The sequence below is a fragment of the Apium graveolens genome, chromosome 3 (assembly GCF_009905375.1).
Source record: "Apium graveolens cultivar Ventura chromosome 3, ASM990537v1, whole genome shotgun sequence".
NCBI lineage: Eukaryota > Viridiplantae > Streptophyta > Magnoliopsida > Apiales > Apiaceae > Apium > Apium graveolens.
Window position 1 is genome coordinate 288,009,946 of NC_133649.1, and position 140,971 is coordinate 288,150,916.

Genomic DNA, 140,971 nt, shown 5'->3' on the forward strand with positions numbered 1-140,971 from the left:
GATTATGACACCTGTGATATCATCAAATCCTGATCCAGTTAAAATGACAAATCCTGATCTAGCTAAATGACAAAAATGACAGCTAAGAAGTTAATTACAAAATCGTTATATATAGCAGTTTTACATTCTCTCTCTTGTAACCTTTCTTTCTCTTCTTCTATTCCAATATATGTAAACAACAATTATGAAATTCATCAATGGTGTTTTATATAGGTTTTATGATAATCTTGCATAATGTTGATGTGTCTTGCTATATGAGTTGATATTCATCCACTAACAAAGAGTTTATTAATAATGATGGACCCTCTGCATGTACAAAAATTTCTACTAATAAAATTTTGACAACTCATCAAGTACAAATTCTTAGTTTATGTCCAAGAGTGCAAACTAAAAGTCTCGTTTATATTATAGTAGCAAATATGAGAAGTCATTCCAATGCATCTATGTTTACCCTAGCTAGCTAGTTAATCTACATTGTTGTTGACAAGTCGACTAGTCGAGCCCGAGTACCATGGAATTGACTAGTCGACAAGTCGCCCGACTAGTCGTAAAAAGTCGTAAATAGTCGACAATATCCTATTTAAAGTAATTATAATATATAAAATAAGTAAACAAACTTCAAAATAATTGTTCAAGTAAAAACTAATAGATAATAAGTTCAAATACCCAAAGTCAAACATCTCTAATCAAATAAAAACATAACTAAAGAGTCAAATCAACTAAACAAAAACAATCATGCATCATAATCATCCATCTCGGAATCATCTCCATCTCCTCCTTGGGTATTCTCCTCGGGTGGGACACCATAATCATCTTCCACTTCCTCATCATCGAAAGAAATATTATCTTCATCTTCTTCATCAATCCGATCTTCTGTCGAACTAGTGTTCCGTCGAGTATAGGTTAGAGTGGAACCACCTCTAGCTCTCCTCGGAAAATTACGTCCCCCAAGTGATTCGGATGCACCTGAAGCTATATCCACCGCTTCCCAAAACCTATCCTCAATGCCAACCCACTCATTAGCCCATTCCAAGTCCTTAAATACAAGTGGATCAAATTTCCTTCCTAGCTCACGTCTCTTTTTGAATCTTGAATCAATCTTCCGGTTGTATTGGACATACACCAAGTCATTCAAACGTTGATGTTCCAACCTATTCCTCTTCTTCGTATGTATCTAAATTAATTAAATGTAATTAGGCCAACAATAGGAGAAATAGTTGCAAATTGGCAATAAAGTAATAAACACTTTAAAAAAGATGAGGCACTTACAAACTCAAATGTACTCCAATTGCGTTCACAACCGGAAGATGATGCACACAAACCAACAATACGCCTAGCAAATGCTTGAAGCTCAATCGCACGGTCTCCATATGCATCCCACCAATCAACTAATATATAAACAAGAATAACACAAAATAAGCATTCTTTTTTTATGAAATTTACAAAGTTTTGAAATGAACTTACGAGGACTTTTTGACTTTCTATGCTCAATTGCCATTTCCCTTGCAAAGCCTTCCCGAGAATTTTATAGGCATCCGCATAATCACTTATTTTGTTCCTTGTATCCCTATCCTTGACCATCTTCTCAAGCACATCATTGAAATCTTCATAAAGTCGTGAGGCATAGTCAGGATCGTTTTCAAGAAGATCAAAGTATTTCCCGGGATTAAGAAACAAAGAAGCTCCATGTAATGGTTTTCCCATTTGAATATTCCAACGATCATCAATGATTTTCACCACTTTGTTCCGGATTTCCATTTTTCCACCTCCAAATTTCTTCTTAACTTCGGCTTTTGCATAATCAATAGCAGCTGCAATTTCAGCCAAAGCAGGCCTTTCATCACCATCAGTAATGCGCAACACTTGAAGAAGTGGCAGTGATGCATCTACACAATCTCCAACATTACTCCAAAAGACGGACGAGAGAACAGTGTCACAAACTTTCCTTCCATTTTCTGATTTTGATAACTTTGACATGGTCCAATCCGACCCACAAAACAAGAAATGCAATGGTTCCTGTTTTTTTTTTTTTGCAAACTATCCAATGTAAGAAAAGCAGTGGCAAACCTCGTAGCTGCAGTCCTGATTAGGTCCCTCCCATTAGTCTTCTCCCTCATAGCATCAAGAACACGCCCATGCCTATAGATAAATGTAGTGCATCTTCTTGCCTGGTTGATTGTCTTCTTAAATGCTGGAATTTTTCCAATGTCCTCCAACATCAAATCAACACAATGTGCAGCACATGGAGTCCAAAACAAAGTAGGCATCCTTATCTCCAAGATCTGACCGGCTAGCTTGTAGTTCGCCCCATTATCCGTCACAACTTGCACAACATTTTTCTCACCAATTTCCTTTATCTTACTTTCAAGCAAGTTGGCCAACATTTGTGCATCATTTGATTCGCTTGAAGCATTCACCGAACCCAAGAAGAAAGTGCCTTCAGGACTGTTGGCAAGGAAGTTAACGAGACTCCTTCCTCGTCTATCAGTCCACCCATCGGACATAAGAGTGCAGCCATACCTCTTCAAAGCCTTCTCATGCTTCTCCTTCAATTTTTCTGTTTCTTCCTTTGCTTTTTTAAGTAAAGGCACCCTCAATTCATGATATGTTGGAGGCTTCAAACCCGGTCCATATTGGCCAATGGACTCAACCATCACCTCATAACTCCTAGAGTTTGCGGCATTGAAAGGAATACCACATTCATAGAAAAAAATTTGCAATATCCATATGGACTTTTGCTTTCTCTTCCGGAGTTCTCAAGCGATTTTCCAAAGTGGTTTGACTTGCTCCCTTGGTGTGCCTCTCTTCAACAACCTGTTCTGAGGTCTTCATATATGACATCGAAGCTACTGATTTGCTGCTCACTGCTGGTTTTTTGAAGCTAAAGGGCTGGGCAGCAGCCTTTCCTTTGTTTGAGGCTGCACCAGATTTTGAACTTGGAATAGTATTTGAGGCTGCAGTTGAAGGAATTTACTGGACTTCATCATCATCGTTGTCCTCTTCTACAATCTGCACATTCTTCTTACTCCTCTTCTTTTTATTTTGAACAAACTCAGTCATTTCTTTCGCAATTTCTTTGGTTATTTTGGGACATTTACAAATATCCGGATAGCCACCAATCAAGTGTTGTTTGAACTGATTAATTCCCTCATGATTTGAATTCCCGCAAAGAATACATTTAACAACGTCTTTGTTAACTTCCGGCATCGGATAATATGCATACTTCCATCTCGGATCATTTGATCTACTAGCTTTTCTTTTAGGATATTTAGCCAATTCTCTCCGCGTACTTTCAGTTTCGGTGTCCATTTGTTCCTGCAAAAAATAATTTGAAATTAAAAATAGTTAACTAATGTGCACTGTGTTTTTTAATTACAGGTGCAGTAGTGTGTGTTCAGCAGTGTGTGTTCTGTCTGTGAAGCATAGTGAAGCAGAGGCAGGCAGTGAAGGTAGTGAAGCAGAGGGTAGGGGCAGAGTGAAAGTAATGCACAGAAGCTTGTAATTCTAATAAATTATTATTATAATTTTAGTGAAGCACAGTTAAACATTCTTTTGCTTTACAAATAAAGCACAGTGATTTTTGTAGTGAAAATAAAGGAGAAATTAAAAATTAAAATTAAAAGTTATTTATTTAATTATAAAATAAAGGAGAATTTGCTTTAAAATTTATAATAAATAATTTGTAAATGATAAAACAATCATTAAAAAAACAAAAGCAAAATCAAAATAATTAAAAAAAAAAGAAATGAAAAAGAAGTGAAAAGAAAAAAAATCAAAATAATTTTTACAAGTAACGGGAAGAAAAGAAAAGGATAAAGTTATTTATTTAATTATAAAATAAAGGAGAATTTGCTTTAAAATTTACAATAAATAATTTGTAAAGGATAAAACAATCATTAAAAAAAATAAAATCAAAATCAAAATAATTAAAAAAAAAAGAAACGAAAAAGAAGTGAAAAGAAAAAAAATCAAAATAATTTTTACAAGTAACAGGAAGAAACAAAAAGGAAAAAGCGGTGAAAAGAAAAAAAAAACGGATGTGTTATGTTTGTATATATATACAAGTATATACATACAAACAGAGGAGAGAGAAAAGATGAATAGAGAGAAGAGAATAAGAGATGAATAGAAAGGAGGGAAGAAGAGACTTACCGGAGATGGAGTCGATCTGCCGGAGTAGGAGATGATTCGCCGGAGGGACGAGAAGAAGAGACGGAGATGGCGTCGGCGCGTAAGTGTATACCTGTGTTTAGGACAAAAAGTGTATCTATATATGTAAAAACCCTTTTTTTTAATCGGGTACGGGTTTTGGGCCGGTTTCGGGCTGGGTTCCGGGTCGGATCCGGGTAAAACCCATGGACGACTTTTTCACAAGTCACTGCTCGACTTTTTCAGGCATGTCGACTTGTCGACGACTAGTCGATGACGTGACAACAGTGATGATTGTTAGGAATATATGTGCATTAGTTTGATGATATGTTTAACAAAACACTTAAGTAGAAATTTAGTGTCTGTAGCCTCAACGGATAAGACCACTTTGGCTATCCGTTGATGGTGTAGCTTTACTTAGAAATAAGTCTAGTATTGTAGCATATTTCAGTCTCTGTATTTAAAATTGTAATTCTTAGAAGTTGAGAGAAACTATGAGTCATGTTGACTACTAGATGATATGCAGATAGGAAGGCCAATTGTAAATATTTCATGCCTTGTAATTTTGTATAAATGAAGTGGTATCAACGGATGACTTAAAAGACCTTCAACGGATGAGAAGCTAAGCTTCAACGGATGTCTCTAAAGCTTCAACGGATAACATCCTTCAACGGATGAGAGCATCAACGGATGAAAGCTTCAACGGATAACATCCTTCAACGGATGAGAGCATCAACGGATGAAAGCTTCAACGGATAACATCCTTCAACGGATGAAGTCATCAACGGATGAAAGCTTCAACGGATGTTCTGCTAATCAGCCGTTGATAAGTGGTAGTTGTACCTACAAGCAGAGGCACGTGGGTTGACAGAGAAAACTGAGATGTGGTAGCCGAATTTCAGGATCAACAGAAAAAGCAGCCGTTCTTCTTTTGTACAAAGTTGCAATAGTCAACAAAGTACTTGAGTGAACAGGAAAAGAAGCAAGTGAAGAACTTATTTTACTATTGTAATTTTATATTGTTTTTCACTTGTACACTTGGTAATATATATGAACCAAGAAGAAGCTAGTAATTAGAGAGATTTTTCCAGAGCTGTTAAGAAATATCTTGAGAGAAAATTCATCTAGTTTGTACTAGGATGCAGCTGTGATCAACATTGTTGAACACAGATTTTCTAATATACCATCTCTGGTGGAACAACAAATCCACCAGAAAAGTTTTTAAGGTCTGTTGTGTTCTTTACATTTGTGCTTGAATATATATCTGTCTGTATTAGCTTAAAGCAATTCACACACTTGTTCTTCTTGAACACACAACTTTATAAACTGCTCAAAACTTGAAAAAGTTTTGAGATTTACATTCAACCCCCCTTCTGTAAATCTCATTGTTAGTCTTCTAGGAATAACAATTGGTATCAGAGCAGGCTCTTGACACACAAAGAGTTTAAAGATCTTGGAATCTAACAAAGATGAGTAAGAAGGATATTGGAGTAAAGATCCCAGTTCTTGACAAAGACAGTTATCACCACTGGAAGGTGAAAATGCACCTTCATCTACTCTCCCAAGATGAAGGTTATGTAAACTGCATTGAGAATGGTCCTCACATTCCCCACAAAGTAGCCACAGTTGCTACGGCCACAATTGCTGTTGGTCAATCCATTCCAAAACCCAGAGCAGAATGGACAATGGAAGACACAGAAGAAGTCCACAAGGATAAGAAGGCTATGAACATTTTGTTTAATGGTCTTGACAAGGATATGTTTGATAATGTGATAAATTGTTCAACTGCCAAAGAGGTTTGGGACACAGTTCAGCTGCTGTGTGAAGGTACAGAACAAGTAAGAGAGAACAAAATGCAGCTTCTCATTCAACAGTATGAGCACTTTCATTTTGAAGAAAATGAATCTTTAAATGACACATTCAATAGATTCCAAAAACTGTTGAATGGACTGAAGCTGTATGGTAGAGTGTACCAGGTGAAGGATTCAAATCTTAAATTTTTGAGATCCTTACCAAAGGAATGGAAACCCATGACTGTTTCCTTAAGAAACTCTCAAGATTATAAGGACTTTACTCTTGAAAGATTATATGGAATCTTGAAGACTTATGAACTAGAGTTGGAACAGGATGAGGTATTGGAGAGGGGGAGAAAGAAAGGAGGTTCAGTTGCATTGGTAGCTGAAAATGAGAAAGAATGCAGAAAAGAAACTGTGAGATCTACATCAAGCTCCAAAGATGGTGTAAGAAATCCAGAATCAGACAAGGGTAAAGGGCAAGTTGCTGAAAATGAAGACAACTCCAGTCAAGATGACTCTGATGGTATTGATGAGCATCTTGCATTTCTGTCCAGGAGATTTGCAAAGATGAAGTTCAGGAAAAACACTAGAGCCACTAAACCCCATAAGAACATGGTGGACAAATCCAAGTTCAAGTGTTTTAATTGTGGTATGAGTGGACACTTTGCAAGTGAGTGCAGAAAGCCAACCTCTGAAAAGAAGAAATTTGAACAAGTAGATTACAAAAAGAAATATTTTGATCTGCTCAAACAGAAGGAAAGGGCTTTCATTACTCAAGAAAGAGACTGGGCAGCTGATGGAGAAGAAGAGGATGAAGACATGGAATATGTTAACTTGGCTCTCATGGCTGATTCTGAGGAGAATGAAGTTAGTTCATCAAGCAACCAGGTAATTACTACTGATATAACACAGCTTACTAAAGAAGAGTGCAATGATGCTTTTAATGACATGTCTACTGAACTGTATCATTTGCGTGTATCTCTTAAATCTCTTGCTAAAGAAAATAGTAGGATTAAAGAGAACAATCTGTTTTTAAGTAATAGAAATGCTGTGTTAGAAGATAAGTTAATTGACCTAGAAAAGACTAAGCTGCATTGTGTATCTGTTGAAAATGAACTAGCTGAATCTATTAAGAAAGTAGAAATACTTTCCAATCAATTAGAGAAAGAGCAAGAGGTGATTAAAGCCTGGAAAACATCTAGGGATGTAAGTGCTCAAATTGCCAAAGTCCAAGGAATTGAATCATTCTGTGAAACTGCCTGGGATAAAAATAAAAAGAAACTGGAATTAATTGATGGACTGTCAACGGATGTGGAATCAACGGATGATGAAAGTTATCCGTTGAAGGAAGAAAAGGAACATCCGTTGAAGGTTCCTCAATTAAAACAGGCAGATGTTTCTAAAAGAGAAAATCTAAAGAAACTCAACAAAAAGTTTGGTTCAACTTCAAAGAACTTTGTCAAAGAAGGAGCAAGCACATCCAAAGATGTCAGAAAGGTGAATGTAGGGCACATGACCTTAGAACAGTTAAACAATAGGCTCAAGATGGTTGAGGATAAAAAGGAATCCAAAAGGAAATCCAACAGAAATGGGAAGGTAGGAGTTAACAAACATAACAATTACACACCTGACAAGTATGCTCCTAGAAAAAGCTGTGTGCATTGTAGTAGTGTTAATCATCTATCTGCTAACTGTAAATCTATTAAGAAATCTCCCATAACTGTACCCTCTTCCATGCCTAACATGTCTGTATCACCTCTACATGCTCTGCCTGTTATGTCTCAACAAAATCCTTATGCACATTTTGCAAACATGCCATATTTTAACAATTCTTATCTTGCTGCATTCAGTATGCCTCAATTTCCATACAATATGCCAATGTGGAATAACATGTATGCACAATCCATGCCTAATAATACTATAAATGTGCTGGATAATGTTGTGACTAACCCTACACCTCAACCAACCACATCTAAGACCAAGGTTGACTCAAACTCACCTAAGTCTAAAGATGCAGGAGGAATGAAGTCTAGGAGAAAGGCTAACAAGAATGGACCCAAGGAAACTTGGGTACCAAAATCAAATTGATTGATTTTGTGGTGTGCAGGAAAATAGAAGAAATCTATGGTACTTGGACAGTGGCTGTTCAAGACACATGACTGGAGATTTCTCCCTGCTCACAGAGTTTAAAGAGAGAGCTGGCCCCAGCATAACCTTTGGAGATGACAGCAAAGGGTTTACTATGGGATATGGCTTGATTTCAACAAGGAATGTCATCATTGAAGAAGTTGCATTAGTTGATGGTCTCAAGCACAACTTACTGAGTATCAGTCAACTATGTGATAGAGGGAATACAGTTTCCTTCAATTCTGAAGCCTGTGTTGTCACTAGTAAGAAAGACAACAAAGTGGTTCTAACTGGAGTTAGAAAAGGAAATGTGTACTTAGCTGACTTCAACTCTACAGATGCAGAATCTATTACTTGTCTTTTCAGCAAAGCAAGTTCAGTTGAGAGTTGGCTATGGCACAAGAAGCTATCCCATTTGAATTTCAAGACAATGAATGATCTAGTCAAAAAGGACTTAGTAAGAGGAATTCCTCTTGTTGAATTCTCAAGGGATGGTCTGTGTGATGCTTGTCAGAAAGGCAAACAAAGGAAAGCATCATTTCAGAAGAAGCTTGAAACAACAATTGATGAACCATTACAGCTGTTACATATGGATTTGTTTGGACCAGTCAATGTATTGTCAATAGCAAGAAAAAGATATTGTTTAGTGATTGTAGATGATTTCTCAAAGTTCACATGGGTCTATTTTCTTGGATCAAAGGATGAAGCAAGTGAAATCATTATCAATCACATCAGGCAAGTCAATAATCATCCTGACTTAAAAGTAAGAAACATCAGGAGTGACAATGGAACTGAATTCAAGAATTTGACATTAAGGCTGTTCTGTGAAGAAAATGGAATCATGCATGAGTTCTCAGCTCCAAGAACACCTCAGCAAAATGGGGTAGTTGAAAGAAAGAACAGATCTTTAATTGAGGCTGCCAGAACAATGCTTGAAGAATCAAAGTTACCAACATATTTTTGGGCTGAAGCTGTTAATTGTGCCTGTTTCACTCAAAATATTTCTCTGATCAATCAAGCTAAAGGCATGACTCCTTATCAGTTGTTCAAGAAAAGAAAACCAACTCTAAACTTTCTTCATGTCTTTGGATGTAAATGTTTTATACTAAGGAATCAATCTGACCATAAAGGGAAGTTTGATGCAAAGGCTGATGAAGGAATATTTGTTGGTTATTCAGCTGGAAAATCTTATAGGGTCTACAATCTAAGAACCAACATTGTTATGGAATCTGTGCATGTTGTGTTTGATGATAAAAAGATTGATGGACTAACAGATGAGGAACATTATGAGAGACTCAAATTTGACAATATTGAAATATATTGTGATGATAGTGAAGAAGAGATTGATGGAGACGACACTTCAAAAGGAATACAAAATTTGCTCCTGGATAATGCACAAAATTCAGCATCCGTTGAAAGACATTGTGCATCATCCGTTGAAGTACTTAATGAAACATCCGTTGATCATAGCTCATCAACTGATAATCAATTTACATCATTAATTGATGGAACTCCAAGTTCCCTGCAAAGGACCAACAACTCAGGGGGAGTTTCAACTAATCAAAACTCTATCTCACATCATGACAATACTGAGATCACCTCATCTAGAGCTCATCTTCCACCTCAAAGGAAATGGACCAAGAATCATCCCTTTGAACTGATCATTGGTGATGCATCATCTAAAGTGCAAACAAGAAGAGCTACTCAAGATGAATGTCTGTATAGTAGTTTTCTATCTCAGGAGGAACCTAAGAAAGTGGAAGAAGCCTTATTGGATCCAGATTGGATATTAGCTATGCAGGAAGAGCTAAACCAATTTGAGAGAAACCAAGTTTGGAAGCTGGTACCCAAACCAAAGAACAAGAGTCCTATTGATACAAAATGGGTATTCAGAAATAAGATGGATGAAAATGGCATTATCATAAGGAATAAAGCCAGATTGGTTGCTAAAGGCTATTCTCAGCAAGAGGGAATAGATTTTGATGAGACATATGCTCCTGTTGCAAGACTTGAAGCTATCAGAATCTTTCTAGCCTATGCAGCCCATGCCAATTTCAAAGTCTATCAAATGGATGTCAAGAGTGCATTTCTAAATGGGAAATTAGAGGAAGAAGTCTATGTAAGTCAACCTCCAGGATTTGAAGATCCAAATTTTCCAGACTATGTGTATTATCTGTTGAAAGCACTCTATGGACTGAAGCAAGCACCTAGAGCCTGGTATGAAACATTATCAAAATTTCTTTTGGAGAATCACTTCACTAGAGGTACTGTTGATAAAACTCTCTTCTTTAGAAATGTTAATGGCTCTAGTATACTTGTTCAAATTTATGTAGATGACATAATATTTGGTTCTAAAGATAATAATCTTTGTAAGAAGTTTGCTAAGCTAATGCAAAGCAATTATGAAATGAGCCTAATGGGAGAACTAACCTATTTTCTTGGTTTACAAATTAAACAAGTTAGTAATGGAATTTTCATTAGTCAAACTAAATATATTCATGATCTTTTAAAGAAGTTTGACTTAATGGAATGTTCATCTGCAAAAACTCCCATGGCCACTGCCACCAAACTTGAATTAAATAAGACTGAAAGGTCTGTGGACATTACAAGTTATAGAGGCATGGTTGGTTCACTTTTATATTTAACTGCTAGCAGACCAGATATAATGTTTGCTACATGTCTGTGTGCGAGATTTCAAGCTGATCCTAGGGAGTCTCACTTAATTGCTATCAAGAGAATTTTCAGATATCTCAAGGGTACACCAAATTTAGGAATTTGGTATCCTAGAGAATCTGGCTTTGATCTAATTGGTTATTCAGATGCAGACTATGCAGGTTGCAAAATAGACAGGAAAAGTACAACAGGCTCCTGTCAATTCCTGGGAAACAAGCTTGTATCATGGTTTAGCAAAAAGCAAAATTCAGTCTCTACTTCTACAGCTGAGGCTGAATACATTGCTGCTGGAAGTTGCTGTTCTCAAATGTTATGGATGAGGAATCAACTCCTTGATTATGGACTTCATGTTGATAGAGTACCTATCTTTTGTGACAACACAAGTGCCATAGCCATAACAGAGAATCCTGTGCAGCACTCAAGGACCAAGCACATTGATATTAAGTACCACTTCATCAGGGAGCATGTCATGAATGGTACAGTAGAACTACATTTTGTTCCAAGTGAACAACAAATTGCTGACATATTTACCAAGCCACTTGATGAATCAACATTCACAAGATTGGTAAGTGAGCTAGGTATGCTTAATTACTCTTAAAATTCATGTCTTCTTTGCAATTTGATGTGGAGCCTGAAATATATTAGTTGCTAGAACAAATTTGACTTTTAACAAAGTTTATTCCATCAACGGATGTTCCCTATCCGTTGAAAGTCAAAATTGCTCTATCAACGGATATTCATTATCCGTTGAAAGACAAGTATATCTCTGGAACTTTTATCCGTCAACGGATAAAGCTGAAGTACCTTTCAACGGATGACAATTTACATTATCCGTTGAAATGTCACATCAGACGTTTGAGGTGTTTCACAGCCGTTGATTCTATTTTCTTAACCGTTGATACCATACATACATCTGTATGTATTGGTTTTAAAGGTAGTTATTAGAATACTTACAGTTTATTCTTAAACGGCTGAAATTCACTAACACCTATTTATTGATTAATCCTTTATTTATTTTTTTTTTTGAAAGCATATAAGCCCTTCTGATTGTTCATTATTACTTTACGCTTTCTTAGAATTTCAAGCATTTACCATTTTCTCTCTGCAAAACCCTCAAGTTATTCTCTGCAATTTCTACTCACAACAATGGCACCAGTCGTGAAGATTATGTCTCAATCTGGGTTCATCTACGAGAAGAATAATTTCATAGCTCTGGTAGAGAAGAATGAAGCCCACTCAGATTATCACAAAATGATGGACTTCATCAAAAACTGTAAACTTAGCTATGCAATGCTGGAAGCCCCAACGATTTTCTGTGAAGTAGTTGAGGAGATTTGGACAACTGCTGAGTTCAACTCCATGGATATGACTATCTCCTTCACTCTCAAAGGTAAAAATCACTGTATAAACTGTGATGACTTACAAGCATGTTTTAAATTACCTGAGAACAATGCCATGACACCACACACTGATAGTGATGTATCCAGCATGTTAGATTCCATAGGTTACTCTCTTAACTCTGCTAATTTAGGGGGTATTAGACGAAAAGGCCTTAGGAAAGAATGGAGTTTTCTTGGGGATGCCTTCATAAAGGTTTTCTCTGGGAAAATTAGTAATTTTGATGCCATAACTTCATCTCTTGTTAACATGTTCTATATGCTTGTTTCTGATAGGTACTTTAACTTTAGCAACTATGTGATGCTAGAATTAGGTACTAGATTAGGTAACAAAGCTAATAGACCTAATAACATCTATTATGCTAGATTCTTTATGTTATTGGCTAACCATGTTGCTGAAGGTTTAGTCATAATCAATGAGAATAATAAACTCAAGTGCTGGGCACAAGAGAAAAGAGTTCTTGCAGACTTGAAGAGAATGGATCTTAACAGCAGTGTGCAATTGGTATATTTACCAATCATGAATGCACCCCAGGTAGGTGAGGTAATTGCTTCTACAACTCCTACTTCTTCCAACCCCTCTATTTCTTTATCTTCTAGTGTGGCCATGAAATCTGTGTCAATGCCCCAACAGATTTCTACCAAAGTCACCAAATCCAAACTTTCAAAATCCAAGACAAAGAAAACCACCTCTGTTGTTTCTCAAAAGACAACAGTTGTAACAACAACCATTAACCCTGAGGGAAGTGATCAGGGTGTGAGTGGTGAGGGGAGGGGTGAACATCAAAGAAACCCCCAGGATAAGGAAGGAGAGTTGAGTGCTTCCCAAGCTAGCCAAGCCCCAGTTTCTCAAAAAGCTGTGGTGGTTGAAAAGGTCTCTAGCACATCCCTAGTAGCATCCTCCCAAAAGGATGTTACTATTGAAAAGAGTTCCCATCCAGGAACACAGAACAAAAGAGGGAGGGACACTAAAGCCAAACACTCACCTACAAAAGCCTTTATTAGAAGAAAGAAGGCTAGAACCCAATCTTCTACACAGGGTGCACACACTGCACAGAAACATCCATCTGTCTCTGTGCCTTCTCAAACTCAGTTTGATGTGACTCCAATAAATGTGGAGTCACAGCCCCATTCTCTCACAATAACTACACATCAATCACCAAATGCTTCTTCACCATCTCTGGATGTGGATATGCTATTCCCATCAATTCCTGATTCTCCCTCTTTACAACTCAGGGAGGAGCCCCACTCAAATACAGGTGATCATCATCTTTTAGATGATTTGTTGGATCACCCGCAAATTCTTTCAGATATAATTGAAGGATCTGTATCAACACATATCAAATCAATCTATACAGATTCAACAGTTATATCACTTTCAATTTCATCTTCTTTTCCTTCTTCAATGGATATCACTCATCCGTTGACAAGTGGTTGCTCTTCAACGGATAAGCTTAACAGCAGTTATCCGTTGATAACAACAGTTTCAACTTCAACGGATATTCCACATCCGTTGATAGTCTCTACACAAACAACTGAAATGATTCCAAGTGTAGAAGACATGAATACTGTGCAATCACTTTTAGGATTGAGGGCAGGGAGTGAAAATTTGAGTGAGAGGCTGGGTTGCTCCCAGGCAAAAGGAGAGATTGAGAGCACAAAAATGCATGCTATTTCTTCCAGCATGGCAAAAGTCAGTGAGTGGAGTACCACCTTAGAAGGTGAAGGTGAGGGAGTGAGATGTGTGAGCCAGGGGGAGCCCCTGATGCAAGAACATAGAGAAAAAGAGAGAAAAGCAGGTACAGTTGATACAAGGGTGGAACCAGCCATTGCTCATGAGTCAATGATTGTGGATGATGCTGAAAAGGAAAGACAATTTCAGCAACATTACAAAGCTGTAATTGATAACATTTCCTTGGATGCTGACACTTTTACTCATCCTGTGACAGCCTATCAACTGTTGGCTGCTCAGGGCAATGAGGAGGCAGAGAGGACACTACATCTAGTGCACTCAACAGAATCTCTTCAAAGGGATAAAGCTGCTATTAACAGGATGCCTTCTACAGCTGGTGAGCCATCTGAGGAATTTGGAGTAAATTCTGATGATGATGACTCTATTTCTTCTGATGGAAGCATGAACATAGGGGGAGATGAAGACCCTAGTTCCATTTCTAATCTACCTGAATGGGCCCTGACTAAGGAGCATAGAACAGGTGAATTCAATGTCCACCTGGTCAAACAAATCATCACTATTCAACAGGCCATTCAGAACACTTCAAATGCAAATATCAAGGCTATCCTCCAAGCTCACCTGGACTCACTGCATCTCATGAAGTTGCAGAAAGTAAAGCAAGATATGAGTCTAAATGATCTCAGGAAAGATATTGCTGACTTGAAATCCTTCACTTCAGAAAAATTGGATTCAGTCATGCCCTATGGTACTTTGCAGGACTTGGTTTCGAGATTGAAAAAGGAATCAGTTACTGAACAAAGGCTGGCCAAGTTGGAAGACAGAGTTCAAGGAATTGAAGATTCTGTGGCCACCCTTCTTCTCAACCAACAATCTCAAACCAATCTCCTAATGCAGCTGGCAAAAGCACAAGGCTTGACCCCTCTCCTTGATGATAACAAAAAGGGGGAGAATAACAGGGAAGGGGAAGGAGAGCCCTCTACAAAGATTCAGATATCTAAAGTGCTAGTTCCTGCCATCACTACCTCTCCAATCATTCAAATCAAGGGAAAATCTGATGGAATTGATTTGATTCAGCTAGCAGCAGCTGAAATACAAATGAAAGAACAATGGAGGAGAATTGATGAAAGGTTGCAATTGGTGTTTGGTTCTACACAAAACAAATCAACATCTGTGAAATTTAGCACAAAGATTGAACCAATCAACATGGAGCTCATGCCAGTAGGGAGTCTTAAGGATGGAGAAGCTTCTTCCAAAGAGCTACAAGCTATAATCCTCAAGCCCAATGAAAGATCCAATAAGGACTCAACAAAGAATCCTTTAAAAGAAGTGGACTTTCCTCCTTCAAAAGATGATGAGAACAAGATCTTAGGCAGGAGTATTGCCTATCTCAAAAAGTCCATGGATGAGGCTGTAAGGAGAAATAGAGCTATTATCATTAGAGAGGGAAAGAGCATATGTGTGATGCAAGGACATCCCAAATTCTCAATAGCTAAGAAAGAAGAAGCCAAGCAATTAAAGGCTGACAAAAGAGCACAAGCAAAGCTTGAAAAACAGCTAAAGTCAAGCCAAGTTGAAGAAATGAAAGGAATTGAAGTCAGGGGTGAAGAAAAGATTGCTAACTTAGATGAGGTTCTTGGGAGCATATTTGGTGAAAATATGGAGGAAAGAGAGGAATGGCAGAAGGGAAACAGAAGAAAGGCCAAGGCACACAGAAGGAGTGAAGATAACCCTGAAGATACCAAATCTACATCTAAACCACTACCTTCCATACCTGAACCTTTTGTTACTGATCCCTCTATAAATATCCATGGTGAACCAATCATTCCAAAAGAGGAACCTATTGATTGGGACAACATCACATTGCCTACCTTTCTAACCACTCTTCCACCACCAAAGAAACAGAAAAGAAAACCAAAATCTACACCTCCCACAACCTCTAAGAAATTCACTCAAAAACAAAAACCTAAACCTAAGTCACCCATTTCTAAAGATGATTATGTTCACATCTGTGACATAAAAGAAATTTCAGACATTGAACTCTATCTGGATGAGCTGGAGGATGTAAGGGGAATAGCTGCCTACAGACAGTTACCAGAAAGATTAGTGTTCAGATATAAAGGAGCTGGGGAAAGAACATGGCCTCTCCACAGGATTCTAAATGAAGGCTACTCTACCTTGATCAGAGTCTTTTCAGCCATCAAAAAGGATTCTGGCTTTACCAGAACAGCCAAGACTGAAATTCTCAACAAGATTGCCAACATAAGGAAGACTTGGAGGGAACCAAATGCTTTGCCCAGAACCTTACTCATACAAGAAAGGGGAACTAAAATTCACAAATCACCTCATTGGTTGATGGAATTTAGAGATGACAGAGGAGTCAGAAGATTTTTCAGACTTGAAGACCAACTCAAGATTGCCAGCAATGAAACTCTCAAGGAAATGCAATCTAAGTTGGATATCAGTGATGAAGATGAAGCTGAATTCTTCAGAAAACTCCAACTCCAAATTGAGGGAAATGACAAAGGGCTAGGAAAGAAAACCAGGGAACAAAGAAGAAAATGATGTTTTGCTCAGGCTAGAGGAGCACCCTTGGAAATACTGTAAATCTTCAATTACCTCCTAGTACATACACTTTTGCAGCACTTTTTATATTTCTACTTAGTTTCAATTCAAATATTTGTTAAGTGTTTTGTTATCATCAAGTTAACTCTGAATTTATGCCTACAGTTCTTATAGACATAAATAGGGGGAGATTGTTAGGAATATATGTGCATTAGTTTGATGATATGTTTAACAAAACACTTAAGTAGAAATTTAGTGTCTGTAGCCTCAACGGATAAGACCACTTTGGCTATCCGTTGATGGTGTAGCTTTACTTAGAAATAAGTCTAGTATTGTAGCATATTTCAGTCTCTGTATTTAAAATTGTAATTCTTAGAAGTTGAGAGAAACTATGAGTCATGTTGACTACTAGATGATATGCAGATAGGAAGGCCAATTGTAAATATTTCATGCCTTGTAATTTTGTATAAATGAAGTGGTATCAACGGATGACTTAAAAGACCTTCAACGGATGAGAAGCTAAGCTTCAACGGATGTCTCTAAAGCTTCAACGGATAACATCCTTCAACGGATGAGAGCATCAACGGATGAAAGCTTCAACGGATAACATCCTTCAACGGATGAGAGCATCAACGGATGAAAGCTTCAACGGATAACATCCTTCAACGGATGAAGTCATCAACGGATGAAAGCTTCAACGGATGTTCTGCTAATCAGCCGTTGATAAGTGGTAGTTGTACCTACAAGCAGAGGCACGTGGGTTGACAGAGAAAACTGAGATGTGGTAGCCGAATTTCAGGATCAACAGAAAAAGCAGCCGTTCTTCTTTTGTACAAAGTTGCAATAGTCAACAAAGTACTTGAGTGAACAGGAAAAGAAGCAAGTGAAGAACTTATTTTACTATTGTAATTTTATATTGTTTTTCACTTGTACACTTGGTAATATATATGAACCAAGAAGAAGCTAGTAATTAGAGAGATTTTTCCAGAGCTGTTAAGAAATATCTTGAGAGAAAATTCATCTAGTTTGTACTAGGATGCAGCTGTGATCAACATTGTTGAACACAGATTTTCTAATATACCATCTCTGGTGGAACAACAAATCCACCAGAAAAGTTTTTAAGGTCTGTTGTGTTCTTTACATTTGTGCTTGAATATATATCTGTCTGTATTAGCTTAAAGCAATTCACACACTTGTTCTTCTTGAACACACAACTTTATAAACTGCTCAAAACTTGAAAAAGTTTTGAGATTTACATTCAACCCCCCTTCTGTAAATCTCATTGTTAGTCTTCTAGGAATAACAATGATACTTCAAATTCTTCCACTAGTCAATCTGTAGCACCAATAAGGCAGTATACTAGATGTAGGAAATCACCATCACATTTGTCTTCATATTATTGTAATATTTCACAATCCAGAAAGTTACCTGTAACTCCGCACTGGTGTAATTTAGTGCGTTATGATACTTTCCTTTCATCTCACAAAGCTTTAGTATCACTTTCTTCTGTTATTTATGAACCAAAGAGTTATGAAGAGGCATATGAACATCCTCTCTGGCTTGAAACTATAAATAAAGAACTCAAAGCGTTAAGTGAAAATCAAACTTGGGATTTAGTAGATCTACCACCTGGTAAGAAGGCTATATGGAACAAATGGGTGTTTAAGATTAAACTAAAAGCTAATGGCTCACTAGAGCGTTGCAGAGCTTGCCTGGTTACAAAGGGTTTCAATCAGAAATATGGTATCAGTTATGAGGAGACTTTCTCACCAGTTGTTAAAATGACAACAGTTCGTTGTTTAATTATTTTGGCTGCAAGCAGAAACTGGAAATTATATCAGTTAAACGTTAATAACGCCTTCTTACATGGTGATTTGAAAGAAGAAGTCTTTATGCAAGTACCAGCGGGTGTGCCTCATAACCCGAATCAGGTTTGTCGTTTGAGAAAATCTTTATGCGGCCTTAAACAAACTTCTCGTGAATGGTTTTCCAGATTGTTATTGGAATTAGTATATTTAAGCTATACCCAATCAAAAAATGACTACAGTTTGTTCACTAAAACTGTTGGTCATCGTACCACCATAATTGTCGTATATGTGGATGATATTATTGTTACTGGGAATGATTTGGTCCAGATTGATGCACTTAAGTCTCACCTTAATCACACTTTCAGTATCAAAGACTTAAGGATATTGAACTATTTCTAAGGTATTGAAGTTGGGTATGTTCCTGAAGGAATCGGTATATCACAAAAGAAGTTTACTACAGAGTTACTTCAAGATTGTTCTCTTGATGTATCTAAACCTGTTGTTACACCACTTCCTTTGAATAACTAAATATGAGTGATGGTTTATTGCTTCTTGACCCAGAATCCTATCGTTCTTTAGTAGGTAAACTCAATTACCTTACTAACACGAGGCCTGGTCTTTTCTATGTTGTGCAAACTCAAAGTTAGTTCATGCAATCTCCCAGAATTCCTCTTCTACAAGCTCTTAATCACACTCTTCGCTATGTTGCTTCTACAATTGGTCGGGATATCTTACTTAAAGCTTCAAACAAGCTCATTGTTCAGGCTTTTTCTGATTCTAGTTGGGCTTCTTGTCTGACTCGAGACGTTCGATCACTGGCTACATTGTTTTGTTTGGTAATTCTCCAGTTTCTTGAAAGTTCAAGAAGCAAAAAATAGTGTCTCTTTCTTCTTCAGAAACAGAAAATCGTGTCATGGCTTCTACAGCTTCTGAAGTCACCTGGTTAGTTCGTCTCTTAGCAGAACTTGGTGTACATGATCTAACTCCAATTACACTACATTATGATAACCACTCCGCACTTTACATTGCTAAGAATCCAGTGTTTCACGAACGAACAAAATACATCGAGCTCGATTGTTATTTTACTCGAGACAAAGTTCTTGAAGGACTTCTCCAACCTTCTTATTTACCAACTCAGCATCAACTAGCTAATGTCTTGAATTTTTTTTTACCATCCACTCATTTCAAATAATTACTTGGCAGGTTGGGCATGTCTTTACTTCCATCCTCCCACTTGAGGGGGGATATTAGAGTATATGATGTTACACAATCAGGATTTGTAACACCATCACCAGGAACTGATGATGACACCTGTGATATCATCAAATCCTGATCCAGTTAAAATGACAAATCCTGATCTAGCTAAATGAAAAATATGACAGCTAAGAAGTTAGTTACAAAATCGTTATATATAGCAGTTTTACATTCTCTCTCTTGTAACCTTTCTTTCTCTTCTTCTATTCCAATATATGTAAACAAGAATTATGAAATTCATCAATGGTGTTTTATATAGGTTTTATGATAATCTTGCATAATGTTGATGTATCTTGCTGTATGAGTTGATATTCATCCACTAACAGAGAGTTTATTAATAATGATGGACCCTCTACATGTACAAAAATTTCTACCAATAAAATTTTGACAATTCATCAAGTACGAATTCTTAGTTTGTGTCCAAGAGTGCAAACTAAAAGCCTCGTTTATATTATAGTAGCAAATATGAGAAGTTATTCCAATGCATATGTTTTTACCCTAGCTAGCTAGTTAATCTATATTGTTGTTGCAGAGAATATTTTTTCCACCGATGATTGTTTATTAATCTACAATGTTGTTGCAAAGAATATTTTCTCCACCGATGATTGTTTATGAGGCTCTATTATGCCACTGATCACAAAAACACAACCATAGACGGATTATCATCTCAAAGAATGAAATGGATGCTTAAAAAGCTGAATTATTAAGTAGACCTGACAAAATGAGTCTAGATCTGAATAACCGAACCGAAATTCATAAAACCGGGATTCTATCCGAGGTTCGAATCATATATTCCGATAAATATCTGAAAACCAAATTAAACCGATCCAAAATTACCTGAACCGTCCCGCAAAGTTTTGCCAAAGGGGGGATAACTATCTTCTTGGTCACAGGTTCGAATCCCACGGGAGGAAAATTTATGATTATGCCTTCTGAGTCAGAGTCTGTCGCTTAAATGCGGTTTACCTTGGTTCATGTGATTTGCAGACTATTGCGTGAACCCGTAGGGTTTACCCAGTGTGCACCCGAAGCGGCTGCAGGTTACCTACGATAAAAATAAAATAAAATTACCCGAACTAAAAATTTAACCGAAAATGATTTGAAATTCTAGATCCGATTATAATTTGGAACCCAACAAAACCGAGTCATATATTATCCGAACCGAATATGATTCGAAATAAGCAAAATTCATATTTAAAAGTATTTTATGTTAATGATAATATTATTATTTAATCATAATATTTTGTAAAAGTACATCATATTATAATAAATGTACTACATTAAATAAAACTATATTTTTAAAGTATCACAAATTAAAAAAATAAATAAATTATGATCTGAAAGTATCTGAACCGAATTTGCCCGATTTTTATCCAATTTTTATTTACTCTTAATTCAAATTAGACCCAAACCGAATCGCATACGATCCGATCCGATCCGATCCGTTTGGTCTCCAATTATATAAAAAGTGAAACTGATCCAAAATTTATCCGATCCGAAACTGATCCGATTATCATATTTGCATAGTTACAAGTATTAAACCTGAAACTGTATATATTGTCTGTTGCCGCCTTGCCGGTGACTGCATGAGAGTTTTGGCTTATGAATGGGAGCTTCATGGGCAACTAGGGTCAGCCCAATAAATTTGGGTCAGTCCATTAATGTCTAAAATTGGATTGGACTGGGTATTGGATTATACGGTATAATATAAACATTATAAAAGAAGAAGAAATAAGATATTTCACACGTAATAGTGATGCTATGAGTTATACATCGATTTAGTAACAAAAAACTGATGATAGAGATATTTCAGTTTAGTTTAGCAAAAAAAAACAGATATTTAAAAGCGTTTCATTTCGTTTTAGAAGAAAACTGGAAAAAACATAAAAACATTTCAGTTTGACCAGACAAAAAAAGAGAGGATAAATATAGATGTATTAAAAAAAATCATGCATTGTGCTTGTCAAAACATATGCAGTTTAATTTTATAAACTTACACTATAATCAATCAACATCTGACACTGTGATTTTTTTGATCCATTTTAAAAAGATCATTCGTTTATCATTAAAAACGGAAAAACTAAAAAAGTTTCATTTTAACAAAATCGAATACAAAATTTTTTATAAAAAAATAAGGAAAGGGGCAGGGAATAAAGATGTTTCATTTTGAAACTCATCTAAATCTCTTGTGAAAAATATACCGTTTTAGCAAAATAACGTTGAAATTTAGAAACTTTACATTCTAGTAAAATATAGAATAAAATCACATATACCATCGGTCAAACTTGCACGTATGTAAATTGGATAGGATTATTTTATTTAATTATGCTATAGATGACTGTTTTAGTAAAAATCGGTAAAAGATATAGATGTTTCATTTGGGAACGGTCTCCAATCTCCTATAAAAAGGACCTTGCATTCTCTGATAAACAACAATTACTTGAATCCTAAGAGAGCGAGCGTTAACAAAGAAAAAAATGGAAGGGACTAAAAAATGCTCTGCAAATTATGTTCCATTAACACCAATTAGCTTCTTGAAAAGAGCTGCCATTGTATACAGAGACAGAGTCTCCATTGTGTATGGTGAACATGTGAAATTTACATGGAGACAAACTCTTGACAGGTGCACTAGGCTCGCTTCTGCTCTCACCCTTCTTGGAGTTTCGCCCGGTGATGTTGTCAGTTCTTTTTCTCTCTCGAACTTTCTTTTTTTGCTAGTTAAACACACTCACACACCCGTCTTGTTTTTGACAAGGTTCGAATCCTCGATATCCCGTTAAGGGAGCGAGTGAGATACTGTTACACCAAGACTGTGAAGTTTTTCGTAGTTGTCTCATTAAGCTCTCTGTTTAAATATCTTTTTGGCTAGGTTGCTGCTTTTGCCCCGAATGTTCCCGCTGTGTTAGAGCTACATTTTGCAGTTCCGATGGCAGGAGCAGTTCTTTCTGTACTTAATACACGTTATGATTCAGCTCTGCTTTCAGAACTACTGAAACAATCAGGTGCCAAAGTCATATTTGTAGATTATGAATTCCTTGATATCGCAAAAGAAGCACTGCAGATTCTTTCAAAGACAGTCGCGCAGCTGCCTCGTGTTGTACTCATTTCTGAGTCTGATAAACCATCACAGACTAAGAGTGAAACTCGTTTACCAGAAACCTCGGAGTATGAGTCTCTTTTGGAAACAGGAAGTTTGGACTTTGAGATCAGACATCCGCGCGATGAATGTGATCCTATTTCAATTAGTTATACTTCAGGAACAACTGCAACCCCAAAAGCTGTGGTATACAGTCACAGAGGTGCCTATCTTAACTCTTTGTCAGCTGCCTTTATTTGTGAAATGTCTTCTATGCCTGTCTTCTTGTGGTCAGTTCCGTTGTTTCATTGTAATGGCTGGTGCTTTACTTGGGCTGTCGCTGCTCTAGGTGGCACAAATATTTGTCTAAGAGATATCACTGCAAAGACTATTTTCGATAGCATTGCCTTGCACCGTGTCACACATATGGGAGGTGCGCCTACAGTTTTAAATATGATAGCAAATGCGCCACGTGAAGTCAAGAAAGCACTTCCAGGGAAGGTGATGGTGATGACTGGTGGCGCGCCTCCACCTCCTCAGGTCATTTTTAAGATGGAGGAGCTAGAATTTGTTGTCACTCATTCATATGGTCAAACAGAAACATACGGTCCTGGGACCGTTTGCTTCTGGAAGCCAGAGTGGAATAGCCTGCCTCGTGAAGAACAAGCAAATATGAAGTCTCGTCAAGGAGTGCTACATATTGGCATGGAAGAAGTAGACGTCAAAGATCCTACTACCATGAAGAGTGTACCTCCGGATGGAAAGACTATAGGTGAGATTATGTATCGAGGCAACACTGTAATGAACGGATACTTTAAAAATCGTCAAGCAACAGAAGATGCCTTCAGAGGTGGGTGGTTTAGAAGTGGTGACATGGGTGTGAAACACGAAGATGATTACATTGTACTGAAGGATCGCTCCCAGGACATTATTATATCTGGAGGAGAGAACATAAGCACGGTTGAGGTGGAAGCTGTGCTTTTCAGTCATCCTGCAATACTCGAAGCAGCTGTCGTGGGAAGACCTGATAATCATAGAGGAGAAACCCCTTGTGCATTCGTAAAACTGAAGGATGGGAGTAATGCTACAGGTAATGAGATTATCAGCTACTGTCAGAGTCGCTTGCCTCGTTACATGGCTCCCTGCACTGTGGTTTTTGAGGATCTGCCCAAAACTTCGACAGGAAAGACGCAAAAGTTCATACTCAGGCAAAAGGCTAAAGCTATGGGAAGCCTTTCAATGAGCATTGCCAGCAGATTATAAGTTCCTAAATGAAATTTACCTGCATTTGGATTCAATAATTCAGAAGAATCTGTGACTGTCAAATGGCAGCTAAATAAATAGTATCCATATGCATTATGCTGTTAAACAGCATCTTTCATGATTGTGTAATAATATAGTACGTGTTGAGCATTTAAGCTTGCTGAAATAACATGGCCTTGAAGTTCTTTTCTTCACTGAATTGATTCTGATACAAGAGCATTGAAAGGCTTAAATGCTGAGTATGAACTCGCATTCCATCCACTCTTATCTCATAATGCCTCGCAACATACACCAAACAATTTATCATAATTCATACATTAATTTTGTGAAGGAATTTTACCAACTTTCTCTTATTTTGGATTATTTGTTTTTCTTTGCAAGTGAAATTTACATAGTTCAATCTAAGAGTAGAGATAATTTTTACAGTTCTGCGTTCTGTCTACTTTGACAATTCATAAAATACACTAGTAAAATAATATGAATAATTTTAGTCCCTAACGTTAACAGATGTTAAAGAAGGCTTAAAGTATATAACTCATCAAATAAAGGCAACTATCCTATTCACAACCCCTCTCTTACAATTTTCCTATTCACAACACTTCAGTTACAATGGAACATCAACAATGTGAACATGTGATTGTTCATTGTTCTGTTGTTTGCTTGTTTACAGGAAGTCCAGTATCATATCTGCACTTCTTAAATATTCACCGGCACTTTACTTTGGTTATGGTCTGTCTTCATCTTGGCACACTTCATCATGGAACTTGAGTTGCATCTATATGCCAATGACAGGATAATATACCTAGCACAAACCACCAATCGAAATGATACATCTGACTTGGAAAAAAAGCCAGTTGGTGTAGAATATGTGCAATGATGATCAGGAAGCTGATGTCATAGTTTCTTTTTCTTTTGTAACAGTGAAAATGACAAATGCAATCTGACCCCATTTTATAGCAACATTAACTTAAGAATCTAGAAATGGTGTTCAATGAGCTTTAACTTGAAGTCAAGCTACTTCTCATATCTGATTCTGGTAAAACATTAGACTGACCTCATCACAACCGTCCGGCGTCTCCTCATGTGCACAGTTTTTAAACCTGCAGGCTGGCTCCGTCAATTACAAGAAAATCTGTCCCGTACAAATCATGCTGACAGCTAAGATCTCAGTGTCTGTTTCATGTATCTAAGAGCAGACCGTAACATTGCTCTCGCTTTCCTGTCTGGGCTGCACCCGGACAATATCATTTCTTCATATACAGCTGGAACCTGAATTTTAAACTAGTTAGCATACCTAAATATAATAGTACTCAGAGAGCACATTCAGACTTAAAAGTTCAACTTAAAGAAGAAACATCCGACACTTTAATTGTGAACTTGAAACGATCTGATACTAATATATTGATTATAACACCGTGTTCAATTTAGTAAGAAGGAAAAAACATTTCTAAGGAATAGGATCCTGGCTCTTAGCTGTCTCAACACAGCAAGTGCCTAACGCATGACACGGTACTAGACACATTCTGAAATATATTGAACTCCAAGTGTATAAATGATCATTATAAAACATTGTACGAAACATTTCAAGGTTTTTGAATAAGAAGCATCTAGTTCGCAGAGGTTAGCTTATGAAGTAGTGAACAGTCAAGGGTGGACAGCTCTTTCTAAAGTATGGTAACCCCTGGTATACATAAGATTTGCTAAATAAATAAAATTTTGATTGATACAGTGAGAAGTGAGATTCATTTGGATGCAGATCTTACAAGAATCAGATGTATAAGGACCACTTGAATAGGCATTTTTTAAGGACAGGAAGTAGGTTTTATCTTTCGTCAGTGCTACTGGCCCAGTGAAAGTAGGGTGATACAATGTGAGAAACTATATAAGTGGCCGAAGTCCTAGTTGTATTATGTCGTGTAGAATAAAACTATAAATACCTATACCTCATTAAATTTTTCCACGCGTATAAGAGCTTTCATCAGTGTGGTGTAGGTGACTACATCAGGTTTCATGCCCTGCAATTAGAAACAGTCACTTAATAAGCTAAAAAAAGGTGGGGTCTTTTTGTGTTTGTGATCTTGTGTGCTTGCTTTTGTGTGTGAGAGAGCTGGGGGGGTTATGGTAGTAGTCGAGCGACTTGCATTTTCCTTCATGTATTGCAAGACGGAAAATGCTTCAGCATCCCTTCTGTCCTCGCCAAAAGCGTTGATCAATGAATTGAGAGCTAGATTACTGGGCTTTAGACCGTCTGATCTCATGACCCTAAATGCATTTACTGCTTGCTCAGATAAACCCTGTAAAGAAATGGAGTCAAAACAGTAGTGTTCATACAGATCTCTCTTGATCGATAATCAAACAATAACTTGCATAAAACAGGAAACACAAACTCATACCCCGGGGAAAACATATAATATGAATCTCATAGTATTTATGCCAGGATATGTCATCAAGATTGTGAAGAGGAATAAATTGATAGTTTATGACTTTATAACATAGTATAGAAATCCATTTGATACAGTTAAATAATTCTATAGAAGTATCAACTAAAGCCTTGAAAAAACACATAACTCGTTGCTTTGTAGCAGAATTAAAGAAGTCCAGATATCAGCATATATCTGGTCAACATTTTTTTCTACGAAAGTCAAAGCTTTGGTTTCAAACATGCCTGAATAAAAGCTACACAGAAGACACCTAGGTTGTATTCAATCCGTACAGGAGTAGGATGCACTAATCTTCTTGGTAGTATTACTTTTTAACATGGTTCATAAGTTAAACTCGGATTATGAGGTAAATAGCCAGTGATTTATAAAGTGATTAAGATATTATGGAGCATTATAAGTAATGATCAGTAGTAGATTGAGTTTTAAGTTACCAACATACCTTTTGTGCATAGGCATTGATCAATGCATTATACATTGTTGGGGATGGTTTAAGGCCTGCAGATTTCATGACCTCTAAGCACTCGATTGCATCATTAAATCTCCCAGACTTCCCATATATATCAATCAGTGTGGTATAAGTAACAACATTTGGCAACAGACCCTGACTTTGCATCTTCCCCAACAAGTTTTTCACACCATCCCATCTCTCCTGCTCCCCGAAAGAATTAATCATTATGTTATATGTTGTGGTACATGGCAAGCACCCAATTTCCTGCATTGCATCAAATAGCTCCTCTGCCTTGCTATGATGCCCGGATTTACAATGGCAGTCAATTAGTGTATTCCATGTAACAGTATCAGGTTCAATCCCTTCCGCCTTCATCCGCTCCAGCGTGGCCATCGCGTGATCAAGACAATTATACTTCCCAAAACTATCAATCATCACATTATAAAACTGCCTATCAGGCTGCACTCCACAATCCTTCATTTCTTTAAGAACTTGAAACGATCTTTGCCACTCCCCTCTATCACGATAGCTAGCTAAAATCCTACTAAACACAAACGAATTTGGCTCCACACCGTTAGCCTCCATTTCCTTCAACACAATTCTCGCACTCTCCCACCTCCCTGCATTCCCATAAGCATCAATCAGCAAACTATAAGTATGCTCATCCGGCAAAACCCCACTACTCTCCATCTCCGAAACAATCCACTCAGCATCCCTCAACGCTCCCGTCTTCACATACCCTTTCAAAAGAGCATTATAAGCCCTAGTCCTCGGCTTCAATCCACCTTCCTTCAACTCCTCAAAAACCGCCTCCGCCTCCTCAGTCCTCCCAGAATTCCCCAACACCGAAATCACATCAACAATAGTCGCCGTCTTAGGACTCAACCCAATCCCCTGAATCGTTCCGAGAAACAACATAGCCCTATTAACATCCCCAGCTCTCGCGAACCCGACAGTTATATCATTCAACAACTGACCATCAAGCTCAATCTTATCCCTCTCAATTTCCTCATACAATTTCAACAGCATTGTCGAATCAATCTTATTACTCCGCGTAAGCGATTGAATTACCAAACTATAATTCACAAAATCAGGCTGGTATCCATCTTTTCTCATTTTCGACATCAAATTTAGGGCTTTTTCGAGATCATCATTTCTCGCACAAGCCCCAATTAAAGCATTATAAGTTAACGGCGTCAAAGTTTGACGCTGCGACAACAAAAACGCTTCGTAAAGCTTCTCAGACCTCCCTAAAGCGTGAATTAAAATCGAGTAAAGCAGTTCATACGAATAGCAAAGATTGTGTTTCTTAAGCCACGTCACCAAAGCGTACGCTTTCGAAATCGACGTTGTTTCGGAAGAGAGAGATTTCAAAAGCGAGTGCCAGAGAGGCGCTGGAACGGCTCGGTACGACTCAGCGAGTTCGAGTTCAATTGGCTCTAACTCGGTAGGAGGTGAGTCGAACTCGGTGGACTCGTGAGTGGAAATGAATTGGAGCAAGGGAGTGAAGTCGTAGCGGCGGGTGGAGAGTGAAGCGACGTCGTTTTGGTCGTAGGATAAGGAGGTTGGGGTGGTGGCGTGAGGTGGAGATGGGAGAGAGGTGTGGTGGCGAGTGAGGGTGAGTGAGGGGAAGTGAGTTGAGTGGGAGCGAGTTGGAATCGGTGGGTAGAGAGGAAGCGAGTTCATCCTTCTTTCTTCTGTTACTTTTGGTTGGAGGGAAACTAATGTTGATGGTTTTATCCGCTACTTGATTTTCTTCTCTCTATTTCAAATCGCCATTTTTCGGTATAATTTGGCTTTATTTAATTTAAGAAATGTAACATAATCTATTATGTATTATAGTAAGCGGAATTGGTTATATTTTGGTTCCAATCACTTATTTTAGTTATTAAAAAAAATGAATAGTGTTAAATTTCAGAGGGCATATATATATATATATATATATATATATATATATATATATATATATAAACGCATGCGTTGTCTGTTCAAAAAAAAGAAACGCAAGTAAACGTGATGTAAAGAACCATTTTCAACGCTGAGATTTTGGGCATTTACCTCCCAGATTGTGAGACTAAGGATCAAAAACCCCACCGTTCACGCATGGATGACAATTTTATCCAACCCGACGAATACCCGACCCGTTCCGATCCGTTTTTATTTAGCCAAACTCGATATTTAATATTTTGATCCGGATCTGAATCTTAAATATGGACCAGAAAAAATTTGGATTTGGATTTAGATTTTAGGTATACTGAACCGGTACCCGACCCGAAACCCAATATTCGTTCCAAACCCGATCCAAACCCGAAACCCGAAAAAAGTCTGAAAGCATTTTTTATCTTACATAATTTTATAACAATAATACATGATTTATATATATCAAATGTTTAAATTTAATGTTTATAACAGGGATGTTAGATAATTGTCGATAATTAAATTTATTATATTTGACACTGCGAATCTATATTATATTATAATAGACGGAACTTTAAATATTTGGTAGTCGGTCGGTCGGTACTTACTAAAATTACTTAATTACCCTTAATTATTTATTTTGTATCTAATTGGTCATCTGCCAATTCTAATTCTTATTGATATTGGAGTCAATTTTCTCTATCAATATAAATTCTATTTCATATCTAACTCTCTATTATTATTAATTAATATTAAAGCCAACTTCTTCTACCAATTTTAAATTCTAATTAATTTTTAGTTATATATTATTCTAATTGATATTTCACACTAAAATAAATTTAATCAAACTAAATTTAATTAATTGATATAATGTGCATCGGGTAAAGAAAAAATAACAAATACTACTGATCCGTCAAAAAATTATACTATTGAATAGAATAAACAAAATAATATATATAAGTTATCCAAGATAATTAAAATACAATTCAACCAATTAAAATAAAATCACATATATTAATTATGTTAGGGATTCAAGCAATAAAACGCAACGGAAAAAATAAATTTTTTGAATCTCTACTGCAGGATCTATGTATAATGACTGGATAATTTTGGAGAATAGATGTTTACATTAATATAGCTTTTCTTCTGATTTTAATGGACGTGTGGATCTTGATGAACCAACACAGCAGCCTTCCTTTCGAAGATCTGCTCACCAAGGTATCCACACGAACGTCCGATCGTCCAACGATCACTGGAGTCGGTACTAGCCGATTTGGTTGCCTCTTTTTCTCTCTCTCTAGCCTCTCTAAGATGTAAAGCTGTTAGGGTTTTCTAAAAAACCGTGATGTCACTTCTAACCCTAAAAATATACATCTTAATGTATATATAGGGGAGAGAGGATTAGGGTCTAACCCTAATCTTAACGGGCTTCTAAAATGACCCATTCTGATTTTGGGTTTATATTATTATTAAATTTGAATTCTAATATATACACAATTAATCAAGTCTCACTTAATTAATTTAATAATTAAATTCGAATTAATAATAATAAAATAATTAAATTCATAATTTAAATAACACTCCGTTTTAAACGTTCTTTGTGTGTGACCCTTTAGGTTATTATTACGTTGGCAATAATTTTCTTTTCTAATAATAACATTATAAACAATGAGTGGCATCTAATAATACATCATTGTTCCCCGAGTAATAATAATTTGTGATTCAATTAAACTTTTCGTGAATAATGTAAAATGTAATATAATCCATTTAGCCTTATATTATAGATCAAACTCGAGGCATGCATTGTGTCATCCTCTGTTAACATTTAATCCTTCTTTCCTTGATCAATGAGTAAACTATTAAACAAATCAGTATTTGAGCACGACCATGCATTTTATAGTCTTACTTAATCAAGAGGCCAATAATATCACTACTTTAATATAGGAGGGCTAAATTTCATCTAGATCATTCATATTTCTCATACGATTCATAATATACCCAATGTCTACTTTTATTATTACTCGGTCAAGGATAACTTTCAATAGTATCAAAATATATTAATTCTCGTATAAAAATATAATGATTTCAGGTCTAAGGACCAATACATCATTATCACTATGAGATTAACTTATAACACTTTAAACATGTAGTATCTCACAACAGGTCAATCCAGCACCATGTATCTAATACATTTGCATGTGTTTTGATTTTAGTATCACAATATCTATTATCAATGAGATGTGAATATCATCAGTCAACAAACACATTAGTCTCAATGTATTTATTATCGTCCCTTAACAATTATACTTGACTAGAGACCTTTAGGAATATCAATACTATTCTCATAATCTCATTTATAAGTCACGTACTCAAAGATATAGATTTACATATCATATTCCAAGAATATTTATTAATATAACATTTTATCGCAGAAAATAAAGATATAATAAATTACTAAAGAATAATCCATAGAATCATAATTAATAATCTAAATGTCTCATAACATAAATATAATAGTGTTGTCTCTAGGGCACACACACTAACAAATTATTCGGGCTAAAATAAAATTATCTTATTGATCTGGACATAAAATATTAAAATAAAACTAAATTTAATTAGTTGAATTTGGTCGTAGTAATGGGCCTCAGATTAAAATAAAATAAAGTAAACCACTAATACGGGATAAATCAAATTAATATTAGATTAAGCATAATTCGTATCCTATTGATATGAACCAAAAGTTAACTTTTAATTAAACATAATCATAATAATAATTATTATTATTATTAAAACACACAATTGGGAGGGACGAAGGGAGTATCATTCAATCAGTACTATTATCGTTTTCAAATAGCTCTTATAATTTATCGATTAATTAATAACCTTTCTAAAATAATATTTTTGATAAAGTTCCAACATAGTAGAAATATTATATTTTCATTCTTAAACAAAACTATAAAATCGCTATAATAATATTTTTAAAAAACTATGAACATAAACGTGTATCAATATAATTATCACGAAGTCATATCATTTAATAAAGGTAGAAATAAAAAAATTAATGAACAAATATAAAAAAATTAATTCAAAATAATTTTGTTTAAAAAATTATATAATATTAAAAAAGATTTGTATATCTATGCATCGCACGGGTTTTTAAGCTAGTTATCTATATATAGTTATCTATATTATATATGTAGAGTACTATTTTTTTATTAAACAAACGCACATGCACGAGTGAGTCGAACTCTTAACTTACATTTAATAAAACTAGCTTAAATCATGTGCGATGCACGGGCTCCCGTTATTATTTAAATTTTTTTATTTATTTTTTCATATTATAATTTTAAAATATTTATATAAATATATAATAATTTTAAGTTAATAATAAAAATAATAGGATAATATGTGGTCGTAGTTTAGTAGGATAAGTAGACTATGTCCAGTAGGATAAAAATTTAGCAGTTTAGCGGATATATAATACTATTTATTTATTTTTTAATAATAGGATAAATTGTGATTGTAGTTTAGTAGTACTAGCTTAAAACTCGTGCGATGCACGAATCGCCCATATTTTTTTAATGTTATATAATTTTAAAAAAAATATTTTGAATTCAATTCTAAATCTTGTTTATTTAAAATTTTAAATGATATGACTTCATGATAATTATATTAATAGACGTATATGTTCATAACTTTTTAGAATATTTAAACTTATTTAAAGTGATAGCATTGCATTGGTAGATGAAATATTATTATAACAAAATTATTATTTTATTGAGGATAAAAATATAATCTTTCCATTATGTTGGGACCTTAAAAAAATATTATTTTAGCATGGTGATTACTTAATCGATTAACTATAACTCGATAAAAGATATTTGAAAAAGATAATATTACCGATTGAACGATATAGTTTTATTGATAATTTTATGCGTATTTTTTAAAAATAATTTTTTTTTGTTTTAAAATTTGATTTTATAGTTCAATCAATAGGATAAGAATTATACTTAATTTAATATTAATTTGATTTATCTCGAATAAGTGGTTTACATTATTTTATTTTAGTCCGATGCCAATACACCAACCAAATAAAACTAATTATTTTTAGTTTAATTTTATTTTTTTAAATTCTGGATCAATAAGATAATTTTGATTTATACTAAATAATTAGAATATATGATTTTGTTTTTGTTGGTCGAATTATATTTTTATTTTAGTTTTGTGTTAATGAGAATCAATTCTATAATGTATTTTTTATCCTGAATAAATTTAATATATTATCTTGTTTATTCAAGTTCATTAATATAAATTTTTTTAGAAGTATTGATAGTATTATTATTTTATCTTAGCCTGAGTCATATTATATCAACTAAATTTTAATAATTATATTTAGTTTGCTTAAATTTAATTTAGCTCGAAGTAACGAATTAGATTAATATAGAATTCGATATGGATTAAAATTTAAATTTGTAGAATAAGTTGAATTTAATATAAATTATAATAATATAGAGTTTGATATAAAATAGAATTGAAATTGGTAAAACAATAGAGGAAGTTGACTTTAATATCAATTAGAATTAGAATTGATCCACCCAATAATTAGAATTAAAATAATTAAGTAAGGTTAATTAAGTAATTTCAGCAAGTACATGCCAAACGTTTAATGTTTCGTCTATTATAATATAGTATAATATATAGTATAGATAGATAAGTACTTTAAGTCTAGTAATTTAATAATTTAGTAGTTTAGTGGATATATAACACTATTTATTTACTTTTTTAATAACTAAAATTAGGGAATAATCGTTGAATCAAATTATAACTCATTCATGTTATTATAGTATAGTATATATATATTATAGATAATACCTATTATATAATAGGTCGACTAGTGTACCAATCTTTTGGCAATATATCAATTACTATTTTTTAACATTCTAAAAAACATATTTGTATACTAATATAAATTTATTTATTTTTAAATATCCGAATTAACCCGAAACCCGAAAACCCGATGGATCGGATTTGAATCTTTATTTTTAATATCTGAACCCGAACCCGAACAGATACATAACGGATCAGATTTGTATTACGACTACATCTAGTCTAGCACAAGTTGCTTCGGCAGTAATGACACCTGTCATACGTCATAAACTACAAGTGGCATTTAACCAAACAACACCTTATTATTGTAACTGATTTTGTTATATTCTAGCTAGTACTTTAAATACAGATTGATTGGCTTGTATGAGACTTTTGAGGAATAATAAACAGAATGTCTTCTTCTTCGTCTTTTACATACATGTTTGTATAGTTTCATTTCCGCTGCATACTCGATATGGTATCAGAGCCTCGATCGATGAAATTAGCCGATTATACTTCGTTTTGAACGAGAAGATGTATGAATTGACACATCGAAAGCAGTGGTTAAGGGTTTTCTTCACATCTTCAAGGTCATCTATGCGTTTTTCGTGATTCTCGAAGAAGATTAGTAAGATTCTTGTTCTCTTCGTCGTTTCTGATCTCGTTCTCTGTTAACAATCGATTGATCTTGTAATATCGTTCATATAATTAGCTTGTTCTTCTATATTTCTATAAGCTTGTGTCTCGATAAGTTTGGAATCAGATTAGTAGTTTTTGGATCTTGATTAGTAGCGTATTGATCATGAGGAAATCGAGTTACGTTAACGCAGTACTTAATTCTAGTAATAATGAGAATTCTGGTGAAAGTTCTGGTGGAAATTCTGGAGGTAATCGTGTTGAAAACGAAGATGTGTTAGCACCGAAAACTGTTGCAGATGATGACCTAGGAGTTGTTAGTTCTAATCTTCACCCTCTATATCTGCAAAATATAGATCATCCTGGATTGGTGTTAATCTCTAAGAAACTTACTGGAACAGAAAATTACGGTCCATGAAAGAGGTCTTTAACTATAGCTTTATCAGCCAAGAATAAGCTAGGTTTAATCAATGGTACCTTTCCCAAACCTGAAGAAACTTCACATCTTAGAGCTCAGTGGGAACGTGTAAATGACATGGTTATCAGCTGGATATTGAATACTGTGTCAGATGATATAAGTAACGGCATGGATTTTGTTAACACGGCACAAGAAGTTTGGGAAGAGTTTCGTGACCAGTTTTCCAGTATAGATGGACACAGAGTGTATCATATTCTGAAGGATTTACATGCTCTTGAGCAAGGTGATAAATCAGTCAAGTTTTACTATCATAAGATGAAAAATCTGTGGGATGAGTACACTGCTTTGGAGCCTGCTATAGCTTGCAAATGTAATTGCAAGTGTGATTCTCATAAACTGTTAGATGAAAGGGAGCAGAGGAAGAGACTTTTACAGTTTTTAATGGGATTGAATGATAGTTTTTCTGCAGCTAGGAAGTCAGTCAGAGTTAAAAACACACCTACTTGGTGGGCTGACTACCATATTTCTTCTAAATCTTTTGCAAATTTTGCTGCCATAGAACACGGCCCTTACAATCCTCATGATCAACTTCTTTATGCTTATAATTCTGTTAATTCTTCTCCAACGGAACCATCTCATTACTATCAGGCAATAAAAAACCCTCTTTGGGTTCAGGCTATGGAGAAAGAATTAATTGCACTAGAGTCCAATAATACTTGGATTTTAACTACTTTGCCTCCTGGTAAAAAATGTGTGGGTTGTAAATGGGTTTTTAAACTCAAATACTTGCCAAATGGTGAGATAGATCGATATAAGGCCAGGTTAGTGGCTAAGGGTTATACTCAGTCAGCCGGTGTGGATTATCATGACACGTTTGCTCCTGTAGTTAAGTTAGTCACTGTCAGGAGTTTACTTGCTATTGCAGCTGCTAAGAACTGGTATGTAGAACAGTTAGATGTCAATAATGCCTTTCTCCATGGTGATTTAACAGAAGATGTTTATATGCATTTACCTCTAGGTTACAAAGGTGTATCTTCTGGTTTAGTTTGTAAATTAAATAAGTCCATATATGGCTTAAAGCAGGCGTCTCGGGAATGGTTTACAAAACTTGCTTCTTTCCTTATTTCTTCTGGTTACAAGCAATCTCTCTTGGATCATTCTTTATTTACTTTTAAGTTTGATTCAGGTTTTGTGGCGGTTGTTGTCTATGTTGACGATATTTTAATTGCTGGCAATGACAAGCCCACTATTCAGGTTTTGAAAGATCTTTTACATAAACAGTTTACCATCAAGGACATTGGTCCCGTCAAGTATTATCTTGGGTTAGAGGTGCAGCGCAATCCAGATGGTATTTTTTTGGGTCAACAGAAATTTATCACTGACCTATTGACTGCCTTCAACATGCTTATCTGTTCCTATTGATCCTCACATTAAGCTTTATGATAATGATCAATCTGGTGATCTCTTATCTGATGCTACTTCTTATAGAACGATCATTGGTAAACTTCTCTACTTGACTACTTCTCGGCCAGATATAGCTTTTGCTGTCCAGTTGTTAAGTCAGTTTTTACATGCTCCTCGTATTAAGCATATGGAAGCCGTTCATAGAGTTCTTCGTTATTTGAAGCTTACCATTTCTCATGGATTATTCTTCCCTTCTAGTAACTCTCTTATTTTACAAGGATTTTCTGACAGTGATTGGGGGGCTTGTCCTCTTGATCGACGTTCTGTTGGAGGTTATGCCTTTACATTAGGCCCTATTGTCATTTCTTGGAGATCTAAGAAACAAGCTCTTACGTCTCGTAGTTCTGCAGAAGCCGAATATAGGGCTCTTGCTGATTCTTCTTGTGAGGTTATCTGGTTAAAACAACTTCTTGCAGAGCTCACTGTACCTCCTACAGGTCCAGTCTCTTTATTTTGTGACAACAAATCTGCCCTTGATCTAGCTGCCAACCCGGTTTATCACGCGCGTACTAAGCATGTTGAGCTTGATTGTCATTTCATACGCGAAAAGATTCATATGGGTATAGTTAGTGTTCTTTCCATTGCTTCCAAGATGAATCCAGCTGATGTTCTTACTAAAGGCCTGGGTAAAGTTCCTCACTGGAATTGTTGTTCCAAATTGGGTCTTTCTTTTACTCATCCGCCTCCAATTTGTGGGGGGGCTAAAGATACTGATGTTAGTAAGCCTCTCGGTGCCATTTCACACAAAGGGGAGGCTATTACGACTACATCTAGTCTAGCACAAGTTGCTTCGGCAGTAATGACACCTGTCATACGTCATAAACTACAAGTGGCATTTAACCAAACAACACCTTATTATTGTAACTGATTTTGTTATATTCTAGCTAGTACTTTAAATACAGATTGATTGGCTTGTATGAGACTTTTGGGGAATAATAAACAGAATGTCTTCTTCTTCGTCTTTTACATACATGTTTGTATAGTTTCATTTCCGCTGCATACTCGATAATTTGGATCTTACGAAACCCGATCCGACCCTCTTCACGTCAATATGTCATCCAAATTCCAAATTAAAGACAAATATGGGCGACACCTGCAACTACAAGTACATATATGTTGAACTTCCCACACACATTCAGTTAATGGATGACCCTCTAATCGACATGCTGCATCTGTGGACCACGCTATGCATCTATATGTAGCAAGGCCAATTCACATAACACATTCAACTTCAAAAGTGTTGCCCACTTCCATTTCTTTACAGCACAATCCATTTTAGGCGTTGAGGCTCAGATTTATGCCATCTCTTCACAGCACTCACCAAGTCACCTACCATTATAGTGTGGAAAAACCTCCACTTCCAGGTTCTCCAAGCAAATGCATCAGACTAACCTTGAGTATTAGTTTTGTTAAGTAACCAATCACACTAAAACTTTAAGGTGGTAGAGGAAGGCCCAAACAGGATCTTATACTCTTTAACAAGTTTAAGTTCCAAGAATTAAGTTCTATTCTAGAGCCTGGAAGGCCGCTCACATTGGACAAGTGCGTTATACTGAGTGATGTCGTCAGAATGGTAAATCAGTTGAGGGATGAAGCTAAGAAACAGAAGGAGTCGTCGCGTGAAGATCTACAGGATACGATAAATGAACTGAAGGTGTGCTATTTATATCCTGCTTTATCTCTGCTTGATAATTATACACCTTCCTCTTGTAGAAATAATCTGGATGAGTTGAATCTTTTGAAAATAGCAATTGTAAGTACATCATATTTGTACCCTGACTTTAGCTGAACTCATATTTGTAGGCTGAGAAGAATGAAGTTAGAGACGAGAAGCAGAAACTGAAGGCAGAAAAAGAAAAACTTGAACAGCAAGGCTTGCACACTCAGCCAGGCTTCTTACCTTCTCCAGGCCCTGACCAATTTTTTGGAGGCGAGACGGTTCCGTTTATCCTGGAGTTCCCATGTGGCAATTCACACCCCCTGCTGCAGTTGACACAACACAGGATCAACTACTCCATTCTCCAGTTGCCTAAGTTTTCAAACCCTCCTGTGAACCTGAAATTACCCAAGAGACGACTTGTTTTTCCTTTTGTTTTTGGTTAACTATCTTGTTCTTGTTAAATTTCTTCTTGTTACACCAGTGAGCGGTACTGATACCTAATTGCTTTTCTAGAAATTATTATTAGCGGAGCTTTATTACTAATGCAATTGATTTTACTCGAGTATTCTTAAGCAAATTACATTTATAGACATAATATATTGCAGCTTAGCTTCAGAAGGCTGAATAGTCTGAGTTTCTAAAGTGAAATTCGCCTCTCCATCTCTATATAAGATAAATTCAGCAAACAGAGCTCATTTCATCATCCTAGTACAATTGAAAACTTGAGTTTGGGATTCGGTTGATCTAAATGAGTATTGTAAATAATAGATAGTTAAACAGTTGCAAAGTTAATAGCCTACTATCTCTAGTTCTTAGCGATGCCTTGACGATTTCTACTTGACTTAGTGCACCTGCCTGCACCATCCACTTCTCAAGCAGTCAGTATCAGTTTGTCATCCAACCATCGATGGTGTGAATAATGCTCCGCTTCCAGGCTATCCCAGCAACTGTGGTGTGAATAATGCTCCGCTTCCAGGCTATCCCAGCAACTGAATCAGACTTACACAAATTTCCAGGCTATCAGTTGGTTTAACACAACATTTTTATTAGATATGGAATTACATTTACTATGCATCACACTTCAGATCTGAAGGTGACTGTGAATGTGTTTTATGTATTATCCATATAACCAGACGATGAAGCAAATACGACAAATCTACAGATTATTTAAAGCCAAGAAAGAGATAACAGCCTTTCAAATCTAAAGCAACAATATGCAAGGTTCATCAGAACTCTCCGACATTAAGAGTTACTGCCTTGTGTCAATGCACATTGCAACATATTCTTCACCTTAACTCAACCACATATGAATTAGTTGAAAAACTCAAAAACATACAGGCAGCAAAATCATTTGGGTAAGCAAGTTTCTTTTCATGAAAAATTCCAAACTAAACACTTACACACCAAATAGGTTAAAAAACTTAAAAATGAACCTAGGTAGTTACGACAGAAACAGTATGCACGATCAATTAAGTCGAGAATCATTGAGGTTAAAATGGATACACACCAAATTCAAGTCGTGATCATCATCCGGCTGATAATTACCAAGTACAATACCCACATTAGGTCTCTCAAGAATCTAGTAGCCTCCGCTGGTTAAAACCTTTCCTGGAGCAAAATATAGATTAGTAAATTAAGATATTGAATGATAAATTACAACCTTACACAGTCACTTCTCTGGTACTTTTCAATCTATGTTTGCTAAATAGTGAATATCGAAGACAAATAATGAAATAAGCTGTAGTCTAAGTCATTTAACGCCCAACAATGCTTTTGATCTGAAATGTGACCATTCGAGTAAAAATAGCTTTAGACAGGGAGATGAAAAAAGGAACAAAAACTGTGCCCAACTTTTCCACACATATTTTTTCCAGGTTTCTTAAATGTATTAAATTATCCTTTCAAATATGGCCAATAGAACTGGATAAATTAAGTCTGAAAATCATGAAGAGTGATATTTTAGCCAAAAAAAAGGAAAGAAAATGAGAAAGCATGTCTTAGCATATATAAAAAGGAAAATTACTCTTAATATATTAATTAGCAAGGTTTCAACACATGTAACTTACAGCTGAAACTTACTAAAATGAAAGGACAGAGATATGAAAAATACATAGGTACAAATTCCACCTTGTCACTCACACCCAGATTGCTGCTTGCACCGCAGAAGTTTGTCTCTTGCCACATGTAACAACTTTATAGCAACACTAATGTCAATGCGTTTTCGCGGAGTTTTTTTGGAACATAATATCCCCACTTCAAATATTGATGTCAGGCATGCCTCAGTAGCTCTGCTGTATGATTGATTTACATTCAAACCAAGTCCTTCTTGGTCTAGTACAATCCGTGGATCAACAATGTCCATCACTCTTTGCGGAAGTGCATTCCTCACATAGTCATAAAGATCCTTACCACTATCCATTAATACGCTGCTTTCTGTAGGCCGCTTCCCTGAAAACATTTCTAGTAGAAGAATTCCATAACTATACACATCCCCCTCTGCGGATACCTCCCCATACATTCCATATTCTGTACAACAAAAGGGTTCATGAAATTAGCAAAGTTTAACTTTGATATATGATACTCCTCTATGTCCAAAATTTTTGACACTTACGATCTTCAAAAGAATATAATAAACATTTAACTGCATATTTAAAGAAGTACTCAATATTGATAAAAGAAACAATATGAGAAGTCACCTGGAGGAACATATCCAATTGTACCACGTACACCAGTTGAACTCAGTTGTGCTTGATTTATGTCACTTGTAGCAGCAAAGCAGAACCTCGCCAAACCAAAATCACCAATACGAGCAACAAAATCTTCATCAAGAAGAATATTACTTGGCTTTATGTCGCAATGAATGATATTTGTATGACTATGATGATGTAGGTAATCCACTCCTAGTGCAACATCAATGGCAATATTTAGTCTTTGGAGCACAGTTAAATTTCTTTCATCCCCATGATGATGATGAGGACTTGGATGCAACCAGCTGTCCAAACTCCCATTTGTCATGAACTCAAAAACCAAGGCCTTGAAGTCATTTCCCTTGTGATCAATGCTAGAGCATGCTGTGATGATCTTGATAAGATTCCGATGACGAATGTTCCTTAATGTTTCACACTCTGCCAAAAAACTCTTGTTGGCTCCCCGTACTTCAACTTTCAGTATCTTCACAGCAACTATATGTTCAACTGATTTGAGAACTCCTTTGTAAACAGAACCGTATCTTCCTTCACCAATTAAATTGTCCGGAGAAAACTCATTTGTAGCGAGTAAAAGGTCTTGGTATGAAAGTTTGGGATATTGGTTATCCTTTAGTACGGGAATGGGGTCATTCAACTTCTTGGGATATCTCCGTCGATAGAAAATCAAAGCAAGACATGCTGACATGAGGCCGAGGGGCACAATGACTAGGATGAGTATCAATCTAAGGGAACGTGTTGTTTTCTTCTTTCTGGAGACTTTTACATGACAAGCAGGCAAATGCAATGCTGCAATACCTCCACAAAGCTCAGAATTTCCAACGATCGAAAAAGCGCTAACGTTAGAAAAGAGTCCTTTTTTTGACACTTGTCCTCCAAGCTTATTGTGCGACAAGTTGAGAAATATCATTTTAAACCCATCAATAAAACTTGGAATACTCCCGGAGATATTATTGTTCGAAAGATCTAAATATGCAAGATTTTTCAAAGCTTTGAAAGATGGTGGAATTTTACCTTGAAAATGGTTCCCCGCCATATATAGCTCCTGCAACATCAAACATCCTTCCAGGGCAACAGGGATATCTCCTGTGAGTTTGTTATAAGAAAGATTAAGTTGAACCAGTTGTTTCAAGTTACCAACGTTGGATGGAAGTGGGCCGGAGAATAGGTTCTGGGACAAATCAAGGTACAGACAATGGGAACAAAACCCAATTTGATCAGGTATTACACCGCTAAGCTTGTTGTTACCAAGGTCCAAATCTTCTAAGGTTGAGATCTTAAACAATTGAGTAGGTATGCGTCCTTGGAGCATATTACTCCCTAAATAGAGACCAACTAATTGAGTAAAGTTGCCAAAGAAAGTTGGCAATGATCCTGAAATGTTGTTGTATCTCAAATCTAGTTTGCCTAATTTTGATAGCTCTCCAATTGATTCTGGAATGGTCCCCTTTAGTAAGTTGTCAAACAATGAAAGTACTCTCATGTTCTTAAGTTTTCCGATTTCACGAGGTATGCTTCCATAAATGTGATTTCTGTAAAGATATAGTTCCTCCATTGTGATGGAGAGATTTAGAATTGAATTCGGGAACTGCCCTCTTAACCTGCTTTCATCTAAGCCCAATTTCTTTAGATTGGTACAATTAACCAAAGAACTGATAAAGCTCAAGTCATCCGGCTGCATATTGTGTCCAAGTGGATTCTGACCAAGACGCAGGGTCTGTAGTTGCGGAAGGCTACCCAAATTATTTGGAATAGGCCCAGTAATATTGTTTCCCAAGATATCAAGTATAACCAAATTGGATGCATTAACTAATGATGCTGGAAGCGGACCCGAAAATCTGTTTGCGCCAACGTCGAACTCTTGCAGTTTAGGAAGGGTGAAACCCAAATCTGTTGGAAGCGTTCCTTCCAGCTCATTCAGGGAAAGACCAAGAGCATAGAGGAACGAATTGTTGTAAAGTTGTAGGGGAACCGTGCCGGACAATCTGTTTTCTGCCAAAACAAGAATCTCCAGTTTTGCAAGATGAGAAATATCAAAAGGCACCCTCCCCACTAGATTATTATCCCCTAGATAAAGAAGACGGAGAGATGATATATTTCCTATTGAAGATGGAATTGATCCAGTAAAATGATTGCTTGTAAGATCAAATTTCTCAAGCTTAGACCAAGAAGAAAAATCAGTGGGTAATTCCCCTTCAAGAATGTTGGAACCCATACCGATTTCTCTAATATCTACACAATGACTTAGATTGACAGGAAAAACACCCTGAAAAGCATTGGTGTCAAGATAAAGATATTGTAGGCGAAACAGTCGACCAATTTCATCTGGGATGCTCCCCCTTAGGTTGTTACCGTATAGATAAAGATAACGAAGCGATGATATATTCCCTATTGAAGGTGGGATTGATCCGGTAAAATGATTGTCTCCTAGAGCCAACTTATCAAGCTTAGACCAAGAAGAAAAATCAGTAGGTAATTCTCCTTCAAGATGGTTATCGTACAAATTTATGTATCTAATATCGATACAATGATGCAAACTGGCAGGAAATCCACCTTGAAAAGAGTTGCTCATCAGAGAAAGATATTGTAGGCGAAACAGTCGGCCAATTTCATGTGGGATTAGGCCATGAAAGCTGTTTTGATTGAGCGAAATATTCTTGAGAAAGGAGAGATTTCCAATGTGAGGTGACAACGTACCCACCAAGTTTAGCGAGGAGAGGTGAAGTTCTGTAACCCTCTGTCGTCTTTGGGTGCATGTAACGCCTGTCCAATGACAGAAGTGGGTGGAAGTGTTCCATGAGTTTAGTGCACCCAGTTTGTCATCTGTTATTGAATCCTTGAAAGAAAGTAAAGCCTGTTGATCAGTGACATTACTTGAAACTGAAGATACTAATGTTGTTGAGGTTCCGAATACAAACACTAAGAGGATGTTGAATAGGAGAAAGCTGAAACTCATGGTTGTACAATCAAAAAGAGAAAATGTTGCAGTGGTGAATATTCAGCAGACACATTACCTTCATTTATTAACATGGAGGCTGTGTATGCTTATTCTACACAAGTACTAATCAAGCAAATGGCTTTACAAGTCAAGCAGGCTTAGACAAATAGCCAAATAGTCCCTGTGAGTATGATTGGTGCTTTGGGAGGTGTTTTTTCCACACATAATTACACACTATGCAAAGCCGTGTGCTAACAGGTGAAAATGAGGTTGTTAAATTCTTTGACAACGGCCCTTAATAATTTGTGAATGTTGAAACCTATATATCTGCATATTTAATAGTCCTAATATTGTAAGATGCCTACTGATCAAATCAGTTTAAGACTATAATGTTATTTATTTCAGTGATGTCAAATCTAAGTGTATGTTGTATATTATGTTAAACCTATGTAGTGTATGTTATTTATTTTATGTATTTTATGTTAAATCTAAGTGTATGTTATATTTTATGTGAAAAAATATACCTCAGCGAGTTTATTACTTTATTGACAGTAAATATATATTGTGTCCATTATGTTAGGACCGAATAAAAATATTATTTTAACGAGATTATTACTTTATTGATTATTATTTCATCGAGTTTCAACTGTAAATCTATAATTATATTTAGTTTTTTTTAATCTGGATCTATAATAAAATTTTATTTTCATCAAGATGAATGTTGTATATTATATAATTTTATTCTGAGGTCATTATTTTTGTTTTTAAATTTTCTCCTTTTATTTATATTAATATTTTAAAATTATTAATTAATACGTTTTAGTTTTATTTCAAAAAAGTTATAACTTATAAGTCATGAGTCGAAACACCTAAGTTATCATGGTCATATCACTTATACGCCACTTTTCAATTTTAAGTTATAAATTACATTTTTTAAGAAACTCCAAACGGACCATAAACTTCTAAGTGCTTGACTTTTAGTCAATGGCCATATTTGAGAAGGAGTCAGAAAATCTAAGTGCTTGTCAATTTGTCATTATAGTTCTTTAAGTAGCAAGAAAATGAAGCACATATTTCTTATCCAGTAAGATTGTAATCCATGATATCAAGTGCAATCATGCATGAACTATTAATGGTGGAACCCAAATCTATTGGAAACATTCCTTCTAACTCATTATCGGAAAAAATAGAGAGGAATGAATTGTTGTAAAGTTGTAGGGAAATCATACCGGACTATATATTTTCTGACAAATCAAGAACTATAGTTTTGCAGGATGAGAAACATCAAAAGGTATCCTCCCCCTTAGATTGTTACCGTATAGATTAAGATAATGCAGTGAACATGTATTTTCTATTGAAGGTGAGATTGTTACCATATAGATTAAGAGAACGCAGTGACATAAATTCCCTAAAGAAGGTGAAACTGATCAAGTAAAATGATTGCGTGATCTTGAAAGATCAAATCTACCAAGCTTAGACCAAAAAGAAAAATCAGTGGGTAGTTCCCCTTCAAGATTCTTGGAACCCGGAGTGATTTCTCTAATATCTATACAATGACTTAAACTGACAGGATATACATTAAAAGGATTTTTTCCAAGAGCAAACATATAAAGTTCAGACCAAGAAGAGAAGTCAGTAGCTAATTCTGTTGTGCAAATTAATGACTCTAATATCAATACAATGATGCAAATAGGCTGGAAATTCACCTTGAAAAGAGTTGTTCATCAAGGAAAGATATTACAAACAAACACCTAGATCATGTGCGATCGGTGATGCTTGCATCACCTAAGATGATGGTGAATCACTTACAATCTTCCAGCAACAGGACCTCCAGAAAACATAATTCCTTTAGTCCTGCCATCATCAGAGTAGCAAACTAAAGTTGAGTTTGTGCATTCAATCTAGGTTTGAATTTCGTATATAACAGTTGGGGAAAATTGCAGCTGCATATATAACGCAAATGACATCAAGAAATGATAGTGCTTATTTGGTGCTATCACGTATATATGCAGAAGCTGACAGATGGAAAAATGTAGCTATTAGTGGTCAATGAACTTTTTAATACTCATCTTTGTTGCATTCAAAGTACTTTTTATGTCCATATCTCTCATTCAAGAGTAGAATTTTTCGCTCAAAATTCATGTAAGCGAGAAGATCACAGTATAAATATCGATGATCAAAGGGATTTAAACTTGGTGAAAGATATAACGGAACCTCAACAGTTGGATATTTAGCTTAATTTCTCATCGTCATGCTTTAAAACTACTCTAATGGTTAAAAAAGGTCAGAGGATTGAATATCTTGACCGTGTCTCTGACCTTTGAATTTACAATCCAAAACCAGTGTATTGGAGATTTCATAGAGTATCCTCGAAAGCCTTGCAAGCTACAAAGGTCCCTACTTCATAGATCATGTTACCCGAGTTTTAATGTAGTAGTACTTACAGGCTTAAACAATCTGACTTCACAAGATAGCAAGATTATTCTTCTCTTAAGTTACATCATACGGATCTCTCGATACCCTGGCTAGAACATTTGGTGAGCCCCAAACTCTTTGCAGATTTGCTAAAAAAGGAGAGGTGAGTAGGTAACTGAGAGATATCATCGGCTATTGAAGACACGTTAGGTCAATCTGAAACAAGTTTGGTTAAATTTAGTAACTAGAGCTATGTATCGGAGACATGATGTTATTTTAGCACCAAATTTCGCTTTTTGGTACTAATATACAGCAATAACTCCATCTTTTTAATCAAATCGACTCGTACCAGGAAATCCAGAAAACAGGGCTCATTTATCATCCTAGTACAATTGAAAACTTGATTTTGTGATTTCGGTTGATCTAAAATGAGTATAGTAAAGGATAGATAGTTAGACAGTTGCAAAGTTTTAATAGCATACTAATTCTAGTTCTTGTAGAAAATTAGTTCTGAAATTATATAAATATATAAGTATGCAAATGTTCATTTTGTTAATATTTTGAAACTGAGAGAAAATCACATAATTAATACGTGCACAGTATTTTCATGCTACGTCTTACAAAAATAAAACTAACTAACAAAGCTGATGGGTCAGTAAATAGGATCCACTACCACATTATTTCAATCACACCAGACTTATTCAAATACTGTGTGTAACTTCCAGCTCACCTAGTCTTGGTACAGATAAAACAAAACACATTTTATTCAAAACATAACTTAAATAAATAACCCAAATAATTAATAACTAAATTTAAGATTATTCCAACAATCACCCCCTTAATCTTAAATTTATGAAGCACTTCTCTTCATTTTTGTGATGCACTTCTCACCACCATCTCTTCATTTTGTGATGCACTTCTCACCATTATCAAGTTTGATGCACTTCTCATCAAAAACAATTTTTGTTGATGCACTTCTCATCAACGCCATTTTTGTTTGCCAAACACTTCTCTTCTGGTGCACATAATCACCCACACTTCTTAAACAAAATTTCTTTCACAACCACTTGTGTCATGATATCTTTCTCATTATTTTTACTGCTCAAGTTTCTCCTTAATTTTTTTATCATGCTTCTCTTTCTTCTTCCCATGATTCTCTCTCATGTAGACTTTTTTCTTGATAACTCATTAAATATATATGGAGAAATTTTTGATACCATTAAATATGATAAATAAATACTTAACATATATATATACAGGTGTATATTTAAAAAATCTCACAAAGTCCTAGATCATGAGGCTCGGATAATAAATGTAGAAAATTAGTTCTGAAAGTATATAAATATATAAGTATGAGACAACTTCTGTGAGTTAATGCTCATTTTGTTAATATATTGAAACTGAGAAAAAACATAATTAATACGTGCAGAGTTTTTTCATGATACGTTTTACAAAATATATATAGCTGATAAAACTAACTAACAGAGCTAATGGGCTAGTAAATAGGATCCACTCCCATATTATCTCCATCACTCCACACTTATTCAAATACTCCTAACAGTGAGCAACTCCCAACTGACCTAGTCTTGGTAGAGATAAAACAAAACACATCTTATTTAAAACATAACTTAAATAAATAACTCAAATAATTAATAACTAAATTTAAGATTATTCCAACAATATAGTGTAGAAATTAGAAAGCTAATATTTGAACACAGACACAATATTTTTTTATATGTTAACTGGGAAAAACAAATGATGGATGTTATCCCATCCATTAAAACTAGTACATGCAAATTTTATATTGGTTTACTACTAGTGAATGGATACTAAAAACCACTACATTCCTATTTTGACTCCACTACTCCCACACTCATGAAACTCTAAACAACCAAATGACTAAGTCATATGCATTAGAATGGACTGATTATAATGTTTATTTTAAAACAAAATAATCGAACAATTAAATAAAGACAATACTTAAATAATAGGTTTAAGATTATTCCAACAATCACCCCCATAATCTTAAACTTATGAAACACTTCTCTTCATTTTTGTGATGTACTTCTCACCACCATCTCTTCATTTTTGTGATTCACTTCTCACCACTATCAAGTTTGAGGATTTCTCATCAAAAATAATTTTGGAGTACTTCTCTTCAGGGTGCACTTCTCACCCACAACTTCTAAAATAAAATTTCTTTCATGACCACTTGTGCCAAGATATCTTTCTCATTATTTTTACCGTTCATGATCCTCCTTGATTTTTGTTCTTACTTCTCTTTATTTCCCATACTTCTCTCTCAAGCAGACTTTCATCTTGATACCTCATACAATATAGATGGAGAAATTTTTTATGCCATTTGAAATCACAGGCCCTTTAGATCTATGCTCTGATGCCAATTGTAGAAATTAGAAAGCTAATATTTGAACACAGACACAATATTTGTATATATGTTAACCGGGAAAAACAAATGATAGATGTTATCCCATCCATTAAAACTAGTACATGCAAATTATATATAGGCTTACTACTACTGTATGGATGCTAAAAACCAGCAACTACATTTCTATTTTGACTCCACTACTCCCACACTCCTGAAAACTCTAAACAACCAAATGAACCAAGTCCTATGCATTACAACGGACTGATTACAATGTTTATTTTAGAACAAAACAATCAAATAATTAAATAAAGACAATACTTAAATAATAGGTTTATGATTATTCCAACAGTTCTTAGCCATGCCTTAACCATTTCTACTTGACTTGGTACACCTGCTTGCATCATCCACAAATTCTCAAGCAGTCACTATTACTTTATCATCCAACCATTGTTAGTGTGAATAATGCTCCACTTTCAGGCCCTACAAGCAACTGAATCAGGTTTACAACAATTTGTTAAGATGTAAGCTACAACTCAGAAAAGTCCAGATGAAAGGTCACTATTATAAAACAAATGCCTTTGGTGAGATTTTCTTAAAAATATTAGGTGTTAGTTTATGGTTATCTGGTTGGATGATCCAAGTCTTCTTTTGACACTTCGGGCTTGTGGTTCTCTCCCTTGCCTTACGACAAATATCTGAGGATGGCTAGGAAATGAGTAGGAAAAAGTTAGATTATCATTCATAAAAATCACAACTAAAGCATCTATACTCTTTATTAATAAGTGAAACCATGTATAATTTGGTGCTAAAAATACCAGAGTACCAAATTTTGGTCTCTATAAACTTTATTTTTAACACAAATTGATTTCTATTCTTTATAAATTTTATTTTCTTGTTAGTGTTCATCCAATCATCTATTTACTTAATAAAATAAAAATATTTTTTATATGATTCATAAATTATATTATAAATTTATTAAGTTACATTAAATTAAGTAAAATAACTTATATTTATTTTTAATTTTAGAAAAACTACAAACTACTAGGTAAACTACTAACACGAATTGACTTATATTCTCTATCAACTTTATTTATTTATAAATTATATTAAAAATTTATTAAGTTACGTAAAATTAAGTATAATAACATATATATACTTTTATTTTGAAAAACTACTAACTACAAAATAAACTATTAACACGAATTGATTTATATTCTGTGTACTTTATTTTCTATAACATTATTTTAAAATAATTAAGTAATAGCAAATGACTTTAGTAACATTTATTAACTTTTAAACTAAAAATTATTGATTTAACGATCGTATTTGCTAATGTCCATCACAACGTTTATTTATTTTAAATTAAAAAAAAACATATTTTAACAGTATCATATTTATGGGTTGTATTTAGATTATATTAAGTAATATTAAATTAAGTTTAATAACATCTATTTACTTTTAATTTATAAATTAATTTTTATCAATGATTAAGTAATATTAAATAAACTATATTGAAAAGGCTAATTATAAGATAATTATCAAAATTATATTAATTAATTTTAAATTATCTAAAGAACAGATATTTGGTTCATAAGATAGATATACAATTCATTTCACAAAAATAAAACTAATATGTTAGATTTCTATATCAAGTAAAACGATGCAAAACTAGAATTATAGTGGAAAATTTCATAACTGATTCGATTTTTTTTAACCACATAACTATTTTTTGCTAGTAACAATTTAATATTTGATATTAATATATTAATTTTAGTTCGTGTTTTGCACAGATTATAAATAATTCTCTACAAATATTAATTCGATATTTTTAGTATCGGACCCGTATTTCACGGGTTATCAACTATCTACACTAATAAGCGTCCCAAATTTTGGTACTCAATAGAAAATTACACAACTATTTTAAAATTTTATGTAATAAAATCTCAACTGACAAAAATTAACTTATACTCTCTCAAAATTTTATTTTCCTTCAATTTTAATTCATTGATGAACATCCAAGCGTCGGTTTACTTTAAAATAATCGTATTAGTAAGTTAACATGTCAGATTTATATAAGTAATTAGGTGCACGTATAATTAGAACTATAAGGTGAAATTTTTAAATTATACTTAACTTCAATTTTTTAACTACATATTTTAACAACATTTTATATATTGTATTTAGATCTGTATTTTGCACGAATTATGAATTTCAATTTTATGCAAATAATAATGTGATACTATTATTTTTAATTTTGGACCCGTGCTTCGCACGGGTTACTAGGAGTGTACGCGGTTCGAATCGGATCGGTTTTGGGGTAAAAGTCGAACCAAACCGCGAAGAGCGGTTTTAAAAAATTGTCATCCGCAACCGCATTGCGGTTAACCGCGTCATTTGCGGTTGCGAATTTGCGGTTATTGCGGATCGGTTTGCGGTTCAACCACTTATTTTAAAATAATTAATAATTTGCAAAAAAATAAATTTGGAATATTAATAAATTGAAGTTTAAGTTACGTGATAAATTACATTGAAAAATAAAATATAAATTAATGCTCCGTGTGGAGTAATGATATTAAAAACATACAAAAATTAGGAGGCCAGAGAAAAAAAAAAGAAAATGATAAAAAAAATTACATGTTAATTATATTTTTTATTTGTTTGGTTATATATATTATAATGATTGTGAATTTGATCAATGAAGTCTTAACATTAATCTAAGATTAATTGATAAATGTGTATACTTATTAATTTATATGATATCAACTATACTTTTGGAAATATATTTTATTATAAATATAAGTTGCGAGTTGCGGTTGCGGTTGCGATTTTGTGATTTTTAAAAATTTAAAACCGCATCCAAACCGCGAATGAGCGGTTTTTAAAATTTAAATACACAACCAACCCGCGTTTTGCGATTATCCGCAAATGCGATTCGGTTGCGAGCGGTTGAGCGGTTGGATGCGGTTGAGCGGTTTATTTGTACAGCCCTACGGGTTACCAACTAGTATCATTGGTAAGTGGTAAAACACATAACAATGACAAAGTAAATGATTGCAAAAAAACGTAAAAATTAAATTAGGTAGTTACGACTATAGATGCATAAAAGGACCACCGGGCCGGGCTTTTCGGGTTTTGATTTTAACCGGGGCGGGCCAGGCTTTTCGAAAATGACAGAGCCCGTTTGGGCACTCTAGGCATGCCTTATCCGGCTTTTTTTAGGCCGAATCGGATTGGGCCGAACTTTTTTCAAATTTAAATCGGATCAAGTTTTATTAGAGATTCTGAAGACTACATACGTTATCAACTAGATCATCGTAAAAATGTATTAATTTGCATGAAATATTTTATAAATACATTACTTTATTGAAAAAATTTAAGTTCGGCGAAAAATAAACATTTTTAAAGAATAATATGTTTTATCAATGTTATCCAAAAATATATAATGTACTTACTATATCTTCGTTCATTAATCCGACAATAAAGTATATAAATAATATTATTAATCACGAATATGTAAATATATATGTGTTTAAATTATTATTTATATTTATAGTAAATGTAAATCCATAAATATGTAAGAAAATTTATTAGAATAATCAGATTTTAGCTCGACTTTTTTTTTTTACTTTTAATCAAGTCGGGCCAAAGACCAGGCCGGCCGAAACCTGGGCTTTTAACAGGGCCAGGCAGGGCTTTGCCTAAAAATATAGGGCTCGTTGAGGCCCTAAGCCCGGACCGGGTTGACCGAACTTTGACCGAATCGGGCCGGGCCAGATTTTCGGGGCCAGACTTTTTGTGCATCTCTACGATAAACACAGAACAAGGAAACACATAACTAATATTTTTCCTCGGCTTCTTTTGTGTAATTAATTTTCCATGAAAATATAGCAAATAAAACTGGATAAGTTAAGTCTGAAAATCATGACGAGAGATATTTTTAAAAAATAATAATAATAAAAGCATGTTTTAGCGAATATAAAAAAATCTTATCATGTTTGGGAAATCTTAAAATAAGTAACTTATAATTTAAAATAAATAAGTGACTTACAAGTGATAAGTAGACGAATCATTATAAGTTATACAAGTGTTTGGACAATCTTACTTATTAGTCAGTTTTTTTTTACTTGAATAAATCAAAATAAATAATTTTTAAATATAATTATCTTACTTCGTGAATTTTAGATTAGATTAATATTTAAAAATATATTTTTTTAAAACTAAACTTAATAAAAAGGCGAAAAATCAAAATAAGTTGAGAAAAAATATGTCATTACTAACTTTAAGCTTATCAACTTATAAGTTAAAAACTAGCATAATACCACGTACGAGACACGAATCATTTTCTAGAGTTTATTTATGCATCAATCAATTATAATATTTTTAGCTATTTTTTATTTGTAAATATTGTACAATGTCTAACGTATATCAAATACAAGTTGATTGTTTATCAATGTGTATTATTTTCATACAAAACATTACAAAATTACACAACGTTTCAAATATAGTTCATTAAGCAACATATATATATATATATTCTTGTTTGTGTTGTATAATTTATATTTAATGAATGAATATTAAAAGGGTGGTCAATGTACGTTTAAAACGAAATGATTAAACTTAATCTATCGAATGTCATTAGTATGTTTACAAAGAAAAAGCTAAAAATAAACATATATGTCGCATACACAGTTGAACAGAACTTTTGAATTTTATTTAAATAAACTACATGTAGTGGGCTATATTATTACCGAGTTCACTACTAGCTTACAATTAACTTACTTAATTTAAAAAGATAAAAAATGCATAACTGAAGTCAGAATGACTTGCAATCATAATATATGATAATATAAAATTTACATTACTGTTAATATAAAAATTGATTTTAATGAAAAATGTTAGTTTTAAAATTAAACATATGTATGTATGTAAAATGTTAGTTTTTTATTTACACTACTGTTAACAAAATAAGATTAAGTTATATGTGTGTGTGTCAACATGTAAATTATCGTATATTACATTTCTTAGTAAATTACGATGGTTTTAATTATTTATATGCTAAATATCTGATTTGTGTACATGTATAATCATTATTAACATCTAGTGAGACAATTGATTACTTAAATAACATGAATTATTCAAAATTAAAATTATTTAATAAATAGATTACAATAATATATATATATGGTATTCACATTCTTATTGACAAATAATCCATATCTATTTTTTACGCAACCGAGTATCAATCATGGTTACAACATAAAAATAAATTATATATTGTAAAGACTTATTATAGATATTGATGATTTTTTTTCAAGAATTCGAAGGAAAAATTGTAATCATATCGTTATTTAAACCATTTTTAAGTTTCTTTCATTATGATGCTATTCTCCTAAAATTAAATATTTTTCAATTCGATAAATTTTTATAAAATATCAGTTGAACCGGTTAATTCCTTCAAATTATTGAACAATATATATTCTTTTTTTAAATAGCATAAAATGCATTTAATCAAATGCTACAATATATTATAGATATAACTTTTATTTGAATAATTCGAAATTTTAAAATTATTCAAAATATTTATACAATATTATCTTGATTGCTTATCTAGAATAATTCTTTTTAAAAAGCTAGTTTTTTAAAAATGAAAAATAAAAAATAAATCGATTTAATATATCATTGTAGTTTTAACAAATCTCGTGAGATCTCATATCAAATTTCGAATATTTTTAAAATCTGGACAAGTCTCAAAAACAATAATGCGCTACTAGTGAATTTAGTAGTTTTAATACAAACAATCAATTGACTTGATCCTATAAATACATCAAACACATTAATTTATATTAACATAAGATATTAAAAAATTTCACATTATTGATAAGATATTCTCGCCGAACTTGTAATTTAAATTTACTAAATGTAGAATGCAACGATGTCTTTCGGTCGGATAATGTAGTCAAATTTCGAGTATTTTTTGAATAATGAGCCAAGTTCTGATTTCAAATTCGAAATAAACTAAAATGTATTGACTCATTATAATTCGAACTTACCTAAATATGTAATACCAATATAGATTATTTATATATAAGCGATTGTATTTTCAATATTTTATTTAAAAATTTTATATGTACATTTTAATTACTTTTTATAATAAAAATATGTTAAAAATATAAGAGAGATATTTTCAAACCAAAAAATGATTAATAAATAAGATAATAATCCATTTATGTACTATGCCTAACTTTATATGTGAAATTCAATTCTTTAAAATTAATTGTACAAATATTCAAGTAACTATCTTTTTTTTCGGAATTCAAGTAACTATCTTAAAAGCTAAATAAAATATTCAATTAGCACAGTTACATATTATGTGTATGATAAAAAAGTACATGTGACAATATGGTGCAGTGACTCTGAGGTTGTATAGGTTAATGAAATATCTCAAATTCGATTCCTACAATGTTGTATAATGTCTAACGTATTTATCATATATATATTCTTGTTTGTGTTATATAATTGTATTTAATGAATGAATATAAACAGGGTAGTCAGTGTACGTTTAAAATGAAACAAATAAACTTAATATGTAGAATGACGTTAGTATGTTTACAAAGAAAAAGTTAAAAATTAACATATATGTTAATATAGAGTTGACCAAAAATTTTAAATTTTATTTAAATAAACTATATAACTGGTCTAAGTTCTCTACTAACTTACAATTAACTAACTCAATTTAAAAAGATTAAAATTGAATAACTGAATTCAGAATTACTTGCAATCATAATATAAAATAATATAAAATTTAGACTACTGTTAATATAAAAGTTGATTTTAATGAAAAATGTTAGTTTTTGAAATTTAACATATGTATGTTTGGAAAATGTTAGTTTTTTTACACTACTCTTAACAAAAAAAGATTAAGTTATATGTGTATATGTTAGCATGTGAATTATTGTTTGTTACATTTCTTAGGAAATTACGATGGTTTTAATTATTTATATGCTAAATATCTGATTTATGTTCATGTTTAATCATTATTAATATCTAATGAGACAATTGATTACTTAAATAACATGTATTTATAATTATTCAAAAATTAAAATTATGTAATAAATAAATTACAATAATTTATATATGGTATTCACATTATCACTAACAAATAATCCATATTTATTTTTTACGCGACCGAGTATCAATCATGTAACATAAAAATAAATTATATATTGTGAGACTTATTATTGATTTTCATAATTTTTTTTTCAAGAATTTGAAGGAAAAATTGTAATTATATTGTTATTTAAACTATTTTTAAGTTTCTTTCATTACAACTCTAATATTTCTTCATATAATAATTTGACAATATTGTATATTATTCTCCTAAAATTAAGTATTTTTCAATTCGATAAAGTTTTATAAATATTAGTTGAACTGGTTAATTACTTCAAATTATTGAACAATATATTTTTTTAAATAGTATAAAATGTATTGAATCAAATGCTACAATATAGTATAGATATAACTTTTATTTGAATAATTCAAAATATTAAAATAATTCAAAATATTTGTACAATATTATTTTGATCAATAAATATTGTTTATCTAAAAGAATTCTTTTTAAAATGCTAGTTTTTAAGTGAAAAATGAAAAATAAATCGATTTAATATATCATCGTAGTTTTAACAAATCTCGTGAGATCTCATATCAAATTTAAAATATTTTTAAAATCGGGACAAGTCCCAAAACACTATTGCGCTACCAGTGAAGTTAGTAATTTTAATACAAATAATCAATTGATTTGATCCTATAAATACCTCAAACACATTAATTTATATTAATATAAGATATCAAAAAAATTTACATTATTGGTAAGATATTTTCGTCGAACTTGTAATTTAAATTTACTAAACGTAGAATGTGACAATGTTTTTCGGCTATTAATGTAGTCAAATTTCGAGTATTTTTTGAACAATGGGCCAAATTCTGATTTCAAATTCAAAATAAACTAAAATTCATTGACTCATTATAATTCGAACTTATATAAATATTTAATACCAATCTAGATTATTTATATATAGGCGATTCTATTTTCAACATTTTCTTTAAAAATTATATATGTACATTTTAATTACTTTTTATAAAAAAAAATATGTTAGGAATATATGAGATATATTTTCAAACTGAAAAATAATAATAAATAAGATAATAATCCATTTATGTACTATGCCTAACTTTATATCTGGAATTCAGTTCTTTAAAATTAATTGTACAAATATTCAAGTAACTATCATTTTTTTTGCGGAATTCAAGTAGCTATCTTTAAAGTTAAATAAAATATTTCTTTAGCACACTTACATATTATGTGTATGATAAAAAGAACATGGGAAAATATGGTGTAGTGGTACGAGGTTGTATAGAAGAATGAAGCAACTCGAGTTTGATTCTCACAAAACACAACTTTTATATAAATATTAAAAACAGAGATAGTTTAGTATTTTCAATTAGACTTTTTAATCTCAAAATATTATCCCTTGTTGTGCTATTATATATAGAAGAGGTTCGACTTATAAGTTGGGTCGACAAACAATCGTCGATAAGTATTTACGGGGTTAATAAGTTACTTGTTTACGCGTCGTCATTAAAGGTTTCAAGTTACTTAAAAAAATAAAAAGATAGAATTGTAAAAAATATATTGGTGTAAATTCATCCTTCACACTCTCACCCAGGCCAGTACAGAGTGTGTCTCTCGCGACATGCAACAAATTAATAGCAATGCTAATGTCAGCATTTTTGTGGAGTCCTTTTGAATACAATATCCCCAGTAACATGTTGATGTCAGACATACCTCTATAATCCTGAAATGAAAACATATCTTAGCATATATAAAAGAGTAATGTTAAGTAAACCAAAATTTATACAAAAATATTACAAAATGACGTGGTATGACACGTGTTGCAATTTAATTCGAGGGCGCATATGAATGTATGTGGAGTCTCGTATTATTTTGAGGATATTTACCATTATAAAGTATTTGAAAAAAAATTATAATAATATTTAGAACCTCTAACATTTTTCTATATAAAAAGGAAATTTACTTCAAATATATTAAGCAAGGTTTGAACACTTGTAACTTACAGGTAAAACTTACAAAAATAAAAGGATAGTAATATGGAAAATACATAGGTAAAATTCATCATTACCACTCTCACAAGATTATTGCCTGCACTGCACAAGTTTATCTCTTGCCATATGTAACAACTTAATAGCAATACTAATGTCAATGCATTTTTTCGGAATCTCTTTGAAACATAATATCCCCACTTTAAATATTGATGTTAGGTATACCTCCATAGCCCGAAAATATTATTGATTTATATTGGAATCATGTTTTTCTTGATCTAGTAAAATATTTGGATCAACAATATCTATCATTCTTTACGTAAGTGCCTTCTTCACATAGTCGTGAAGATCCTTGCCATTGTCCATTAATACGCTGCAAATTGTAGGCCGCTTTCCGAAAAATATTTCTATTAGAAGAAGAATTCCATAACTATATATATATATATATCCCTCTACAAATACCTTCCCATACATTCCATACCCTGCACAACAAAAGGGTTTATAAAATTGGCAGAAAATAAGTTTGATACATGAAACTCCTCCATGACTAAAAAATTTCAACACTTATGATCTTCAAAAAAAATAAAAATAGACGTTTAACTAGATTTTGAAGAAGTACTCGACACTGATAAAAGAAATAATAAAAACTCGCATGAAGGAACATATCCAATTGTGCCACGTATACCAGCTGAACTCAATTGTTCTTGATTGATGTCACTTGTAGCAGCAAAAAAGAACCTCGCCAGACCAAAATTCCCAATACGGGAAACAAAATATTCATCAAGAAGAATATTACTTGGCTTGATGTCGTAGTGAACGATATTGGCATGACTATGATGATGTAGGTAATTCACTCCTAATGCAACATCAATGGAAATATTTAGTCTTTGGAGTATAGTTGAATTTCTTTCATTCCCTTGATGATGATGAGGTCGTGGATGCAACCAGCTGTCCAAACTCCCATTAGCCATGAACTCAAAAACTAATGACTTAAAGTCATTTTCCTTATGATCAATGCTAGAGCATGCCGTGAGGATCTTGATAAGATTTCGATGACGAATGTTCCACGACATTTCACACTCAGCCAAAAAACTTTTGCTAGCCCACGTACTACAACTTTTAGTACCTTTACAACAACTATATATTCTATTGATTCGAGAACTCCTTTATAAACATAATCGTATCTTCCTTCTCCGGTCAAATTATCAGGAGGAAACTCAGTTGTAGCGAGTAAAAGGTCTTGGTATGAAAGTTTAGGATATTGATAATTCTTTAATACGGGAATGAGGTCATTCAATCCATTGGAATATCTACATTGATAGAAAATCAAAGCAAGACAAGCTGACAGAATATTGTGGGATACAATTACTAGGATGGGTATCATTCTAAGGGAAAATGTTTTTTTTTCTGATTCCAACAAGTAGGCAAATGCAATGCTTCTGTACCTCCACAAAACTCCAAATTTTCAATGATCGAAAAACACTAACTTTGGAAAAAAGACCTTTGTTGAGAGTTGTCCTCCTAACTTGTTGTGCGAAAAGTTCAGAAAAATCATTTGAAACCCATCAAGAATACTTGAAATACTTCCAGAGATATTATTGTTTGAAAGATCTAAAAATGGAAGATTTCTCAAAGCTTTGAAAGATGATGGAATTTTACCTTGAAAATAGTTGCCTGCCATATATAGCTCCTGCAACATCAAACATCCATCAAGGGTAGCAGGTATATCTCCTGTAAGTTTGTTATGTGAAAGATCAAGTTGAACCAATTGTTTCAAGCTACCAATGTTGGATGGAAGTAGGCCGGTGAATAGATTCTTGGACAAATTAAGGTGTAAACAATTGGAAGAAAATCCAATTTCATTATGTATTCCACCGTTAAGCTTGTTGTTAGCCGTGTCCAAATCTTCTAAGGTTAAGAACTTAAAAAATTGAGTAGGTATGCTTCCTTGGAGCGTATTACTACTTATAAATAAAAAGTTTAAATTTATCCATCTTGTTATATTCTAAATATAAAAGAATTTATTATGGTATAATTTATTAATTACCTTTTAGTAAAAATTAGTTTCCTTGTTAAGTTAGTAATAGCATAATAGCCCGTGCGAGACACGTGTCATTTTCTAACAATAATTTATAATGCAGAGGGTATGATTTTTAAATTTTAGTTTGCGCGAGTTTTGATAGAAAATAAAATGGATAATCCTTTATAATTTATTTGAATTGTGCAAAAATATCACTCGGCGTAGATTACACTCATTGACTTTTTAGACTTTTGAGTGATGACATATTATGTAGTGTTTACAGTTATATTTTTTTATTCTTTAATTATTCTGCTTATGATAGATATTCCGGGTATGTAATCTTTGGGTTAAAGATATGTCGATACTAATTTTAATTTGTGTGAGTCCGATATTTATGGGTGTAAGGTAAATGATCTTATTGTATTTGGAATCGATAATGTATCTGTCCAACTCCAGTGATCTCTTGTTAAAGTGTCAGTACAAGATTATTATATTCATGGCATAGGTATGTCAAATGAGATTTATGTATTTTAGAATATGTTATATTGTTGGTTGTGTTGATATAGGTCATACATGGATTGTTTTCTATTATTGGGATTAATGTAACTATATCTAATTGTTGTCAATTTTTATTCGTTAATTATTTCTACCTTTTTCCCTATACTAATTCAATATTATTATTTATTTATCTGATCATATAGGTTAGAGGCCACATCGAAACCGATAACTTCTGCCGACAAACACACATCTTGAAAGTCTGGGTGATCAACAGATTTTGTGACGACTTATGTTATGTCAAGTCCAAAAAATAATAACTCATATTTGGTTAAATAAGTAAACTTGATACACATTGGTTGTTAAATTAAACTTGTGAAAAATTAAACATATTTTATTGATATAAGACATTACAAACGGTTCGTCTTATTGATCAGTTATCTTCGTCGAACTCGTAAATTAAATAAACTAAACCTACGTATGCCAAATGACAAATATTTTTCAAAAAATGGATCAGATTTTGAATTCAAATTAAGATGAAGTATTTCAGGTATTTTTTTCAAAAAAAAGTCAAGTGAAATTATGATTTCAAATTCAACTAAAGTACATAAACTCTTTATATATATATATATATATATCTGTGTGTGTGTGTATAATGATCAGTTAATGTATTATTTTAATGTAGTGGTACAAAGATATATTGTTGAATGAGTAGACTCATGTTCGATTTCCAATAACAACATTTTTTAAATATAGTAAACACAATGGAAAATTTGTAATTTCACGAGAATAAAATATCTCACTTCCTATCATACATAGAAGATATTCTCCTATTATACATAGAAGAGATTTTTTTTAAGAGTGAAACATTAAAAAATAAATCGATTTAGTATATCTTCGTAATTTTAACAGATCTTGTGACATCTCATGTCAAATTTTGAATATATTTAAAATTGGTTCAAGTCCCAGAAATAATAATGTACAACCAGTTAGTTAGTAATTTTGATACATAATATCAATTGACTTGATCGTATAAAAATCTCAAAAATATTAATTATTACTAACATACGATATTAAAATATTTATCTTTATTGATAATATATTCTCGTCGAGCTTGTAATTTAAATTTACTAAACCTAGACAGCGACGATGTATTTTCGGTCTGGTCATGTAGTTAAATTTCGAGTATTTTTTCAAAATGAGAAAATTCTGATTTCTAAACTAGTAATTTTGATACATATTATCAATTGATTTGATCCTATAAAGTCCTCAAAAATATTAATTTTTATCGACATAAGATATCACAAAACTTTTCCTTATTGGTAAGATTTTCTCATCAACCTGGTAATTTAATTTAAAAATAAATAATGATGTTGTATTTTCGGCCTAGTGATATTTCGAGTATTTTTTGAAAATCGGTCAAATTCTGATTTTGAATTCGAAATAAACCGAAATACACTGATTATTAATGACCCTAACCTACACATATATATTATTTATATAAGTGTATCTATTTTCAACATTTAAAAATTATTATATGCATAATTTATTTATTTTTTATTTAAAACATATGTTATTCCCAAATAATCTTACAAAGAATTACCGAAAGGGGGGCTGAATGTAATTCTGGCTTCTTTTTGAATTTTAAGAACTGCTCTACCTTGAATATATAATTGTGTTTAATTCAGCTAAGGTGTGGAATGAAATTATTGAAGAAATCAAACACAAATTAATCAAATACAAGTATTTAAAAACTTTCTGGTGGATTAAACTTCTCCACCAGAGATATATATAATGTTAGATAAATTTGTGATGTCATGACTAATATGATTTGTGTTTAGTTTTCAGATCTTACTTAACAGGACAAATCAGTACTTAACTGGAAATCAGTACTTATACTGAAGTCAGGACTTAAGATATCAGAACTTAAGTTGTCAGGAGATATTTATCAGGAGATAATATCAGGACTTAAGGAGACTTTCAGATAAGGAAGGCGGCTGATTGAAAGGAAAGAACATCAAGACAAAAATAAGAAGAGATATGCATGGAGAAGAATTCTATGAAGAATAGAATACTTGGAAGAAAAGATAACTAGTTGATATATATTAGGAAGCAGAATTATATTCGATATCAATTAGAAGATTATCTTGTAACTGTGTAGTATATAAACACAGACATAGGGTTTACACTATATGTGTTATCTTAATCAAGATTATTATTCATTGTAACCCTAGCAGCTCTCGTGATAATTTGTTCATCACTGAGAGAGAACAGTTCTTTGTAACAGAGTTTATTGTGTTGAATAAAATCTGTGTTTTGTTACTTGAGTTCTAATATTCGATTTGATTGTGGTAAACACTGTATTCAACCCCCTTTACAGTGTGTATGACCTAACAAGCGGTATCAGAGCAATCTGTTAACATACATACAATAAAGATCCAAAAACAATCATGTCTGAAGAAGCACAAACTCCAACCAAGCCCACCAAAACTGAAGAAACTCCAAAGACTCAAATCCATAATCGATATGAGACTATTAGGGTTCCCATACTGAAACCTTCTGAGTATCCCATATGGAAGGTGAGGATGTCTATGTTTCTGGAAGCTACAGATCCAGAATACCTTGACAGAATTAATGAAGGACCACATAAGCCAACCAAGCTCTCTGTTGTAGTTGCAGATCAGCCATCACAGACTGTACCAAAGGAGAATAGTGAATATACAACTGAAGATATCTCATCTATTGCAAAGGATGCAAATGTAAGACATTTGCTGCACAGTGCCATTGATAATGTCATGTTAAACAGGGTAATTAACTCTAAGACTTCAAAAGAGATATGGGATGCCTTGGAGACAAGATACCAGGGAACTGATTCAATTAAGAAGAACAGGAGGACTATCCTCACTCAAGAGTATGAGCACTTTGACTCAAAACCTGATGAGTCATTAACTGGTTTATATGACAGATTTGTCAAACTCTTGAATGATCTGTCACTGGTGGATAAGGAATATGATCTTGAAAATACTAATCTTAAATTCCTTTTAGCTCTTCCTGAAAGTTGGGATTTGAAGGCCACAACTATAAGAGACAACTATGCTCTTGATGAAACTACTCTTGATGAAATTTATGGTATGCTCAAGACTCATGAACTTGAGATGGATCAAAGAAGCAAGAGGCATGGGAGAAAGTCAAGGACAGTTGCTCTTAAGGCTGAGGAGGAATCCCCTAAAGTGGTTGTCTCAAAGAAAGGCAAAGGAAAGGCTCTCATCACAAAGTCTGATACTGAGTCATCAAGTCCTGATAGTGATGAGGATTCAGAAACTGAAAGTCTATCTGAGATGGACCCTGATGAAGAGATGATGAAGCTGTGTGCTCTTATGGTGAAAGGAATCACAAAGATTGCATACAGGAAATTCAGAAGGGGAAAGAAGTTTTCAAGGAAAGGTGCAAGTTCTGATAAGAAAGGTTTCAGAAAATATGAAGGCAAAGGAGGAAAATCTGACAGAGGAGATTACTCAAATGTCAAATGTTATAATTGTGGTGAGAAAGGCCACATATCTCCTGATTGCAAGAAAGGAAAAAGTGACAAAGGCAAGGCTCTTGTCACAAAGAAGAAAAGCTGGACAGACACTTCAGATTCTGAAAGTGAGGTGAACTATGCCTTGATGGCAAATGCTGATAGCAGTTCTGAAGCTGCTGAGTTAAAGGTACCTCAAACAACTTATGCTATTCATACTGATGATATTACTGAGTTGAGAAGATATCTTAAAACCATGTACATTAGTTATAGAGATCAAACTTTAACATGTGAAAGATTAACTTCTGAAAATCTTGCTTATAAAAAGAGGAATGATTATTTAGAAAAAGAGTTAGTTATGTTCCATCAAACTCAGAAAGATAGAGATGATGCTTTCTATGTTAGAGATGAAGTGCTTAAAATGAATGAATCTCCAAAAACTGAGTTAGAAAAGGAAAGAGAGATTATCTGGACTTGGACTAACTCTGGCAGAACAACTCAGAATCTGTTAAGTAGTGGAAATTGGAAAGAGGGCTTAGGTTATGGTGATGATAAGAATAATAAAGGAACTGTAGAAATTGAGCCTATAGTTGTTAAACAAAAGCCAAAGTTAAATCCTGTTAAGTTTGTAGCTAAATCTGTAAAGTCTGATTCTGAAAAGATGAAAGATATTGAGACAGAAGTTAAGACAGACTCAACTTCTGACAAATTGAAACAGGATAAGACAATTGAAGTTAACATAGGCTTAATGACAAAGAAGCAGCTTAAGCATAAGCCGAAAGATGCTAAAAATGTAAACAAGGTAAAGCCACCTAGGAAAATAGGAATGGAAAGGTAGGTGTGAATAAAAGCAATGATTATAAGCCTGTTCCTAATGCTCCTAGAAAGAAATGTTATAACTGTGGAAATTCTAACCATCTAGCTTCTTTTTGCAAGAAGAATAAGAACATAAACTCCTTACCTTCAAAATCAGAAGTTAAGAGTCAGTCTGTTAGATATAGGCCACAAAATCCTTCTTTTCATTGTGGTAGTTTATGTCATTCCATTTATACTTGTTAGGAATATCATAGTTTGTACTATGATTATTATCAAATAAAACCTTCTTTGAAGAAAGTTAGCATTATTCCTTGTAGTGTAAGTTCTGATGCAAAGTCTGATATTGTAAATTCTGATAAGAAAACTGTTAACATAAACTCTGATGCTAAATCCACTGCAAATGTTAACAAACTTAATAAGGCCAAAGGATCCAAGCAAGTCTGGGTCCTTAAAACTAATCATTAGTGGTCTTTGTGATTGCAGGGCAACAGGAAAAACATCATATTTCTGGACAGTGGATGTTCAGGACATATGACTGGAAATAAAGCCCTGCTATCAGACTTTGTGGAGAAAGCTGGCCCAGGTGTTTCTTATGGAGATGGCAACATGGGAAAAACTCTGGGATGTGGAAATATCAATCTTGGGAATATCATCATTGAAAAAGTAGCACTAGTATCAGGACTTAAACACAATTTGCTGAGTGTTAGTCAAATCTGTGACATAGGTTATCATGTGGATTTCTTTGAAGAACACTATGAAGTTGTAAGCAAATCTACAGGCAAAGTTGTTCTGAAAGGATACAGGCATGATAACATCTATGAAGCCAAGCTTTCAACAAGTTCTCATGGTTCTGCAATCTGTCTGTTAAGTAGAGCATCAATTGAAGAAAGCTGGGATTGGAACAAAAAACTCTCTCATTTAAATTTTAACAATATAAATGAACTTGTCAAGAAAGATCTTGTGAGAGGACTTCCAAAATCAGTATTTGCTCCTGATGGCCTTTGTGATTCCTGTCAAAAGGCAAAACAAAGAAAATCTTTATTCAAGAGCAAGACTGAATCTTCAATTCTTGAGCCTTATCACTTACTACATGTTGATCTATTTGGTCCAGTGAATGTCATGTCTATTGCAAAGAAGAAATATGATATGGTCAGAGTGGATGAGTTCACCAGATACACATGGGTGTATTTTTTGCACACAAAAAGTGAAACTGCATCTATCTTGATTGATCATGTCAAACAACTGGATAAATTGGTTAAAGACTCTGTGAAAATCATAAGAAGTGATAATGGCACTGAGTTCAAGAATTTGATCATGGAAGAGTACTGCAAAGATCAAGGAATTAAGCAGGAATTTTCTGCTCCTGGAACTCCACAACAAAATGGAGTTGTTGAAAGAAAGAATAGAACTCTTATTGAAGTTGCACGAACTATGCTTGATGAAGCAAAGTTACCAACCTACTTTTGGGTTGAAGCTGTACAGACTGCTTGTTTTACTCAGAATGCAACACTTATTAACAAGCATGGAAAGACACCATATGAGATGGTGAAGAAAAAGAAGCCAAATCTGAAGTATTTTCATGTATTTGAATGCAAGTGTTTTGTTCTTAAGACTAATCCTGAACAGCTATCCAAATTTGATCTAAAAGCTGATGAAGGAATTTTTGTTGGATATCCACTTTCCACAAAAGCCTTCAGAGTCTACAATTTAAGAACAAGGGTTGTCATGGAATCTATCAATGTCTCTTTTGATGATAAGAAGATTACTAGACTTGAAGATTTCAATGATCATGATCAGCTGAAATTTGAGAATAAAGTTTTAAATTCTGATTCTGTAAATCCTGACAGTCTAAATCCTGATACTGTAAACTCTGATGGGTTAAACTTTGATGTTATTGAAACTGTAGTAACTACGCCTAAGGAAAATGCACCTGTGCAGAGGGAGCATATTGAAGATTCAACCACATCTCAAGAAGCATCAGAATCTAGAACAGGCTCTTCAAGTTCTGATTCATCAAGTTCTGATGGGCCAAATACTGATAATTCTGGAAACTCAAATTCTGAAGGATCCAACTCATAGAGCATAATTTCAAGAGGAGCATCAGAAAATGTTGATGAAGACAGCATGGATCATTGGGGAGCATCCAGTTCTAGAGAAAACCTTCCATCTGCAAGAAAGTGGACTAAAGCACATACACCTGACTTGATTATTGGAGATCCCGAAGCAGGTATTAGAACTAGAACAACAACATCAAATGAATGTCTCTATCATTCTTTTCTTTCTCAGACTGAACCAAAGAAAATGGAAGAAGCTCTTTAAGATGTTGATTGGGTGCAAGCAATGCAGGAAGAGTTAAATGAATTTGAAAGAAATAAAGTCTAGACCCTGGTGCCAAGACCAAAGAATAGATCTGTTGTTGGTACAAAGCGGGTGTTCAGAAATAAAACTGATAGTGATGGCATAATTACAAGGAATAAAACAAGGTTGGTTACAAAAGGATATTCTCAACAAGAGGGAATTGATTATGATGAAACATTTGCACCAGTTGCTAGATTGGAAGCCATAAGGATATTTTTGGCTTATGCTGCTCACAAAAAGTTTACAGTCTTTCAAATGGATGTAAAAAGTGCTTTTCTTAATGAAGAATTGGAAAAAGAAGTATATGTTGAACAACCTCCAGGTTTTGTAGATTCAAAATTTCCTATTCATGTCTACAGACTTGATAAAGCACTTTATGGCCTTAAGCAAGCTCCAAGAGCATGGTATGAGACATTAGCTCAGTTTCTTCTGGAAAGTGGATTCAACAGAGGGACTATTAACAAAACTTTATTCTATCTCAACCATGGAAAGGACTTACTTTTGGTGCAGATATATGTTGATGATATCATTTTTGGTTCTACAAATGAGAATGATGGGAGAACTTAGCTATTTTCTGGGCCTTCAAGTCAAGCAAAATGAAGAAGGAACTTTTATTTGTCAATCTAAGTACACCAGAAATTTGTTGAAGAAATTTGGAATGCAAGATTGTTCAAGTGCATCCACTCCTATGGCCACTGCAACAAAATTGGATAAGGATACTGGTACATCAGTAGATATTACTGATTACAGAGGTATGATTGGCTTACTACTCTATCTAACTGCAAGTAGACTTGATATCATGTATGCTACCTGTCTTTGTGCAAGATTTCAAGCAGATCCAAGAGAACCTCACTTAACAGCTGTGAAATTTTTTTTCAAGTACCTTAAGGGTACATCTGATATGGGATTGTGGTATCCTAGAGAATCAGACTTTAAGCTAATAGGTTACTCAGATGCAGATTTTGCAGGATGTAAAATTGACAGGAAAAGCACAAGTGGAAGCTGCCAATTTCTTGGAGGCAGATTGGTTTCTTAATTTAGCAAGAAACAAAAGTCAATTTCCACATCAACTGCAGAAGCAGAATACATTACTGCAGGAAGCTGTTGTGCACAGATCTTTGGATGAAGAATCAGTTATTGTATTATGGGTTAACATATTCTAAAATCCCTATTTACTGTGATAATCAAAGTGCTATTGCTATGACAGGTAATCCAGTTTAACACTCAATGATAAAGCACATCAGCATAAAATACCACTTCATAAGGGAACATGTGGATGAAGGTACAGTGGAATTGCATTTTGTTCCAACAGATCAACAACTAGCAGATATCTTCACAAAACCACTATATGAAGCTACTTTTACAAGATTGGTAAATGAAATTGGAATGGTTTCAGTTTCTTTCTCTAAATCTGCTTAGTTTATGTTCTGATACATCAGACTTTATGATCAGTATTTACAGATATTACTATCTTTGTGTATTCTGTGTTTAATTTGAAATTTTCTAAGTGCTGATTGTTGTTTGATGTGTATTTCTAAACTCTGATAGTGATATGAATGTTTCTGTGACTATTCAATGAGGATAACTGTGCTAGATGCTGACCAAGTAGTCTTTAAAATACTAATAATCCCATGTTTGAAGTAATTGTTTATGTGGAAATCTTTTAACACAAGCAAATTCTGATATTGAGCTTCGTTAAAGTTTACTTTGTTTATCTTATTACTAAGTCAAAAACTAGAATAGTGCTTCTTATCTGTTAAGTTCTGATGTTAGTAAATCTGATGGATGTACTAAGTGTTGATAAGCCTCACTTATCAAAAGAAAAATAAAAAAAATTTAATAAATATCAGGTACTCCTTTGGAATCTAGAGTAAAAATGTGGAAGGGAAAACCCAAGTGCATTGCTGGTATTAAGTAATATGCATTAGAATAACAAAATAAAATCTTCTTGGTGACTTTTCACATTCTCTGATTACTGGAGAAATACTCTGATAACAACATAAATTCTGATAAGCAGTCGTGACTCACTTACACTGAGAAGCCACTGTAAAAAGGAATTTCAAAAGATGCATAAAATGAGCACAAAACAGTTGAGGTGGACTCATGCATGAACTCATTCTATAGTAGACTTCAGAATAATGACAGATTTTAAGCAAAGTTCTTAGTTATGCCTTATTTTTAAGATGTCTTGAAGTGAATCAGACTTTACTCTTTGTCTGATATTTAGCTTAATGCACACACTCACACTCCATATGAATGATGAAAATTACTGTGGTGATAAATGTTATTTTAGATGAACAGTCTAAGTGTCAGTTGCATAAATTCCGAGGACAAGTTCTGATGGAAGTTCTGATGATTAAGTTCTGATGATTAAGTTCTGATGTACTCATATCAGTATTTGTGTGAAGAATTACAGAAATAAACATTCACTTTTCGAGTAAAGGAGACATATTCTGATGACTTTTAAATTCTGATAATAATCAAGTTCTGATGCTGACGTGGCAGTATTTATTTACTTGGTTTATTTTTGGTCATTACTTGAACGCTCATATTTTCTCAGAATATCGGTTTATGTGAGATAAAGCAGTAATAATCATTTGTTTAGTGGGAACAGTTTTTTTTAAAACTGAACGTGCAATGTAATCATTACTTATTTACCATGCAGGTGTAAAGGTCTGTTCCACTTCTCATTAACTGCTGTCACGTGGGGTGTCTAAGTAAAAGAGATAAAACATTTTCAAATCTTTTATTTTTATTTTTATTCTACTCACTCTCTTTCTTTTCTTATTCTCTCTCACATTTTCTGACGGTTTTCTTTACAGACATTTTCTCAAACACCTTTCAGGCAAACAAATTTCTCACTTATTTCAGATGGCGCCCAAGGATTTAATTGTTGATGGAGCCAAGTTTATACCAAATAACTATGTTGCAATCTTGAATAAGGCTGAAGCTCCATCAGATCTACACTTTGTGCAAGATTTATTAGCCAATAGTGAGATTGGGTATGCTTTGACCCAACCCCAATCTATTTCAAGCAAACAAGTGCTGACATTTTGGCGAACTGGGCTATTTGATGATGATAGTGCTACTGGTACTCCAAGCATTATTTTCACATCAGGAGATGTCGAGCATGTGGTTACTCCTGGAGCAGTTCGTAAAGCTCTCCACTTACCTGAAGGTTGTACATTCTCAACAATGGAGGATCCTGTTTTACAGCAGCTTATGGCCAGTCTGGGCTATGAGAAAAGTTTGGGAAAGCTGGGTCAACTGAAAAGATCAAATATCAGAAAGGAATGGAGCTTTTTCTTTGATTGTATCACAAAGGCATTCGCCAATAAATGCTCCAACTTTGATGTTATTCCCATCATGAGTCAGCAAATCGGGTATGCCCTTATCCATCAAACTCATTTTGATTTTGCAAGTGCTGTGCTAGGTTTCATAGGGGATAGGATGACAGAGGATAGGAATGTAGTATACTTTGCTAGATTCTGTCAGCTTATATATACTTTTTGTTGTGCTGATGAACCCAAACTAGACAGTGATTTAATTCCACCCTTTAAGCTTGCAAATAGGGCTTTTAATGATTTGTTACATGCTGACAATAAGAAACCAGTGCTGAGACCCTTACAGATTCCTCAGTCAGTAAAACAGATCTTGGTAAATGCTGATCCACAAACATACACATCTGTTTACCCTGATGTCCAACCCACCAACACATCACAGCCAACACAACAGCCATCAGAACATACCATCTCTCACCAACCTCAAACTTCTCAACCTCAACCAACTCAATCCTCCATCAGGACATATTACAAACCAACACCGTCATCTCAACCTCAACCTTCAGCACATCCAGTGAAGCTTTCATCTTCAAAACCCAAGAGGACTAAGATAGTACCTCAGTCTCAACATAAGAGAAGGAGAATTGTTCTGAGAGATGAGTTAGATAATGATGAACATGTTCCAATATCAGAACCTATTGTTGTAGAAGCTGAGAAGATCTCTTCTCAGAAATATACTGAAACTGGGAGTTCTAGGCACCTCAAAAGGCTTAAAAAGCTAAATTCTGATGATGAAGCTCCCAAAGTCTCTAATTCTGCAAAGAGACTTAAAAAGCAAAGAGCCAGGAGGGCTGTAAGTGTATCATCACACTCTGAAGAAATTCTGGAAGCAACAGCTAAGGAAGGAGGTCAGGAATCTCTGATCCCAACAGAACCTATAGTAATTGAATTACTTCCCACAGCTGAATCAGACTTTACTCAAGCTCAAAGGTCTCCTATTCAAGAGCAAGAGGATATTCCAGAGCAAGTGTCTACACCTCCTGCGTCTCCTCTCATTAATCCAGTACATGTTGAAGACCCAGGTACAAGTGCTGAAATTGATATTCATAACTTGACTGTGCTTGAGGTTCTGTACTTGGAAGCTCCACCAACTCAACTCACTCAACCGACAACATCAGTTTTGGATGCTGATTTCAATATAGATATTCCATCAACACCATTTCTGAATCTAGATGATGAAGATCAGATTTTAGGTGGGCATCAAAATTTGGATGTTGATCAGAACTTAGTTGCAGATCAGAATTTAGAGGATGATGTTGAAGCCTCTATAGCCTCACATATTGTTATTTTATCAGAGGATGCTGATACTGCAGGCTCTGTAAGTTCTGATGCTGACAATGCTGAAATTACTGGTGAAGCTGCTACAAATGTAGATGCTGATGCAGCTGGTCCTTCAGGACATGCACCTCAACAAACAGTTAACAAAGCTGATTTGATTAAGAAGTTTGTTAGAGAGGATGCACCAGTACCTTGGAGTGAAACTCCTAGAGAAAAGGAGTGGACTAAGGAATGGAACAAAGTTACTTTTGTTCCTACTGAAAAAATTCTTGCTGAGCACCTTGCAAAAGCTGATGAAATGCTGATAAATGATGATTTCAAGGCACAGCTGAGAGTTACTGCATTGAGTACAAGGCACCTTCAAGGTCAACACTCAATAACTCATGAGAAGGTGAATAAAATTCAAGAATCTCTGATCCATCAAGATATGAATATAAAATTGGAAAAGAACAGATTTTTCAAGCCAGCCTTTGACCGAATTGGGTATATTGAAAAGACTCAGGAGAAGCAACAAGATCAAATTTCTGAAATTCTAAAGAATCAATCTTCTCAGCAAACTCAGCTCAATGAGATCCAATCCTCAGTGGAATTGCTTGTCTCTCTTCTTTTACCTGCTGATGCCAAAAAGGGGGAGAAAGTGATTAAGTCCAAATGCAAATCTACTCAACCACTGAAGGGTAAGGATGATGGAAATGATGACCAGGGAAACTCTGATAAGGGTAGAGGTCATGGTCAAGGTAAAGGTTCTTCATCAAGGACAACTGAAATTTCTGCACAAAGAACAAGTTATGATGCTGGTAGAAGAATAAGTTCTGATACTGGTAAAAGGATAAGTTCTACTGGACATTTGGAACTTGATGAAGAAATTTCAAAGAGATTATTTCTCAAAGAAAATCCAGGAATGGACTTTGAAAGTCTAAAGGAAGAAGAAGCTAGATTTTAAAGCAGAAAATGTCAACTCCAAGTCTAAAGCTTCTGTTGTTGAAAAGAAACTTCCAAAATCTAAGGGTATTGTGATTAAGGAAAGGACAAATTCTGAGGCAACCAACGTCAAATCACAAGTGGAGGTAGATCCAAGAACCAAGGGCAAAGAAAAAATTGATGAACCTGGAAAGGAATATGTGCCAATCATGGATGAAGAAATAATTGATGAAGAAGATGCTAGTCTTACTCTGATGAAAAAGAAGATTTCTCAACCAACCTCTGACATGGCTCAAGTTGTTCAGAGTCAAGATGTAGTAAGTTCTGATATGACAGTGAAGCAAGCAACATCTGACATAGCTCAAGTTGGCTTGATATCAGAAGATAAGGAAAAGGAAACCTCTGACATTGCTCATGTTAAACCTTCAAAGATACTACTACCAGGATTCACAAAGGCTAAACAGACTCAACCTTTGAAGACTACATCAAGTGGTTTTGAAGCAAAAGTTGTTACAGGAAAGCAAGCAAGAGACAAATCAGGATTGGGTAGTTCTAAAGAGAAGAGAATACACAACACTACCAATGATCCAACTTCCTTAAGTGAACCAGGTGTAGGAGCAACTCCTGAAAGATTGAATCAACTTGAATATGTACAAATGGTTTACCACTCTATTTTGAAAGAAGATATCATGTTATACTTTATGACAGATGGGAGGGTATTCCAGATCAGGGAGAATGCAATTTCATTGAAGTATTTTGAAGAACTGGAACATGTTCTATTTCTACTTCAAGTGAAAAACAGATCAACAGATGGTGCTGCAGGTTGTTTAAAATCAAATATTCAAAGACAGAAGAAACTTTACTCTGTAAAGTCTGACAGGCCATACTGTCCTAAGTACAGATCTCACAGTGGAGATATTGTTAAAATGAAGCCTAATACTGCTAAAATCATCACTACATTTTCTGGTATTAAGGGACTTGAATTCAATCTAGAGTCTGATAAAGCCTATATCATCAGACTAGATCAGGATATAAGAAAAGATAAAATAAATGATCTCAGGGCTGCTATCTTTCAAACTGGTGAAGATACAGTTGAACTGAAAAAGGCTAAAAGGAGGATGGTTAATGAACTTGAATATGCTGAGAGATGTCTGTTGAAGAACTATCTCAGAACAACTTCTGATATCAAAGAGATCAGAAATTGAAGCCAAGTCAAAGATCTAGCACTGCTTAAATTCTGAAGGATATACAGACTGAAGCTGATATCAGACTTTGAGGATGGTAAAGCTATAAGGACTGTAAATTGTAGTTATCTAGTCAAATTCTCAGGCATTTGTACTTAATGTTTTTGACATCATCAAATATCTGTTGAACTTGTATATTATGCTAATTTACAAGTTGGGGGAGATTGTTAGATATATTTGTGATGTCATGACTAATATGATTTGTGTCTAGTTTTCAGATCTTACTTAACAGGACAAATCAGTACTTAACTGGAAATTAGTATTTATACTGAAGTCAGGACTTACGATATCAGAACTTAAGTCGTCAGAACTTAAGTTATCAGGAGATATTTATCAAGAGATAATATCAGGACTTAAGGAGACTTTCAGATAATGAAGGCGGCTGATTGAAAGGAAAGAAGATCAAGACAAACATAAGAAGAGATATGCATGGAGAAGAATTCTATGAAGAATAGAATACTTGGAAGAAAAGATAACTAGTTGATATATATTAGGAAGCATAATTATATTCGATATCAATTAGAAAATTATCTTGTAACTGTGTAGTATATAAACATAGACATAGGGTTTACACTATATGTGTTATCTTAATAGAGATTATTATTCATTGTAACCCTAGCAGCTCTCGTGATAATTTGTTCATCACTGCGAGAGAACTGTTCTTTGTATCAGAGTTTATTGTGTTGAATAAAATCTGTGTTTTGTTACTTGAGTTCTTATATTCGATTTAATTGTGGTAAACACTGTATTTAACCCCCTTCTACAGTGTGTGTGACCTAACATATTAATTTGAGAACTCTGTGATGCAAGAATTGCACACAGCTGCTTACAAGTTGAACTTACAAAGAACAGAGAAATTCTTTACAGATATTGCCTTATCTATTTCTCTGGAAATTGCTTACTTACTTGGATATTGTTCTACTTGCTACACTTGGTTTATATATCACCAAGTTACATGATAAAAAGACAAACAAATAAGACAAAAATGTTTCTTAGACTAATTTCATGCTTCTTCATTTCTCAATCCAGCATCTTTGAGTATCTTTAGTTTAGAACGGAAATGAAAATGCTTCTTTGTTCTCTACAACCTACAAATAGGCTGCCACATTCCATTTGCATACAATCAACGCATGTGACTGTCAAGTTACTATCAACCACTTTTGAATTTGATCATTCGTTGAAACTCTGTGGGATCATCCATTGGGACTTTGTTGGATCATCCGTTGAGAGCATGGTTAAACATCCGTTAAAGCTCTAGTTGATCATCCGTTGAAACCTTGTGGAACATCCGTTGAGAGCATCTTCATAGCAGTTAACTCTATTTCACTTATACAAGATTACAAGGCATATAATATTCACAGTTAGCCAACCTATCTTGCATATCAATCTAGTAGTCAACATGACTTAAGACATTCTACAACATCTAGTTCTCTACCGCATTACAGTATGCAGAAATGTGCTACTAATCTTATTAATACATAAGCTACCCTTTCAACAGATGTTAAAGTGCTCATCCGTTGAAAGTTACAAAATCACTAAGTTAAATCTACTAAGGTGTTTTATTTAACTTATCATCAAGTACACAACATATTCCTAACAATCTCCCCCAATTTATGTCTACTGGAATTATAGGCATAAATTAAGATAAACTTGATGATAACAAAACACTCTATGAATATACACTGATTTCTAGTAGATAAAATTAACAAGTGCTGCTATTTATTGAAAATTATGTAGAGGAAGGTTTACAGAGAATCTCACGAGCCATTTTCAAGGTGCTCCTCTAGATTGAGCAGATTAAATTTATTTCCTTGATTGTTTGAATTTATTTCCCAATTTCTCATTGTTTTCCTCAATCTTGTGTTGAAGTTGCCTATAAAATTCAGATTCATCTTCATTTATCTGATCCATCTTTTCTTGCATCTCCATGAGAGTTTCATTACTTGAAATTTTTAGCCGATCTTCTAATCTGAAGAATCTTTTGATGCATTTCTCATCCTTAAACTCCATCAACCAATAAGGCCTCAAATGCACTCTATCATGTGTATGGAATTGTTAGGACTCTTGGGAGTGCATTTGGGTTTCTTCTGCTGTTCATTATCTCCTCAATTTTATTCAGCACCATCTTTTTGGCAACTATATTGAACCCAAAGTTCTTCTTTATTGAGGAGAAAATCTTTACCAAGACAGAATAGCTTTCATTGAGAATTCTGTGAAGAGGCCAAGTTAGCTCTTTTCCACCCTTATACCTGAAGACCAATCTCTCTGGAAGATGCTTGTAAGCATCAATATCTCTAACTTCTTCTAGCTCATCCAGATAGAGATCTATGTCTGAAAATTCCTTGATGTCATAAATAAAGAGTTGGTCTCCCTTGTTGACAGTTGGTTTGGGTTTGGCTAAGGCTTTGGATTAAAGTTTGACAGGCTTGGACTTTTTGATTGCTCTTTTCTTTGTTTTCCTGGGTTTGGTTTGGATTGGAATGTTTAGATCAGGAAGAGGTATGATTTCCCAATCTACAGGTTCATCTTTAGGAATTATAGGTTCACCATGGAAATTCATGTCAGGATAAACTTTGAATTCAGCCTGCTCCATTGTGGGCATGGCTGTTTGACTTGAGATGGTAGATTGGGTTAACATATATTCTTCCTTATCTTCATTAAAATCCAGCTTCCTCTTTGGTTTGAGTTTGTATCTTGGTCTCTTTGTTTGCTTTGGTTCTTCTTGCTTTTCTTCATTGATTGACTCAGCTATCACAACTGGCAATTTAGATTCCGTGGTTGCAGGCTTCTTAGCTTGGTTCTTGGAAGAAATAGCTTGTAGTTGTTCACTCATTTCCTCTCCTTTTGCCTGAGAGCAACTCAGCCTCTCACTCTATTCACTCCCTTCCTTCAATCCTAGGAGTGATTATACAACTACTAAATTATCTGCACTTGTAACAATAGTTGAGATTTCAAGTGGTGAAGTGACAGTCAACGGATGAGAAACATCTGTTGAGGTAGTAGTTGAGAGTTTCAATGGATGACTGCTGTTGAGCACATCCGTCGAGATACAATCACTAGTCAATGGATGCAGAATATCCGTTGAGATAGTAGAAATGACAGAGTTTGGAGTGGAAACTACTGTAGAATCTGTGGTGATTGATTTGAGATTTTGCACAGACTTCTCAGTAGAGTCAGAAAGAAATGGCAAGTGAGACAACAAATCATCCAAAAGATGATGCTCACTTGCTTGAGATTTTGGATTCTCCATGAGAGTTAAAGATGGAGAATCAGGAATTGATGTGTGAATCATATCCTCATCCAAAGAATTTGTGGGTGAGTTTTGTGTGTTAGGTGCTTCTGTTGTAAGAGATTTTGGCTGGGACTCCACATTTACAGGAGCCACATCAAACTGACTTTGAGAAGGTGCTATAACTGAGTCTTTGACTGCAGTTTGCAAAGTGTGTGTGCCCTGTGTATCCCCAAGTATTTTAGATTTCTTCTTTCTTATATAAGTTTGGGGTAAGTCTGTGTCCCTAACCCTTTTAGCCCATGCTCTTGGTTGAGAGATTTGTTCAATAGTTACATCCTTTTGGGAGGATGCAACTAGTAATGAGCTAGATTCCTTATTAATCACTACGGTTTGTTAGGAAACTACAGTGTGGCTAGGCTTGGTAACACACACCTTTCCCTCCTTATCCTTAGGGTTTCTTTGATTTTTACCCTGTCCCTCACCAGGCTCACTTCCCTTCACACTCCCCTCTTGGTTTTTAGTAGATTTTAAAACTACTTTCTTTTAAGAGAAACTAGAGTGGGTTTTCTTTGACTTGGATTTGGAAATTTTTGATTTTGTGGCTTGGGTATGCACCTAATTGGTCACTGTAACAGATGCCATAGCTGCAGTTGATGGCAAAAAAACTTGTGATAGAGAAGTGGAGGGGATAGAAGTGTTTACCTCACTAACCCGAGGCTGCTCCATAATTGGCATGTAGATAAGGGGAACATCCTTATGGTGATTAGCCCTGTTAAGGTCAGCAATAACTCTTCTCTCTTGAACCCAACAATCCAAATTGTTGGTTGGGTTTTCAATTGAGAGATCCTCAGAAACAAAGTTAGCTATCATCATAAAGAATCTAGCATAATAGATGTTCTTATACCTCTTCTTAATATCTCCTAATTTACTCCCTAATTCATACATCACAGAGGTGCTGCAATTAAAATACTTTTCACTAAGAAGCATATAAAACATGTTAACAAGTGAATAAGTTACAACATCAAAATTGCTAAATTTACCAGAAAACACTTTAATAAAAGAATCACATATGAAGCTCCATTCTTTCCTAAAGCCTAGTCTCCTAACTTCACCTAACTTGGTGGCAGTAAGAGCATAACCCATATAAATAAGCATGTTACTCACATCAGTATCTGTATGTGGAGCAAGAGTGTTTATTCAAGCAATTTAAAGCATTTTTCAAGAGCATCACAGTTAATACAGTGTTCATTACCTTTTAGAGCGAAGGTAATGGTTTTATCTTTGGAGTTGAACACAGCAGTAGTCCAAATCTCCTCAACAACTTCACAGTAGATGATTGGAGACTCAAGCATAGCATAACTCAGTTTGCAGCTTTGAATCAAGTCCATCATTTTGTGATAGTCTTCAGATGCAAGAATTTGCTTATTCACCAAAGCCACGAAGTTGTTCTTTTCATATACATATACAGTTTGAGACATGATTTTGACTACGAGTGCCATTACTGTGATTGAAAGTGGTTGCAGAGAAAGGGGTTTTTGCTTTGGAGACGAAGAGAGATTAGAGATAGCTTGAGAAAGATAAAAGTAAAAATGAAAATGAAATTAGCTTTTATACTTTCTCAAAAAGTAAACGGTTAAAAAAATAAAAGTAAAAATAAAGTAGTCAATCAAATTAGCCCAAAATAGCCGTTTAAAAAAACTGTCAAAATTCTAATGATTATCCATCGAAGTATACTTACAAGCTGTAAGTAAATTCGACGGATAATATCTAGAATTAACGGCTAAGATTGAGTGCAATTCGACGGATAAGGATTAAAGGTACCCAGAATAATATTTGATACTTCAACGGATGATAAGATCCAACGGATATTCATTTTCAACGGATAATGAACATCAGTTGAGATGTAAATTCTGACTTAGCCAAAATTTCATCTTTGACAAGAAATATCAAGTTTTATTCTAGCTGCATTTCAAATTGCTTAGACATCAAAATAGATTAAGAGTAATTAAGCATACATAACTCACTTACCAACCTAGTAAATGTGGATTCATCAAGTGGCTTGGTGAAGATGTCTGCAAGTTGCTTCTCACTTGGAACAAAATGAAGTTCCAAAGTACCATTCATAACATATTCTCTAATGAAGTGGTACTTGATGTCAATGTGCTTGGTCCTTGATTGTTGTACTGGATTTTCAGTAATTGCAATGACACTTGTGTTATCACAGAAAATAGGAATCTTATTCACCGGTAGACCATAGTCCAACAGTTGATTTTTCATCCATAAAATCTGTGCACAACAGCTACCAGCATCAATATATTCAGCCTCAGCTATAGAAGTAGAGACTGAATTTTGCTTTTTACTGAACCAGGATACTATCTTATTTCCTAGAAATTGACAGGTTCCCGTAGTACTTTTTCTATCAATTTTATAACCTGCATAATTTGTATCTGAATAACCAGTTAGATTAAAATAAGAATCTCTAGGATACCAAATGCCAAATTTTGGTGTTCCTTTAAGATATATGAAAATTCTCTTAATAGCTACTAAATGAGATTCCCTAGGATTAGCCTGGTATCTAGCACAAAGACAAGTAGCAAATATTATATTTGGCCTACTAGCCGCTAAATATAAAAGTGAGCCAACCATGCCTCTATAGCTTGAAATATCCACAGACTTTTCAGTAGTGTTTACTTCTAGTTTAGTTGTAGTGGCCATGAGACTTTTTACAGATATGTAATCCATTAAGTCAAACTTTTTTAACAGATCATAAATGTATTTGGTTTGACTAGTGAATATTCCATCACTAACTTGTTTAACTTGTAGACCAAGAAAGTAAGTTAGTTCTCCCATCATGCTCATTTCATATTTACTTTGCATCCGTTTGACAAACTTTTTGCAAAGTTTTTCATATGTAAAGCCAAATATAATATCATCTACATAAATTTAAACAAGTATACTAGAGCCATTAACATTTCTAAAGAATAAATTTTAATCAACAGTACCTCTTGTGAATTGATTTTCTAAGAGAAACTTTGACAAAGTGTCATACCAGGATCTAGGTGCTTGCTTCAATCCATAAAGTGCTTTCAAAAGATAGGAGACATAATCTGAAAAATTAGGGTCTTCAAAACAAGGAGGCTGACTGACATAAACTTCCTCCTCCAAATCTCCATTCAAAAAATCACTTTTAAAATCCATTTGATAGACTTTGAAATTGGCATGGGCTACATAGGCTAGAAAAATTTTGATGGCTTCAAGTCTTGCAACAGGAGCAAAGGTCTCATCAAAATCTATTCCTTCTTGTTGACAGTAGCCCTTAACAACCAATCTAGCTTTGTTCCTGACTACTATGCCATTTTCATCCATCTTGTTTCTGAATACCCACTTGGTGTCAATAGAATTCTTCCCTTTAGGCTTGGGTACCAGCTTCCACACTTTATTCCTTTCAAATTGGTTTAGCTCATTCTGCATAGCTAAAACCCAATCAGGATCCAAGAGAGCTTCTTCTACCTTTTTAGGGTCTTCCTGAGATAGAAACCTGCTATATAGACATTCTTCTTGAGTTGTTTTCCTAGTTTGCACTCTTGAAGATGCATTACCAATTATTAATTCAAAGGGGTGATCTCTAGTCTATTTTCTCTATTATGGTAGATTAGCTTTAGATGAAGAGGCCTCATAGTTGTCTTGATGAGTGACTGGGTTTTGATTAGAAGAAACTCCCCCTGAGTTTATGGATCTTTGACTTGAAGTTGGAGTTCTTTCTGATTGTGATCTGTATTGGCTTTCAACTCATATTGATGTCTCAACGAATGTTGATCTTTGCCTTTCGATGGATGATGCAGATTATCTTTCAACGGATGATGCACTTGGTCTTTCGACGGACATTGAATTATGTGCTTCATTTATTGTAAATTTTTCTGCATTATCTTTACATGTTGTTTCTTGATCACTTTCATCATCACTATCATCACAAATCATCTCAACATTGTCAAATTTGAGGCTTTCATGAAAATCTTCATCTTGCAGTCCTTCAATCTTCTTATCATCAAACACAACATGTACAGATTCCATAACAATCTTGGTTCTAAGATTGTAGACTTTATATGCTTTTCCAACTGCATATCCAACAAAAATGCCTTCATCTGCTTTGGTATCAAACTTTCCATTCTGATCGGTTTGATTTCTTAAGATATAACATTTACAGCCAAATACATGAAGAAAATTTAATGTTGGTATCCTATTCTTGAACAATTGGTAGGGTGTCATGCATTTTGCTTGATTAACCAAAGAAATATTCTGAGTGAAGCATGCAGTATTTATAGCTTCTGCCTAAAAGTATGTTGGTAACTTTGATTCTTCTAGCATTGTTCTTGCAGCTTCAATAAAAGATCTATTCTTTCTTTTTACCGCTCCATTTTGTTGTGGAGTTCTTGCTGTTGAGAATTCATGCATGATCCCATTTTTTTCACAAAATAATCTCATCACAGAATTCTTGAACTCAGTTCCATTGTCACTCCTGATTCTTCTAACTTTGAAATCAGGATGATTGTTGACTTGCCTTATGTGATTGATGATGATTTCACTAGCTTCATCTTTGGATTTGAGAAAATATGTTTAAGAGAACTTTGAGAAATCATCCACAATTACTAAGAAGTATCTTTTCTTTGATATGGACAACACATTGATTAGTCCAAATAAATCCATGTGCAGTAGTTGTAAAGGTTCTTCAATTGTTGAATCAAGCTTCTTTTTAAATGATGCCTTGATCTGCTTTCCTTTTTGACAGACATCACACAATCCATCCTTTGAGAATTCCACTTGTGGAATACCTCTTACCAAATCTTTCCTGACTATTTCATTCATAGTCTTGAAGTTAAGATGGGACACTTCTTGTGCCATAGCCAACTTTCATCTTGACTTGCCTTTCTAAAGAGACAAGTGACAGATTCTGCATTTAATGAGTTGAAGTCAGCTAGATACACATTTTCTTTTCTCACACCAGTGAGAACCACTTTGTTGCTTTTCTTGTTGGTCATAACACATGCTTCAGAATTGAATGTTACTGAGTTGCCCTTGTCACAAAGTTGCCTGATACTCAACAGATTATGCTTGAGTTCATCTACTAGGGCAACTTCCTCAATGATGACATTGTCCTTTGATATTAAGCCATATCCCACAATATAACCCTTGTTGTCATCTCCAAAAGTAATACTTTTGTCAACTCTTTCCTTGAACTCAGTGAGCATGGTAGAATCTCCAGTCATGTGCCTTGAGCACCCCTATCCAAATACCAAAGATTCTTTCTGTTTCCCTGCACACAACAAAATCAAATCAATTTGATTTTGGTACCCAAAGTTTCCTTGGGTTCTGTTTTTTTAGCCTTTTTCTTAGGTTTCTTAGGCTTGTCCTCATTTGACTTAGGTATCTGAGATTCATTCTTATTTAATTGAGTAGATCTTTTAAAACCATTCATCATTACAGAATTATCATGTACAGGTTGGTTAACATGGAAAGACATATTATGTGCAAACATGTTATTCCAGTAAGACATGCTAAATGGCATTTGTGGCATACTGAATGCAACATAGTAAGGATTTTGTGCAAATGGCATATTAGCAAATTGTGCATTCAAATTATGTGCAGGCCTAACATTCACAGACATTGTAGGCGTGTTAGGAAATGAAGAAGGTGCATACATGGGTTCGGGCATAGCAAGTTTGCAATTAACAGACAAATGATTAACACTACCACATTTCATACAGATTTTTCTAGGTGCATATTTATCAGGTGTGCAGTTGTTATGTTTGTTAATTCCTACTTTCCCACTCCTATTGTTTTCCTTTTTGATTCTGCTTTAACTTCTATTTTCTCTAATCTATCATTCAATTACTTGATTGACAGATGCCCTACATTGACTCTCTTGTTCTTTTTCACTTGACTTGTTTCTCCTGGAACAAAATTCTTGGAAACTGATCCATATTTCTCATTTAATTTAGCTAGCTGGGATTTGCTAACTGGTTTTCTTTCACTCAACGGATGTGATTCCTTGTCTTTTGATAAATAATTCTTTTGATCATTCGACGGATAACATTCATCATCCGTTGAATCCACATCCTTTGAAAGTCCTTCTTCCAAATTGGGATTCAGTTTCTCCTTGCTCTTTTTCCAGGCTTCATCACAGAATGATTCTATACCTTGAACTTTAGTAATTTGATCATGGACATCTCTAGATGATTTCCATGCCTTAATTACTTCATATTCTCGTTCAAGTTGCTTTCTTAAAATATCCTCTTTCTTTAAGGATTCAGTCAGTTCATCTTTGGCAATCTTTCACTCCATCTTCAGTTTTTCAAACTCAACAAACTGAGTTTCTAACATATTATTTCTTTCACTTAAAAACAGGTCGTTCTCTTTAATTTTAGTCTTTTCTTTAGTAAGTGATTTGAGTGTAACACGCAGATGATATAATTCAGTAGACATGTCATTTATGGCATCATTACACTCAGCTTTAGATAAATATGCTAGATTAGTGGTGATTACCTGATTACTGGATGAACTGACTTTTGTTTCATCTGATTTGGCCATAAGTGATTGACATAGCTTGTATCATCATCCTCTTCTCATCCCAGTCATTTTCCTGAGTTAGAAAAGCCCTTTTCCTTCTGTTTGAGCAACTCAAAGTATTTCATTTTGTAATCCAAAGGCTCAAACTTCTTTCTATCGGAATCAGGATTTCTGCATTCATTTGCAAAATGACCACTCAAGCCACACTTGAAACATTTAAATTTTGACTTGTCAACCATGTTTCTGTTTGGCTTGGATGCTCCACAATTCTTATTGAATTTGAACTTGGAAAACCTCCTGGATAGAAAAGTCAGATGCTCGTCTATGTCATCCATATCATCTTGACTAATATAGTCTTCATGTTCAGCTACTAGCCTTTTCCCTTGCCTTCACAAACTTTAGGATTTGGTGCAAAGACCACAGCTTCAACCTTTATCTCCTTCTCTTTATCTTGCTCAGCAACCAATCCAATTGATCCTCCTTTCTTTCTTCCTTTGTCCAGCTTCACATCTTGCTCTATTTCAAACTCATAGGTCTTTAGAATCCCGTATAGTCTATCCAATGTAAATTCCTTGTAAACTTGAGAGTTTCTTAGTGAGACTGTCATAGGCTTCCATTCATTTGATAGAGATCTAAGAAATTTGAGGTTTGAGTCCTTTGTCTAATAGACTCTTCATACAACTTTAGAGCATTCAGCACCTTTTGAAATCTACTAAAAATGTTTGTGAGTGACTTATTTTCTTTACTATGAAAATGCTCAAATTGTTGAATCAAGAACTGCATTTTATTTTCCCTTACTTGCTCAGTTCCATCACATATAACTTAAATTGTATCCCATACCTCTTTAGCAGTTTTACAGTTTATGATGTTGTCAAACATGTCACCATTAACACCATTAAACAAAATACTCATGGCCTTCTTATCCTTATGAACTTGTTCAATATCTGGATCAGACCATTCTGATATAGGCTTTGGGATAGATGACTCATTTCCTGTAATAGCTCTCATAGGGACATGAGGACTTTTCTCAATGCAGTCCACATATTCTTCATCTTGAGAGAGGAGATGCAGGTGCATTATCACCTTCCAGTGGTGATAATTGTCTTTGTCCAGAAATATAATCTTTACTCCAACATCTTTTTTGCTCATCTTGTTAGTTACTGTGATATTTAAACTCTTTGTTCTTCAAGAGCTTGCTCTGATACCAATTGTTATTCCCAAACAATCTAACAAATAATTACAGGGGGGTTTAATGTAATTCTGGTTTTTTTTTGAATTTTAAGAACTGTTCTACCTTGAATATATAATTGTGATTAATTGAGCTAAGGTGCAGAATGAAAGTATTGAAGAAATTAAACGTAAAGTAATCAAATACAAGTATTTAAAAACTTTAGGGTGGATTGAACTTTTCCACCATAGATATATATAAATTTGAGAACTCTCTGATGCAAGAATTGCACACAGCTGCTTACAAGTTGAACTTACAAATAACAGAGAAATTATTTACAGATATTGCCTTATTTATTTCTCTGGAAATTGCTTACTTACTTGGATATAGTTCTACTTGCTACACTTGATTTATATATCACCAAGTTACATGATAAAAAGACAAATAAATTAGACAAAAATGTTTCTTAGTCTAATTTTATGCTTCTTCATTTCTATATCCAACATCTTTGAGTATCTTCAGTTTAGCACGAAAATGGAAATGCTTCTTTGTTCTTTAAAACCTGCAAATAGGATGACACATTCCATTTGCATACAATCAACGCATGTGATTGTCAAGTCACTATCAACTGCTTTTGAATTTCATATTCCGTTGAAATTCTGTGGGATCATCCGTTGGGACTTTGTTGGATCATCCGTTGAGAGCATGATTGAACATCCGTTGAAGCTCTAGTTGATCATCCGTTGAAACCTTGTGGGAAATCCGTTGAGAGCATCTTCATAACAGTTAACTCTATTTCACTTATATAAGATTACAAGGCATCTAATATTCACAGTTAGCCAACCTATCTTGCATATCAATCTAGTAGTTAACATGACTTAAAACATTCTACAACATCTAGTTCTCTAAGGCATTACAGTATGCAAACATGTGCTACTAATCTTGTTATTACATAAGCTACCCTTTCAACGGATGTTAAAGTGATCATCCGGTTGATAACTACAAAATCACTAAGTTAAATTTACTAAGATGTTTTGTTTAACTTATCATCAAGTACACAACATATTCCTAACAACATAAATTAAAAATGTACGTGACATACTTCTCAAACTAAAAGTTGTTTAATAAATAAGATAATAATCCGTTTATGTATCATACTTAATTTTGTATCTCAAATTCAATTGTCTAAAACTAACTCTACAAATATTTTAGTAATTATGTTTAAAGTTAAATAAATTGTCGTTATTTACGACACTAACATATTATGTGTATGATAAAAACCCTAAGTAACAATATGATGTAGTGGTAAAAAGATGTACATGTGAATGTCAAGGCTCGGGTTCAATTCCCTTAAACAATATTTTTTTTATATAAATATTAAGTACATGGATAAATTAGTCATTTCACTCAGAATAAAAAATCTCACTAATTTTATCCACTTGTTCTCCTATTAGATATATAATATATAATTTTTAATTTTTTCTTTTTTAACACTCATTCAGACTCTTTTTAATAATACGGTTTATAATTATATTTAATCTTGATTTTATAATTTTGAAAATATCATATCAATGGTTGGGATTTTTTTGATAGTACATGGCAATAAAATTTGAATAAAAGTCCAGTATGATTATTATATATAAGGATATAATTACCAGTGTCTATCATATAAAACTTTTGAATGAATAAATTACATATATTAAAAATTTCTATCCAAATTAAAAATAAAAAGGAATAATATAATAATGTTAAAAAAAATCTGTGCTTTGCAGGAGTTCTAAGCGAGTTTAATTTAAAAATCAGTAATGAATGATGGTCTTAATAATTTAAGAAGTTATTAAAAACAAATTATTGGAATAGTGTATTGAACTAGGATTCTATAGGATTTTTTTTTCATTCACGAAATTCAGGTGTATTCAACTGGGATTTTAAAAAATGTATCAGAATTTTATGGTATTCAACTAGGATTTTAAATAGTGCTACAAAATCTGGTGGTATTCAATCGAGATTTTAAATTATGCTTAAAAATTCGAATGTATTCAACTGGGATTATTTAAAATCCATTAAAATTTGATGGTATTCACTGACGGATTGTTTTGAACTTCATAAAATGTTTATGATGGATTTTGTGGTATTGTTTAATATATTTTATGATTTTTGAAATCCCATCGTAATTCATGAGATTTTGAAGGATTGTATTTAAATCCTAAAGACTCTTCATCAACTTTACGACATTTTATCTAGAATCCGCGTAAAAATAAAATCTGATATAATACATTAAAATCAATGGATTATATATAATACATTAAAATCCTAATTCAATATACCTCTTAATTTCGTAATTTAGGAAATTGAATTAGTATATTGGACTATGGTAACGAGAATGTTACTTTAGTTGGGTTTAGGCCCAATCAAACAACACCTCCTGATTTTGATTTTCTGGCAGCTCGTTATGCAACGATAACCAAACAAACAAGGCCTTACACAGATCTGAACTCCACGCCAGAATTGGACTAGTAGTGATACATAATTAGCTCCATCAGTATCGGTATTTGATTAGGTGTAGCCAAAAGGATGCAAGGCGGATCATCTGGCATCGGCTATGGTCTCAAGTACCAGGTGAACAATCAAACAAACACTCACACACAACACACACAGTAATTTAACTCTAATTTTCTGTTTTATTCTTCTCAGGCGAGATGCATTGCGGATGTGAAAGCAGATACGGATCATACAAGCTTCCTTACTGGCACTCTCTCTCTCAAAGAAGAAAATGAGGTCTCTCTCTCTCTCTCTCTCTCTCTCTCTCTCCCCCTCTCCCTCTCTCTCTCCCCCTCTCTCCCTCTAATTCTAATCTCTCCCTCTCTCCCTCTCTCCCTCTCTCTCACTCCCTCTCTCTCCCTATCGCTCTCTCTCTAATCTGCTGACCTAATTCAGTCTCAGTTTCAGTTAATGTGATCTGCATTTCGTACAGGTACATTTGATTAGGCTCTCGTCGAGTGGAACGGAACTTGTTTGCGAGGGTTTGTTTTCGCATCCTAACGAGATTTGGGATCTCGCATCATGTCCTTTCGATCAGCGTATCTTTTCCACCGTGTTCTCTTCTGGTAATTTCCTTATCACTTTGTTTTTGTATGCTATTTTTATAAATATTAATTGTAATGGTTTTAGCTGGTAAAATGTAGTAATTAGCTTAATTTTTATCGTAAATTCTACTATCTGTCTGCTAATTGGACTGAACCATGGTTACTAAACACGTGTCATAAGATTACTTCGTATTAAGAAGTTGCATGATGTATTAAGTTTAACCTTAATCACTTGACTGTTTACGATTAAAATTAATTGAATATCATTACCAAGGTTTATCAAAAAGGTTAGATTTGGAATGATGTATATTTTAAATGTATTGTTATTGAAGGTGAGTCACACGGAGCAGCAATCTGGCAAATTCCCGAACTTTATGGCGAACTAAATTCTCCTCAGTTGGAAAAAATTGCTTCATTAGATGCACACAAGTCAAAGCCAAAGTGGTGATTCATAAGTTCATTTCTTCTGGGCTCATTTTAGTTGCACTGCTCATTATTTTTCTGTTCTCAAGTGCATTTGAGATTGTATAGAATATAATTAGCATTTAAAGAAGTATATGAATTCTGCTAATGGCGAAGAACCTAACGCCAAAGAAAAGGGTGGTCAATTTTCTTCTTTGTAACTTTTCAATGTATCGAGTGCAATGTCTCTACATAGGGGGATGCTCTCTGTGTCCTTTTGACTTGGAAATTTACATTTCTATGGAAGTGCTATATCACCAAAAGTTGGAGCGAGGAAGGGAATATAACAGTTAGAATGAGGGATAACAATGAAAAAACCAATCTTGAAAATTTAGGGTTCTTACCTGCCTAGACTGTTGGGACTCAAAAATAACCACAATTACTGAACCGCCAAAGTAGAGAAACACCTTATTGTGCCTCATAAAAGGAAACCGACAAAAAGTAACACCGTTGCTTCCACTTCCTAGTCATCGCCACGCACGTCAAATGATGACAAATTACTTCACAGGGAAAAGTAGAATCAATTGGGGATTAGTCTCATTAGATCATTGAAAGAAGTTTTCACTTTTCAGGATAACTTCTTTGCTTGCTAATTATAATGTTAGCATAACTACAGAGAAAAATTGTTACTTACTCCATCCCACTCGTTTTGTCCACAATCAGAAATCCACCTTTTAAACATCAAATAAAATAAATCGATAGTTACCAGAGAATTGTATTGCTTTTCATTTAAATTAACATAATCAACTGTCGATTTTCCATATTAGCTGAATGTGGACAATAGTTTTCGGACAAACAAAATAAGAGATGTGGACAAAATGAGTGGGATGGAGGGGGTATTTTTTCATTATGATAGTTACCATTAGTATTTAAATGTAGTTTTTGCTTGCTTAGAGCTGTGCATCTTACTTAATGATACTTACAGGGCACTTCAATCACAATACGTTCATCTCAGAAACTTTTATTAACTACTCATTCATAATTAGTAAAAAAAATTTAAACAGATTTTTGTTTCTTGCATGTTTTCTGACCTGTTGGACCTACATGACAGCATACTATGGTGGCCGTCTGGGAAACATGACAAGTTGGTCAGTATAGATGAGCAGAATCTCTATCTTTGGAGTTTGGATACTTCAAGGAAGACCGCACAGGTATTGGTTAGTGTGTATGTAAACTGCAGCTGGTACACACAATTCATCCTTGTACATTTTATTTTTCCCAGCTTGTCAGTATTTGCTGTGTTATTACTTAATCATGCACTTGTGTGCTCATGTTGCACAGTTTGGTCTTGATTTTGATTCGATACATATGCATCATTTCTCAGTTCACCTACTAGGCATGATCAATGTCTTGTTATTTGATGCATTTACTGGTTATTTACATCAAATGAGATATTCAAGTGATAGGCACTTCACTCGAATATTGCGCTTACCCTTATTCAGGTCTTACTGCAAAATCCAGGTTTTGTCCCAAGAATCATCTGGAATACTACATAACTTATCTGGTGGAGCATGGGATCCACATGATGTAAATGTGGTTGCATCAACATGCGAATCGTCAATACAGTTTTGGGATCTCCGAACAATGAAGTAGGTTCCTTTTCACTGAATACAGTTGTCACTTGTGTATATCGTACTTGCCTGATTAAAGGGATAAACATTACCTTGATTTGAAATTTTTTTGGGGTTTTCTATATTTAGTTGACCATGTACAGTTGGATACTAATTTCTCATGTTTGTCTGGTTTACAGGAAAACGAATTCTATTGAACATGGGCATTTCCGTAGTCTAGACTATGACAGCAATAAGAAGCATATGCTAGTGAGTATCTGCTTTGATAAAATAAAGCTAAATACCTGTTTTTAATTTTGAGAATTTCGCATCACTTCAAACATTAATAAGACAACTTAGACGTGTCCACTCTACTAGTTCAGTAATCAGTATAAAATGGGTTCTTATAATACTACTTACCTGAATGATAAACTTGTACGTTGAAATTGGCGACCATTATAAACGAGTTTTATAATGTCTAGACCTTGGAGAAAAGATCTCCAAGGCTCTAAAACTCCAAAACAAATATGGTTTTCGTTTTTGCTGTTATATATTGGCAATCAACTAGATATGTCGAGCATGTTTAGGGTAGCTTTCAACTAGATATGTCGAGCATGTTTGGGGTAGCTTAAAGCTACCCCAATCCGCTTTAAGTTGGCATTTGAAATGTTTGTATACACTTAAATTTTTGAGCTTAAAGCTACTTTTAGTTCAAAATATTTAAGTACCTCCGAGGTATTTTTTTTCAGTTTTTTTTCTCCCATTAAATTTTATAAATTTGAATCATCTTTTAACTCTTATTTTATTTTTTGTATGTATTTGTATTTCATACTTTTTATTGAAGTTTAAATAATATACATTCTATATTTTTAGTTACAATTGTCAAATAAATTCACTTTGTTAAATTAGCCAAACAGATACATCCCACTAAAAGTTAAAATATCATTTTTGACTTGAAGAGATTAAGTTGTACTTTAGGTTCTAAAAAACATATTTCAAGTTAACCCAAACGGGCTCATCATTCCCTCTAATTGTTGTTTACTTTATCTAATAAATATATTGATGTGCTTACCTGCCATGGCAAATAGTATGAAATTATTATTCTGTGTGTAGATCGAGTAAACATTTGTAGTTTAGAATAGATGCAGACTTTTGTACCCCTTTTCCTGAATTTTCTGAAAAAGTAGTTCCCGCACTTACACTGTCTGGCATGTCTCCTTAATAATATGTTGACACTTACTAGTTCGAACTTATTTGTACTTTATTACTTAAATATTTCCAGCATTATATTAAAAAATATATAATTCTTTGACAGCGACAGTGATGTTTATTAAGAAGGCTGACAAATATGAAATTTTTACGCCCTGATCCTGAGTTTGAACCTGAGTTTTTCAAAGGGCGGTAAGCAAAGGAATGCAAGATGGAGTAAATGAAATGTAGCGTAACAAATTTCAGTTACTTGCTCTTGAGGCATAAAATTATAGAGTGAAATTACTTTCATTCTAATTTCTATGTGCTCCCGAGTTGGAAAGAGAGTATATAATTAGTTGTTAATTAGAAATGTGTGCTTTTATTTAAAAAGATATAAGTAATAAGGCATATATTTTGTAATATCAACATTTTTTTTGGAGCGGAAGTTTTGAAAGGAAACCATATTAAAGTGACATTTCTTTTCACTTACTTTCCTTTAAATGAAACTCAGGAGCACCAATATGAATGCAAATTAAGTTATTTTCTTTCCTTTTCATCTGCTTTCCTCCATGTACCGTATCTTGAAATTGAAGATGTAGTACATTAATATTTAAATTGATTTGATTTCAACGTGAGGTAGAGTACTTTGACTAATAATGCTGTGATTTTTAGCTTGACTTTGTTTTTTGTACAAGTACCCCCCCCCCTACGTGGAGATCGGAAGAACAAAGATCATAATGTGTAGCATTTTATGTTATCAAACTTGACAAGTATATATTATATGTTAAATATGGCAGGTAACTGCTGAAGATGAATCTGGAATACATATATGGGATCTTAGAAAGCCAAAGATTCCTGTTTTAGAGCTTCCCGGACATGCACACTGGTACGCATTTCAAATTGCAGATGATGCGTATACAGTTCTACAAATAAAAAATTTGTGCTCCCTGTCCAATGGAAAGAATACAATTTTAAAAGGAAATGAAAAGATTGAGTACTCTTTTGAGGACAGAAGGATATTAAATAATAGCGTTAACAGTTAACACTTACCCTGAAGTATCGGTTCAGCATTATTATGTTTACTTACTATACTAAATATTCAATGTTAATCACCATCGGTTTCTTATTATTTTTGACAGGACATGGGCAGTAAGATGTAATCCCGAGTATGATGGGCTTATTGCGGTCTCTCTCGCGCTCCCTCCATAATTATGCAAGCACACACATTACACACTTGAGTTTTTAAAGGCAGCTTTCAGAATTGAAATTCTAATGACATCTCTCTCTCTCTCTCTCTCTCTCTCTCTCTAAATATGCATGCACACAATCTTATAATATATTGTATCTAATAAATTACTATATATGATTTCAAAGCTATAATTCAAATAATAATACAGTATAATGCATATCAATTCATATGTAATATATATCTACAAATATATATTGCGATAGAACTCTATTATGGTTACAATCTATATTATACAATGAATCTTATTAAAGTTGTATTACTATTACAATACATCTGTTTCCATATAAAATTCTATTGATATTTTGAATGTTATGTAATTTCAACAAATAATAAAATATTTAACATTTATTTTGTAAAACAAAATACTTTTATTTTTCCAATAAATAAGCTCGTGGAAGCTTTACACATATACATAGGGTTCATGAGCTACTATATTTCACTTCAAATACTACAATATCCTCTAATGATATCATATTAACAATTTATAATTAGATATGCATATGTTAATTGTAAATTTATTTATTATATAAACATTTTACATTGATAAATATTTATCATATCGTAAATATTGAATTATTTATATATATGTATTTTCTCTATTATATGGTAAATCTTGCAACTATTCTCAACTATTTTAAGTGCAGCGTGTGTTATTGGTGAATTATCGAAGTTTGTAGAGTTTGTAGAGTTTGTATATAAGAGGTCTGTAGTGGAACATGACCCTATATGGTTAATCAAATTCTCCTACGAGTATATATTATTAATTACAAAAAAGAATATATGAAAACAAAAGTAAATGGAGTAACAATTATGCATCTTACACATGCACACATTTTAGAAAAAATAATAAATTCCATATAACCATTCAAGTAAACACATATTATGTGACACTGGTGTAAGAAAGCATGACATGCATGTCTTGCATGGGCTAAAAACTAGTTTATAGTATACTTATATTTGTTAAATTGTATTTTGGATTTACAATTTAATACTTATAATTCTAAAGTTAGAAACAAACCAAATACATTTTATCAGTTGTTAAAATTTTATAGCTTTGGTGGTTGGGAAAATTTGATCATGATACATAAGTAGCTTTTGTATTTAATTAATAATTTGAATTACACTTATATATGTCTTATTTGCTAAGCACAAGATCTTGCATCCTAAGTAGATTTTTAGAAATTTATTTTTGTTTTTCACTTATTTGTTCTATAAATTTCATGAGCCCCCTTTCTTTACTCCAACAATGTGTTCTACCTTTTCTTTTCTTTCATCCTATGAATCCCTGTTATTACTTGTGTAATGACCATATGTACTATTGTTAGTTAAATTTTGCTGAAATAAACAACTTTGCAGAGTGCTGGAACAGATTCGACTGTGAACTTGTGGTTTGCTTCTCCACCTAGAAGCGACGATTTATCGTCTGAGAGGTCCGTATATATAATCTTGACTTAAAGCATGTAGGTCTCCAAACCAAGTGTTGATTTTCATTTTATGGTTTTGCAGCTTTACGGAGTCACCTTTGAAGAGGGTCGATCCGTTGCTACATTCATACAGTGACTATGAAGACAGTGTGTATGGTAATTGAGACAAAATCTCTCTTTTTTTTGTTTGGATAAATACTCGTTTATTATGACTATTGCACATGTTTCTGCAGGCCTGGCTTGGAGTTTTCGAGAGCCTTCGTTATTTGCTTCTTTGTCTCATGATGGGAGGGTTAGTACTCTAGGATCATACATTAGTTTGAAAAGCAACACATGGAAATAAATAATCTCATGTTGATTGATAAATGAATCAGTTTAAATAAATGTAGGATATGAATCAGTTTAGAGTTTGTGAAACCACATCCAGGAAGGGTTATTCAATTGCCTGTCATAGTTGATTCAATAGCCACCAGTGGTACCTGCCTGATAGGGCTTCTTTAGTCAGTAGTAAAATTTGTAGTAGACAAGATAAGATTGATTTGTAAATCCAGTTACTATATATTATACCCAAATTCAAACCAGTAAAAGCCAAATTTCATTTTTTAATCGTGCTGCTTGTTAATGTATAAGGGTTTTTTTAATGTTCAATTTCCATATACAACAGGTGGTTGTGGAATCTATCAAGCCCTATCTCACCAGAAAATGAACTTAAGTGGTATACCCGATGTAAGTGAAAACTACCAATCCTTTGTTATTTAGTCTTTGTATATTCGGTTCCTTTTTCTTTTATCTGAATTACCTTTGCATCTGTTTTTCAGGTTATTGGTTGAAACTATGAATTCTACCTTGATATGATGCAACGCACCCTCACTGTATGAATTTCCTGGTTTGGATGTGTTGTATGAACCACATTGTGTTTATTGTAGGGGGGTCTTTCATTCTCTTTTGTAAACGTGATGAACATTAGATTACTTTGAGAAGCTATAGACTGCTTTTTTGTGTTAGGGTTCTCTTGTGATGTACAATTTATAACTACAACTATTTCTTTTAGTTGGTACAAGAGCATCTCCAATAGACTCTTCAAACAAACAACCTTTTAAATCAAAATATGCAAAGTATGTCCAAATATCAAGCTCTAACAAGCTCCTAGTGGGTCACAAGAAACTTAAGAGCCTTCTCTCTAGTCTATTTAAAAAACTACGAGATAACTCTCAACTCCTTTTTATTGATAAAATATTCAATTGCACGTGTTTCAATTAAAATCTTTGTAATGTTCAATTTGAAATATGAATAAAATATAACTTAGGAGGCAAATTAAAGAGTATTGTTGGAGTTGAAATAAAAATCTATGTCTTGTTGAGAGTCGCATTGTTTATATTATATTTAGAGCCAATTAAGAAATTAAGAAACCGTTGTAGATGCTCTAACAAAGTAAAACGGTTTTTGCAGTACATTTACACTACAGGCTGTTGGGAATTGTTGACTGCACCCTGCTGAATCTGTATGACCCATGCCTAATAATGTTTGCTTTGGTGCAAAATTATTACACCATTCAAAAAGATTAGGAGGCCATTTGTTCACTTCTACTCCAATGGCATCCACCATTTTCTGAAAATGATGTGCCACCAACCCCTTTTTACGGTGAACTCCCATTTCTTGTATACTAGGAGTCATCTTGATCACTTTCCGTCAGTGCAATCTTTTATAGCAACAAGTTAACTCTTTTTTATATAAGGTCTTTTGAGTGCATTTTCATCCCAGCTTGCTAGCTCCATTGTTGGTTTTCTAGTCAGCATCACTTTTTTCAAAGTTTAAAAATTCGCCCACTAAATAATTAGAGGATTTTGGCACCTTAGAATCCCTGGTATTCAATATTGGGTACCAAATAGTTAAAATAAGACACATGATATGAGATATGATATGAGATACTCCCTCCTCTGTCCCTCCCATTTGTTTACACTTTCCTTTTTGGGATGCCCCATCAAAATTTTCCAAAAATAGTAAAGTTTTTATAATTTTTAAATTAACTACATCCACTATTTTCCTCCACTATAACCACTTTATATATATAATATTAATCGGTCCCACTATTTTACTCATTTTTTCAACTTTTCTCCACTACTTTATCATTTTTCTTAAACTCCGCGCCCCACCCAAATGTAAACATTTGGGAGGGACGGAGGGAGTAGAAGGGAGTAAATAAATTAGGACAGGAGTACATCTTTACAATGTTTCGCTTAAAACTTTGACTATTTTTAAAAATAAATTCAACTCATTTACAGTCACCATCATACTACAGGATAAAGAAAAATGAAAATGCTGCCTCCACCATCACATCAAAACCATCCTCTTTCAGCAGTCTGCAGATAGGATCTATCAATAAGACTTTATCCATATCCTGTTAGTTTCAGTTCCAAGATTAGTGACAACTTATGAAATTCCATAAATATACATCAACAAAAAAAATAGTAACTTGCAATTTGATACACTAATTACTATTAATTGAAAAAGAAAAACCTTTTTGAATAATTCGATTCGAGCAGCTATGTTTGAAATTAACCGGCAAGCTTCTCTCTGAGAAATCTTAAATTTACTACATAACCACCGCTCGCCAAGGCTTTGCAGAAGCTTGGAATCTCTAGCTAAACTGATAATAGAATAAATAGTTCAGAAACAGGCATGTCATCAGTAATAATGTAAAGAGATCAACAATTCCAAGCATATCATGAGTTTATGTCATAATCTTTAGCAATAAATGTTCCTCATTTGGCCATGCCTGAATTTGGGAGGCATTTGGATGCACCATGGGAATCGGGAATGAGAATAGAGGGTATGCCTTTTTCCTTGAGCCCATATTGAAAGGCTCGTCTGCCTTTTTCTTTGAGCCCATTATGGGGCAAGCGCATCTGTCTTTTTTAGGTCACTTCTGGAGCCCATCTGAGATTATTATGGATCGTTATAACCTGGCTCTGATATCACTTGTTAGACTTACTGAGCAGACCTAACTCCATATTAGTATGATATTGTCCGATTTGGGCCGAGCCCTCACGGGTTTGTTTTTGGGCACCTCCCAAAAGGCCTCATACTAATTGGAGTTATCAGGCTGCTTATATTCTAGCAAACTGAGTGGTATCAGAGCTTCAGGTTATAAACGGTCCATAACAATCTCAGATGGGCTCCAGAAGTGACCTAGGAAGAGGTAGATGGGCTTGCCCCAGAATGGGCTCAAGGAAAAGGCAGACGGGCCTACCAATATGTGCCTAGGAGAGCAGATAACCGGATGGACTTTCAATATGGGTCTAGGGGGAGCCTGGTCACACTATTAGGAGGCAGATCCGACAGGTGTCGGGCCCGATGTGTGAAGGTGGAGATTGTTAGAAGTTGTCACACATCATTTGTGGGATGGGCAGTTTACTAGAATATAAGCAGCCTGATAACTCCAATTAGTATGAGGCCTTTTGAGAGGTGCCCAAAAACAAACCCGTGAGGGCTCGGCTCAAAGCGGAGAATATCATAATAATGTGGAGTGTAGAGTTAAGCCTGCTCAGCAAGCACAACATAAACATAAACATGAACATGATAACAAACACAAACATAATGCTCTATCTAATAAATTGCAAGAAAGATAAGGAGAAAAAGAAAATTAGACCAATTCCACTTACAATGTAAAACCTACAAGCCATTTGATGGTTCCTTCTTCAATAGGCACATATCTTTCAAAAGAAACATATGAAAGTGCATGGCATGCTCGCATTATATTGTTAGTAGAATTTACCTTCTCGTCAAAGAAGTTATCTATAACTAGTAGAGGATTGCAAGTTACACGTGCATTGACATTGACTAAAATAGAGAAGCTTACTAATTATGTTAGTGAAACTTACCGGAATCGCTATTCCATTAGTGCAGCTCCTATTCATCAGTTTCACAAAGAGTGGAAGTGCCTCTTTCTTCATAAATCTGATCCCAGTATGAAGGAGCATCTCCTATCAACAACTCGCAGTATGAACAATAGAATGATATTTAGAATATTTGACAGGTGAAGTCCACAAAACTTTTGTTCCGAAGGTGGCGTGCTTCCTGTAATTACAAAATGCAAAATATTAGAATAAGTAGATGATATTGCAGCTTAAAGGACATAACTTATAACTATATAATTAGAGTTGAAGAAAAAGACATTTACGGCATTAATATTTTTCAAAATATACAATTAATTTAAAATTCCGCACACTGCTATGATGAATCCATACGAAAGTATACAAGAAAAATGGGACGTAGAACAATACATGAATAGGACTGGTACGTTTCTAGGAAAAAAGTATCTTAACTATATTATAGTATTGATTTGGGTAACCCCTCTGGAAGGTACATATGTCATCTGAAGCTATCAAGTGTCTTTTAATCTGCAAAAGCTAAAATGATATTCTGTGACTTTTCAGTACTCTTGCTGCTAGCTGATAATTTCTCATCAAAGAATAAGCAGGGCCCTTTTAATTTTCTTTACAACACTTTGGAATAAGCAAGTGACCTAGGTTCTTTGCAGCATTTCTGTTACCATAACATTAGTCATCACATCCGGCCTGCTTCAAATCCGTGAATCGGCACTTGAATCGGAATAATTAAGGGAATATTCGAGTAATAAATAAGAAGCTCTTTCTCTATTAAAAATTTCAACCTTTACAAATGAGCCAATGCTCTATATATGAGGTCCCAGTGGGACTTCCTTCTTACAAATGGGCCTTAATCTCTAAATATATTCTAATTTATTACAATTAAGTCTTATTGGACCTCTTCTATCTATGATCTAACATTTGTCCCCCTCCATATTTGAGCAATATCTTTAAATTTGTCTTGGGTATTTTGGGTTCTGAAAATTGGATAGGAAAAATAAAATACAAATATAAGCAAAGTTCGTGTAGAAATAGAATAAAAGATAAAAATAAAAATAAAAGTAGAATACGTTTTGTTGTTTTGTTTGATTTCTCTTTTGCGTGTTTGTTCGGGGGAACATGTATATATCTTGTATTTTTTTCTTTTTCGTTTTTCTGCGCTTGTTGATTGGGGTTGTGGCTGATCATTTTCTCTTCCGCATATCAAAAGGAGGTGCCGCCCGACTGGAGATCCATTTCCTTCTCTTCTATTCTTCTTCCTCTTCCATTTTCTTTGAAAGTTCCCTTGTTCCCTGACTTAACCTTTAAAGTTAGTGGCTTTTAGATTTAATAGTATAGTTTTATCAGTCTGTGTGGTTGGTTTAAGTTGTCATGGCAGTCGCAAGTTCGTCTTCTTCCGTGCAAATGATTTCTAATCGTAACCTGAAAAGAGGCCTCTTGAAAAAGTTGATCAAGAATCGTCTTTGAATTTGAATGGGTTAGAGATTTTTGACTTAGAGCAATGTAATTCATTTGATTTTATGAACGAGGATGAGTTCCTCTCTGGAGTCCCGAAGGGTGCGCCCCCACCACCGCCTTTGAGTCCTCGCACATTGGAACTTAGGGCACGTATTGTCGAGGAGAGCTTGTGTTAGGGTCGACGGGAATTCTTGGATAAGTTTTGTCTTAATTATATACGTCACTTTGTTAACAAGGAGCCGCCATGGGATAAGCTAAATAATTATGTTGATTTTAATAATGGGTACCGTCATCAAATTTCGTCTGTCGGTGATCGGGTATGGATGATGTGGGAGTACGGGGTGCATAGCATTCCGCTGATTTTATTTCATTACGGCGTATGATTGCCTATGCACCTTTTTCACTTGGCCAGGTACGAGGCCATTGGTTGTTGGGTTGGACAGTTGGCACATAATTCTATTTCTCAATTAAGTGGTTTCATAGCTTTATGCTGTGATAGGAATAGAATACCATCAGTGAAGTTATTTTTTTTCTATTTATGGGGTCTGGTACCCCGAGGGTCAGGTGTATTTCAATACTCGACACAAGAGGATGAAGATAGTGAGTGTGAGGTCTTCCGACTCAGGTTATCATCCTAAGTGGTTGTATATTGGTGGACCTGATTTAGAGTTTGTGAGGCAGTGTCGAAAGATCAGTGATGCAAGACGGTCTTAATAACTTGGAAAAATATGATTCTGACTATTTGGATAGGTTTCAAGGTTCGAGGTCGATTTATACTCATTTGCAGTTAAAAAACCTTAGATTCTTGGAGGATCATAACCGTAAGACTAATGTTGTGAATGAGTATATGTTATGTGTTATTATTTTTTTTCCTTCTGTATCCCCCCCTTAGGTTTTTTTTACAAGTTTATCTTTTTTTGTCAGTGGCGGGTGCTTCTTTAAAAAAGATTTTACATAGCGAGGTTCACAGTAAAATGGACAAGGCTACGATGCTCTGAGTGCAAAGAGCCTCAGTAGGCGTTGTCGACGTCGCGATGGCTGGACCATCTAAGACCAATCATTCGGTGTCTATCGAGCTTTTGGATGAACATGGAGAGAAAATTGTTGAAGATGTGGGAAGGGTGGTTGCTAATGTTGATCTTGCGGGTGTTAATCCTCGTAAGCGACATCGTCGCGAGGCGGACAAGGATGATGTTGGCGGGGATGATGAAACGGCTGGTGGAGTTAACAAGACCTTGACACTTATTGGGAACCGCGTATTGATGGCTAATACTATCGACCCCCAATTCAAGTCCGTCGGGAAGTTGTTCGGGTTGAGATTCAACCCACAGAGCATTGGACGGGTGGGTCTACGGTCTATCTGCGAGCATTTAAGATTTTTAATCTTCCTCGGGACTCTGTGGCTTATTCTGGTAGGAGACGTAACGAGATTGTTGACAGGTGCAAAGGACGAGCTGGCCGGGTAAGACAATTTTTATTTTATATGTTTGCTATCGTGTTTCGTATATACTTATAGAGTGTTTGTTATCATATTTATCACTTATATATATTTTTTGTTTTGTTTTTGTCAGTTTCTTACTGATTTTGTGCACATTTTGGAGGAGTTTAAAGCCGATGTTGTCGGCGAGGCTCGATTAAAATTGGGAGATTGCCACCCCTCAAGGAGGAGAGGAAGAAGCTTAATGTGAGCTATGCTGAGGTAGAAAGGTGTGCGGGTGAATTGGCTAACAAGAATTCTGCATTGTCCAAGTAAGTTGAGGAGAAGGAGGCTGCTGAGAGGTCGTTTATTGGTAGGGTGGAAGAGTTTGAGGTCAAGTTTCGAGAGGGCTAAGCGTGAGGGTCTGGAGCGTCAACTTGATGATGTTTATGGGTCTTACAAGTTGATTGTCGAAGAAAATGAGAAGTTGAAGTTGGAGGTGCAACAAGGGGTGGAAGATATCGCGACTGCTTTGGTGGACGACTATGGGCAATGTATTCATCGGATGACGTGCGTGGGCGTTAATGTTGAGGGACATTAATTTGAGGATTACATTCGTGATTTCGCCGCTTCGCAGGCAGGAAACCAAGCTAATGATGCGGGCTCTTGAAGGTGGGGTATGCCCCATTATTGATGTAATAGATTTCTGATTAATTTTTTATTTCTGGCTCTTAAAACTTTGACTTATCTTTTTATCTTGTAATTTGGTTTTGCACATTTAAATGATCGTGACTTCATTTCCTGTTTTACTCTAAGTTCGTTGTTGGCCTTTAATCCTTTAATTAAGTCGTGGAATTTTATTTGGTGTAACTTTGTCGGATAGGATTTTTCTTAATTGTAGAATGATGATGATGTTCGATTTTCTAGTAGTGTTTTAGTATATCACTTTGTTGAATGGGAATTAGCTTTCTTTATTATTTAAAAGACTTTGTAATTTTAGGCCTCATGCCTCTTCTCTGTTTTTAGCGAACCTTTTATTTGGAAATGATATTTCCTTTCACAATCTATTTAATCATTTCAAGTCCACAATTATGTTACAATATTTGCTTATGAACATGTGTATTCCCTCTGTGATTCGTCATGAGGAATGTCGAAGTGATAACTGAATTTTGTTTTTCACATTCGGACTAGCTTCTTGTAGAACTATCTCTTTTTCTGCCCTATGATTGGTATTGTTATAGTGTATGGTATTTCCTATAGTTTGTTTAATTCTGTAAATCGTGCAAGTAGCAGGGATTGGTGTTTATCGACTGTCGATGAGGCATCGTTTTGTTACTGTATCATTGTGTGAAGAAAAAGGTAAATACTGAAGCTTATATTTAAATAACCTAATGGACCCTCGATGGGGCCCCCATAACGACCGATATGTGATATTTGGCATTTATAATATAATCATTTATAGGGCTGAGCAAAAAAATCAAATTACAAGGAAAACTAAGAGAAATCGGTAAAAAAACGGTAAAAACCGAACCGAATAAAACCGAGCCGAAACCGAAACCGAAAAATAAAAAACTAAACCGATCGAAAGGGTTTGGTTCAGGTTATACCATCAAACCGAACCGAAAAAACCGAATCAAACCGAATATTTAAAATAAATAAATAAATAATATTTATTTATAATTATTTATATAATTTTTTAATTTTTTAAATATATATATATATATATAATCTTTTATAATTTGGTCTTATGGTTAGTATTTTGTAGACTTGGGCTTTATTACACAGCTGGACTGGTAGTCTGGTACAATCTAAAATAGAGTCCACACTAATTCTTACAGTCAGCCGGGTAAGGAGTAGGGTACCACAATTAACATTTCAATTACAAATCCTACAAATTAGTATTTAGGATTCTTATCAGTTACACGCCGCTCAATTTCGATTAAGAAGATTCTTGAAGATGTCTGATGAGATTCCTCAACAAACATCTAACCAAAAAACATCTCAACAAGTTAATGAAGTGGTATGAAATTTTGTTTATTATTATAAAAAAAAGTAATATCTTTGTTTCCCTATTTGAACTGTGAATGTTTGACTTAGAAATGGTAATCTATTTATGTTCTCTGCATGTTCTCTATTTACCGAGTAAAATATTTTATTTATAGATTCATGTGGACATAGAAGATGAAGGTGATGACAAGACTGATAAGCCTGGGGAAAAATGCAATAAGAAGTTCAAAAGCTTGGGAATATTTTGAAGAACTGAAAGGCTGTCCACAAGATTTTGAAAAAGCTAAATGCAAGTTTTGTAATGTGGTTGTTGGATGTAACACAAACCGAAATGGCACATCTACTATGATGAACCATTTAAAAACTGTGTGTGATAAATCACCATTACGCACCAATCTCGACAAATTGCAGAAGACATTGAAGTTTGAGAAATTGTCCAGGGATGAAAATGTTCAAACACTTAAGACTCACACATTTGATCAAGAGATTTTAAGGAAAAAGCTTGTGTTGATGTGTATTAATGATAATCAGCCTTTTAGGGTTGTGGAGCATGGAGAGTTCAGAGAATTGTTGGTATAGCTTCCTCAACTTTCAGAGTGGTTATTTTTCCTAGTTAATATTTTTGATATTAATTTTTGTGTCTCTTTATGCAAGAATTAAAGTTCTTGATTCTATGGGCAATTGTCTAATGTTGTTTTGCCTGATTTAATGTACATGACCTAGATAGTGGTCTCTCAGTTTGAACAATGAACATGATTGCAGTTGCTGTTGGTGTGTGGTGGTCACCTATTTGTACTAGAAATTTACAATTTCCATTTTTAGTTTCTTATTTATGGTCTGGACTTGTAATGTCATGAATTTGAGTTGTGTACTGTGAACTTTGAACGCTAAAACATTTTTTTAATTTTTAATTAAGTATGTTTTCTTTAATTAAGTTACAATATTTTCTGATTTTTATTTTATCCAGTGTTTTAACTGAAATCGGACCAATGAAAACCGAACTGGCTTCTTGAAACCGAAACCGAAGGTTTGGTTGCGGTTATGATTTTTAATTATTAAAAAACGAGGTATAGGGTTCCGGTTCCGGTTCCGATTTTACCTAGAAACCGAGTCGAACCGGCCCATACTCACCCCTGATCATTAATACATATAGGTTTATACATTTTATCAAACAATAACATGTTATTTGGCATTTATTTTGAAAACTATTTCGTGGCCTTTAACATTTTATGTTCTAGCCTACTTTGTTAGCTACAAGACTACAATGCTCAAATACATCGATACATGTAAATTTATTTAGAAAATATTCATGAGTATTTAATTTAGGAAATTAAAGGATCTTGATTTTGAAATCTTTGTTTTAATTTCAGAATTTCAAAGATACTGGTAATTATTAATTACGATTTCAAAAATATCCAACCCAGATTTTAAGTTATCCTTGAGAATCCAATTTATTGAATGAAAGTTTTATAAAGTCTTTTAATCTTTGTCGGTATTCACATGCTCAGTTACTTTTTTCAATTATAATCAATATTTAGTGGCCGGGTTCGGGTTCTCTTGTCCTATTTACCGAAAACTAAGAGTTCAAATGTTGATACATGGTTTATATTTAACTAGCTTATGACTTGTGTGATGCAATTAACAGTTGAATGATTTTTAATAATATATTTTATTTTAAAATTATTTATAATTTGATATAAATTTTTAATAATTAGAAAATAAATTGAAAAACATAATAAGTTATAATAATAAAATTTTAGTGATAATTTAAGAATTGACTAGAAATAAATAATATATTATAATATATTGTTCACGGGACTCGAGCCCTGACCTGTAGAAATTGTTAAAATAAAAAATATTAAAGTTTAAATATAATAAGCTGGACGGGGTTCGACCCTGAATCTATGAGAACAGTTTAAATATTAATATAATATTATTTTATTATCGCATCGAACGGTTCCCATTTATCTGACTTTAGATTTAACGGGTTGTTATTTGTTGCAGCAAACAAGTGTACCAAGTAACCAACCAATAAGTTCCAAATAGACGGTGTTCGGCTTATAATAGTACGTGTAGATATTGATATAGATATTGATAGATTAGAAAAAAGAAAGAATTGTGAAATTAAAAAATAACATTAGTAATTTAGAAAAATTGAACTCGTCTAAAGAATAGCCAGGCTTGCTTAAGAGTAACGAATTACATTTATTAGTCCAATTCTTGTAAATGACTCGTCAAACTTTACATCATCTCACGTGCTTGACAGTTGACTCCTTGTTTTCCCATGTTAATTCTTCTAGATTTCCGTAATACATCCCCGTAATATCCTACTGTCCGTTACATTCATAATAACGGAGAAGTATCTTACAACTTTACTTTTTTTACGCTACATAATAAATCTTTTCATAATTACATCTTTGAAGATATAATACTACACATTTACACCCCCTAAAATTTGTCCCAAATCCTATTAGAAACGAGTTCAATAAGTAAATTTTATAAAATGTTGAGCCCATAAATATGTGTTGATAAATTATAATTCGTTATACGTTGTTTATACCGAATTTTGGTACAAAATTTTGGAATATTCTCTAAACGTTACACATATTTGCAACCTTATAAAACTATAAATTTATCGGCCAAGATATTTTCTTCCAATTTTTTTTTAGGAAAAAAAATTAAACAAGAACTTTGCTAAAAGCATTTAAATTTTCGCTAATCATGTCAATACAAACCAATTAATGCCTTAAATAAAAACTCCCATTAATAAGCCAAAAATTCCTATTAATAAGCAAGACTGTTTTACTTTTAGTTGAAAATAAAAGTCAATATCTTATTATTTAAGGAAAAATGCTAAAAAGACACTTAAAGTACCTCTCCTTTAAATCCACAATATAAATCAAAAAGAAAAAAAACTAAAAAAAGTTGCATAGTTGTATAAATCTGTGATTAGCTGGTGATTACCGCGGTTAAAGCAAGCTAATTAAAACCAAGCTCATCTTCCTCCTATATTCAATATTCAAACACAGAACCAATACATGATGAATAATAATAATCACAGAAGAACAATGACAATGATGATGATGTTGAAAAATCCGCAAAAACTATTGGTGCAAATAACTCGAAAGCTCATCGATCTTGAATGGCGTTTTCTTCTTTTAATCCTCCTCCCTCTCTCTCTCATCGTGTTTCTCTCTCTCTCCACAACAACCTCTCTCGTCTCTCTCTCTATATTCACTAACTCCACGACGAGTCATGAACGTGTTCATGACTCGTTGTGGACTCATCCCTACGTGAACTATGTAGAGAATTTGAAAAAGAAGAGAGACGAGAGAGTTAAGGCCGAGTTAGACAGGTCGAGGATCGCGGTTTGTTTAGTTGGAGGTGCGAGACGGTTCGAGCTGACCGGTGAGTCGATTGTGGAGAAGATATTGAAGGTTTATCCGAGTTCTGATCTTTTTTTGCATAGTCCGGTGGATCAGAACTCGTATAAGTTGTCGATTTTGAAAAACGCGCCGAGAATTGCTGGTGTTAAGATTTTTAAACAGGAGAAGGTTCCGGAGACTGAGGCGCAGGTCCGAGTTTTGACTGCGGCTAACTCACCTAATGGTATTCAGGTATAATTTTTACTGGTACACCGATGAAAAACAATCAAATTTTTAATGTTTCGATTTTAATATAACAGTATAGATTGCTCTTTTCGAATTTCTCGACGTTCAGGCTCCGTTGTTTTCCGGAAAATAACTTTGTATCGGAACCAGTAACATATCTAAAAAATTAATAATAATATTAATGTTAGTTAGATTGTGTTTGTTAGTTTGTTGTTAGATGTAATTAAAATTGACATTAAAAAATAATTAATGTGAGTTTTTTAAAAATGGAATTGTTTGGTGCAAGTGCAATACCGGTGAGAAGAAATGAAACGTAATGCTTAAAAGTAGACATAGGCTGATTTGTTTGCAATTGGTTTGGCCAATGAGAAGAAGATGAGGTTTATCTTATCTGTCTTTTGTCGATTCATTGTAAGGATGAGTTTTCGTTTTCAGGAGGCCTTGTGATTAAACCAAACTATACGCATTTCAGGCTTACCTTTTCGTTTCGTTTTTATGTCGTGTTTCAATTTTTTATAAAAACTTTGATTTTTAAAATTGGTGAAAAATATAAAGACGGAAGAAGGGGAAATTACTTGTGGAAGTAGCTATGATGTGGATGAGAGGGTAGATAGTGGTTGCTTGCACTTGATTTGTAGAAGTGATTATGGGGTGGCGTTATAATTTTGGTAGAGTTAGTTGGCCTTTTAATTGAATTTGATTATGACATTTTATCCAAATTTGGGGGCCAGATGAAACTTAACTTTTCTATTAATTTAATTAAATTACGGAGAAGATGTTACCAGAATCATAAATGTAGAAGACAGGCCTTGTTCATAAGTACAAAGCACGTTTGAAGATTTTACTTTATGCTCCCTTACATTATTTACTCACTGAAGAATGTAAGTGGAGAGATGTAGGTCCAGTCTGGTTAGTGTACTGATAATGTTGGCAGGTGTTTGTGGCATGCATGCTTATGGTAGGTACTCACTGCTCATGGGATACATATGATTGATTGTTCTGGATTTGTTAAACTTTTGAAACTCACTGCAATTGTGTTTTACAACTAATATGATCGAATACTATTTTAGCGTGACAAGACCTGCAATAAACGGGATATATGAATACGTTTTGTTTGGTTTCTGCTTGAATACCATTTGACATGGTTTTAAATTAAATAGTCATCCTGTACACTGAAGTGAAGAATGTTTGACTTGTGCAGAAATAGGAATATTTACGGTCTCGTGTTCTTTCATAAGAAATACCTCGATATTGTTTTAGCAGCATTATTTTACAATGTTTAGATAGCAATAGCAGTATTATTATATTATATTTGTCAAGAAATAAAGTGTAAAAGAGGTTGTTTGGATTTGGCAGCCTAACTCATTTGTTTAGATTTAACCTGTTTGGCTTAGACGTTAAAATTAAGAGAGAATGATTGCTTATGTTATCACTAATAGATTTAATGTTATTTCTGTTTTTCAATTCTGGGGACATAATTGTAAATTTAACGAGGATCCGAGAAAATTTTAGTAGTGAGAGACTATCCGGTTTTAAAATGAACTCAAATTCGATCATCATTCTGTCAGTTAAACAAAATACCCGTTACTAATTCATTCTATTTTCTCAGGGACTGCTGCAGTACTTTCATCTGGTAGAAGGATGCCTCACCATGATCAATTCTTATCAGGCCCTAAACAACTTCACTTATGACTGGATAGTCCGAACCCGAGTTGATGGCTACTGGTCCGCTCCACTGAGCCCTGATAATTTCATCAAGTCCCGGTATGTGATTCCACCAGGCTCCTCATACGGTGGCCTTAATGACCGTTTCGGAGTTGGTGATTATAACTCGTCTGTCATCGCTCTTTCTCGCCTTTCTCTGATCCCTCAACTCAACGCCTCTGGCTTTTACCAACTCAACTCAGAACGATCCTTCAAGGCTCAGCTCACAACCAATAACATCCCCTTCTCCTTCAAACGCCTCCCATTCTGCATTGTCACTGATCGCCGCTATGAATATCCGCCATCACGTTATGGAGTTCCTGTTGCAGCTTTATCAAGCCACGGACCACTCAGTGGTGCAAAGTGCAGGCCATGCACATCAGTTTGTTCTGGGCCGTGCGTGGGCAATGTGATGAGTGTGCTTGACAGGGGTTGGAGCTGGACAGAGTGGGCTAATAACACAATGAATCTCTGTAATGCTAGCGGGGAGTGGGAAACTGGATGGCAGAGATTGTTTGATAAAACTGCAGGAAAGAAGTTGGCAGCAGTGAGGAAGAGAGTTGAAGTCTTAAAAGTGAAGGACTGTGTTGCAAACTTTGAAAATATGAAGCAGCGTGCAGCAATCTGGGAAGCTCCACCGTCGTCAGAAATTTGCGAGTTGGGGCTGACAATGAAGTCATGACATACTACTACATTACAGAGTTACTTCGGTAACTAAACATAAATTGATTAGGTTTAGCTTATTAAGGGCTGTGGATAGGGAAAAGGGGTATAGTTGAGATTGAGCAAAGATCAGTGAAGCAGAGAAACATTCATCTTTAATTGTGGAATATACTCAATATAGGAAATCAGCTATGTTATGCTTGTTACAAACAAATTCTATATTATCATTAGGCGCAGGGTGATCGAAAATTCAATATTAATAATAAAAAAAATCTATTGCAGACTTGCTCATCAGATTTCGATCATTATGTCCTTACTTGTGATACTAGTCTTGTGTACATGATCTTGTAGGCTCATATGCTGCATTAAAATGAGGACTTTCGATAGGAGAAGTGGTCTTCCTCCGACTCGAATTGAACTATTGCAGATCCCAGAGGAATACAGGATCCTGATTATTTTGGCATTGGGGCTAAAAAGTAAACCTTGGGACTCATTCTGGTTTTACTGCAGGGATACAGATGTATATGAATCTAGAACTTAAAGATCTGTGCTATACAGCTACTTTTTTATCGCAGAATAGAGGTATTCAGCTTATTTCTCATAGAATTTTACTACATTGAAATCTTCTAATGAAATTTGTCCCTTCACATAATTACCTGCTCTGCTCCTGGAAAATTGTTTGCATGAATCTCAGGCTTCGCGGCGGAGTTAAAAATTGTACTACTAACTACATATTAAAAACTACTTTGTCCAAGTTTCCCGCAAATGTCCCAAGCATGTGACATTGTGATTACGCTATTTGTCCTTTCTATCACAATTTTATAAAACATGGCCCAAATTCGTATAATTCGGAAAAATAGCTCTTTTATTACTTAAAAATATATATTTTATTTACGTTTTTACAAAACTTATTTTTTTATTTATGTTAATATGAATTTTAGAATATACTATAAATTTAAACAAGCAAAATTTTGAAAACATATCTAAAAGATGCGTTCATAGTGTAATCTGATAAACATGGGTTTCCAAAATAAATAACGCATGAAAAACATGCGTTACCTTCAAAATTTCTGCAGGCCCAGTTCAAGAACCATTAACAAAATCAATAATTTTAGTTGTTCGAAAAACATAAGTTTTAGTTGCGTTTGTGTGTAATAGCAAGGGTCATTTCCTAATTTGTGATATTTTGGACCATTTGCTTCAGAATTGTGAGATTAAGAGCTTTTTTTCTTGTGATTACAAGAAATTTTTTAAAAAAAATTATATTATATAGACGATTAAGTCTAAGTCCCTTAAAAATGTGTTTGCACTTTGCACATCAATTAATTATTTCAAACAAACGGCCTCCTGTCGAAGACTAACTGTAACTTCCTTATATACACGCTAAGAGCCGATAAAATGTTTAGCCAATAAAGAGTATAAATATAAACTTAATAATAGAACAATTTCGTTTATTTTGGGCTTTTGGGCCTTATTTTGGGCTTTTGGATATTTGATATATATTTTTCTGACAAACTTGGATATTTGATGTTAGTTTGACTATTTTGTGTCTCCTAATTTATCACTTAAAATAAAAAAAATGACTTATAAATTATAAGTGATAAATAAATAGATTATTATTTATAAATTATATAACCATATTTCTACAAATATTTTGAGTTCATTTAAAAATCCCAAAAACATAATAAAAAAAAGTTAGTTTGATATTTACCTTTTTAAGGGAGCATTCTTGTTCATAAATTACATATTAAATTAATGGTTTAAAAGTCGCTCAATTTCTAAGAAAAAATTAAATATTTTTTACCATTTGTTTTTTTACAAAATATGATTAATCGTTATAAAAAAAATTATATTTGATAAATTTTATCATAAATAAGGTTGATATACAAAATGTTATTAAAATATTGATTCAATCAATTTTGAATTCTGATAATCCTACAATCTATAGATAAATCCTAATCAATATTTTAACCGATTAATTTTAAATTTTGATTTCCGAAATCTATTATTATATATACATCTATTAAAAACGGGAGATCCCTCTGCAAATGGGCCACGCCAATTATTCCTGCCCTAACTTCCATTTCATGTACATCTACTCAACATCTTCATGGATCACTGCAGGACCGCCGCATATATAATTAATGAAAATCTGGAACCGGAACAGATGATCGATTTAGGACTAATCGAAAAATTGGTGATTAATCGAAAATATTAATTGAAATAAAAATTGGATATATTTTATTATATTTAATTTTATATTCTTATTTAATAGTAATTTATAAGATATATATTTGATATTATATATAATTTATAATTAATTTAACTTAATTGAAATTCTATTATATAATCCTGATCAAGAAAGTACGCAAGGATACCAGGTTTTTAACATTAATGCATACAAAGCAAGTTAATTTAGAGCAAGGATTCTCCAGCTCTAAAGTAAGATTGTATATGGTGTCATGTTTGTACGTGCTGCATCTTGCAGTCACTTCTCTCTGTCCATGAAAAGACCTTGTCAAAATGAGGTATCCGAAAATGAGGTATCCTATCCTTCCTCTCCTTTTTTCTTAGACTGGATTTTTTTTCTTTTTTCTTGGACAAACAGGATTATAGCACTTATATCGTTACAAATGAATTCTCCTCGGTTCGTTTCACTCAATTTTATACAATTTTCGTTTCGGAACAGGAAGTTCCTCGCATTCTTTTACATTACAAAACTTTTTTGAAATAATAAAATTTTATAATATAAGAAATTAACCACATTAACTATTTTTCTAAGCATACTAAAATTTTTAAATATTAGGATCTCATCATCTATTAACCCTAAGGAGGGAAGCAATATAGATTGTATTTTGTAACTGCACAGAATATTAAGTAAAATTAAATTCATTTTTTAATTTAAATTTTTCATAATTTCTAACCAATTCTAATATCATAATCTCAAAAATAATCACTTTATCAAAAATTATAAATAGTAATTTATTAGTTTAGAATATTTACCTTGTAACAGAATTTTAGATCACCGGAGCTCTCAACTCACCATGGCTCCTTGTTTCCTTTTCTTGCATCAGCTGTGAGATATTGGCCTAGGCGCTAGGAGTACTCAACAGACTTCTCCAAAATGCTGTTTTAAGATAATATTTTCTAAACTAATAAATACTAAATATAATTTCATAATGAAACCTTTCTGATTTTATGATATTGTGCTTGACTGAAATTATGGAAAAGAGAAGTGTTTAGCTACGCATGAGAGATATATGAAACTGAAGATTTTTACAGCAAATAGCAGATGTTCTTCTTTGTTACAATGAGGCTCCTTATATAGAAATCCTCTTCATTATTGATACAGTAGTATACTATTTCATTATTTTTTTCTTGTGGTCTTCCAGCATGCTATCCTCCTTTATGTCTTATATCTGTCGGTCATTGTCATAAACTTGCCTTTTTCTTTTTGTCTTCTATCATTTCAGCATTTCCAACTTGTTTTTTGTAGTCTTTTGCTTTCCTTTCTTCAAGCTTGCATTTTTTCTTCTTTCTTTGAAATTTTTGGGCTTGTAAAGTAGTAACATGTTGGGCCTTTTGTAGTTAAACTACATTGGGCTATAATATGGTATTATTGATGGGCTTTTTGTAGTAAAACTACATTAGGCTTGTAATATATTTACTATTGGAATGGATCAGTACATTTTTCTCCTTTTATCTTAATAGTGAAATTATTTGTATTATTTGTACTGACACTGATCACTGGTCTCTTTCCTGGACTTGTTAAAATGTGATATTGTTCTATGGTTTCTTTTGCATGTGTGTGTTGTAGATTAATAATTTTGTCATGCAGTCTTTCAAGCTCGATAGTATCTTGGGACAAAGCTTCATTGTCATAATATAGAGTAATAATTTCTTCAGCTTGTCCTCCTCGACTTGATCCAATAATATTAGCTTTTCTTGCTCTCAACATGTCTTGTATCTTGATTTTTAAGGTTATAAGACCAATTGCTCTTTTTATAGAAATCCATTCTTGGAAATTTTCTAAATTACATGGGATAGGTAGTTTCAAATTTGCATTGTATCCACTTACTGGTATCTTTCCAGTCTTGAACATTTGACATATGACTATAGGCTTTCCCACCAAATCTATTGAAGCATCAAATATCTGGATTCCATAAATTCCGTTTCCCATGGATTTCATGTAGGCTTTTGTGGATTCCACAATTACTGTAGGTAATTTTGAAATGATATATAATGTGTCATCAATTAATATTTTATCAATAAATCCATAGGTAAATAGCTTTTCTACCACATCTGGGTTTGCATTTATTTGGCATAAATATCTTGGATATTTACTTATTTTAATGCCTCGTACTATCTGATCATTTGACTTATAGTCATAATATTTCATATTTTTTTTTTGTATGCTGTTATGATCTCAGATGAGAATTTAACTCTGGCACTCATGGAAATAGGTGGAGATGTTTCATGTGAGTTTAAAGAAGAAGACATAATTGCAAGTTTAGATGTAAAAGTTTGTAGTTTGGTAGAGGGTGCAAGTGGGTTTTGTAGAGTTTTCACTGTTTGTTTGTCTTTTATAGCATCTGATAACTGTTTCAGAAGATGTGTATTTTCTTGAACTAAAATCTTGATGTCTTTGTCTAACTGGACGATTGTTTCATATTTTTGGGCTATATCTTCATGCTTTTTTGTAATAATTTTTGTAACATCACTGATATACACATCAAAGTTGTTAGTCGTCATACTTGTACCTGCTAAGAAAATCAGCTAGAACATTTTTAGTACCGGATATGTTTTTAACAATAAAATCATAACAACAGAAAAATGACTACCATTTTTTTCTTCTATTTAGTTCTGGCAACAAATCTATTTTGTTTGTAATAAAAGCCTTTACTTGAATATTGTCTGTTCTAACTATAAACTTTACTGGTAACAAATGATAATGAAATTTTTTAATTCCGAATTTTACTGTCAATAATTATTTTTCATTTATATGATAGTTTAGTTCATTTGGTTTCCAGGTTCCTCCTGCATAACCACATATAAGAGGGTTTTCATTGTCAATATCATTATTTTCGTACAGCTCCCCATCCTATATCACTAGTATCAGTATAAAGTTCTAATTTATCTGTTTCTATTGGTATCTTATGTTTTGGTAAATTACTGACCTTTTCTTTAAGAGTTTTAACAACTTTATCATGTTCTTCTTTCCACTCAAAAGGTTTATTTTTTGTTGATTCTTGTAAGGGTTTCCTTAATTGTGGTAAATTTTTTATATGATCTGCTGCATAATTAATTATTCCTAAAAATTGTTGGACTTCTTTCTTATTTTCTAGTTTATCTTTAAAATTTTATATTTTTGAAACTATATGGTTTTGTAATTTTAATCCATCTTTATCTATTATATATCCTAGATATTCTATTTTATTTTTAAAGACTTCTGATTTCTTTTCAGAAAGTAGTATCCCATGTTGTTTTACGGTTGTTATAAAATGTTCTAGGTGTTTTATATGGCATTCTAAAGTGTCACTATATATCAGTATATCGTCTACATATACGATGCAAAAATCTATTAATTTTTTTAAAACTTGGTCCATTCTTCTCTGAAATATTTGTGGAGCATTTTTTAATCCAAAGGGTAATACTATCCATTCATAATGTCCTTGCGGTGCACTAAAAGTTGTTAAAGGTCTAGATTCTTCGGTCAACTTAATTTGCCAAAATCCACTTTTACAGTCAAATTTACTAAACCATTTTTTATTTCCGAGTCTATTAATAAGATTTCTTTTATATGGTAAGAAATATCCATCAAATATAGTCTTTTTATTTAATTCTCTATATTCTATTACCATTCTAGCCTTGCCACTTTTTTGTTCACCGTGTTTTCTTACTAAAAAAGCTGGACTATTATGTGGACTTTTACTTTCTTGTATTATTTTTAGTTTTAATAATTCATTTATTTGGATATCAAATTCTTTTTGGTCTGTTGGGCTATATCTAATAGGTTTTGATCTGATTATATCGTTTGGACTTATCAATTTCACCTCAGCATATATTTTTTCTTTATCCCATAATTGCACTGGATTTTCTCCAAAATTTGATTTTAGTAAATTATGATATTTTTCCGATAATTCTTGTAGATTATTGTTTCTACTTATTATCAAGTTATTTATACCTAATGTGTTTATAGGCATTATTCTTTTTAATATTATCCATTTATTACAAGGTGTTTGCAAACTTAAAGTATTAGAAGTTACAACTTATGTCTTAAAATGATCTAAAAAATTATTTCCTAATAATATTGGTTGCTTCATTTTATTTTCTTGATAAATTAAAGGTAATTTAAATATTGTTTTATTTAATACTATTCTCATGTTTTCAGCTATTGTATCTAATTCTTTTCTTTATTCATTAAATCATGTTACTTTAGTTCTATGTATTTTAGATTTTCCATTTATGCGAGGTTAATACTTCTTCTCTTGCCAAGCATAAGTCTGCTCCGCTATCTATAAATATTTTTTGTTTTATTAATTTTCCAGGTTTATGTTCTACATAAGCTTCTATGTAAATAGCTACCATTAATCTGAATAACTTTCACTTGAAGAATTATAAATTAAAGATTCCGATCCACTATCTTTATCAGTTTCACTAACATAAAACTCTTCGTATTCATACCAGTTATCAATATCTTCTTTTATTTGTTCCAGATTCATTATAAACTGTAATGTATTTATATATTTTATTCCATTATCTTTTAATTTAGGGCATTTATTTGCATAATGTCCATTTTCATTATAATTCCAACATTTGCATTCACTCAATTTTTCTTTTCCTTTATTAAATGGTTTTCTTCTAAATTTTTTTCTATTCCTAAATCTTTTCCTCGTGCCAGAATTATTTCTGAATTTTCTGAACTTTCTTCTTTTATATTTGTTATAATATGGATTGTTGTTCCGATTGTAGTTTTGTCTTTAATCAAATCTTTTTATGTATTTTTTCTTATATCTCTTATTTGGTTTTTCTCTCCTTTCATCATCACATCCAAATACTAATCTTCTTTCAGTAAAACCACATATTTCTCTTAATCCTAATTTTTTATCCTTTTTAACCGTTTGTTGAACTCGGTATTCTTCGCATTTTCTGATAAGATATCCTCTTAATACTCTTATTCTTTCTCCTAAAGTATTTTTTCTTGGTTCTAAATTATTATATTCTTTTGTTATTTCATTATTATATGGTTTTGGAAGATGATCATAATATAGTTGTTGGTAGATTAGGCTTTCTTCGGGTTGAAACCTAGCTTCATAAAAGAATTTAGTAAAACTTATTGTATATTCAGGTAGTTTATTTATTTTACAACATTTCATGTTATTTAAATTCATTATTATTTCTATTTTTCTTTCTACCAATACTTGATCTCTAGCTACTATCCATGGTTCTCCTAAAAATTCTCTTTTCAGTATCATATCAAATATTTGTAACATAGATTTCCAGTCTCCTGCATTACGCATTACTTCTATTTTCAATTGGTATGCTATAGATTCTATCCAAAATGCTACTTTTCCTATTAATGTTTTGGATATTAAATCATAAGTATAATCTAAATCATCAGTATGTGTGGAACTCATTAGTGATATATAAGTTCCTAGATTCCAATCTGTAATCCTTCTACTAATTCCTTGTTCTTCGTAGACATTATCTAAATCTAAGAAATATCCATTAAGGTTAACACCTTGTGACATAGATCCTACAAATTCTTTAGATTATGCATGATGTCTAATTGGTATATATTTAGGTATTTTATTACTACTTCTTGTTATTACTTCTAAATTAAAATCTGTTAATTCTTCTTCTAGGTAATTATCAGCGTCTTTATTTATAGTTTTCATTTCAGTATCTATAGATTCGTTATACTCATCTTGATTGTCACTTTGTGGTTCTTCTTTTATGATAGCATTCACATTTTTCATTTTTCTTAAGGCTTGCATTATTTGATTGTTTTCTTTTTCTATTTCTGATTTATCTTCATTTTCAAATTCTTCTATAAAATTTATTAATTTTTCATTAGAACTGACACTATTACTCGAAGTATCCGAGTTACTTGTACTTTCAGTAATTTTTTCTTTTTCTTTATTTTTTTTGATTTCTTCTCTTAATATTTCTAAATTTCTTTTGATTTTCTCTACTTCCTGATGTAATTCTTTTTTCGTTTGTTTTAGTTCTCTTTTAGTTTTTTCAAATCTTTTTTAATATTTTCATATTTGTTTTTATATTTTTTATACTTGTCAAACCATTCTTCATTAGTATTTAATTTGAGTTTGCTATTTTCTACTTTTAATCTTTTCAATTCTTGTTCCTGTTTTTTAAACTTTAATTGTATGTATTCTATTTTTTCCTGTTCTATATTATCTAAATTTTTTGATTCTTTTTTCATTGGTTCATATTTATATCTTTCTTTTTCTTGTAGTTCATTTCCATGATTTTTAAGAAATGTTATTACATTATGCTCTTGTTTGTCCATTAGAATTTTCCTTTTTTATGTAGCAAAGATAATCTGTCTAATGTTTTATCTACAAATTCTGGTATAACGGGTTTCATTTTACTAATATCTATCATAATAGGTCATTTAGTTCTCTTTGAAGCATTTATAGCCACAATTTCTGGTGTTTATGTGATATCTTCTTTTATCATTTATTTATTTTTTGGTTTTTCATCTTCTAGATTAGTTAATTTTTCTAATATTATTTTAAATGTTGGTATTTCAGATGCATTCCATAGATTAGTTAATTCTTCTCTTATTATTTGTCTTGTTTGAGTTTGATCCTTTTTAATCTCATTCATTACTAATGTCATGTTTTGAATTTTTTCTTTTATTATGATTTATTCCCATAAAGCTTCTATTTTTTCATTAGACAGTTTTATTAGTTCATTTTTTCCATCCATTTCTCTTTTCATTAGTTAGATTTATTAATTCGTTTTTTCCATCCATTTCCCATATCTATCCATATTTTTTCAGTTTTTGAACTTTGTTTTTCTAATTCTTTTATGTCTTTTTCTAATTTTATTTCTTTTTCACTATATTCTAAATATTTTATTTGTGAATATATACCTTCTTTTAGAGCGTCTTTTATTTTTTGTAATTTATGTTTTTTATTTTCTATTTTTTCATGTGTATTCATATTTTATTAATAAATCGGATTTTCCTTGGTCATTTATTTCAATGTCTTTATTATTAATTTTATAATTTATCATTGTTAGAAAGTCACTTCCTAATAATAATAATAATTCATTAGAACTATCATCTTCTATAACTCCTATATTTATGTTATACTCTAAATCTTGTAGTTAAAATCTTAAATTTATACTTTTAGTAATTATAGCGTCTCTCTCATTTTCAGGATAATTATAAGTTTGTGGTTCTATTATGCAACAGTTATTTTCATCAATTTTACTTATGTGTATAAAACTTTTAACAACTCGTGTATTTATTTCAGCTATACAATCTTTTGTTATAATTCCTTCGAATATTATTAATTTAATTTTTAATCTATCAGTTTTCACATCTATTAAATTTATAATTTTAGGTAAACTATATTGTCTTGACATGATTGGTTGTTCTCTAAAACTTAAATATCTAGATATTATTGATTCTTTTCTAAAACTTAATCTGGATACATCTATTCTTGAAATTATTTTATTTGACGTTGGCATTGTTCTGTTATTAAAATCCATATAAATTTCTTCTAGTATTGTTGTTCTTGAATTTTCTTTATGTTCAATTTGTTCTAAAATTTCTTGATACATTTTTGGTACTAGAATATTTAAATCATTTTGTTTAGTTACATGATGATTTCCCGTTAATGCATATATCATCTTTGTTTCAATACTTATTACTTTACTTCCTGTTGGCATTATTATACCATTTATTTATAATATAAAGTTAAAGCCAAGTCTTTATGCTCATCTTTTAGTGATATACTAAAATCTGGTTGTACAGTAAATTATAATTTTTGATATATTAAATTTCCTTTTACTACTGATATTAAGGCATCTTGTAGATTTCCTAGTATTCTATCATCTAATATGTATATTTGTATTGGTGTATCTATATTTCTTTGAAAATATGCTTTTATTGTAAATTTCTATATTTTTTTTGCTTTTTTAATTGATAATTTTCTTAATTCTCTTTTTATGATCTCATCAGTTATTAAATTAATTTTTGCTCTTCCATTTACGCTAGTGGTTTCTATTATATTTTCATATTTTTGTGCTATATATCTAATTTTTTATGCCTTTCAAACCATCCCGTTTTAAATATCTTTTTAACAGATATTTCTTCGTTTTCATCTTGTATTTTTTTATATGTTTCTAGTTTAAAACTCATTGTTTGTGAAGTGCCTTCCTCATATGTTGAAAGACATATGACATAGCCTATTTGTATATTCGAGGATTTAACTCCACTCAAATAAGAATGTAATAAGTAAATAGTGGATCTATCGTCAGAGAGATCTCATATAGTAACATCTGTCAAAGGGTTAAGAAACATTATTCATCTACAGACTTGAAGACTTAATTCACTGGAAGAAGCTCAAGAAATTGATCAAGGCTCAGTGATATAAATCAGGATTGTGGATTTAATCAAGTGACAGAGATCTCGTCAGGGTATCAATTAATTACAAGGATTTAGTCTGAAGAAAATCAAGAGTATCAAGGTCAAGACTTGAAGAAACGTCACGGAAGTTAGTCACTCATGAACCAGACAGTACATCGAGTGTCAACATTGAAGTGGTGGAATTGATTCATACTTGACAGTAATTTTCAGAAGATTTTCAGAAGAATGGTTGCTGCTCAAGATTAATATTAATTCTCTATTAATTAATTAAGTCATATAATTTAATTAAGAAAATAAATTATATCTGCAAAGATTAATTTATTGATTAATTGAATTAATTGATTAATTAATTCAGAATTAATTTTAAGGATTTTCAGAATTATTATTAGATTAAAATCTATTAATAATTCAGTAAGACAATTTTAATTTGAACTACTATGACAATCGGTATGACAATTGATAGTCATACCGAAAGTCTTGCTAGTTCATTCTGATTGTCTTGCTAGCTATTGGGATTGTCTTGCTAGTTCAAAAGGATAGTCTCACCGAAAGTCCTACCAGTTCAAATGGATTGTCATACCAGTTCATTTGATTGTCTTGCCGAAAGTCTTGCTGAGTAAACTAGATGGTTTTGTTTACTTAAACAAACAGAAACACAGCAGAAGACATCATGCAATAATTCAACAAAAACACAAGTCAAGAACTCAGCAGAAAACAAAGGCTCAACATTTTATTTTTCATCTGCTTTATTCAAGATCAAAATTCTAGATTGAAAAGTTAAATCCAATCCACTAGAATTATTTATCTTGTTCTTGTGTATCAATCTAGCGGATTAAAATCCGTAGAACTTAATCTCAAATCGCATTTAGCATTTGATCTTTTAATTGCAAAAATAGAAAAAGTTCATGTCGAATTTATTCTAGATTTGTAATAATTGATTTGAGATTAATCCCTTGTAACCGATACCGTAGTTGTAACACCTTTCAAGTTTAATAAAAGTTTTATTTAACTTGAATTTTGTTTCACATTTTTATTCCGCATTTTATTCGATTAAACGGTATTGTTTGCATTCAACCCCCCTTCTACAAACAAATTGGGACCTAACAATTGGTATCAGAGCCTTCTGATTAACGAACCAATCAAGATCCTAGACTTTTGTGATTTTTCAACTCTTTGAATTTTTATTCATTCAAAAAATTCATAATGACTTCACAAAAAGTTGGAATCGTTAAAATTCCACTTTTCGATAAAGAAAATTCTGTTATGTGGAAGAAGAAGATGCTACTGTTTTTACAAGTGGCTAATCCCAAATATTTGCAAGTGTTAAAGAAGGGTCCAAAAATTCCTATGGTTATTGAACCAGAGGTAATAGAAAATGATGTGGTGATCACCAAAGCGAGAACTTATGTGAAAGATCCTGAGGATTTCTCTCCTGCTGAAATAGAAGAAGCCTCCCTGGATGCTAGCCTTCAACTAATTTTAGTAGATTCCCTTAATCCCTTGATGAATAGACATGTGATGAATTGTAAAGATTCCAAACATATCTGGGAAACTATTGAGATTATTAATGAAGGCACAGAGGAAGTTAGGGAGAACAAACTAGAAATCCTAACCTCTGAGTATGAATACTTTAAATCCAATCCAGGGGAAGGAATCACTGAAGTGTTTGAGAGGTACAATGCATTGATCAACAACCTGAACATTAATGGTAAATACTACTCCATCAGGGAGGTCAACAAAAAGTTCCTTTTAACACTGCCAACTCATCTCGAACATAGAATCACTGCCATAAGAGAAGCAAGAGATCTGAGTGAGATTTCTTTGGAAAGGCTCTATGGTGTGTTAAAGACTTATGAGTTGGAGCAGATTCAGCAGAAGGAAGTTTACGGGAAAGGAAGAGTGGTCAGCACGTCTACTGCTCTAGTAGCTGATGAACAACAACAACAACCACATTATCAACAACAATCTCAACAGTCAGAAAGAATGGTACAGTCTTCCAAGGTTGAAGATAATGTGATAGTAGCAGAATTTGATTCTCCTACTACAAATCAATCAGGAGATGATTATTATTCCTTGGAAGAACTGGAGCAATTGGAGGATGAGTCAATGGCCCTGATTGTCAAGAGATTCTCAAATGTCAGATTCAAAAGGAATCCCAAGTTCAAGTACAAGTCCAACTACAACAGATTCCAGAAAGGTGGATCTTCATCCTCTAACACCAGCAGTGGTGGGTATAAAACAGGGATGGTTGATCGAAGCACCATTCGATGCTTCAACTGTAATGAGTTGGGACACTTTGCCACAGAATGCAGGAAGCCAAAACAAGCAAGGAAGAACTCTTACGATTCTAATCAAAAGAGTAAATCTGAAAGGGCTTACCTGGCAAAGGGAAGAAGCTGGGATGATACTGACAGTGAAGATGAAGAAGTTGAGAATCTTGCTCTCATGGCTAGTGATGCAAACACCTCATCGTCAAGAAAAGAGGTAAAATTTACTGATGCTGAATTAGTTTATCATCTAGGAGGTTCCTTAGATTGTGCTCGTCGTGATAATGAATTGTTAAATCAACAAATCAAAGACCTTGAGAAAGAGGTCAATGAATTAAGACTTGTGCACATTAATCAAGATAAATTAAAAGAACAAGTATCTTTTCTAGAGAATAGAGTTGACTGTTATAGACAACTCGAAACTATTTTCAAAGACAAGATCACCGGTCTTGAGGCTAAGGTTAAAGCTTACTTTAATTCTTGTTCGAAGTCCAAAGAGTTTTACAATAAGCAAGCTGTTAATCAAACATCTGGTATAGGTTATGATTACAATGCTGCTATTGGAAAATTAGGCATAAACTCCCCTTCTCATGTATGTGCTAAAGGCATGGAAGTACCACATGTGCTTAAGGGTGTTGATGAACCCCTCTATAAAGAATCAATTGCTGAACCATTTGATGAGACCTCTTTTATTATTCAAGAAGAAATCCGTGCTGAAGATAATGCTAATGAGAAAGCTGTCTCCAAGTCAAGTGTGTCAAAAGTTCCAGTCAAGGTTGTGAAAGCAACTGAGACTAACTCAGACACACATGAGTTGGATAACACAAATGCCATGTCTATCATGCATAAGTTGCCTATTGTTAATCCTTCTCATAAAGCATGTGGTGTTCCTGATTGTATGTCTTGTGTTTTTAATCTGATGTTTGCTTATTTTAATGGTAAGCATGTTTCTAATGATAAGACTACTCCTCGTCAGCATGTGAATAATAGAAAGCATGATAGGTCTAAGACTGCTAGTCCTCCTAAAGCTAGAAAGGAGACATTTGTGCCTAAGCCTAAACAGAAATTTGTCAAGGCTGTTCACAAGGTCAAATGTTCAGTCATTGAGAACGTTGAGAATATTAAAATTAAGAATGTTGTTTTGCCTGATAAAGGCCAATTTTACAAGTATGCCGGACCCAGCCAAGCTTGGGTTCCGAAGAAGGTCTAATCCATTTGTATTGCAGGGCATTAAGCAGGTACAACCGGTAGTGTGGATTCTTGACAGCGGATCGTCAAGACATATGACCGGAGACAGAGCCCTGCTATCAAATGTGGTTGAGAAAGCTGGCCCAGTGGCTACCTTTGGAGATAACAACAAAGGTTTAACGGAGGGATATGGCTGTTTGCTAGCTGGAAATGTTATCATTGAAAATGTATATGTTGTGCAAGGACTTGAACACAATCTGCTTAGCATTAGTCAGTTCTGTGACAACGGCTACAATGTTTTATTCGACAAGCTGAAGTGTCAGATTCTGCACAAGAAAAGTGAAAAACCCTCCTTAATGGGAATCCGGAAAGGAAATCTGTTCGTAGCTGACATGAACTCTGGAAGCAATCCTGAAGTCAATTGCTTCTATGCAAAGGCATCGTCAGATGAGAGTTGGCTATGGCACAAGAGACTTTCTCATCTCAATTTCAAAACAATGAATTCTCTTGTAAAAAGAGAATTGGTAAGAGGTCTGCCTCAGCTGGAATTCTCTCCAGAAGGACTATGTGAGGCTTGCCAGAAAGGAAAGTCAAAGAAAGCAAGTCACAAAGGCACTGACACATCTTCCATAACTGGTGTTCTGCAATTATTGCACATGGATTTATTTGGACCAGTTAATGTCCTTTTGATGTCAAAGAAGTGTTACTGTCTTGTGATAGTTGATGACTATTCCAAGTATACGTGGGTTTTATTTCTTCACTCTAAGGATGAAACACCACAAGTTGTGATTGATCATATCAAGATGATTGAGTTAGATTCTAACGTCCCTGTAAGAGCAATAAGGTCAGATAATGGGACAGAATTCAAGAATGCACTTCTCAATGAATTATGTACAGACAAAGGGATTACCAGACAATTTTCAGCTCCTAGAACCCCTCAGCAAAATGGAGTGGTAGAAAGGAAGAATCGTACATTGATTGAAGCTGCAAGAACGATGTTAAGTGAATCAGGTCTTCCAATGTACTTTTGGGCTGAAGCTGTCAATACTGCATGTTATACTCAGAATCGAACTCTAATCAACAAAGACTTCATGAAAACTCCTTACGAGATTTTGAATGAACAGAAACCTTCTATCAAATACTTTCATGTATTTGGTGCCAGATGCTTCGTGCTCAAGGATGAAGATGAGCGTCATGGTAAATTCGAGGCAAAGGCATATGAGGGTATTTTTGTTGGATATGGAAGAAGATCATACAGAGTGTATATCATTGATCAACACAAAGTAACTGAAAGTGTCAATGTTACATTTGATGACACTAAACTCCCTAGTATCCAATCTGAAGATCCTTCTGAGAAACTGAAGTTTGATGATATGTCAGATTCAGAATCAGAATATGGTCAAGAACCTGAGGTTGTTGCTTGTGAAGAACCTGTTAATCTTGATGATACTCAAGGTAATAGTGATGGAAACTTTGGCAACAATGTAGATACCACTGCTACTGATGGAGAATCTTCAAGTCAACATGGCAACAACTCAGGGGGAGATGCTGAAGGATCATCTAGTAGGACACAACATCACAATGAATTTCAAGGCGAATCATCAAGATCAAATCTTCCAAGACAGACTGTCTGGAATAAAGCTCACCCTTTTGAGTTGATTATTGGTGATCCAGATGTTGGAGTCAGAACTAGACGTGCTACTCAAAATGAGTGTCTGTTCTCAGGATTTCTTTCTGAGATGGAACCTAAGAAGATTGAAGAAGCACTAACTGATCCAGATTGGGTAATTGCTATGCAGGATGAGCTCAATCAGTTTGAAAGTCAATAAGTCTGGAAACTAGTACCTAGACCTACACACAAGAAAGCTGTTGGTACTAGGTGGGTATTCAGGAATAAACTAGATGAAGATGGTGTGGTTACAAGAAACAAGGCAAGACTGGTAGCAAAAGGGTATTCTCAAGCTGAAGGCATTGATTATGATGAAACATATGCTCCAGTGGCTAGACTTGAGGCCATCAGGATATTTCTGGCATTCGCAGCATTCTCAAACTTTAAAGTTTATCAAATGGATGTCAAGAGCGCCTTTCTGAATGGAAAGTTGGATGAAGAGGTATATGTAGAGCAACCTCCTGGTTTTGAAGATCCTGATCATTTGGATTTTGTCTTCTTTCTTTTCAAGGCTATCTATGGGCTCAAACAGTCTCCAAAAAAATGGTATGACACTCTCTCTGAATTTCTTATTGAAAATAGCTTTATTAGAGGTGTCATAGACAAAACTCTCTTTTCTAAAAAACATAAGAATGATACTATATTAGTCCAAGTCTATGTGGATGATATAATATTTGGGTCTACTAATGATAATCTCTGTAAGAGATTTGCTAAGTTAATGCAGAGCAAGTTTGAAATGAGCATGATGGGAGAGCTGAAGTTCTTTCTTGGATTACAAGTAAATCAAAGGTTAGATGGAACATTTATTTGTCAATCCAAGTATCTCAAGGAACTCCTCAAAAAGTACAATCTAGAGGATTCTGCATCAGCAAGGACTCCATCAACTACAGCTGTCAAGCTTGGACCATGTGAAAACTCCATTAAGGTAGATGTCACAAGCTACAGAGGTATGATTGGCTCGTTACTCTATCTTACTGCAAGTAGACCAGATATTATGTATGCTACATGTTTATGTGCAAGGTTCCAAGCGGATCCTAGAGATATTCATCTCGTTGCTGTTAAACGAATCTTAAGATATCTTAAGGGAACACCAAATCTAGGTATTTGGTACCCTAAAGAATCTGGTTTTAACCTTGTTGGATATACAGATTCAGATTACGCAGAAAGTGTTGTTGATAGGAAAAGCACCTCAGGGAGTTGTCAATTCCTAGGAAGCAGGCTAGTCTCATGGTACAGCAAGAAACAGCAAACAGTTTCCAACTCAACGGCCGAGGCTGAATATATTGCTGCTGGAAGCTGCTGTGCTCAGATCTTGTGGATTAGGAACCAGCTTCGAGACTATGGCTCTGTATTGAACAAAATTCCTATTTTATGTGACAATACAAGTGCAATAACCATCACCAACAACACTGTGCAGCACTCGAGGACAAAGCACATTGACATCATGTATCATTTTATTAGAGAGCACGTCATGAATGGTACTGTTGAACTATTCTTTGTTCCAACAGAAGAACAAATAGCAGATATTTTCACTAAACCACTTGATGAATCCACATTTACCAGATTAGTTGGTAAATTGGGTATGTTGAATAGTTTTAGTGACTAATTTAATTAATATCTGAGATCTGTTCTTGAATGAATTTACAAATGAATTTTTCATAAATGAAAAATTCATTTGCAAATTTGTTTTATCATTCTATCATATTTCTTGCTTATTTCTATGGAATTTTTATTATCTTATATGTTTTATTTACTCGACTTGTTAACTTCAAATATCTCAGAATATTTTATTTTCTCTAAAAATATTTTTCTATGAATTTTATTTGTTAAAATTCAACAGAAATCTATTTTTGAAATAAAAATAATTATTTCTGAAATATTGTCTTTGTTTTTGTAAATATTTTCTGAATTTTTACTATTAATATAACACTTTACTTCAGTTTTCCCTATTTGTTAATATATTCTGTTAATAATATATATATAGTCTTTCTACTGGAATGACAATCGGCAAGACAATTAAAATTGTCTTGCTGAAAATCATTTCAGTACACATGTATATATAAATCTGTTAATACTTATTTTATCTTATTCTAGAATGACAATCGGCAAGACAATTGAAATTGTCTTGCTGAAAGTCATTTTAGTAATAATGATTGCTTATTTTAAAATCAGATTAATTTTATAACTGGCAAGACAATCGGTATGACTATTGATTGTCATGCCAGTAATAAAATTAATATCAGAATTATATTGTTTTATTTTGTACTGGTATGACAATCGGTATGACTATCAGATTGTCATACCAGTTATTTATTTTTATTTGTTTTGTTTTAGTTGTTTTTTTCTGTCTTTAAGCTGGTGTGACAATCGGTATGACAATCGGTATGACAATCTGATTGTCATACCAATTATACTACTTAATGGTTTGTGTGTCTGTTTGTTTTATTTTATTATCATCAGTTCATTTTATTTCCAAATTTCAACAGTCTCCTTCTCTTTCCCTCTCTATTCGAACTGCTACTCCAAAGTCACCATTGTTTCTTGCTCGAGTTCTTACTCAGCATACCAATTCATCACTCTGTGATATATACATACAAGTATATACATACAGAAGTGCTGTTGGATTTTTTTAAAGAAATTAAACCAATCAAAATCAGTTTCTGTTTATTTTGATTTTGGGTATTTTTTTATTTTATTTTATTTTATTTTTAATTTCTGATTTGTGTCTTTTGGTTTTTCAAAACTGTGTTTGTGAGTTAGGAATTTTAACGAGATACATTCCTGTCTAAATTTTTCGATTATAATTAATTTAATTCGAATTATTAAATTAATTTAATTAATTCGAATTTTCTTAATATTATTCTTAAAATTCTGAAAGTGTGTGTCTTATTATTATTTTAAATGGCTCTCAATTTCCAAATTGTCGCGCATAATCAGGTTGGTTATTTTAATCCGGAAAAATGTGATGTTGAAAAATTTAAGCCTTGGATTAGATTTTTAAATGGCCATTCGATTGTTAGCTCTGCTATTAAATCAAATGTGATTTTAAATGTCGATCTTCTTAGACTGATTTGCACAACCTCTACTGTGGCCGATGATTCAAAATCTTTTTCATTCACCGTGGCAAACACACAGTATGTAGTTGATGAATCAGTCATCAATCAGGAGTTAAATTTTTCATTGGACAATTTCTGTAATTTACCCTCTAAAAATGATATCACAAACTTTTTCCATGCTATTCACTATCAGGGGGTGATCAATTTAACCAAACTTTCTAAATCCAATTTGGTGTCTGAATGAGATATTTTCTTCGATACACTTTCTAAAGTGTTTGCCAACTGCACTAAATCCAACTTTCACAACATCACTTCCACTCTGCAGTATATTGGTCTTGCGGTTGTTTTCAATCAAAGGATCAATTTTGGCAAACTACTTTTTCCCATTCTCTTGAGACATCTCACTACTGCTTTACGTGATCATTCTATAAATCGTAGGGTATCATGTTACTATGCTCGTTTTCTCATGCTTATAGCAGATCATCTTCTTTCACCTGAACACAAAGCCCTTTTTGCTAACTCTGCAGTAACCGAACCCCCTCCAGTTAGCAAAAAGATTTACACCCGCCAAGACACAACCTTTAAATTCATGCAAGTTCCAGTACTTGTATCTGCTTTCATGGCCACTTATATTCCTTTACCTATTTTCAATCTTCCCGGTCATGAACAGCAACCTCAACCTCCAGTGGTTCAAGCCACCCAGGCTCCTCCAACATCAGATGCTCTTCCATTACAGGTAGTAATTCCTCACTCTCACTCCATTCCTACTTCTGTTGAAAGACCCCCAGTGGTTGATAGGGCTGACCATGAAGTTGTAGAACCACAGCTTCAATCCCAGGTCATAGAGCCAAACACAGAGTCACATTCTATCTCAACCACTCCCCCTCTGTCTAAAATGTTACCCAGAAGATTAATAGGAAGTAGTGCATTGTTAAATATGAGTGAACCCTCAGCTCTGCCTCCTCCAAAGAAAAGAAGAACTTATACTGAGGCATCTGAAAGCCCATCCTTGTCCTCCCAACAGGACATGGACTTTGAAATGGCCGATGAACAGTTACTAGAGACATTCTCTCAACAGGATGAATCTATTGAAATTCGCCATAGGGCCATGGCATCTTGTACTGAGTCAGGCACAATTCCATTACTCACAATGGAACCATATATATCCACAGATGATACTCTGGACACAGAGCGAGGAGCGCACATAGAGTCTGTTACAGTGCCTGTCATAGTTACGACAGAAGAGCAGTCACATGCTTCTGAGGGAAAATCTGACTCTCAGCCACCCTTAATAGAGTCATTTTCTCCCCTCCCAGATCAAACACCTCTGGCTCCCTCACGGGATTCTCCACTCGCAGATTTATCTGGAGAAAGTGGAGGGCAACTCGGTCAATCTATCCCTGAAGCAATTCAGACATCTATTTCACATGAAATGATAGGTTTGACTGAGGATCGGGACTCGCGAATTCCCATTGCACCACCACTGACCTCTCTTGAAGAGGCTAGGGTGATTTTAACTGCAGGTACATAAGAACAGCAACAGGAAGACTCCTCACGAGCAATTATATTGAGAGAAACACAAGCACGTGAGGCGAGTGAACCAAACACGAGTGAAATTCAGGTGAGAGCACACACAGACACTGATACTGTACACCTGTTAGCTCAAATTGCTGCTCTAAAAGAAGAACTTGCTAAAAGCCAAGCTGAAGCTCAAACATTCAAAGCACAAGTGGTTGAACGGTCTTCTTCTTCCACCTCTGTCAACAATCAGCTGGCACTCATAAGGAATGATATCTCAGATCTCAAAAACACTGTCACACCAAAGCTCAATTCCATTCAGGAAACTCCAACTTTATCAGCTGATGACATTTCTGACTTCTGCTCTCTACATACAAGGATGACTTCTCTTGAAGATTTGGTTGAAATGAATCATTCACTGGATTCCTCTAGATTTCTGAAGATAGAGACATGTATGGAACATCTGAATGAAGGGATGAAGCACCTGTACTACATGATCAAAAATTCTCACTGTCCCAATGAAGAACAAAGAACTTACTTTGAAGGGTCGTCTGGTGGAGGCTCAGGCTCGGGAGGTGATGGAGGTCATGGAGGATCTAAGGGAAAATCAGTAGAGGATCCCTCAACTAAGGGGGAGAAGAAAGGGAGTAGTGGAAAGGGGAAAGAAAAAGATACCTCTGCTGGGAACAAAGGAAAGGCTGATGATGTCTATTACAGTGGAGAACAAGATGACTTTGACATTTTTGACATTCCCACTGAACCAGTCTTAGAAGATAAAGATGGTTTATTTGAAGCTGAAGAGGAAAATGATTTTGGAGATTGGGAAGAAGAAGCTACAGTGGATCCTATCTTTGAGAAAGAGTTTCAGCAGCAGCAGTCAGAGATGAAAAGAAAAGAAGCTGAACTCAAAAAGGTCTCCCAGATCATTGACATGAGGAAAGACATACAAAGAACAGAAACTCTACAAAAGCAACGTCTTCATGACATTAAGGCTCAAGAAAGGAGAAGAGATGTCAGACTGAAGATTGGTGAGAAATGGGATGAAGCTAGGAGAGTACTTGATATGCCTCAGCTGAGCACTAACAATGATAGACAGTTTCTACATCTTCTTGACAAGCTGGAAATCTCAAATCCTAACAATGATATGTACATGAATGCTATCAAGACTGAAGTCTCAAGGATCACAGCTGCTTTTGATAGATCCCTAAATGAGATGAGCATTTTTGTATATTATCAGAGTGAAGGATCTTTCAAGGTGTCACTTCATATGTTTGAGAATCATTCTTTGTCAGAGACTTGGGTTCTTCTCAACAAGGTAAAAAGAAGCTCAGAGTTGAATGAAGTTCTTCGAGAAAGGCTTAAAGAGTTTGCCAGCAGGACTAGTCCTCAAGTGGTCAACAATCCTCATCAAGTGAGATTCTTTAAGTCTGATTGTCTTCAAATCTGTCAGCTAGATGTACAATCTCTTAAAGACTACTCAGCTAAGCATCTGGTCTGGATGGAACATCATTTAAGAACTGCTGGATACTCATCTATGTTGAAGACTCAAGCTGCTGATTTGATTCAAGCTTATTGTAAAAAGAATATTAAAAGGTACAATCAGATCAAGAATAAGCTGAAGTCAGTTGGAGTTCAACCAGTCAGACCAGCAAGCTTCACTTCAGAAAAGGATCGTGTCTTTGACAAAGAGTTGCTTCAAGAGTTAGAAGAAGGTGAAGTCAGAAGAGAAGACAACTGAAGTAAATTAGCTCAAAACTCAATGTAATATGATTAGAGCTTTATGAATCAAGATAGTCTAATGTAGTTATATGTTCAGGCTAGAGGAACATCTATCTTGTATTCACTTGTAAATTCATTTGGAATCTGGAAAATGTTAAATATAATCCAGAACTTTTCTGCTATTTACTTTGCATTACTGTTTATATCTTTTTCTTATTTGTTAGTTGAGTTATCCTCTAGGTATTTGTTGTTATTGTCTAACAAGCAAATAGGGGGAGATTGAAAGGCATATGGTATAGCCTATTTGTATATTCGAGGATTTAACTCCACTCAAATAAGAATGTAATAAGTAAATAGTGGATCTATCGTCAGAGAGATCTCATATAGTAACATCTGTCAAAGGGTTAAGAAACATTATTCATCTACAGACTTGAAGACTTAATTCACTGGAAGAAGCTCAAGTAATTGATCAAGGCTCAGTGATATAAATCAGGATTGTGGATTTAATCAAGTGACAGAGATCTCGTCAGGGTATCAATTAATTACAAGGATTTAGTCTGAAGAAAATCAAGAGTATCAAGGTCAAGACTTGAAGAAACGTCACGGAAGTTAGTCACTCATGAACCAGACAGTACATCGAGTGTCAACATTGAAGTGGTGGAATTGATTCATACTTGACAGTAATTTTCAGAAGATTTTCAGAAGAATGGTTGCTGCTCAAGATTAATATTAATTCTCTATTAATTAATTAAGTCATATAATTTAATTAAGAAAATAAATTATATCTACAAAGATTAATTTATTGATTAATTAAATTAATTGATTAATTAATTCAGAATTAATTTTAAGGATTTTCAGAATTATTATTAGATTAAAATCTATTAATAATTCAGTAAGACAATTTTAATTTGAACTATTATGACAATCGGTATGACAATTGATAGTCATACCGAAAGTCTTGCTAGTTCATTTTGATTGTCTTGCTAGCTATTGGGATTGTCTTGCTAGTTCAAAAGGATAGTCTCACCGAAAGTCCTACCAGTTCAAATGGATTGTCATACCAGTTCATTTGATTGTCTTGCCGAAAGTCTTGCTGAGTAAACTAGATGGTTTTGTTTACTTAAACAAACAGAAACACAGCAGAAGACATCATGCAATAATTCAACAAAAACACAAGTCAAGAACTCAGCAGAAAACAAAGGCTCAACATTTTATTTTTCATCTGCTTTATTCAAGATCAAAATTCTAGATTGAAAAGTTAAATCCAATCCACTAGAATTATTTATCTTGTTCTTGTGTATCAATCTAGCGGATTAAAATCCCTAGAACTTAATCTCAAATCGCATTTAGCATTTGATCTTTTAATTGCAAAAATAGAAAAAGTTCATGTCGAATTTATTCTAGATTTGTAATAATTGATTTGAGATTAATCCCTTGTAACCGATACCGTAGTTGTAACACCTTTCAAGTTTAATAAAAGTTTTATTTAACTTGAATTTTGTTTCACATTTTTATTCCGCATTTTATTCGATTAAACGGTATTGTTTGCATTCAACCCCCCTTCTACAAACAAATTGGGACCTAATATATGTATCCATTTGGTAATATAATTCTTTAGGCTCTTCTTTTGCTATTTCTGTTCCTTTATCCATATTAACCTGTCAGGTTTGCCTTTTCTAATAATATTTCATGATACCATTGTACACTTGCTCTATCTGTTCTATAGATTTTAATTACTTTAACCAATTGTTGATATAGTCTTATTCTTTCTATTCTATTTTCTTCTGTTCAATCTATTGTGTCTATTTTATCTTCAATATTTTCTATTTCTTTTTTAATTTTTTGTTGAGAAATTTTAAAATATTTTAAAACTTTAAATCTTCTCCTAATTGAATTTGGATCCGTCCAGTTTATACTTGCCATTCTATTTATTTTTAAGAAGAAATAAATATATGTTCCATTTTTCACCTTTTCTTTGGTTTTAGTAATCATTCTTTTAAGCAATATTTTAGCTTGTTCATCTTTTGCATCATACTCATAAGAAGGGTATTCCATTCTAAATGTTATTATATCTATCAAGTTTTCATAATCTTTTATTTTTGTAAATCTCCTTTTAACTTTATTTTTTGTAGTATTTTTTATCACGAAATAGGATTTCGAGGTATCTCTAATATTGTTGTTCATTCTTTTCTACTAAGTCTTTAATTAGTCTATATTGTTCTTCTATGACCTCTTTTTGTTTATTTAATAGTGCGATTTTACTAATTTCTATATTTATTTTTTCTTGTTTTAATTTTAAAATTTCTTCTTCGTACTTTCTTATTTTTTCATCTCTTTTTTTCTAACATGTCTCTTAATATCTTAATCGTATCTTCTTTTTCATTAATTATATTTATACTAATTCTACAAGATTCAATATGTTGATTAATATCTGTTATTCCTAGTGAACTAACAATGAGATTTACAGAAGGGGGGTTGAATGTAAATCTCAAAACTTTTTCAAGTTTTGAGCAGTTTCAAAGGCTGTGTGTTTAAGATAAACAAGTGTGTGAATTGCTTTAAGCTAATACAGACAGATATATATTCAAGCACAAAAGTACAGAACACAACAGACCTTAAAAACTTTTCTGGTGGATTTGTTGTTCCACCAGAGATGGTATTTCAGAAAATCTGTGATTCAAGAAGTTGATCACAGCTGCATCCTAGTACAAACTAGATAATTTTTCTCAAGATTTTTCTAAACAGCTCTGGAAAAATTCTCTCTAATTACTAGCTGCTACTTGGTTTATATAACACCAAGTTTACAAGTGAAGACAAAGATAAAAAGTACAATAATAAAATAAGTTCTCCACTTGTTTCTTCTCCATTTTACTCCAGTGCATTGTTGACTTTTGCCTCTTTATACTAGAGTAGAACGGCTGCTTTTTCTGATGTTCCTGAAATAGGCTACCACATCTCAGTTGTCTCTGTCAACCCATGTGCCTCTGTTTGTAGGTACAACTACCACTTGTCAACTGCTATTTAACAGAACATCCGTTGAAGCCTTCATCCGTTGATGGCTTTATCCGTTGATGTGTAAGCAGTTGAAGCTCTATCCGTTGATGCACTCATCCGTTGAAGGATGTTATCCGTTGAAGCTTTAGAGACATCCGTTGAAGCTTTGTTTCTCATCTGTTGAAGGTCTTTAAGTTATCTGTTGACACCATTTCATTTATACAAAATTACAAGGCATGAAATATTTACAATTGGCCTTCCTATCTGCATATCCTTTAGTAGTCAACATGACTTATAATTTCCCTCAACATTTAAGAATTATATCTCAAATTCAGAGACTGAAATGTGCTACAACACTAGACTTATTTCTAAGTAAAGCTACACCATCAACGGATAGCCAAAGTGGTCTTATCCGTTGAGGCTACAAACACTAGATTTCTACTTAAGTGTTTTGTTAAACATATCATCAAACTAATGCACATATATTCCTAACAATCTCCCCCTATTTATGTCTATAAGAATTGTAGACATAAATTCAAGGTTAACTTGATGATAACAAAACACTTAACAAATATATGAACTGAAACTAAGTAGAAATTTAAAAGTGCTGCAAAAGTGTATGTACTAGAAGGTAATTGAAGATTTACAGTGTTTCCAAGGGTGCTCCTCTAGCCTGAGCAAATCATTTTTTTCTTCTTTGATCCCTGGTTTTCTTTCCTAGCCCTTTGTCATTTTCCTCAATTTGGAGTTGGAGTTGTCTGAAGAATTCAGCTTCATCTTCATCACTGATATCCAACTTAGATTGCATTTCTTTGAGAGTTTCATTACTGGCAATCTTGAGTTGGTCTTCAAGTCTGAAAAATCTTCTGACTCCTTTATCATCTCTGAATTCCATCAACCAATGAGGTGATTTGTGAATTGTAGTTCCCCTTTCTTGAATGAGTAAGGTTCTGGGTAAAGCATTGGGCTCCCTCCAAGTTTTCCTTATGTTGGCAATCTTGTTGAGAATTTCAGTCTTGGCAGTCCTGGTAAAGCCAGAATCCTTTTGTATGGCTGAAAAGACTCTGATCAAGGTAGAGTAGCCTTCATTCAGAATCCTGTAGAGAGGCCATGTTCTTTCCCCAGCTCCTTTGTATCTGAACACCAATCTCTCTGGTAGCTGTCTGTAAGCAGCAATTCCCCTTACATCCTCCAGCTCATCCAGATAGAGTTCAATGTCTGAAATTTCTTTTATGTCACAGATGTGAACATAATCATCTTTAGAAATGGGTGGCTTAGGGTTAGGTTTGTGTTTTTGAGTGAATTTCTTAGAGTTTAGGGGAGGTGTAGATTTGGATTTTCTTTTCTGTTTCTTTGGTAGTGAAAGAGTGGTTAAAAAGGTAGGCAAATTGATGGTGTCCCAATCAATAGGTTCCTCTTTTGGGATGATTGGTTCACCATGGATGTTTATAGTGGGATCAGCAATAAAGGGTTCAGGTATGGAAGGTAGAGATTTAGTTTCTTCAGTGTTGCCTTCACTCCTTCTATGTGCCTTGGCCTTTCTTCTGTTTCCCTTCTGCCATTTCTCTTTTTCCTCCATGCTTTCACCAAATATACTCCCAAAAACCTCATCTAAGTTTGCAATCTTGTCTTCACCCCTGACTTCAATTCCTTTCTCATTTTCAACTAGACTTGACTTTAGCTTTTGTTCAAGCTTTGCTTGTGCTCTTTTGTCAGTCTTGAGTTTTTCAGCTTCTTTCTTTAACCTTTTGGTTTCTTCCCTCTTGGCTATTGAGAATTTGGGATGTCCTTGCATCACATATATGCTCTTTCCCTCTCTGAAGATAATAGCCATGTTTCTCCTTACTGCCTCATCCATGGTCTCCTTGTGTTTTATGATGCTAGTACTCAAAACTTTGTCTTCATCAGGCTTTGGAAGAGGAAAGTCCACTTCTTTCATCTGAGCAAAGTTTAGAGGGTTCTTTGTGGAGTCCTTGCTGGATCTGGTGTTGGGCTTGAGAACCATAGGTTTTAGATTCTTGAAAGAAGTCTCTCCAACCTTATTTCTCCTTTCTGGCTTGTGCTCCATATTGATTGGTTCAACCTTTGTGCTATGTTTCACAGATATTGATTTATCTTGTGTTGAGCCAAACAGTTGTTGCATCCTTTCATCAATTCTCCTCCTTTGCTCTTTCACTTGAATTTCAGCTGCTGCTAGCTGGATTAAATCAATGCCATCAGGCTTTCCTTTGATTTGAATGATTGGAGAAGTAGTGATGGCAGGAACTAGCACTTTAGATATTTGAATTTTTGTAGATGGCTCTCCTTCCCCTTCCCTTTTACTCTCCCCCTTTTTGTTATCATCAAGGAGAGGGGTCAAGCCCTGTGCTTTTGCCAGCTGCATAAGTAGATTTGTTTGAGATTGTTGGTTGTGAAGAATGGTGGCCACAGAATCTTCAATAACTTGAACTCTGTCTTCTAATTTGGCCAGCCTCTTTTCAGTATGTGATTCCTTTTTCAATCTTAACAAAATGTCCTGCATTGTACCAAAGGGCATGACTGAATCCAATTTTTCAAAATTGTAGGATTTCAAGTCAGCAATATCCTTTCCGAGTTCATCCACACTCAGATTCTGTCTTACTTGCTGCAACTTCATGAGATGCAGTGAGTCCAAGTGAGCTGTAAGGATAGCCTTTGTACCAGCATGAGAAGTTTTCTGAATGGCCTGTTTGATAGTACTGATTTGTTTGACTAAGGAGACATTGAATTGCCCTGTTGTAGACTCCTTTGTGAAGGCCCATTCAGGTAGATTTGGAATAGAACTAGGGTCTTCATCTCCCCCTAAGTTCATGCTTCCATCAGAAGAAACAAAGTCATCATCATCAGAATTTACTTCAAATTCTTCAAATGACTCACCAGCTGTTGAAGGCATCTTTTTAATAGCAGTTTTGTCCCTTTGAAGAGATGCTGTTGTATGTACTAGATGTAGTGTCTTTTCTGCCTCCACATTGCCCTGTGCAGCCAATACTTGATAGGCTGAAACAGGATGAGTAAAAGTGTCAGCATCCAAGGAAATGTTATCAATTACAGCTTTGTAATGTTGCTGAAATTGTCTTTCCTTTTCAGCATCATTCACAATCATTGACTCACTAGCAATGGCTGGATCCATCCTTATATCTGCTGTACCTGCTTTTCTCTCATTTTCTCTATGTTCTTGCATCAGGGGCTCCCCCTGGCTCACACAACTCACTCCCTCACCTTCACCTACTAAGGTGGTACTCCTCTCACTTACTTTTGTCATGCTGGAAGAAATAGCATGCATATTTGAGCTCTCAATCTCTCCATTTTCCTGGGAGCAACCCAGCCTCTCACTCAAATTGTCACTCCCTTCCCTCAGTCCTAGAAGTGATTGTACAGTAATCAAGTCTTCTACACTTGGAATTGTTTCAGTTGTGTGTGTAGAGACTATCAACGGATGAGTAATAGCCGTTGAAGGTGAAACTGATGGTATCAACGGATAACTGCTGTTAAGCTTATCCGTTGAAGAACAACCACTTGTCAACGGATGAGTGATATCCGTTGAAGAAGGAAAAGAAGTAGAAATTGAAAGTGATATAACTGTTGAATCTGTGTAGATTGATATGAGTTTTGGTGACACAGATCCTTCAATTACATCTGAAAGAATTTGCGGGTGATCCAACAAATCATCCAAAAGATGATGATCACCTGTATTTGAGTGGGGCTCCTCCCTGAGTTGTAAAGAGGGAGAATCAGGAATTGATGGGAATAACATATCCACATCTAGAGATGGTGAAGAAGTGTGTGGTTATTGATGTGTGTTAATTGTGAGAGAATGGGGCTGTGACTCCACATTTGTTGGAGCCACATCAAACTGAGTTTGAGAAGGCATAGATACAGATGGATGTATCTGTGCAGTGTGTGCACCCTGTGTAGAAGATTGGGTTCTAGCTCTCTTTCTTCTAATAAAGGCTTTTGTTGGTGAGTGTTTGTCTTTAGTGTCCCTCCCTCGTTTGTGTGTTCCTGGTTGGGAACTATTTTCAATAGTTACATCCTTTTGGGAGGATGCAGCTAGGGATATGCTAGTAACCTTTTCAACCACCACAGCTTTTTGAGAAACTGTGGCTTGGCTAGCTTGGGAAGCACTTATCTCTCCTTCCTTATCCTGGGGGTTTCTTTTATGTTCACCCCTCCCCTCACCACTCACACCCTGTTCACTCTCCTCAGGGTTAATGGTAGGTGTTACAACTGTTGTCTTTTGAGAAACAACAGAGGTGGTTTTCTTTGTCTTTGATTTTGAAAGTTTAGTTTTGGTGACCTTGGTAGGAATCTGTTGGGGCATTGTCACAGATTCCATGGCCACACTAGAAGATAAAGAAATAGAGGGGTTGGAAGAAGTAGGAGTTGTAGAAGCAATTACCTCACCTACCTGTGGTGCATTCATGATTGGTAAATATACCAATGGCACACTGCTGTTGAGATCCATTCTCAATAAATCTGCAAGAACTCTTTTCTCTTGTGCCCAGCACTTGAGTTTATTATTCTCATTCGTAATGACCAAACCTTCAGCAACATGGTTAGCCAATAACATAAAGAATCTAGCATAATAGATGTTATTAGGTCTATTAGCTTTGTTACCTAATCTAGTACCCAATTCTAGCATAATATAGTTGCTAAAATTAAAATACCTATCAGAAACAAGCATATAGAGCATATTAACAAGAGATGAAGTTATGGCATCAAAATTGCTAATTTTCCCAGAGAAAACCTTGATAAAGGCATCCCCAAGAAAACTCCATTCTTTCCTAAGGCCTTTTCTTCTAATACTCCCTAAACTAGCAGAGTTAAGAGAATAACCTATGAAATCTAACATGCTGGATACATCATTATCAGTGTGTGGTGTCAGGGCATTGTTCTCAGGTAATTTAAAACATGCTAGTAAGTCATCACAGTTAACACAGTGATTTTTACCTTTGAGAGTGAAGGAGATAGTCATATCTATGGAGTTGAACTCAGCAGATGTCCAAATCTCCTCAACTACTTCACAGTAAATCGTTGGGGCTTCCAGCATTGCATAGCTAAGTTTACAGTTTTTGATGAAGTCCATCATTTTGTGATAATCTGAGTGGGCTTCATTCTTTTCTACCAAAGCTATGAAATTGTTCTTCTCATAGATGAACCCAGATTGAGACATAATCTTCACTACTGGTGCCATTGTTGTGAGTAGAAATTACAGAGAATAACTTGAAGGTTTTGCAGAGAGAAAATGGTAAAAGCTTTGAAATTTCAAGAAAGCATAAAGTAAAAATGAAAAATCAGAAGGGCTTATATACTTTCTCAAATTAAACAAAACATAAATAAGAGATTAAACAATAAATATGTGTAAGTGAATTTCAGCCGTTTAAGAATAAACTGTAAGTATTCTGAAAACTACCTTTAAAACAAATACATACAGCTGTATGTATGAGTATCAACGGTTAAGACAATAGAATCAACGGCTGTGAAACACTTGAATCGACTGATGTGATATTTCAACGGATAAGGTAAACTGTCATCCGTTGAAGAGCACTTCAGTTTTATCCGTTGACGGATAAAAATTCCATAAATGTATATGACTTTCAACGGATAATGAACATCCGTTGACATAACAATTTTGACTTTCAACGAATAGGGAATATCCGTTGATGGAATAATCTATGTTAAAAATCAAATTTGTTCTTGCAGCTAATACATTTCAGGCTTCAAATTCAAATTGCAATAAGGACATGAATTTTAAGAGTAATTAAGCATACCTAGCTCACTTACCAATCTTGTGAATGTTGATTCATCAAGTGGCTTGGTAAATATGTCTACAATTTGTTGTTCACTTGGAACAAAATGAAGTTCCACTGTACATTTCATCACATGTTCCCTAATGAAGTGGTACTTGATATCAATGTGCTTGGTCCTTGAGTGCTGCACAGGATTCTCTGTTATGGCTATGGCACTTGTGTTGTCATAAAAAATAGGAATTTTATCAACATGTAGTCCATAATCAAGGAGTTGATTCCTCATCCATAACACTTGAGAGCAGCAACTTCCAGCAGCAATGTATTCAGCCTCAGCTGTAGAAGTAGAGACTGAATTTTGCTTTTTGCTAAACCATGATACAAGCTTGTTTCCCAGGAATTGGCAGGAGCCTGTTGTACTTTTCCTGTCTATTTTACAACCTGCATAGTCTGCATCTGAGTAGCCAATTAGATCAAAACCAGACTCTCTAGGGTACCAAATTCCTAGATTTGGAGTCCCCTTGAGATATCTGAAAATTCTTTTAATAGCTACTAAGTGAGATTCTTTAGGGTCAGCTTGAAATCTAGCACAGAGATATGTAGAAAACATTATATCTGGTCTACTGGCAGTTAAATATAAAAGTGAACCAACCATGCCTCTATAACTTGTAATGTCCACAGACCTTTCAGTCTTATTTAATTCAAGTTTGGTGGCAGTGGTCATGGGAGTTTTTGCAGATGAACATTCTATTAAGTCAAACTTCTTTAAAAGATCATAATATATTTAGTTTGACTAATGAAAATTCCATCACTAACTTGTTTAACTTGTAAACCAAGAAAATAGGTTAGTTCTCCCATCATGCTCATTTCATAATTACTTTGCATTAGCTTAGCAAACTTTTTACAAAGCTTATCATCTGTAGATCCAAATATTATGTCATCTACATAAATTTGAACAAGTATACTAGAGCCATTAACATTCCTAAAGAAGAGAGTTTTATCAACAGTACCTCTAGTGAAGTGATTCTCCAAAAGGAATTTTGATAAGGTTTCATACCAGGCTCTAGGTGCTTGCTTCAGTCCATAGAGTGCTTTCAACAGATAATACACATAGTCTGGAAAATTTGGATCTTCAAACCCTGGAGGTTGACTTACATAAACTTCTTCCTCCAATTTCCCATTCAGAAATACACTCTTGACATCCATTTGATAGACTTTGAAATTGGCATGGGCTGCATAGGCTAGAAAAATTCTGATGGCTTCAAGTCTTGCAACAGGAGCATATGTCTCATCAAAATCTATTCCCTCTTGTTGAGAATAGCCTTTAGCAACCAATCTGGCTTTATTCCTTATGACAATGCCATTTTCATCCATCTTATTTCTGAATACCCATTTTGTGTCAATAGGACTCTTGTTGTTTGGTTTGGGTACCAGCTTCCAAACTTTGTTTCTCTCAAATTGGTTCAGCTCTTCCTGCATAGCTAATATCCAATCTGGATCCAATAAAGCTTCTTCCACTTTCTTAGGTTCCTCCTGAGATAGAAAACTACTATACAGACATTCATCTTGAGTAGCTTTTCTTGTTTGCACTTTAGATGATGCATCACCAATGATCAGTTCAAAGGGACGATTCTTGGTCCATTTCCTTTGAGGTGGAAGATATGCTCTAGATGAGGTGGCCTCAGTATTGTCGTGATGTGAGACAGAGTTTTGATTAGTTGAAACTCCCCCTGAGTTGTTGGTGATTTGCAGGGAACTAGGAGTTCTATCAACTGATGATGTAAATCGATTATCCGTTGATGAACTATGATCAACGGATGCTTCATTTTGTACTTCAACGGATGATGCACTATGTCTTTCAACGGATACTGCATTGCCTCTATCAACAGATGCAGAATTTTGTGCATTATCCAAGGGCATGTTTTAAATCCCTTTTGAAGTGTCATCTCCATCAGTCTCCTCTTCACTATCATCACAATATATCTCAATGTTGTCAAATTTGAGTCTCTCATGGTGTCCCTCATCTGTTAGTCCATCAATCTTTTTATCATCAAACACAACATGCACAGATCCATAACAATGTTGGTTCTTAGATTGTAGACCCTATACGATTTTCCAGCTGAGTAACCAACAAATATCCCTTCATTAGCCTTTGCATCAAACTTCCCTTTATGGTCCAGATTGATTTCTCAGTATAAACGCATTTACATCCAAAGACATGAAGAAAGTTTAGAGTTTGGTTTTCTTCTCTTGAACAACTGATAAGGAGTCATGCCTTTAGCTTGATGATCAAGAAATATTC

At 33.9% G+C, this 140,971-nt stretch overlaps 9 protein-coding genes and 1 long non-coding RNA gene across 12 annotated transcripts; 5 read left to right on the forward strand and 5 right to left on the reverse strand.

The window, feature by feature from the left end:
• Positions 1-1,886: 1,886 nt before the first annotated feature.
• On the reverse strand, positions 1,887-3,309 carry LOC141715134 (uncharacterized). Its single transcript, XM_074518615.1, has 2 exons — positions 2,975-3,309; positions 1,887-2,667 (listed from the first exon to the last, which is right to left on the reverse strand). Exons 1-2 carry the CDS (start codon positions 3,307-3,309, stop codon positions 1,887-1,889), a joined length of 1,116 nt encoding a protein of 371 aa, XP_074374716.1.
• Positions 3,310-21,912: 18,603 nt separating this feature from the next.
• LOC141711112 (butanoate--CoA ligase AAE1-like) lies at positions 21,913-23,945 on the forward strand. The gene is made up of 2 exons (XM_074513544.1): positions 21,913-22,137; positions 22,329-23,945. The coding sequence occupies exons 1-2, from the start codon at positions 21,937-21,939 to the stop codon at positions 23,796-23,798; spliced, it is 1,671 nt and encodes a 556-aa protein (XP_074369645.1). The 5' UTR covers positions 21,913-21,936; the 3' UTR covers positions 23,799-23,945.
• Positions 23,946-24,190: 245 nt separating this feature from the next.
• LOC141713520 (uncharacterized) lies at positions 24,191-28,460 on the reverse strand. The gene is made up of 5 exons (XM_074516982.1): positions 26,679-28,460; positions 25,940-26,092; positions 25,742-25,813; positions 24,853-25,067; positions 24,191-24,600 (listed from the first exon to the last, which is right to left on the reverse strand). The coding sequence occupies exons 1-4, from the start codon at positions 28,371-28,373 to the stop codon at positions 24,957-24,959; spliced, it is 2,031 nt and encodes a 676-aa protein (XP_074373083.1). The 5' UTR covers positions 28,374-28,460; the 3' UTR covers positions 24,191-24,600; positions 24,853-24,956.
• An 8,519-nt stretch (positions 28,461-36,979) lies between these two features.
• Positions 36,980-38,110, forward strand: LOC141713523 (uncharacterized). The gene is made up of 2 exons (XM_074516984.1): positions 36,980-37,642; positions 37,792-38,110. Exons 1-2 carry the CDS (start codon positions 37,559-37,561, stop codon positions 38,089-38,091), a joined length of 384 nt encoding a protein of 127 aa, XP_074373085.1. The 5' UTR covers positions 36,980-37,558; the 3' UTR covers positions 38,092-38,110.
• A 143-nt stretch (positions 38,111-38,253) lies between these two features.
• On the reverse strand, positions 38,254-43,615 carry LOC141713521 (uncharacterized). 3 transcript variants are annotated; one of them, XR_012571993.1, is made up of 4 exons: positions 40,345-43,614; positions 39,776-40,174; positions 39,156-39,256; positions 38,254-38,637 (listed from the first exon to the last, which is right to left on the reverse strand). XR_012571993.1 is itself a non-coding variant. In XM_074516983.1 (2 exons), the coding sequence occupies exons 1-2, from the start codon at positions 43,307-43,309 to the stop codon at positions 39,780-39,782; spliced, it is 3,360 nt and encodes a 1,119-aa protein (XP_074373084.1). In that variant the 5' UTR covers positions 43,310-43,615; the 3' UTR covers positions 39,654-39,779. The 3 variants fall into 3 exon arrangements, 1 of the variants encoding a protein (XP_074373084.1); XR_012571992.1 differs by having other exon boundaries at positions 38,254-38,647; XM_074516983.1 differs by lacking the exons at positions 38,254-38,637; positions 39,156-39,256 and having other exon boundaries at positions 39,654-40,174; positions 40,345-43,615.
• A 13,909-nt stretch (positions 43,616-57,524) lies between these two features.
• On the reverse strand, positions 57,525-58,282 carry LOC141715135 (putative LRR receptor-like serine/threonine-protein kinase At3g47570). Its single transcript, XM_074518616.1, has 2 exons — positions 57,895-58,282; positions 57,525-57,691 (listed from the first exon to the last, which is right to left on the reverse strand). The coding sequence occupies exons 1-2, from the start codon at positions 58,280-58,282 to the stop codon at positions 57,525-57,527; spliced, it is 555 nt and encodes a 184-aa protein (XP_074374717.1).
• A 28,310-nt stretch (positions 58,283-86,592) lies between these two features.
• On the forward strand, positions 86,593-94,175 carry LOC141713524 (WD repeat-containing protein DWA2-like). Its single transcript, XM_074516985.1, has 14 exons — positions 86,593-86,782; positions 86,858-86,941; positions 87,138-87,270; positions 87,582-87,693; positions 88,763-88,862; positions 89,173-89,300; positions 89,462-89,531; positions 91,250-91,338; positions 91,592-91,637; positions 93,058-93,131; positions 93,208-93,281; positions 93,359-93,417; positions 93,790-93,851; positions 93,944-94,175. Exons 1-13 carry the CDS (start codon positions 86,738-86,740, stop codon positions 93,829-93,831), a joined length of 1,056 nt encoding a protein of 351 aa, XP_074373086.1. The 5' UTR covers positions 86,593-86,737; the 3' UTR covers positions 93,832-93,851; positions 93,944-94,175.
• Positions 94,176-95,323: 1,148 nt separating this feature from the next.
• Positions 95,324-97,199, reverse strand: LOC141711113 (uncharacterized). The gene is made up of 3 exons (XR_012571222.1): positions 97,007-97,199; positions 95,643-95,772; positions 95,324-95,523 (listed from the first exon to the last, which is right to left on the reverse strand). It is a non-coding gene; the product is annotated as an uncharacterized LOC141711113 (long non-coding RNA).
• A 4,869-nt stretch (positions 97,200-102,068) lies between these two features.
• Positions 102,069-102,473, forward strand: LOC141715136 (uncharacterized). Its single transcript, XM_074518617.1, has one exon. The coding sequence runs from the start codon at positions 102,069-102,071 to the stop codon at positions 102,471-102,473; it is 405 nt and encodes a 134-aa protein (XP_074374718.1).
• A 2,363-nt stretch (positions 102,474-104,836) lies between these two features.
• LOC141713525 (uncharacterized) lies at positions 104,837-108,060 on the forward strand. Its single transcript, XM_074516986.1, has 2 exons — positions 104,837-105,511; positions 107,115-108,060. The coding sequence occupies exons 1-2, from the start codon at positions 104,933-104,935 to the stop codon at positions 107,889-107,891; spliced, it is 1,356 nt and encodes a 451-aa protein (XP_074373087.1). The 5' UTR covers positions 104,837-104,932; the 3' UTR covers positions 107,892-108,060.
• Positions 108,061-140,971: the final 32,911 nt, after the last annotated feature.

Excerpts from the sequence above, each read along its gene's own strand:
- LOC141715134 (XM_074518615.1), bottom strand. The coding sequence starts at position 3,309 with ATGGACACCGAAACTGAAAGTACGCGGAGAGAATTGGCTAAATATCCT. Across the intron at positions 2,668-2,974 it reads AACGATGATGATGAAGTCCA|GAGTTATGAGGTGATGGTTG; the intron begins GTAAATTCCTTC and ends CGCAAACTCTAG.
- LOC141711112 (XM_074513544.1), top strand. The coding sequence starts at position 21,937 with ATGGAAGGGACTAAAAAATGCTCTGCAAATTATGTTCCATTAACACCA. Across the intron at positions 22,138-22,328 it reads GAGTTTCGCCCGGTGATGTT|GTTGCTGCTTTTGCCCCGAA; the intron begins GTCAGTTCTTTT and ends CTTTTTGGCTAG.
- LOC141713520 (XM_074516982.1), bottom strand. The coding sequence starts at position 28,373 with ATGAACTCGCTTCCTCTCTACCCACCGATTCCAACTCGCTCCCACTCA. Across the intron at positions 26,093-26,678 it reads TCAATGCCTATGCACAAAAG|GGTTTATCTGAGCAAGCAGT; the intron begins GTATGTTGGTAA and ends ATTTCTTTACAG. Across the intron at positions 25,814-25,939 it reads TGCAATACATGAAGGAAAAT|GGCATGAAACCTGATGTAGT; the intron begins GCAAGTCGCTCG and ends TTCTAATTGCAG.
- LOC141713523 (XM_074516984.1), top strand. The coding sequence starts at position 37,559 with ATGGTAAATCAGTTGAGGGATGAAGCTAAGAAACAGAAGGAGTCGTCG. Across the intron at positions 37,643-37,791 it reads ATACGATAAATGAACTGAAG|GCTGAGAAGAATGAAGTTAG; the intron begins GTGTGCTATTTA and ends TCATATTTGTAG.
- LOC141713521 (XM_074516983.1), bottom strand. The coding sequence starts at position 43,309 with ATGAGTTTCAGCTTTCTCCTATTCAACATCCTCTTAGTGTTTGTATTC. Across the intron at positions 40,175-40,344 it reads AATTGGATATGTTCCTCCAG|AATATGGAATGTATGGGGAG; the intron begins GTGACTTCTCAT and ends TTTGTTGTACAG.
- LOC141715135 (XM_074518616.1), bottom strand. The coding sequence starts at position 58,282 with ATGTCGTGGAACATTCGTCATCGAAATCTTATCAAGATCCTCACGGCA. Across the intron at positions 57,692-57,894 it reads AGAACAATTGAGTTCAGCTG|GGTATGGAATGTATGGGAAG; the intron begins GTATACGTGGCA and ends TTTGTTGTGCAG.
- LOC141713524 (XM_074516985.1), top strand. The coding sequence starts at position 86,738 with ATGCAAGGCGGATCATCTGGCATCGGCTATGGTCTCAAGTACCAG. Across the intron at positions 86,942-87,137 it reads CTCTCAAAGAAGAAAATGAG|GTACATTTGATTAGGCTCTC; the intron begins GTCTCTCTCTCT and ends CATTTCGTACAG. Across the intron at positions 87,694-88,762 it reads CACAAGTCAAAGCCAAAGTG|CATACTATGGTGGCCGTCTG; the intron begins GTGATTCATAAG and ends CCTACATGACAG.
- LOC141715136 (XM_074518617.1), top strand. The coding sequence starts at position 102,069 with ATGAAGGTGATGACAAGACTGATAAGCCTGGGGAAAAATGCAATAAGA.
- LOC141713525 (XM_074516986.1), top strand. The coding sequence starts at position 104,933 with ATGATGAATAATAATAATCACAGAAGAACAATGACAATGATGATGATG. Across the intron at positions 105,512-107,114 it reads ACTCACCTAATGGTATTCAG|GGACTGCTGCAGTACTTTCA; the intron begins GTATAATTTTTA and ends CTATTTTCTCAG.